This window comes from Prionailurus viverrinus, chromosome B4 (assembly GCF_022837055.1).
Source record: "Prionailurus viverrinus isolate Anna chromosome B4, UM_Priviv_1.0, whole genome shotgun sequence".
NCBI classification, from domain to species: Eukaryota; Metazoa; Chordata; class Mammalia; order Carnivora; family Felidae; genus Prionailurus; species Prionailurus viverrinus.
Genome location: NC_062567.1, coordinates 104,704,741 through 104,844,255, shown reverse-complemented (window position 1 = coordinate 104,844,255; position 139,515 = coordinate 104,704,741). Strand labels below are relative to the sequence as shown.

The window sequence follows — 139,515 nt, the reverse complement described above, 5'->3', positions numbered from 1 at the left end:
TTCCTGGCAAAAGCCTCCTTCTTTCCTTTGCTGAATACTATTCATAGCCTCCCCATTACTGACCGCATGGAGATGATCGGAACTCATTTTATTATGCCCTAAACACGGGATTACTTCTGTCACAAGGAGGTGAGGACACCCAGACCATCCCTCCTCTTCCCGGTTCAAGTCTCCTTGTGGTTCTATTGGCAGGGGGGCAACTATAAGACATCACACATAGTTAAATTTTGGGGTCCTACTAATAGAATACAAGCTCCATGATGGCAGGGATGTTTGTTTTTTGTTTGTTTGTTTGTTTTCAGTTTTTGTTCACTGCCATATCTTCAGTACCTAGAAAACCTGGAATATGCTTAACAAGTATTTTTTAAAGGAATAAATTTCCTTTGACAAAGAAGTTTCAGGTTCTGAAATGGGAAAAATTTTTAATCCTACATATAAACGAGAGAAGCAAACATACAAGTTACTAAAGGACATACTGAAGTCCTCACAAGTTACTCACGAGCAGTATTAAATTTCTGGCCAGTATTGAATCCCTGGTCAGTCTCCTGACTAATTGAATTTTAGTCTCAAAGTTGGAATACTCTTAGACTCCCACTTTCCCACCTCGTGTAGAGGTAAATTCTCCAATGTATTGCATTTGCCAGCTTTTAATTGACATTTCCAGGGATAAAGAGACCATTAACAGGTTGATAAAATAATATTCATCTTGTCTTGACTTCCGGGCCATTCTTTTCAGTGTCCTATCCTATTAACTTACTTAATCATCGCAATGAACTTAGCAAGTAGGCATTATTAATATCAGCCAGGTAAGCCTATTTTATAGAAGAGGAAACTGAAGCTAGCCAGGTTAAATAAGTTGGAATTTGAAGCTAAAGAATCGAGTTCCAGAATCTTTAACTATTTAACTATTTAACTATTACACTATTCTGCTTCTCAGATGCCAAAGTAAGGCAAATGTGCTGAAGAATTTCAAAGGGGCTGTAACCAAAAACCAAGGTTATATGAATTTTGAAGCCCCTAACCCTTTGGGCAAATAGACATAAAAGGACCGAGGAACTAGATCTTGACTAGAATCAGGAGTTAGTTTGGGGTCCCCTTTCTCTCAAGTCAAGACAGAGAGGCTTCAATGGATCTGAGAAATCTTACTTGTCCCCTAAAGTTAGGAAAGCCTTCCAGCCTCTCTGATGTAAACCTAAATGGCAGAAATGGGCTGGGCAGCTGCTCCAAAGGCAAGAGTAAAAGGATTTTGCCACCTAGTTAGAACGTACTTTCCCTCACACTACTTATAGGAACAAAAACGTGTATGTGTTTCTTGAGGGCCACATGGACCACGTGTAAAAGAGATTTAGTGTGGAAATAATCTCAGGGCTTGGTCAGTAAGACAGTTTTAGAGGAGCAAAAGAACCTTAGTAATGGCTAGCAAATATCACTATATTCTCAGGGGTTGCAAGAGTAAGCAAGAAATCATGAGAGAGAGAGAGAGACAGAGAGACAGAGAGAGACAGAGAGGGAGAGAGAGAAGCATTAAACAGATGGAAGGAACACATAAAAACAAGGGAGACTCTGAAGAATGTGCAACCACAGCTAAAAAGGATATTGTCAGCTTTAAATACCGGGTATACCCATAAAGAATGAAACCAGGGTAAAATAACACCTGGCTTTCTCCCCTCACTTTCCTGCTTCCTCCTGTTTCAATTCTGGGGAATCAGCTGTAATAAAAAGAGATTTAGAAGCCGAAGGCAAGAAGAAGTTTGGCTACATCCTTGAATGAAATCAACAGCTTTGACTTAGACATAGGACCAGATGTTCTAAATATTGAATTGATGTTCTTCTGTGATTTAAAGAAGCCAAGGAAATTGTAATTACCTAAGAGCAAGGTGTAAAATCATGAGACTGCCCACATTTTTACCTAGAAGCAAGAAAGAATGCTCCCACAGAAGCAAAAGCAAATCTGCTTTCTGATTACATTTCATAACACCCACTCGTTCAATGTACAGGTTATAAGGAAGGACGTCAAAAAATCCAGGGTTTCCTGAGGTCATGCTCCAGTCATTTTTCCTGCTCATGTGGTGCAGTTCTATCACAGCACCAAGATTTCAGAGCACATTGGTAGCTTTTTACTTTTCTACTGTAGACATACAAGCATGCTATTTTCTTCTCTTCCATGGTTCAAGGAGAGGATTACATTCAGGTGTATGTGGACCGACACCATATTTTTAAAGTAATTTTTGGATTATGTATTCTTGGTAGTTAAGATTTTTTTTTTTAAGTAAAGCAGCTGTCAGCCTATGCTTTGAGAATTTTTTCCTCTACAATATTTGTTATCTTTGGAAGATATCTTTGGAAGAAAACTTAATGCTAATGATTAGGTATTAGATAAAGAACATGATTTGCTTCGAAATGTGTTTTAAATCAGGCAATTTTGTAAACTAAACCTCACCAGATGATTGTTCTGATATATTAAACTTAATCTCCCTATTATGAAGCAAGAGTTGAGGAAATACAAAATACATCCAATATCTACAAATTAGTCTCAGACAGAAGCAAACCTATGAAATAGGTGGATGGATGGATGGATGGATGGATGGATGGATGGAGAGGGAAAGAAATGTAGTTTTTTGTGGTATAGCTCTGATGAAGGAGGACCATTTAAAGTAGGTTTGATCTAATTAAAAAGGACTGCTTGGAGATGGGGAAGAAATGTATAAGTTCCCACCACAAATTAGGAATGCTCTAATTATTCTTCCATCTATCTAGGATAGATGATGTCTTAATCTCTATTCTATTCCTCTAACTCTTTCTAGGATGAAAGAATTGGGTAAGCAATTTTTTTTTCATATCACATTTCTATAAAGTATATAAATTCAAAGAGGAAGAGTGCCTTTACCCACAAGAATCTTCCACTGTGGGATCAAACAAAATTAGCATGGGTTGGAGTTTTTTTATGTGTATGGTAATGGGATTCCTAGCTTTTCTTCTTTACATTCTCCATGCAACCAATAAAAGCTATTCTCCATTGTTGTTGTTGGGAAAATACACAGGTTAATACTGGATAGTGTAGTTCCACCACAGAAGTGGGCCAGAGAGAGTTGCAATAGCCTGTTTCAAAATCAAAAAACTAATTTTAGAGCACATTCAACAACTGTCTCCAGATCATCAATAATCTGAGTGTATTGATATATTTAGTTGGAAGAACACAGAGTGAGGTGGCTAGTTTCCAAAGATAGCATGAAACAATTCCAAAGTTGCCAACAATATATGAGAGGAGAGATGCTCTAGGACTTGTGAACCCTAGAATTTAAACAACTTGTCTTGCAACTTCCCCTTCCTTCTCTTAGAGCACTGATCCCCACAACAAAGTTTAGGTAGGTCTGTTGAGGGTGAGAGGACACATGGAGAACCAATGATAAGCCAGACATCTAGTCACAGCCACCATTTGACTATAGCTATGTGAAGACTCTAAGAAGAATCAGTAGGGAAAGTTCACATCAGGTCCCCAAGCAACCCACAGAATCTGAGCGAGAACAAAACGGTTATTATATTAAGTCATTATATTTTGGGATGGCTTTTTACACACCAGTAGATAACTGAAACAATAAGAATCCCCTAAATCTTGTCTCCTGTTGTATATGTTGAATTTCAGTTTCTTCTTTTAAACAAATAAACAGCTCTACCATTGTTAAAGAAATAAAATCACTTTTTAAATTGGTTCTTGACTTTTTACCTCACATGTGAGTGTAACCTATCTATAGCATATCACATGAAAAATCCCATCCCTGATACACCATGAAAAAATGGACTACAGTATTCCCTTTTCCTCAGAGGCAAATAACTAAATTAACCAACTATCCACTCCAGTTACAAATGTTGCTATTAGGGGCGCCTGGGTGGCTCAGCCGGTTAAGCATCCAATTTTGGCTCAGGTAATGATCTCATGTTCATGGGTTCAAGTTCTGCATAGGGCTCTTTGCTGACAGCCCGGAGCTGGAGCCTGCTTTGGATTCTGTCTCCCAATCTCTCTGCCCCTCCCCCACTTGTGCTCTGTGCTCTCTCAAAAAATAAATAAACATTAAAAAAAATGTTGCTATCAAAATAAGGCCTTGTAGAAAACCAGTAGAGTGACAAGAGACAGCCAAGAAAGACTTAGCCCATTTGCTTTGAAACTGTGCCAGAATTAAAATGATGATACTGCATGGTTACGTTTTGTGCAGCTTTGAATCCTGCAAATTTGAGCTAGTGTGATGTACAACACGAAGCCTCATTTCATAATACAAATCCCAGAAATAAAAAGGAATCTTAAGAATCACGCGATTTCAGAAGCTACTAGCTATGATTTACAAACTGAATTTATATTATTGTCACATGATAGAGTTACATTAGCTGGTAAACAGAAAGACCTACTATAATCTGGAATTGTCTGGGTTTTCGATTATGCAGGCTATGAGGAGAAAGATGTTTTATGTAAAATGTCACCGCCCTGGGTATTTCAGTCTATGTTACCAAAGGTGGGAGGTGGAAATGAGTTGAAGAAAAGAAGCAGGTTTCAACACATTTTTTTGAAGACTTAAGAACTCTTCATCCACAGAAGCAACGCACCAACATTTAAAGGCCTCACTTAGGATTCAGGATGTTTAGAGTGGACTCTAAACCTAAATCTGCCACTTGCCAAATGAGGGATATCAGATCCCTTACTTAGCTTCTCCTTAAGTACTTCAAGGATGGAATTCGTTCATTCTATTCCATTTATTTATTCACTAGTGGACTTTTTTGAGTGTCCACAATGAGCAGGCACTGTACAATGAGAATATAAACATGAATACATTGTGATTGTTGGTATGATAGGACTGATAACACTTTAAAGGAACAGAAATGTTTGCAATAATCTCCAGAGTATACTTTAGCTCTAAAACATTGTAATTTGGATTCCCCTTGATGTTCCAATACAAACTGAAATTCAAAATGAAAAGGACAAGCTACATATTAATTTTATTTCTTTTATAACCCAGACACTATTAAGAGAGTAACGCACTTTCAAAAAGAGTGCTTGCTTTGATAGCATAATAGCACTCCTGTATAGTTTTGTAATATTCAATGAAATCCTTCACAAACTACAGTATAATCACTGCGCAAAGATATATTTATCTTGCAATATTCTGTTGACTTGAAGAAAGTCCTTCAAAAAAGTGTTAAAAAGCTGAATGGATTAATTGGAACACTTTAATAATAGGTGAAAATTCTTTAGTCTACCTTTGCAAGCCAGAAAATCAGTTCTCATTCTTTTTTATGGAATCTCTATGAAACAACGTCTTGGGGATTTGTGAGAAGTGGGAGGAGCCTTGGAGAGAATTTGTCATATTTTCAGGATCTCACAGTGGGGTCTTCAGATTACAGTCTTCAAAAATCTCTAGGAGTTTATTAACAAAAGCAAATTCAGAGACTTACCCAGTCCTAGTGAAAGAGAATTTTTGAGGCAGGTCTTGGGAATCTTCATTTTAACAAGCTCCCCATGTTGGCTCACACACACTCCAGTTTGTGGGTCACATGTTCTAATCCTACCACTGTATTTTACAGGTAAGAAAACTGAGGTACTGAGAGATTTAGTGACTTAATAAGTGTCTTATTTTTATTCTAAAAATAGTGCTTCCTAAAAAACAGAGAAACAGAGCAAAAGTCGTATTTTTTAATAGGTTCTATAGGGGAAAGAAAGAAAAAAAGGTATGAGGAAGATAAAGAACATTTTTCACAGCCTGCCTTTTCCATGAGTATACTCATTTCCTTCCATCCTAATCAGAAAATTCCTTCAGCTGTTCATTATTCAATTGGAATTTTAAATGCTGTTGACCTGCTGTCTGCTTCAAATCATTTGACAAGTAAGACAGGTGAAGTCACAATAACTCTATTCTCTCAGTATCATATCAAGCTGAATACACATTCAAAACAGAGCAAGAGGGAGAAAAACTCTCTCATACAAACAACCGCATATATTTAACATCACCTGCGCCTCATGGATAGTCTGGGTGACACAGAATGCACTTATTAAAACTATAGTGACATGAGTAGTTTTAATTCATAATAATCCATCTTAAGGTAGATATTATATTGTTTAGAAGCAATTATATGATTGAGTAAAATACCTTAGTCTTTAAAACCTCAAACTATGAAATCACGCTCTATAACACATAAACTCAATAGGCTCTGCCCTAGTCTGTACTATCCTTATTTCTTTTTTCCAGTTCTATTGAGAAATAATTGACATGCAACACCATATAAATTTAAGATGTACAGCATGATGGTTTGGCTTATATATATTGTGAAATAATTTCAGTAATAAGTTTAGTTAGCATTCATCATCTCATATAGATAGAGAAAGCAAAAAAAGAAAAAAAAATTCTTATAATGAGAGAGGATTTACTCTCTTAAACTTTCATGTATATCACTTAGCAATGTTAGCTATAGTCACCATATTGTACATTATATTCCTAGTATTTGTTTGTCCTTTAACTGGGAGTTTGTGTCTTGACCCCTCTTTCTCCAACTGAGATCATACAGTAGTTTGCTATCTCTGCCTGACTTATTTCACTTAACATAATGCCTTCAAGTTTCATCCATGTTGTTACGAATGGCAGGATTTCCTTGTTTCTTACGGCTGAATAATATTTTTTTAATGTTTGTTTATTTATTTATTTGAAATATAATTTATTGTCAAGTTAGCTAACATACAGTGTATATAGTGTATTTGGCTTTGGGAGTAGGTTCCCATGATTCACTGCTTACATACAACACCCAGTGCTCATCCCAACAGGTGCCCTCTTCAAAGCCCATCACCTATTTTCCCCTGTCCTCCCACCCATCAACTTTCAGTTTGTTCTCTGTATTTAAGAGTCATTTACGCTTTGCCTCCATCTCTGAAACTATTTTTCCCCTTCCCTTCCCCCATGATCTTCTGTTAAGTTTCTCAAATTCCACATATGATTGAAAACATATGCTATCTTTCTATGACTTATTTCACTTAGCATAATACCCTCCAGTTCCATCCATTTTGTTGCAAATGGCAAGATTTCATTCTTTCTCATTGCCAAGTAGTATTCCATTGTATATGTAAACCACATATTCTTTATCCATTCATCAGATGATGGACATTTGGGATTTTTAACTAATAAGAAAGTAATATGCACTTTACATACTAGACCAATCAATACACAACTGACGTTTAATGATTGTTTAACCTATAAGCCATGTTTTGTTCGAGGAGATTTTGAATAAGGACTAAATTTGTCTAAATAAAAAAAATATTTTTAATATAGCTAATATATTTATTCTTACATTCCTTACTATTAATTTATGAAGAACTAAGAGTATTTTAGAACTACCTATGTGGATGTTTTACTATCCTGATTCTGTTCTAGGAAGATAGAATTTAAAAATCTTGCCCTTTGGAAAACAATCTCCTGAGAATGTGGTATCAATTATTTATGATACCTCCTTTAAAAAAGAATGAAGAAAACAGAGACTCATTTTTAAGTTAGCTTTGGGGCAACTGCAACTTGGACAAAGAATGTAGGTGTCAGTAAAATCGTCCTGTCTAGCTTAGGGTTTCACGCAACATTGCTGGTAGAAATTAATTTCTATTTGATGTTGAATTCTTGATGAAGTTTTAACTTGTCAAGAGTTGTAAGCTCATAAATGTGTGTCTATGGTGAAATTTTATTCAATTAAGCCTCATAATGCTCAGGTATTTTACTGTTCTGAACAGGAGATCTCTTGAACATGTTGTTTCCTGTACCCACAGGCTAATCCTCAAAGTGTACATTCATAACTGAACATTAGTCTACAATTTTAAAATAAATCCCGTGGCATTTACAAGTTAAACATGCTATTATTTCCTGTAGGAGACAGCTTTTTGGTTGACATTTTTTTTTAGTATAAAATGGAATTAAGGGGTTTTAATGTCCTTTTTCTTTAAGATGTGAAGAAATCTGACATTAAACAAGGTTACCAATGGAAATAAAACTAGAAGTGCACTGTTGATGCAAATGTACTTTTAAAGAATCAATGTAATGATCTCAGTATATGTGTTCATGTGATACTTAATACTATGTGTTCATGTAAATATCATATATTTAAAGACAAGCTTACTTAGAGGCCTTTTTATTCACCTGCCTTGAAATAAAAGCGTATCATTGCAACTTAATAATAAAGCATTATGTAACCTTTTTATGCTACCCATTTATTTAACCATGAGATTTTATAGAAGGCTACTCAGGATATTGAACCACAAACCTTAACTAAATATGGGAGAATATTTGGCACAAACATTGCAAAAATAATAATTATGTTATAATCCTTATGGGAATGGATATTATGTTCTGCTGAAAACCACTTTCCTACCTAGTACTGTAAAACCAAACTTGTTGATGAAGTCCTAAAGAACTGTTATTATGACTTATGTTTATTGAAAGGCGGCTACATTTCACACACTGCTAAAACTTAAGACATTTTTGTTTGTGTCTTACTTAACCTCATAGAAAGCCTACAAGTTAGCTATGTCACAGGTTAAAAAAAAATTGTGCTAAAAGGGGTAAAAATAAGTAACTACTGAAAAGGGCATAGCTGAAATGAGGCAAATCTAAAGCTTTAAATCTGAGCCTGATTCCAAATTTCGTAGAGAGAAAACATAACTTTTAAAATAGAGGCATTAACTTTTAAAGAAAACAAATTGAAATGTAAACATCAGTTCTTTATAGGCATCTCTCCAAGAAAAGTCCCTTATGACACCCGTGAGAATTATGTTGACTGAAGTAAATCATGGTTTTAGTCACAGCGTAGGAGTGAGGCAGCATAACATTACAGTGGCTAGACCTCTGTGTTAGAATACACTTTCTGGAGTCTGATAGGCGAGATTAACATCCTGGTCATGCTGTTTACTAGCTATGTGACCTTGAGCACATTACTAGTGTCTCCATACCTTAGATATATTACCTGTGAAATGGGCATATTAAGAACACCAATCTTCATCTGGAGGAGTGAGTTCATGTATATCAAGTTCAGTGCCTACAGAGAGTAAATGGGGTGTGTATGTGAACTACTGCTCCTGCTCTATCACACCAAATATTTGTGGTTCACCACCGTGACATTATAGACACAGATAGAAAGTGTCAGTCAGATTCGGAGAAAAGACAAAGGAAATTTGGAGCTAGAAAAAGGAAAATATGTACCTTTAGCTAATTAATGAGATAAAAAAGTGAACAATGACTCATAAAATTAATAGATCTGATTGCGGTATTCATATTTAATCTAGAATTAATTAACTTGTTCAACAAGTATTTACAGAATGAATTTTACATGGCAGGCACTATGTTAGACATAACAGTAATGGAAAGAGGCCCGATCCCTGATAAAGAAGAAAATTATTACATATGCGACAACTTGAAGGAACCTGTAGGATATCATGTTACGTGAAATAATCCAGTCACAGAAGGACGAATCTTGCGTGATTCCATTTGTGTGAGGTTTCTAGAATAGTCAAACTCATTAAAAAAAAACAAAAAAAAAAAAAAACAAGAATATAATAGTGGCCAAGGGCTGGAGTAGGACATTGTTGTTCAAAGGGTATAAACTTTTAGTTATGTAAGATATAAGTTCAAGAGATCTGCTGTACAACATTGTTGTGCAGAGTTAACAATACTCTGTACTCACATTTTCTAAGAGAGTAGATATCATGTTACGTGTTTTTACTATAATCTAAAAAGAATTTTTTAATGTAAAAAGAGGCACCCGTCCCTGCCCCTTTAAGTCTTACAATCCAGATTTGTATCAATGACAAATTAAGCTCAAATCAAATAACCTTTCCTACTGCAGTTAGAAACTGCGAGTCATTAGTGTCTAGAATCTGTTCCGCTTAAAGAGTTAATGTCTACTGAAATAACTTGTTACTACAGTATTATATACAGAAAAAAATTCTCTGAACAAACGAGTCTCAGCAAATGTATAATGTATAAATCATTCTTTAGATTTAGGAGGGTAAAGAAGATTGTACTGCATGTGTAAAATGTAGATTTAGTCAAATAACAATTGACAGTAACATAAAAAAGATTATAAGAGACATGATCGAATGCTCAAAATGTTATTTTACTTTCTTCCCTACTTTAAAATGATATCTAATTTCCTATAACTTTTCTTATAGAGTAGGAGCAGATATATAATTACAATCATTTCAATCATTTATATAGAAAAAAATCAAGCTGCATTAAGCAGATACTTTTTTTAAGTTTCAGCAATTAACAACTAAGAAGAGAAAGTCAGCAGAAACTGACCCTAACTAATAGAAATGACAAGGTGAAAGGTGGAAACATCAAATTAGACCAGCAAGACAGTAGAAGAGTTAGTTGCACTGTTGAGTGTTCAGTTTTTAGATTGTAAAAGTCTGGTAAAGATTGTCAGTGTTCATCAAGTATCCAAGTGTCCCCCTATATTTCAGAAAACTCACATGTAAAGGGTAAATGGGATAACTTGCCACCAATTTACTGTGAGAGAAAAAAAAAAAAAGATATGGGTCACTTTATGTTAAGGCAGCCAAGAGTGCATGGGTGTCTTCACTTCATCTTTTTTCTACTCTGTGTCACTGGAAACAATTTGAGAAGGTGGAGTTGCAAAACGGAAACAGTCTGGATTGTTCAGACTTTAGTTAGAGCAAAGTTCTTGTAGAAGAGCCACCTGAGCCACACTGGATATGATGTGAATGGGAAACAAACCTTGTGGTAAGTATCTAAACTTTGGGGGTGATCTGTTGCAGAAACTGGTATTAATTACTTTGGTTAATATATAGGATATTATCATTTATTTTAGTCCACGTCTCAGGATTTTCCTGGGGAAAGCTTTTATTCCTTTCTGATTATAACTTCCTTCCTTGCCTTTACATTACTACTGCCATATGATTTCTTTATGTCATTTTTGTTCATCAGTAGGTTCTGATTATTCGTTCTATTCGTTCTAGATGATTAGTGCCGAGTAGCTCTCTCCTCCCACAAATTTTCACACTCATCTTAATAAGTTCCAGGAAGAAATGCTCTGATGACATCATATGGGGTTCTATTTAATTTGTTAGCTCTAGACTTCAGCCTTCTCTCATTTAGAATTCTTGATTTATATATGTGTTCTGACAAATAGTATTCCCCACTTATCTCAATTCCTTCTTCTCCAAAAATATTTAAAAAAAAAGAAATTCATCATCTGTCAGTGCAATATAAAATTATATCTAGTCTGTCACATTTAATGCCATAATCACTGAAATATTCTTTATAATTGACCCCAGAAGCTACACAAAGATTTTCCGCCTTGATTTAATTATAACCACAGGAAAGGCTCTATCTAGAGTAAGGAGATAGCATCTATGTTTATATCAAATTCCCACTGGAGATAAAGTAGATCAAAGTCCTTCAAAATGGGTGGAACATTGTATTTCTGGAATGGTGCAGTAAAGACAATGGAAATCTATTTCTCCATAAGAGCAATGAGAAAACTATAGGTAATTATTAAAAATCACGTTTTCAATGATTCACTAAAGGCTTGCAGTAATCTGAGGAGTATTTACTCAAGAGAAATTACAGAATCTTGATGAAAAACAGCAAGCTTTGCAGCATTTTATCTTTCCCTTTCCCAACTCCATGGTAGCCTTGAAAAACCAACAGCTTCCCAACTATGATAGCTGTTAAAACCAACAGCTTGACAAACATTGGAAGTTGGGAGACCAGGTTTGGGGCACCTCAAAAATCCCTGAGAACAGTCACAAGTTGACCTGGAAAAACTCTAATCATAGGACATGGGGAAGAAATCTCTTCTTTCTCTTCTTCTTCTTTTTTTCCCCCCCTGAGAGAGAGGGGGGAGGTGAGAGAGAGAGAGAGAGAGAGAGAGAGAGAGAGAGAGAGAGAAAGAAACGTGGGAGGGGCAGAGAGAGAGAGAATCCCAAACAGGCTCCATACCATCAGCACAGAGCCCGATGCAGGGCTCGAACTCACGAACTGAAAACATGACCTGCACTGAAACTGAGAGTAAGATGTTTAACCCACTGAGCCATCCAGGCACCTGGGAAGAAATCTTAAAATGTATACTTTAAGATTAGGGCTCATCATAAATTAGGCCTCCTCTACTTAGTCTTCCATGTAACTAAGGTATTGTCTTAAAGTCCACCTTACTCTTCTAACTCTTCCTAGGATGGAAAAGGTCGTGTCCTGCGTAAGCATACCTTTCACATCACATCTCTGTCAGGTAAGTCAGCTCACCAAGGAAGAACGCCCATACTGAGGAGAGATATCAGCTGGGATATGTAATTAGTGATGTCTTCTAGTTTTCCTGGTCGTGTCTGGTCATGTTGTTGGCAATACTACAGTCCTTCCAGCTTGTGGGAAGTCCTGAGGGTGGGCCTACCAAGTTATATCCCTCTCCAGCTCACTCTGATGTTGTCATTTCCTTAACTTACAAAACTACCAAATTTGGCTCTAATAAACCATGACATTGGGATCTAAAATGTGAATATCAGATGTATTTTCTAAAAATGTACCTTCACCCATCTTTCTATGTCTTATGCAGTTTATCTGTAGTCACTAAGCCTCACCCACAGACAGTGCATTACAGCTTTCATCTGTAATGGCCATCTGGTCTCTGACTTGCCCAGAGAGACAAAGGGCCACGGTCTAACAAGAACCTACAAATCATATCCAGATCTGAACCAATCCCGATTCCCAAAACACTCACTGGGTAGATTAATAGTATTGTGATTAACTTAGACCAGTGATTCTCATTTACGGCTACACAATAGAGACCTGAGAAGCAAAAGCTACTAATCAGAGGCCATAGAAGTGAGCCTCTAGCATCAGTAGTTTTAAAAACCCTTCCTGTTCATTCTAATGTGCTGGCAGCATTGAGGACAAGTGCTTAGACTAATCAGATCACAGAACTGGAGCTGAGATGAGTCTTACAAACCACTGGGCTAACATTTTGGAAAGAAAGTTATGGATAATTAGAGGTTACCACAATGTCCAATACTGTAATATTGTTGTGAAAACATATCCTTGCTTTAATAGTATGTATTTACCCGGAGAAATGTTTGAAAAACCAAATAAAATGCTCCTTTCAATTTCTTTCTCATCAGTAATTCCTACTGCATTTTGTTCAACTACATTGTTCTTAAATTTTCATTTATAAAATGTTGTTTATTTATTTTGAGAGACAGAGAGAGTGTGTGTGCAAGCACGGGAGGGGTAGAGAGAGAGAGAGGGAGAGAGAATCCCCAGCAGGTTCCATGCTGTCAGCACAGAGCCCAACGCAGGGCTCAGTCTCAGGAACTGTGAGATCATGGCCTGAACCAAAATCAAGAGTCAGAGGCTTAACCAATGGAGCCACCCAGGTGCCCCATTACAGTTTCAATTTTTAATCTTATGTTCTCTGAGTAGCCTTACACACAGAGAGTAATACAGTATTCATGTGTTCTAGGACATCTGATTTGTGGATGAAATATTTGTGGAGTTGTTTAGGAAAGTCATCATTGTTTTTCTTTGCATAAGTAAAGTTTTGGAAAAATTATGTTTATAATTTATGAACTACCTATATATGTATAATTATGGGTACTTCATTAAATAATAGAATAATGCCTATTTCCACTATAGTCAAACATCATTTTTATCTTCAATATTTATTAAAAACACTTCAGTTCAAATCTGAAAAAATTGGTTATTGTGTGCTTAAACAGTATAAATGGTGAAGCAAACATCTGTTAAAATAATATTGTGTAAATTTCATATTAAATGAAATAGTTAATTGCAAAGTTTTCACTTTACTGTCCTTATTTTTAGGTAATATAAGTAAGTAGAGTAATTTAAGTGGAAATTTATTTTCTATTTTAAGAGGCAAATTTGTGAAATGCATATTTTAAGAATACAGTTTATGATAGAAAAAATACTTTTAGCTATAGACCAAAGCATATTGAATAGAAATAACTTTGAATATCTAAATCTTAATTCCATTCTCTGTTTTATCATAAAGAGTTAAGAAATTAACATTTTTGATTATCCGTCAGTATTTTCTGGCCATAAAATGCAAGCAATTTCATAGATGGGAATATAAAAAAAGAAGATTCCACTATTTTGAAGATCTATCTGTCATCTATCTATTTATCTGTTTTTATTGTTTATTTTTTTATTTATTTAAATTTTAGTGCAGGCATTAGCTTCAGGAGAAGTCAGTGACTCTTCACTTACATGCAACACCCAGTGCTCATCACAAGTACCCTTCTTAGTACCCATCTAGCCCATCTCCCACCCACCTCCTTCCATCAACCCTCATTTTTTTCTCTATTGTTAAGAGTCTCTTGTGGCTTGCTTCCCTCTCTCCTCTTTCCCCTTTTCATATGTTTACCATTTTTGTTTCTTAAATTTCATGTGTGAGTGAAATCATGTGGTATTTTCCTTTCTCTGACTGACTTATTTTGCTTAGCATAATACATTCTAGTTCCATCCACATCGTGGCGAATGGCAATGTTTCATTCTTTTTGATGGTTGAGTAATAATCCATTATATATATATATATATATATATATATATATATACATATACACACACACCACATCTTCTTTATTCATTAATCAGCCAATGGACATTTGGGCTCTCTCTCTAGTTTGGCTATTAATTTAATTTCTCAGAACTGTTAAAATTAATTGAAGTTAAATTTTTGTCACATTAAGGTGAGATTGTTCTTTTAACAGTGTGGAAACATTTCCACTGTGTGTGTATGTCTGTGTGTGTGTCTGTGTGTGTAATTTAAAATTTTTTTATTTATTATTTCTCTCTGTCTTTTTTTCATCAAATTATCCACTTTTTGGAAACAAATACCTTTCTATTTGACTTTCTACTCACAAGTTTCATCTGGTAATTAGTTAAGTCATATTCAAAATCATCAGCATCACAGTTTTTAAATAAGTTTCTGAAAATATTATTTTCAAGATGCATGTCATGTAGCATAGCTTAGAGTCAGAAGAACTTAGCATTTATTAATTATATTATACTTTCAAAGAAATCTAGACATTTTATGTAAAAAACAATTCATTTATCTTCTGCTTATCTAAATTATCTTATTCTAAATAGATAAGTTAATTTATAAATTGTGGTTTCTTGACATAGCTCAAGGACTTAAAACCACTTTCCACAAAATGTGTTCTTTTAAAAACTTATATATTTCTATTTCTAGAATTGTTCTATTACCTGAATTTTAGATGGGACAGAAAAAAAAGGGGGGGATTTGCGTAAATCATTTTCACTTCCATCAAAGAAATACAGAGGTATTGCATTTGGACCCTACAATCCTAGAGGTTAGGGACTCCAAGTTTATTCTCAATTTTTTTCTCCAATTTTGTTCTCAATATCCATTATGGTTTATGGTTATCCCCAAAATACTTAAGGGAGGAAGAAAGGGGGGGGGGGGAATGTATAGGGCAGTGGAGAAAGGGAAGGAAGAAAAAGACAGAGAAGGAAAGAAGGAAGGCAGGGAGGCAGACAGCAAAGAGAGAAGGAAACAAGGAAGGAACTTACTTACTTCTCCACACGTGCCCGTGCTTTCCTTCAGGCCTGAAATATTCCCACTCATCTATACGTATTAGTATCCTATTTATTGCTCAAGATCATGTTCCAATTTGACTAATTCTTTGATTCTTCTGATCATTCTCAAGTGGCTGCAGTTGCTTTTTGCACATCTTGTCTAAGCTTACCTCTGTGTAGACTTCATTCCCAGGCAACCTCTCTCAGCTATTAGCACCTTTGGGCTTACATCTATGAAGCTTACATTCCTAGAGAGAGAGCGAGAGAGAGCATCTCTCTCCCTGTCTCTCAGCACTTATATCAAACCCTAAAAAGAACACCAATTAGCTAGAGAAATGAAATCGGTTTTTTTGTTGTTGTTGTTATTGGCCTGGATCACATGCTCACCACTGTAATGGGAGAGGTAGGGCTCCTCAATGGGCCACTTTATCAGAATTTCGTGGTATAAGAAATGAGCATTTTTCTCAAAGGAATTGATGCTAACTACAAACAAAACATAAGACACACACTATGTACTTCATTCCTGTAAATTCAAAAAAAAATTCAATGTAGGGCATATAGAAGGGAATGAATAAATATGAGCTTAATAGGTGAATAAAGAAAGGTATTTCTATTACATAAGTGATTGCTGTGCAATATTAAGTATACACTAAGCTGGAAAAAGGAGGCATGTCTTAGAAGAAAGTACACCACACCATAAGAATATTTGACTATTCTATTCATTTAAAAATCTTAATTTTGTTTCACATAAGTGCCGTGTAATAGGAATATAGTTAAGTTCATTTTACCCAACTATGGTTTTCTTTATCTTTTCTAACATTTAACTGAAATTTTTGAGCTTGTACAAGTTTTCCTGGAAGCATGATTTGTATTTTAAAAGAAATGTGTACCATATTTGATGGCTTGGGTTATAACTTAACTAAAATAAAAAGAAAATACATTTATAAAATTTTTTAAAAGTACCAGGACAATATGGCAAACACATTAATTGCTCCATTTTAAACCTATATTAACTTTACTGCAATACTATTTTTTATTTCTTCATGTGGTCAATCACTTTTAATGTAATATATAATATAAATGGTATAAACATGAAAATCACTATAGAGATAAAATGATTTCATGTGGTTTTATACATGATAATTTGATCATTTGTGTTTTTTGATTATACAAAGTATTCTATTAGCACTAATCTCCTTAGCAATGGACTTTTAACTTAAGTTATTAAAGAATGGCCTAATTTCTAAAGTGAAAATTATAACCATATTTGACGATCTTATGAGGTTATATCAGGAAGGATATTATGCATTCACTGTTTCCAATGCCTCTGGTTACTGCCAGCATCTGTGTATAGACCCAACACATTTGGCTGCTGAGAAAATACAACACTGGATTAAAGAGCCAACAGTGGGCTATTTAACTATGCTTGGAAAGCTTGGCTACAAATAATTGTGGCAAAAACCACTAGGTAGTAGTGTTAACAAATCCATCCTTTTCAGAGGTATTGAACTTGGCAACAAATTTGTAGCAATTTTTATCCCTCCCTCTGCTCCTGGTTAATTATCAATTACCTAATTTGCTTCCATCAAACATCATTTACAGTCTTTAATTTCTAATAGACAACACATACCCCTACCAGAGTGACATCTATGTATGTGCAGAAATGTTTATGGAGAATTATGTTGGGTATATCGGAAGACCCGCACATTTTTCAATACTGACTTAAGGGCTGGTAACAAAGCTGGATTTATAATGCCCATCTTTTACTATTGTATTGCCAGATAAATAACATCTCTATGTCACTAGCCTCTTTTTTTAAAATTCTATCTATAATTATCTGTATATAAAATCATATTCAGTGTCCAGTTTTAGGCAATAATATTGTTGGGAAATGGGATTGTAAAATTAGTATAGCATCTGGGTTTAGAATACAAAGTGAGGAACACAGAATATGCAGAGATTGCTTTTGAAATTGGGTGGTGGATGATGACAATTACAGACGCAAATACAGATTTTGGAGATCATGATATTAACACAGGAAAGGAAACAAAATCACAGAATCCAGACGTTGTTTAGTACTAATATGTTGATCAGTGAAACTGGCTTTTTAACACAGTCTTCTGTTTTCTTTTCCTAGCCACACGTCCAAAATCACAAAACATTGCTTTCAATTCCAAACACCAATGTGACCATGTTTAAGGGTAAAAAGATGTGCTGATGTTTGCTATACCTTGATTGTAGATTCATACATGTCTTCAAAAGTAGGTTGAAGTCATAATTGCTACCGACTTTGTAGTTTCCAAACTGAACCAGTGTAAGATAAATTGTCTCTTAAAGTTTATACTAGACCTACACCCCTGTCAGACTCGTCTAGTGGATATTGTCATCCAGCTATAGATTTTGTATGTCACTTTCTTTGTATTATAAACTAACTTTATTATTTGTATTAAAATTAATCTGTAATTTAGGAATATTAAGATTTTGCCCCCGATTTTTTAAAATATGAGGGCAGTAAGGAATTCTTCCTTTCAACTTATCTCCCTACCCCCAGACAAATCACTACAATAACTAAAGAAACCTCTGACCTAGAAATCAACATTCTAATTTAATCAGACTATTTCGCTGGTATGATCTGATGACTACAAAACTAATTCTCAGTAGCAGATGAATTACTTTAATAGTAATGGTTCACATATTGTCAGGCAACAAATATGGGATCATTTCTCAAGAGGTAAATATCTGAAAACCCGGACCAATGGGCCAATGTGTTAAGTCAGTGAGATTAGAGAAATATGATGCACTGAAATAAATCTATACACAAAGAGCAGTAGAATCAACTTTTGTTGTAATATCACTGGGTTTTTTTATATTTCCCTTCCCACCTGAAATAATAACAATCTAGGCAATTCAGGTGTCAATCTTTCTTACGAATAGAAAGTTAATATGTACCTTTTATTTTATTTTTTAAATTTTTTAATGTTCATTTATTTTTGAAAGAGAGAGACAGGGCGTGAGTTGGGAAGGGGCAGAGAGAGAGGGAGACACAGAATCTGAAACAGGTTCCAGGCTCTGAGCTCTTAGCACAGAGCCCAAGGCAGGGCTCAAACTCAGGAATCCTGAGATCCTGACTTGAGCCAAAGTTGGGCGCTTAACTGACTGAGCCACCCAGGCGCCCCTAATATACGCCTTTTAGAGTAACAAGTTTTCTTTGCCAGCTTGGGTACTCCATCACTTGGAAACTGAATTTCGTGGGGTACCTAGCAATTACTTCACTTGGAAACAAAGATACATACTTTCCTGACTTGGGAGTTGTGAATGAAAGTTAGATAAATGTTGATAGTTTTGAAAAGTGATTCCAGATGAAGATATAATAGAAGAGAGTTAGCTGTATATAACATATTTCAAAATTGTAAGCTTGAAAAGTAGTTACACGGAGATCACATTCTCTAAGGTATAATTTCTGTTTTAAAGAGTAACCTTAGGGGTGCCTGGGTGGCTCAGTCAGTTAAGCAGGCAACTCTTGATTCCGACTCAAGTCATGATCTCACAGTTCTTTGAGCCAAAGCCTGCTTGGGGCTCTCTTTCTCCTCTCTCTCTGCCCCTACCCCACTTGTTCCCTGTCTGTCTCTCTCTCTCTCTCTCTTTTTCTCAGAAATAAAATATAAACTTGGGGCTCCCAGGTGGCTCAGTTGATTGGGCATACAACTTCAGCTTAGGCAATGATCTCACAATTCCTGGGTTCAAGCCCTACTTTGGGCTCTGTGCACAGCTCAGAGCCTGGAGCCAGCTTTGGATTCTGTGTCTCCCTCTCTCTCTCTGTCCCTCCCCCACTTGTGCTCTGACTCTCTCTCAAAAATAAATAAACATTAAAAAAATTTAAAAATAAAAATAAATTAAAAAAAATTAAAGAGTAACCTTAATGTACTAATGTGGTTTTTTTTCTATGAATCTAACATAAAATCATGAATTTGTTTAGGTCAGGAGATTCTGGTAAACTAGCTCTTATTGAGAGGTAAATGATAAACGTAGATGCTTTAAAAACATTTCTATTGGCACCAACAACAACTTAGAAATGGCCAAGTTATACTTATTTTAATTACTTAGTATTTATTGATCAGCTAGTGTATGCCAGTATTGTGAGAGATAATGGAAATATAAATGAATGTTATACCCTTTGTTCTCAAGGTGCTCCAGCCAGGTAGACACAGGGAAATCATCAAACATTTAAAATGCGTTGTGATGAGGGGTGCCTAGGTGGTTCAGTCGTTTAAGGGCCCAAATCTTGATTTTGGCTCAGGTCATAATTTCACTGTTGAGTGCTGGCTCTGAATCCAGCAAAGAGCCCCCTTCCCATCCTCTGTCTCCCTCTCACCTCCCCACTAGTGTGTTCATGCCTGAACTCTCTCTCTCTCTCTCTCTCTCTCAAAAAAAAAAAAAAAAAAAAAAAAAAAGCATTTAAAGTACATTATGATGAATGTAAAAGAAAAACTTAAATGCAATTCCAGGGGTGAAAGTAGAAATGCGTGACTGTGGCCTCAGAGAAGGCTTCGTAAAATACGGACATAAGTAAGTTTTAAAAGATAAACAGAGTTTACTAGGGAAAAAGTTGTGATTTTATGCTAGGCAAGAAAAACAGCATAAGCAAAGATTCGAAAAAATATGGTTTGTTTTGGAGGAAGCTATAAGGTTTTCCATACTGTTGAACCGAAAAGGAGCACAGTCCTTGGAAAAGTGAGCTGGTTGATCTTAGAAAAGCAAAGTGTGATAGAGGAATAAGAGACATAAAGGCTGAGGTTTGAGTTAGGACAGGCCTGTGGTCACTGGTAGGAGGAGGAGGAATTGGAGGGTTCTAAGCACACAGACATACTTAGGTGTGCATTCCAGAAATGCCATATTGATATCGGCATGGAAGGTTTGGTTTACAAGTGCATATTCTTATGTAAATTTAAGGAAAAGAAGTTATCACAAAATCAAAATAATAAAATGCTCAGAATATGGTACCCATGGGGCTAAATTTTAGTGAACATTGGCTCCTTGTTTCCAGTGGGGAGAAATTTTCATTCTATTTCTTGTATGGAATTTTTGCTTACATGTTGGAAATTAGTATGTTATAGTCTAATTTTGCTTTTTATGTCCCCCCCTCTCTTAATAGTTAATGATTTTTTTTTTCTCTTTTAAAACAAGGACCATGTTGAGGCACCTGGGTGGCTCAGTCGTTTGAGTGTCCTACTTTGGCTCGGGTCATGATCTGAAGGTTTGTGGGTTCGAGCCCCACATCAGACTGCCTGCTGTCAGCTCAGAGCCTTCTTTGGATCTTCTGTTCCCCTCTCTCTCTGTCCCTCCTGCCCCCCTACCCTTCGGCTTGTGTTCTCTAAAAAAAAAAAAAATTTAATAAAACAAGGACCATGTCTTGTCTTATATTTGCACTCTGTTAAATAATATATTGAGTCATGAAAATCAGTAACTACTGAATAAATGCATCAATCAATCAAACAATTAATCAAAGTTCTAGTCATCTGCCAGTGTGCAGCAGTTGAACACAACACCTACTTTTGTTCTTCTGAAAGACATGCTCAGAATTTGACCAAGTAGTGATTCTTTACTGCTGCTTTGGCATCTATTCTATATCCCTCCCTTGTATTCACAGGTAGGCAAAGAACCAATGTTTGTGAATTTATAAATATTTTTATGAAAATAAACGAGATTAGTTACAAAGTTATTTACTATACTAGTATTCCAATATGGGTTTGGGGGGGGGGTTGGTAGAAGAGAAAGGAGTAGAGTTTTAGTTAACATAAGGATGTGTTTCATATAATTCGGTTCATATCCTTAAGCATATACCCATGATGTACGTCCTGATGGGAAAAAAATGGGTTCCAGCACCAGTGAAAGGGGAATAGGAACAGAACAGGTATCAGAAGTCTATTTTCATCAAAAAGAAGAAGCTATTCAGTTTCTTCATTCCATAAACTTACATAAGGTGTCTCTTCTCTGAAAGTGGCCCAAAGCCCAAGCTTTGATCTACCTGTTAGAAAATCAAACTAATAATTTATCTAATATAGCATCACAAGAGATATTTCTTTTTGAATAGTAAATAGCAAAATAATTAGACTTTAACTTTGAACTTCTGAATTTGATCAATAATAGTGAAGAGAAGTTCATTGATACTTTTTCTATGATTTCTTGCCCTTTCTACATGCATTGGTGCAAGTGTTTTAGCCTTTCTAGCAAAAGTTTATAATTGGAAATGAAAGAATATTTTTAAAAAATAAACAAAATCCAAACGCAATATAAGTAACTTCCATTTTAGTAAAAATTGACCTTTTCGGGGGAAAAAAAAACTCTTGTATTTCCTATTTGTTTACATAGTCATTTGATTATTTACCCTACACATTTTTATGAAGTTCCCACTATGAATCCTGCATTGCTCTAGCTTGAGATACATCAGCTGGAAATACAAAGAATCTTAACCTTATGAGCGTAAAGAAAAAAAAAACAATAAATATAACAAATAATTATAGTTAACTAGAACACAATAAATGCTATGGAAAAAGAATAATTAGGGAGAATTGAGAGTGCTGAAGGGCAGGATGCAATTTAAAACAGAATGATCAAGGATACTTGAACAGTGTTGGAGATGAAGACATTGACTTGCAGATATTTGGTGTGAAGTGTTCCAAGCAGAGGGAACAGCCATTGCTAAGTCCCTCCTAAGGGTGGAACATGTTTAGTGTATTCGAGAGCAGGAAGGAAGCCAACATGGTAGGAGCTGAGTGAGCAAAGGGGATGAACACGAATTGCACATAAGCTCGTGCAATGTGTTCAGGGATGGAGAGCAGATCATGGAGAACCTTGTAGGACATTTTGTGGAATTTGACTGTACTCTGAATGAAATTGCAGATTTTTAAGAATGAGAGGGACAGGTTATGACTTATATTTCAAAGTACTATTTCAGCTACTATTAGAAATGAAGTGTAGAGGGATAGAGCAAGATTAAGTCAACCAGGAAGGAGGCTATTTGAGTAGCATAGACGAGAGATAGAAGGTGGTTCACACCAGGGAGATGGAAGGATAGAAGACAGAAGTAGCCAGTTTCTGGAAATATTTTGAAGGTTTATCCATATTTTAATTTGATTTCATTTGTTTGATTTGTTTAATTTGTTCTTATATAAACTCAGCTAGACGTGAAAGTCTTAAAAGGCTCATGTAATGCTAAAATACTCTCTCAAAATTTTGCACTTCCTGTTCCTTTCAAGTATATTTGTATTATCTCACATGTGGATGGTGAGTTGCTTGAGGATATGACACAAATTTTAAGTATAACTCTGCCTTAATTGTACTAAGTACTCAGTAAATATTCTTGGATTAGTTTTCTTAAATGAAGATTTGAGAAAGCTTAATAAAAATGTCCACTTTTGTGTAGTTCCCTGTCTTATCAAGTCTTCTGTCATTAAAAACAAAAACAAAAACAAAACTATTGGGGCGCCTGGGTGGCTCTGTCGGTTAAGCATCCGACTTCAGCTCAGGTCATGATCTCACAGTCTGTGAGTTCAAGCCCGGCGTTGGGCTCTGTGCTGACAGCTCAGAGCCTGGAGCCTGCTTCAGATTCTGTGTCTCCCTCTCTCTCTGCCCCTCCCTGCTCATGCTCTGTCTCTGTCTCAAAAATAAATAAAAACATCAAAAATTTTTTTTAAAAAAACCATGTGAGATCTTAGGATATGTTTTATGGCAATAGATACTCATTATTTTATAAAGTATTGTGATTACAAAGGTTAATTCACTTAATCTTTTCATCAATTGTAATATGCTTATGGTGACAGAATTTAATATTCTTTGTATTTTTCATGTAAATATGCAATCAATAAGGAGACCTACCAGTGAAAAAGAAACATGGAAAAAAAAAAGAGTAAAATATTAGTTTAAGTCCAAATTTGCCCCATGAGAGAGATGTATATTTATGTTCATGAGAAGTTCCTGGTAGCAGTTAACACAGCATGCTTGGATATAGTTCTTTTCATAAAGATATGAAAATTAGTGCAATAAATATAATTTATTGGTCTCTACTGATTTTAAAGTTTTTTTTTTTTTAATTCTTGGGGCACCTGGGTGGCTCAGTCGGTTAAGTGTCTGAGTCTTGATTTCCACTCAGGTCGAGATCTCATAGTTCATGAGATCAAGCCCCGCATCAGGCTCTACACTGACAGTGTGGAGCCTGCTTGGTATTCTCTCTCTCTCCCTCTCTCTCTGCCCTGTCCCGTTGGTACTCTCTCAAATTCAAAATAAATAAACATTTTAAAAAAATTAAATAAATAAGGTTACATTATTCTTTAGTACAAAACAGACAGAAATGTCCAAAAACTTATAATTTAAGCCATATAACAAGATGAATGATATAATATTGCTTTCAATTCTGACAACAAATGGAAAATGCATACCCTGTTTTTACCCTCTATGTAGGGCAATATGCATTTTAACCTGGATCTGGGAAAATACACATTGTTCTAAAGTAAAAAAATATTCAACACAAAGTATAATTTGAATTTATAAGATGAAAATTAAGTTAATCTATTTTTTCTTTTTTGTCATTTTGATCTAAAGCCCATCATATTAGTGAAGGTGACTAATCCAAGAATTTGAAGGATGTAGACAATTATGCAGAAAGTACATTTGATATAATGTCTAACCAATAGAGAAGCAAAACTCTTGCTTGGATTATTGGGATAACAACACTTTACCTATAGAAGCTCAGCTTACATATTCCTTTACATTCGTATTTAAATTTCAATGTGATTAAAACCAGAATTTTTCGTGTTAAAAAAAAATGACAACACTTGTAACTATACATTATAGATTGGAGATATTTAGGGCATGGGACAAAATGATTAATAACAAGTTTTTGTAGAACTTCATGTAACAAAAGTAATTCTGTTTAAAAATACTGTGAAGCATCTGCTCTTTCAAACTCTGAGTTCATTGGATAATTTCATCACTTTTTTCTTCTGAAAAGTCACCTTAGTAGCCTTCACAGAATGGATAATAACATTATGCAAATCATAAAGCTATTTTAGCAACATTCTTGTGTGGTTGGTATGTGTATGTGTGTGAATGTATGTATGTGTGTTACAATTTGAAAGCAAAATAATCTGAGAAGTTTTATAGATAAAGATATGTTGGGGCGCCTGGGTGGCGCAGTCGGTTGGGCGTCCGACTTCAGCCAGGTCACGATCTTGCGGTCCGTGAGTTCGAGCCCCGCGTCGGGCTCTGGGCTGATGGCTCAGAGCCTGGAGCCTGTTTCCGATTCTGTGTCTCCCTCTCTCTCTGCCCCTCCCCCGTTCATGCTCTGTCTCTCTCTGTCCCAAAAAATAAATAAACGTTGAAAAAAAAAAAAAGATATGTTAATCTTTGACTATTTTACTAGTGGAAAATAATTCAAGTGGAGCCACATGGCGATGTTTCCAAACCCTTAACTCTCTCAGGAATAAAGGATATACAGACTTTGAAATAAAATCCTAAACGCCCATTGATTCCAGCTTATTATGAAAAGTGTTTAATGCACATTTACATCTGGTGGCAAGCCAATTCATTAAGCTCATATGATTCTTATATTAAGTTTCTGTGATCCCTTATCTACAATACTTTAATCTGAGAATAAGTCAATTTAGTTGCCAGACGTACACATTTGTCAGGTAAGCTTTCCTTATAACTTCCCATCTTCGCTGGGAATGGAAATCACCCACAAAAGAAATGCTCCAAAATTTGGATCTGTACCTTCCACTCTAATTGCATAGAACATCTTTCATGCCTGCAGATATTTTTACATCTAAGACAGCCTGCAGCTCTGCTTGGCAACATGAAACTTGTTTCACAAATTTTTCAGCAGCTGGTATGATAATGAGCCAGTCTTTATGTAAATCAGTGATCTTTCTAATCAATTTTTAACTACAAAATGAATTTTTTTTTAATTTTTGAGTAAATTTTTTAATGGCAAAATGCTTCATAAAATCTATTTATTTAGCTTGCTTTTCATTCAGTCTCTAATTTGAATAAATGTTGCCATGAAACAGAAAAAAACTTTCTGCCAGAACTATTGTTGTTTTTTAATTTTTTTAAATGTTTATTTATTTCTGAGAGAGAGAGAGAGAGAGACAGAGCACAAGCGGGAGGGGCAGAGAGAGAGGGAGACACAGAATCCGAAGCAGGCTCCAGGCCCTGAGCTGTCAGCATAGAGCCCTACGTGGGGCTCAAACTCACAAACCGTGAGATCATGACCAGAGCCGAAGTCAGTAGCTCAACCGACTGAGCCACCCAGGTGCCCTTAGAACTATTGTTTTTAAAGGTGTGATAGGCTAAAGGTACACTTTACTTTTCCTTTTAACAAATAGTATTATAAAATAATACATTTTTACTAATTAAATGTAGTGAGTTTGGCATATTCTTGCAGTAACCACTTTAAAGGCAGTATATTCACATCAATCATTTTTTAGAAAGGCAAAGTACAAAATAAAAATGCTACTTTTGATGCTGCAGCAAATTATTCTTTTTAATTTTATGAGCCAATATTTTTCAAATCACAAACTAAGCAACTATTAAATGTACCCAGTTATTTACCAAGTGCAAGTTACTTTATTATTATGCCATGAAATGACCATTCTTTTGAGAATGAAGTGTAATACTACATATAGGCTCTTTGTTCTCTGACTGTATTTTTGTGTACATGGACCTACTTTCCTGACTTAATACCCTAGAGTACAGTAGTGTCCTCAGAGAGGATGGGAAAATGTACTCAACCTTTACCACAGAACAGGAAATAAAGTTTATTGTTACATTTATATTTTACCTAAACAGTATATATATCTTTCTGCAAAACACGATGGGTTGTACCTTTTATCCACTTATTTCTAAGGTGACTAGGGATAACTTTTGACTTTCAAAATTCAAAGGTAAAGATTTATCTTTGATTCAATACCATAGACATCTCAAATATCCACTGAGCATGTTATGAAACACCAATATTCTAAATTAAAGTATAGAGGAACATTTTATTCTCACCAATTTGAATAATTAAATACATTCCTAATATTCAAAGATGAGGTTTTAAAAAAGAGCATGGTTTGACTGATATTTTTGGTAGGCATTATTTTTTAAATCTGCATTTTGACTTTGTAGATTTGGATGTGGAATAATATAAAGCTTGCTGCAGAGCAAAGTGTGTTTGAGTTGAAAACCAAAACAAATAATTATTTTTGGAATGACACTACCATTTGCTTTTCTTTTTTTCCCAGATTCAAGATCCATTTCTTTTTCTTTATCATTTAGTTAATTAATTAATTAATTAAATTTTTGAGAGAGAGAGCATCGACAGGGGAGGGGCAGAGAGAGAGGGAGACAAAGAATGTTAAGCAGACTCCATGTTCAGTGGGAAACCCAACATGGGGCTCAGTATCACAACCATGAGATTATGATCTGAGTTGAAATCAAGAAGTAGACGCTTAACCAACTGAGCCACCCAGGTGCCCCCAAATCCACTTCTTGTCCGAATGCTTTTTTCTCCAGCTCTGAAACCTAGAATTTAGAAGACTGCCTATAAGAAGCTAGATTCTTAATATATATTTAGCAGTTAAATTAGTAAAAATGGTTTCTTTCCTTGTCATTGTAATAACAATGCAGTCTTTAGTTTTCAATGACTTTCAGTTTTGTATGTGCTATTTTGGTGTATAGAAATGCATATTTTTGTTTTTGTAAGCTTTATGCAGACAGATTTGCCTGATGAACATAGACGCAAAAACCCTCAACAAAATACTAGCAAATTGAATCCAGCAGCACATTAAAAGGATCATGTACCATAATCCATGGTGATTTGTAGTGCCTGGGTGGCTCAGTGGGTTAAGTGTATGACTTCAGCTCAGGTCATGATCTCACGGTTCATGGGTTCAATCCCCAGGATGGGCTCTGTGCTGACAGCTCAGAGCCTGGAGCCTGCTTCGGATTGTGTGTCTCCCTCTCTGCCCCTCCCCGACTGGCACTCTGTCTCTGTCTCTCTCTGTATCTGTCTCTGTCTCTCTCTCTCAAAAATAAACATTAAAAAATTTTTAAAAAAACAGTGATTTATCCTTGGGATGCAAGAATGTTTCAACAAATGCAAATCGATGAAGGTGATACACTATAGAACAAAGGATAAAAATCATATCACATCATCTTCTCAATAGATGCAGAAAAAGCCCTTGACAAAATTCAACATTCATTCATGACAAAAAACTCTCAACAAATTAAGTATAGAAAGAACATACCTCAACATAATAAAGAGCATGTATGACAAATCAACAGTTAACATCATATTCAATGGTAAAAATATGAGTTTTCCTCTAAGATGAGGAACCAGACAAGAATGCTCTCTCATACTACTTCCACTTGATATAGTACTGGAAGTTCAGGTCAAAGCAATTAGACAAGAAAAAGAAATAAAAGGCATCCAAATAGGAAAGGAAGAAGTTAAGGTGTCTCTCTCTTTTTTTTTTAATTATTTTTTATCTATCTATTTATTTATTTATTTTTATTTGAGAGAGAATACATGAGTGACCTGGGGAGAGGGGCACAGGGAGAGATAGAGAGAGGGAGAGGGAGAGAGGGAGAGGGAGAGAGAGGGAGGGAGAGAGAGAGAGAGAGAGAGAGAGAGAGAGAGAGAGAGAATCTTAAGTAGGCTCCAGGCTGAACACAGAGCCTGACACTGGTCTCTGTCCCATGACCTGAGCTCAAATCGAGAGTTGGATGCTCAACTGACTGAGCTACCCAGGTGTCCCAAGTTGTCACTATTTTTAAATGATCTTATATAAAGAAAACCCTAAAGATTCCACCAAAGAACTATTAGAATTAATAAATATATTCAGTAAAGTTATGGGATACAAAATCAACATACAAAAATCAGTTGCATTTATATAAACTAGTAACAAACTATACAAAAAAGTAATTAAGAAAACAATCCCATTTACAATAGCATTAAAATATTTAGGAATCAATTTAACCAAGGAAGAGAACAATCTGTTCAATGAAAACTGTGAAACATTGATGAAAGAAATTAAAGAAGCATACATAAATGAAAAGATATTCCATGATCATGGATTGGAATTGGAATTAATGGTGTTAAAATGTTGACACCATACAATGCATTCTTTAAGATGAATTACTGTTACCTCCGTCTTGGAAGTTAAGAAAACTGATGCAGAGTCAGAGTTTAAAAGCCACTCACTTCCCTGTGTTGACAAAAAGAAAGTCAACCTCAAAGTAAGCTAGTAAATGCTTCATTTGTTGTCTTACTAAGGAGTATAGCCCAGATACAGTCTTTCAGATCGCTTTGCAGAACTTCTCTGAAGCTCAGTAGCTGTAAGGAAAAGAAGTAAGTGTACGTGCTCACAAGCAGTTCTCTAAATATTTGGATGTCACAAGGTATAATTTGTTCAGTTTTAACAATTAAGGTTTACTGATTTCTACATAGACACGTGAAAGACCCTTAGGTCATCTTAATACGTTATGTTTCTATCGTATCTGATTGTCCAAAACATTGCTTGCATGCCTCCACTTAACTGATTTTCCAGTTCTTCCTGTTTTCAATATCTCCCTGAGGTCAGTTGAGATGGTCACAGAAGACTGACATCAGTCACCTACGCAGTTTTAGTGCACACCTGCAAGCATTTTTTTAGAGAAAGAGAGGTCAATGCTCAGAAAGCCTATAGGTCCCAACTCAGGCAAAATGATATATACTTTCTATAGCAAGACTTAATAGAAATGGAATGACTAATAAACTGCCTTCTTCATTATAATGACTCAAGGACTGGGCTGGGCGAGGCTCCACCTACAGATGGAAGGTCTTTAAGGCATACCATTGGGCAAGATTGGAATTGCCAAGGACAGAGAAGTGGAACTACCTGGGGGACAGCTAGATAGGGCAATATATGGGTGCAAAACCAGAGAGACGTTTAACTACAGAAAATACTTTAGATTACTTAAGTGCTTGGGTTTTATTAGATTAATTTCTCATAATCTTCACTCCTTTCCTTAACCTTATGGGAGAAATACACCTCTCTGTCCCATTATATGGGTTTGGCCAAGTGATTTGCTTTGGCTGATAGAATGTGGGAAGTTTTGAGAGTGTTCCATTTCTAATTCTGGCTTTAAGAGGAATCCAGTTTCTATTGGAACTTTTTTGCACTTCTGCATTTCTACCATGAGAAGACCATGCCTTGGAAGTTAATGGTCTAAGGTAGGTGTGAGACATGTGGAGCAGCCTTGAACAAAGCTTAGAACCAATGCTGCCAAATCAGTCTAGATAATGTAACCTCCCCAAAGATATGTGATGAGGATAGTGATTGTAGTTTTAAGCCACCGAGTTTGGGAACGATTTGCTTTTTGCAATATTAATGTGGCAATAACTGTCTTCCTCAGTGCTTCTCACTTATTCTTGAATTAGCACTATCTTTCAAATGAATTGGTCCAGCCTCTCTCATTTACTCCTGTCATGCTATTATTTTGAATTATGACCATTAGTCTTCTTTTCATAATCAGAAGTTGACAGAGCTGTACAAATAGGTAGGGAGAGATCATCAAATGGTGGTCCCCAGCATTATCAAATACAGAGAGAATCCGAAGTTGAGAAAAAAGCAGAATTTCATTTAACGCAAGAATCTACTTTGCTGGGTGTGAAATGCAATTTTCAAGTATTCCTCATAAGAGAAGTATGTGAAAATAACTAAGAGATTAAAATATGACAATTAGACTTAGAGTAAGGGTGTGTGAAAATAATAGAAGAGAAAAATTGCTGTTAAGAATTTTTATTAGACTATAGAGTCTCATCTGACTCACTCATGTTTTATACATTTTCCCTGATCCTTATAGGCATAACATTAAACTAACATATTATTAAATATGATTGCACACTGCTGTTCCTTGAAAGATATGCTATTATACCTCCCTCTACTTTTAAGTTCTGCAAATTAGTTTGGCTTAAGTCCAAAGCAGCACCAATACTTATGCATTATTTAATTTAAAAGCCCTGAAATCAATTTTTAATCCTCAAATATTGTTATTTTCAAAGGAAATATGATCTTCTTGGCTTTATTTCCTACAACAAACAAAACTATTCTAAGAAATTATTTGACAGAACTTGTAAATGTAATTGGACTGTGGTATACTAGCTTAGAATTAAAATTGCCCTCTGTTTATTGCAGAGTAGTTTACACAAGTTTTTTTTTTTTTTTCATGTAAAAACCTGGGCTAGGTAAACTCTGTTACATTTAGAACTTTTTATGATAAAGTACTCGGTATTGTAACAGAATTACTGTGTTCTCTGGAAGGCATGTCTTCAAAAACATATTCCACTTTCAGCTTCTTAGACCTAACGTGATTGTCTTTTAAATTCTTTATTGTGGTGAAGCACAATATCAACTTTCCAATTATTCAAGTTGTGGCTAATAGTAAGCCCTTACTCTCCTTTGGGAAACTAAGTCTATTAACCACAATATGCCTTGGAATTGTTCTTTTCAGTGTTTCTCAGCGATGTTTTTCCCTTTCCTGGCATTGTTCTAGAAGACCTTTAGCACTTCTTAAAACACTGCAAAGACCATTGTGATGCTTGCACAGACTTAGCACTTAGCAAATGTTTACTGGAGAGAGTGAATGAACGAATGAATTATTCTTTCTCCAAAAATCTGTTATGATTCGCTCCCCTTTTTTTATGTCCTTAGGCCATACATCTTTAGTACTACGATCAAATAGATCACCAGGACATGACTTAATTATCTTTGCAATCTCATCTCTTAACCATATCAGACACATATTTCATTTTCCTCTCAGGAATAAACTTCATTCTCACAACTATGTGCTTTTGTTCATATCATTCTCTTAATCTGAAATAGGTTTCCCTAAATTTCCTATCTGGAAAAATCCCATTTTTCTTGCACGTCTCATTTTCACTCTATTTCATAATAATTAAGAGACTAAACATATATCTGCTGGAAGGCATAGGAATTTCACTCCTAGGCATTTACCTAAGAGAAATGAAAATATATATCAATGAAAACAAGTGTGAAAGAATATTTATAGCAAACGTATTCCTAATAGCCAAGACTGGAAGTAGGCCAGGTATCCATCAATAGACGTATGGATAAACACTGTATATTTATATTCACACGAAAGAATGCTACTGAGTAATAAAAACGAATGAACTACTCCCACAACATGGGTGCATTTTAAAAGTATATTTCTGAATAAAGACATAATAAAATATTACTACTGTATGATTTCATTTATATGAAGCTTTAGGGAAGTAAAATCTGAGCTAACTGCAGTTGTCCAAAAGTAATATGAGTAAAAAAGAAATAACTTATTGTAAGCAACTGCAATTCTTGGGTGGTTAGTTATACAACAAGGTTACTAATACCAGCATAGCTAGGAAACATATTTTTCAAGTATAAAATAATGTTATGCCCAACTCTCGATTTGAAATTTGGTTGAAATAAAGAATAGGCTCTGAAAATTTTCTTTTCCAAAATGACAAAAAAGGAAGAAGGCAACCTAAATAGGCAGATTTTTTAGAAGCCCTTGGAAAAAACCATGAATTACCTCTGAAAGATTACGAGGCCCAGATGGTTTCACAAGCTAATTCATTTCAGTCTTTTAAAGAAGAGATACTTCCAAGAAGGTATATACACATGAGTAAAATGTAAAATCTACCCAATTCATTTTGTAAAGTCGGCACAGAAAAAAACACCAAAAATATCACACACACACACGCACACACACACCTCATTTATGGTTAGAAATGTTATATGGTAGATTGGCTGTTTTCAATTTGACCCCATCATCACTTCCCTAAGGTGGGCACTACATTTCTAAGAATTTCCTTCTTTCAAGACTCTGAGGGTTTTCAAGTAGGAGAAACACATGTGTAACTTGGAAAACAGAAGTGAAGTGGCAATCCCCACTCTCAGGTCGCCCAGCCAGATGCTGCGGCTTCTTGGAATTCCTTGTGAGTTTGGAAACTTCCAGCAGCTACATTGCTTCAGGCTGAATTGTTAGTGAGTGTTTCTCTAATTCTCTGGCTCTAGTGATCTAGACCTTTACTCCCCTGCCCCAATGCCTTGCACGTTTATAACGGCTCTGCTCTGCTGACCAAAATAAGACTAATAAAAATGTTCATACCAGAGTCGTTCTAAGGGAACGGAATCGTATGGAGGGTAGTCTGGAATTGATTCTAGAATTTGCTTCTGTTTAAGGGTTTTGCAAAACCCCCTGCAATGGGTAGAAGGGATTCTGATACTCTCTAATATTAGGAAAGAGACTAAACACAGTGACAAAACTGAGTCTGAGAAGTCTTAGTATGGACTCAAGCTATAGGGGTTACAAATTTACAATATTTGAACCTCAAATATTCGGTATTTGATTTAGATTTCAACTGTTTTTGCTCTGTACTTACTTGCCCATGAATGATGTGGCTCCTTTCTAAATACAAGCTTCTCCCTTTATCTCTCATTACCATATAGTGAGTAACTTTTCCTGTGTTTGTCTTGGGGTTCTTCACACAACAGAGACTGTCATAATCATGTCTTTATTTTACAAAGTTACCATTGGAAGGCCTGGAAAATTCTCTATAGAAGATTGTTATAATGCAACTTTACTTACCCTTCCTGCAGCTTGAGAAACAGGTATTGTGGGGAAAATGCTGGGTTAGCCATTGGCCTCTCTGTGAGGAGGGGTGGCCCATATGTCAGATCCTGGCTAGGTCACCAATTGTTGGTTTGAAACTTCAGGAGCTCCCCAGGTGAAATCTGAAACTAGGCTGCCATACACAGAGTACAAGGAGAGACCCAAGAAACAGGCAGACTATTCCAGATTGGTAGGGGGGCAGGTTTAATAAGCAAGGAAGCTTACACATGAAGCTTGCCTAAGACTGCTACAAGATAAGTAAATCTCTAACTTGCCCACCAGAATTTTTTAAAAATAATTTTCATATTTTTTTAAGTTTATTTACTTATTTTGAGAGAGAGAGCGAGAGAGCGAGCACAAGTGGGGAAGGGGCAGAGAAAGGAGGAGAGAGAGAGAATCCCAAGCAGGCTCCGCACCACCACTGCAGAGCCCAATGCGTGGCTCAAATTCGGGAACCGCAAGATCATAACCCGAGCCAAATCAGAAGCTTAACTGACTGAGCCACTCAGGCGCCCCTGCCCACCAGAATTTTAAAACTTTCTATAGAGGCTTTAGTGGGGTTCAGTATATGCTCCAGATGGTCTCAACAACACACTACTCTCTCAAGGTTGAATTCTTGAGATGTCTCCAGCTATGGGAACACATTCTAAGGACAGGGTTGTAGGTAAGGAGACTCTGATTGCCTGGGTCCAGTTCATGGGTCAACCAGCAGTCACATACTCTCAATGACCTCTTTTAACACCTACTTTCTAGAATCCAATAACCATGTTGCCTAGAGAAGTTATTTTCATTCTATGCTTTATAGGGCTTCTTCTATTAGCCCATATTTTTGGCTACTTAGAATGTTTTTATTCATTCATACCCCTTTTCTGTTAATAGTGTCTTCTTTCACTGGAAGAAGTCTTGTCTGCTCAATATGATCATTATGGAACTATGAATCTCATTCCCAGAGCTATGTTAGTTGGTTCAGATATAAGAACATGATCCAGAATAACTAAACAAAAATAAACAAAACACACAGTTTCTTAAAAATCTATTTGGAGTAGAATTATACAATCATATGGACATTAACGTTTATGCTACATATTTGAACACTTAAAATCCATAATTAATAAGCTTAATCTAATAAATAAAATATATACTCTTTTGAGTTCAATATAAAGTATTTTTTAAAAAATGAACAAATACTAGACTACAAAAGACATCTCAAAAATTCCAAAAGAATTGACAATACAAAGATCAAGGTATCTCACTACAGTCTCCACATAAATGATTAGTAGTAAAATTAATTTTAAAGATGTGCTTATAAATTATGCAGGTAAGAATTGAAATTACTTAAAAAGATCACTAATTAATTTGTAGTTTGTAACTAATGTTGTACATATGGAGTAAATTATAATGTTGAAGCAATGTAATAGTAGTTGTTCAAATCCAAAAACTAGAGAAGACAACTAGAAGAAATATATAAATACAATGAGAAAAGAATTCACAAGAAAGCAAAAAGTACATTCCTAACAATATCAAAAGTTGATTATTTGAAAAAACTAAGAGATAAAAGTTTAGCAAGATTGATAGAAAAGAAAGAGATAAAGTAAAAATAGTGCTGTGGAGAAGTGCATGTATTTACAATGCATGTATAATGTAGGATTTAAAATAAAATAGTACTGGGGCGCCTGGGTGGCGCAGTCGGTTAAGCGCCTGACTTCAGCCAGGTCACGATCTCTCGGTCCGTGAGTTCGAGCCCCGCGTCAGGCTCTGGGCTGATGGCTCAGAGCCTGGAGCCTGTTTCCGATTCTGTGTCTCCCTCTCTCTCTGCCCCTCCCCCGTTCATGCTCTGTCTCTCTCTGTCCCAAAAATAAATAAACGTTGAAAAAAAAATTTTTTTTAAATAATAAAATAAAATAAAATAGTACTAACAAATTTATTGAAACACACTAAAAAACTAGGTGAAATGAACAATTTAAAAGAAAGGAATTACCAAAATTTACTCAATTATGGAAGAGTTAACTGAAATGAACCAACAGAAAAATTCAGTTAACAATAAAGTGTCTCTATTTACCATCTTCTTCCTACTCTCCTCAATTTCCCAGATGAGTAATAAACAATTTCTATCTTATGTAAGAGTATTTGAGAGACTAAGAGTGTAAACTCTGTATCTTGTTTTACAATGCTAGAATAACCTTGATTTAAAAAAAATGTAAGGTGAAGAATAAACAAATCACAAATAACTTCATTTTTTATATAGATGAAAAACTCTAAATATGAAAAAGTTGGATTTATCGATTTAAATAAAAAAATAGTAGTAAGGCAATAATTTGCTATCTCTGGGTCTCCTCTCTGTTCCTCAAACATGCTAGGTAAACTCCTCTTAGGGCCTTTTCACTGACTGACTCTTCTGCCTGAACATAAGCAAGGCCAACTTATGCGAGTGCTTCAAACCACTGCTCTAATAAGATCTCAGTGAGACTTAACCCTGATCACTCAGTTTAAAATTGACGCTCACCCTCCTCCCCCTGAATCTCCTAACCCCCTTAGCCTATGTTACCTTTTTAAAAATTTTATAGCACTTAGCTCTTTTAAACATATAATTTATTTATTATGTTTACTGTAAATTGTTTGCCTTTCCTTGCCCCACCCCACTAGATTATAAATTTTATGAAGGTAGAGATATTTGTCTCTTTTGTTTATTGATATACTTCAAGCACCTAGGACTATCTATACCTGCTATATAATAAGTACCCAATAAATATTCGTTGGATGAAATAGTTCATGATTTGAAAACTCAGTATGTTATTATCAGAAATAGTATATGCCAAAACACACTTCAATATGAAGAATATTTCTCAGTTATCACACATTACTCAGCTGTACCAGTGGAAGAAATATTGAAATATTTTCATACTGCTGGAAATATAGCTATGCCTAAGTCCCCCAAGTGCTTCCTTTCTGCTACTTCAGTCACCCTCGCTCCCTTACTGGGATACTGGTCCTCTCTAGGCTTAATTTCCTTTGGTTAGTGACAATTACAGTTATTAGTTACAGAAAATTAAATACTTTTAATATCACCATTTTTTAAAATAAAACATGGAAAAAAAAAAGGTAATTGAATGAAATCACCTAAGGAGAGTACGGAGAGAAAAGAAAAAAAAAAAAAAAAAAAGAAAGACATAAGGACCAAGGACAGAGCCCCAAAGCCATTAACATTTAGAAAGAGAATATAAATAAGATGGATAGAGTTATGAAAGATGTAGGGAAAAAAAATTGCAAGCATTTTTCATAAAAGTCGAAAGAAAAAAACTTTTTATTTGTCCTATTTTCCTCAAATGATTGTTGAAACAATATTGTTGTGAGTTTGTAAACCATACCAACTGATTTGATTGCTTTGACATTTGTCAACTTAGTTACCCCATCCTCTACCTATAGAGAGATCAGTTAATCTAGTAACCTTGCTTGTGCCTCTTAGCTCTTCATCAGCCAAGAAAATGTAGGAGGACTAGAATATTCACCAGATATTTTGGGATTGTGCAGACTTTGGTGTCATAAATATTTGAAACTATGTATCAAATAACTTTTAGTATGGGAAATAATATAATAAATTTTTATCAGAATAAAAAATAATTTCCACAATATACTACATACATAATAAGAAAATGAATTAACATAAACTTATAGTGTAAATTGATTTAAATATTTTCTTTTAGTACTGTAATTTTTAAATCTTTTTTTTTTTTCGTAAATATTTGCATTGTATTTCTGAGCACTGGTGCTATATCTTCAAGAGTTTTTTTTTTTATGTTTATTTTTGGAGAGGGGAGGGGCTGAGAGAGAGAGAGAGGGTGCGTGCCCTTGAACAGGGGAGAGGGAGACAAAGAGGGAGAGAATTCCAAGCAGGCTCCATGCTGTCAGCTCAGAGCCAGATGTGGGGCTCTATCTTGTGAACTGTGAGATCATGACCTGAGCTGAAATCAAGAGTTGGATACTTACTCAACTGAGCCACCCAGGTGCCCATATCTTTGGGGAGTTTTATATAATATTGTCATTTTGAAGGATTTGGTGCTTATAAGTAGGTATCAAATTCAGAAAGTGATCTAGATAGGGGTGGGTATTTATTTACAGTATCTAACAGATGCCTTCTAACTGTAAACATGGACAACCAAAGTCTCGTCTTTTTTTCTTTTGCAATGTGTGGCTAATAACTATATCTACTGCTTAGGGTTGGTATAAGAATTAAGAAAAATATGGCATTTAAATTATTCTGTACATTGCAAATGTACATACTTAACCTCAGATCAATACTTGCTAATATTAAATACAGTGTGGCCAAAAAGACTAATCTCCCTTTACTTGTAGGTTCAAATCTTCTAATCTTTCCCTTCTGCCTCTTCTCTCACAAAACACCATGTGGTCATTTGTCTTCCTGTGTGACAAAGAAAGCATTAAATAATTGTTAGCTAAAAGATATTAGCAAGTGGGTATTAGATCACTGAAGTGTCTTTATTGTTAAAATTTAGAAATACTTTTTACCTCTTTGACTAGAGTTTCTAGGTTCTCCTTTGGAATCTTTCCACTTCTCACTCCACTTATTATTTTATTTTTTTAATCAATTAATTTCTTTTTGAGAGAGAGAGGGAGAGCATGAGCAGAGGAGGGACGGAGAGAGAAGGAGAGAGAATCCCAAGCAGGCTTCGCACTGTCAGCTCAGAGCCCGACTAGGGGTGAGAACTCACAAACTGTGAAATCACAACCTGAGCTGAAATACAAGAGTGAGATGCTTAACCAACTGAGCCACCCAGGCACCCCTCCACTTCTTATTTTCAAAGGTGCCTAGCTCTTGTGTTAATTCTAGATTTCCCTCCTGTTAAAATTTATACATTCACTAAAGGTTTACAAGGTAGCATTAAAAAACATTAACTCTGAAGCCAACCAGATCTTGGTTAAAATCTCCATTCTGTCATTGAAATAGCTGTGTGGCTTTTCGCAATTTTTTTTCTCTTGAGTATCACCTCTGTCTAATCTCTAAAATCACCTCATTAATTAATTGAGAAGATTAAATGAGCTACTTTAAACTCCAGGTACTTAGTGGGAAACTTAATACCTGCTTTCTCTTATTCTCATTGGCTTCAAGACATGAATTAGTATTAGTCATTTTTGAGGGTATCACTCCACAAATATTTTGTGACTTGTAGCTTTGCACATGTATCTGAGGTAGATGTCAATTGTCAGTGAAAAAAAATGTGAGGAGGGAATAGTTGTAGGCAAGTGGGCCTTCTTTGTACTTATATAAACCATTCTTGCAAGCATACAAAAACTTTCCCACAGATAAGCCTAATCCTGATTATGGGGGACATAGCCCTACTTATTTTCTTAAATTCTTCTCAGTTGTTATTGGTATTATTTCTACTGTGCATCAATTTCAGAATATAAAAAAATATATATATCAACAGAAATATTTGCCTGTCACCAGTATGTGAAGTAAAAAGCAAATTATACAAGATGTTCCATAAGAGGTTTATTGGAATTGGTTTTATTTTTTTCCAATGGGACATCTGTCAGAGTATTTATTTACCCATGGCAGAGGGGCATCCAGGGAATCAGATCTAATTTAATATTTAAAAATATTTTAAAGGTGGGATTGGAAGAGACTGAGAAAAAGCTCTCTTGGCTGCAATAAAAGCTAAGGATTAGTAGCAGTGTTCTGACCTGAAATTTAGGTCTTGTGATTTCTTTCCAGGAGATTTCTCACTGCATGAAAAACCTGTCTGAAATGGCCTTGTTATTTAATTCAATCTTAATTGGATACAAACCGTCAAAATCTGAGGGATTGTTGAAAGCCCCCAAAGTGCACAAAGGTATTTTTTTAATGGTAACATTAATCGTTTGGAAGTGAAAAAATGTCCTTCATCAAGTCACTGAACCTTTCCACTATAATTGGTTGTAGGCTTATTCTGCATTTCTTTCCATTTTGAAAGTTTCAAGGACATAAAATTTAATCTCTAGAGCATATGCCCTGTTTAGGGGAAGGTTCAGCCATTTTCAAAAGAAAGCTAAGCTTTGTGCTCATTGAGGTATATTTTAGAGATTCTCCACGTGGCTTAATTATGAGTACGTCTTGTTTGCTACAAGAAGTGAGTCAGCCTTCGTGTTGTAATGAGACCCCCTAGAGGAAGAGTCGGATGCTAAGGGACCAACACAGGGTGAGGACCAGCTCCCTAAAACAGCTTTCCTAACCTGGCCAGAATCCCTGAGCGCTATCAGGCCAACGTTGGGTGGAGAAGCAAATGCCCAGGTTGCTTTTCTTTTGCAAGAGATGTAAATGACCGGCTTGGGGGACACAGCTAGGGAAAAGGGTTCTTTGGGTCACCCACTTCTTCTAGTCCCGTCAGTGACTCTAAGAGAACATTGGAGGGTGTGAGGCAGGACCATTTCTATTGTTACCCTCTTTGAGACAAAGGCGCGGGGCGGGCAACTGGTGCCTGTCCTTTGCGTTGGATGGGTTAAGGGAGGCTGGGATGGCAGGGGGGCGGAGGAGTGGGGGGGGGGGGGGGATCCGTTCATTTTTGCTTCGGAGCGGACTTGCTCGGTCGGTGCCGCCCCGGCCGGCCCATCCCGGGGCGCAGGGTGGACGCGGCTGGGCAGCCGCAGCGGCCTCTGCGTCAAGGAGCGGCGGGGCGGGGAGGTGCGGCGCCCAGCCGGACGACCTGGCTCCCTTCCCCCGCGGCGCCCGCAGCCTCCCCCTCTCCCCCGCAGCGGGTCGGCGGCCGCAGCGCGGGCGGGCCGGGCACGTGGGCGCCTCCGTCACACCCTCACTCACACCCTCACACACACCCGCGCGCACGCACCCGCATCTCGTGCTCCTTCCCTGGCCGACACACCGGCGCTCGCGAGTCCCTCGCAGCCAGCCCGCAGGGCAGCGACACCCCCACCCCCCCGGCTCCAACCCAGCCCCAGGGCCCGCCCGAGGCCAGCGGCTGCTTCTCTCTGGACAGCTCCTTCGCGGCCTCTGTCGCAGCCACTTGGACCCGACCCTTTGCCACTGCCGCTGCTGTCGGGACGTGGGAGAAGCGAGAGGCGCCCGGTGGAGACACGGGAACGGTAATGACACGCTCCTACAGCTAAGAGCACGGTTTTAGGCAGGGCGGGGCTCCCCGTTAGCCACCCTGGAGCCCGGGGACAGGGGCGCGAGCGGACTTGATGGATGGATCCCGGGAAGGACTCGAGCTGGGTCCTGGGGTGAAGGGAGGGGGGGGGGCGGGCGGCTCTAAAGCTTTTGAGGGTGAAGTTGGGCTCGGCGCGCGACCCTCCAGGCTGTGTCTTGCACCTGTGCACAATGGGGGGAGGAGGCGAGAGCCGCTAGTAGGGGAAGCACATGGGTTGAAACGTTCCGCCATCCTTCCTTCTCGTGGTGGAAATCGCCTACAGCATCCCCGAGAAACTAGTGGCTTCCAAGTCCAGTGAGGGCTGGACGTGGGGGCGGGGGGTCCGACTGGGGCAAGCCCGAGAGGAAAGTTGGTAGGGTCTGGACGGAGCGAGGCGCTTCCGAGGTTCTAGGGGAGTTAGCAGCCGATCCCCGTGCGGGTGGGCGGCGGGGCGGGGAGAGGAGCCAGGCTCATTTCTCATTCGCTTCTCGTTGCTTTTGGCCACTGCCGAACGCGATCCCCCGAGGCTGTGTGTTTTCACGTGACCCCCGTTCCCCCTAGCCTGAGGCATCCTGGATTAAGGGTCCTAAAGCGGGCCTTTCGCCGCACAGGGCACGTGGCTCCAGAAGAAAGCACAGCCTGTGTGTTTTTCTGCGCATCCAGGAATTTGAGCGTGTGGCGGTGAGATGGTGGTGCGGGGATGTGAAGGAGAGGATGGGCGGAACGGGAAACCCAGACCATTTCTACACCATTCGCTCGGCTCGTGTGTGCGTGGCCTGGGCAGAGGACGGTTTGGAGTACAGGGAGGGGCTTCCGGATCAAAACATGCAGGCATACCAGCCTCGTAAAAACGAACGAATCGCAACGCCGAGCCGAGACATCCCGGGGACAGGCGTGGACCCACCCTGTCGCAGAGGCCGCAAGAACGGGAATTCTTTTCCGTTAAGCCGAGGAGCGGCGTTTGCCGCGCGTGGGAGAGGGAAGCCCCCAGGCTCGCGCTCCTTGGCGTCTCGCTCCCTTCCCTCCTTCCATCCTCTTCCTTCCCAGGGAAAGGTTGGAGTAAGACGGGGCGGGGTCCGCACTCCGGCGCGGTGACGTCAGCAGTGTTTGGGTGCTTATGCAAATGAGGCTGCGTTCGTTGCTCCCAGTCGGGTCGTTCCCTTCCAGGTCTTAAAGGTAGACCCAGCCTTTCTTAGCCTGCATCGTTTGTATGGTTCACTGCCCGAAAGCACCAAGAGGACTGGAGGGTTCGCTTTGTGTACTGCGTTTAAGAGCCTCATCACCCAGTTTTAAAAACTGTTTATGCCTGGTTGCTTTCCGGGGATACAGGAAACAAACTGTTTGCTTTAGGAAGTATCGTTCTCTGACGAAGCAACCTTGTAGAGGTTCTTACCCCCCCTTCCCCCGCCGCATTTCTTTTCCGCAACAACAGTGTTGACATGCAGACCTACTTTTGTCTTTGACGCCTCCTACTAGTTTTGACTTATGTAGTAAGTACTTAATAAGTACTTGATGCAATGAATTTTCCTTGAAGAGTGTCTCATTATATTCGGCATATTCGATCATCAGAATCATACTTTATTTTTGTGTGCGTACCCTTTGTATCCACATGATCAATGATCCGTGTTGATTTATTGGAGTGAAATATATTATTGAATTCATTGGACATTTTCATCCAAATGAAACATGTAATGTGTTCTTTTTTTCCAGGAAGGCAGCAATTAACACTATTCTGAAAGGAAGACAGTCTCTTATGTTGACAAGTTTTCTTTTCTCTGATTGTATGTTGTTTCTTGATTCCAGAATTACTGTGTACCTCCAATATATGTTAACTCAAGAGATAGTATTTTAATGGCATTAAGAAAGCTATTTATATGTGTTTCTAGAAAATAAGTGCTATGTCATCCAAATAATAACATAAGTAAGAAATACCGTCTTGGTCTGTTGAGGCTGCCAATAGCAAAATACCATACCCTGGGAGCTTTATAAACAATAGAAATTTATTTCTCATGGTTTTGGAGGCTTAGAATTCAAGGTACCAGCAGATTTGGTGTCTGGTGAGAGCCTGCTCTCTGGTTCATAGATGGCAACTTTCACTGTGTCCTCACATGTTGGAAGGAGCTAGTTAGCTCTCTGAAGTTACTTTTATTACCCCAAAAAGCCTCATCTCCTAATACAATCATCCTGGTGTTAGAATTTCAACATATGAATTTGGAATGGAGGACACAAACATTCAAATCATAGCAAATAGTAGAAGAATTTTTAAATTGGCTAATAGCTATTTGAGATACTAATAATCAAATGAAATGCCTTACTGGTCAATTGACAACTTAAGTTAGAATAATTACTAAAACCTAAACTCTATGTTTATAATCATTAATTTACCCAGTGATCAGTGTTCAAATTTTGCTGTGTGCATGTTAGAAAATACAGTTGTCCTGTCATAAAATAAAACTTGTGTATAAATAGGTAAGAAATTTGTATTGTGTTGAACTCTGGGTTTATTTCCCAGGTAATTAAAAAGACATTGACTTAGATGATAGACCTGAAAGAGACCTTGCTGATTATCAAAAGCTCTGAAAACTTTTGCTTCTCAATTTACTTCTCCACTTCTTTTGGGTAATGTGTTAACTCTTTATTACTACATACATATGCATGATTGAATATATTAATATATTCTATGCAGAGTAATATTAAAATGGTTTCTGAGCAGATGCCATTAACAGAATTCCATGGGCGTAGTCTGATACATGAAAACATTTAAAGTTACACGGCAGGACTCTTTATATTTATTTCCAGTTTCCCTTATAACTTAAAATAAACCCTAACTACTCTTCTGGATGCATATGGTAAACTTTTAATGAATTTATCGACTTAAATATTAACTTTGACCAATAGTGATTTACTTATATTTCTCTGTGAATAACAAGCCCCAGAGACTGGGCTACAGGGTGGTTTTGAACGCACAGTATCACTTGTTGGAGAACTGTTTTCAGTCTTGAAGGTCACATTATTTCCTTGTGATTAATGCACTAAGGTATCCTTTCACATAAGATTCATTGATTGTTATCTTTGAATGAAATGCTTACACTGGGAGTTGTTTCACTGGTCAGATTGACAAAGATAAAAAAAAATGACTCACTGTTCAAGAGGGCAGAGGGAAACAGGCAGTCTCATACATGCTAGTTGTAGTACAAGTTGAGACAACTTTTATAAAGAGCCACTTGTCAGTATTTACCTAAATTATAGAAGCACATAACCTCTTATCAAGTAGTTCCTCTTCTAACAACGTATTCTGTAGATATGCAAATGCCAGATATACAAAGTCAGTTGCTTGAACATTGATTCAGATTGTCAGAAATAACCTAATAGATCATGCCATGGTCTATCATATAATTATTAAGACAAAACAAAACAAACAAAAGGCAAAAACGAGCAATTGTAATGAGAGCAAAAGTTTTTGAAGAATTTTTAAGTGAAAAACGAAAAGGCAGAGTTATACATATAGTGACAGTTGTGTAAAAAAAAAACAGGTTGGGTGGGTGGAAGAACACACCTATTAGCTTGAATATATACCAATACCTGTGGAAGACTTTGGTGACTTACAGGGAGATGGGGGTGAAACTGATATGCTGAGGGAAAGAATGGGAATACTTTTCACTTTATGCCATTTGATACTATGTAACTGTATTACTTATTCCAAGTATAGATTAAAATATATTCTAAGGTGAAAACAATAGTTGGGGTGCCTGGCTGTCTCAGTTGGTAGAACATGTCGTGAGTTCAAGCCCCATGGCGCTGGGTGTGGAGCCTATCCAGGCATCAGATGCTGCCAAATGAGTAAGGTATAAAAGCCAATGAGTATTTTGGCTCCATGATTTTTTTAGTATCTGAATTTACAAGAAAGTATCTACTTTCAACATGATTAATAGTAAAATTATATTAGAGCAGCAGATGAGATTTAGTGGAATAATTAAATTTAGCCAGTTTTATTAGCATAAAAATACAAAGAAAATTGTTTTTAGTGAGTTGAGTAGGGTTTTAAAACAATTTTTATTTTAGATGGATATAGATTCACATGTAGTTGCTCAAAGATAATACAGAGAGCTCTATGTGCTCTTCACCCAATTTCCTGAAAATGTAACATCTTGAAAAACTGTTTTACAACATCATAATCAGAATATTGACATTGATAAAGTCAAGTTATGGAACAGTTCCATCACTGTAAGGATCCCTGTGTTACCCTTTATAACTACAACCACATCACTCTGTTCTTCATATTTATTATTTTGCATTTCAAGAATGTTATCAAAATGGAATCATATAATATGCAACATTTTGAAGTTGGCTTTTTCCACTCAGCATAATTGTCTATAGATTCATCCAAGTTGTGTATGTCACTAGTTTGTTTATTTTTATTTTTGAGTAGTACTCCATGGTATGGATTTACCAAAGTTTGTTTAACCATTCACCCATTAAATGACATCTGGGTTGTTTCCAGGTTAGGGTTATTATGAATAAAGCTGCTGTGGACACTCATTTACAAGTTTTATGGAAGATAAATTCTCATTTCTCCAGCATAAATGCCCAGGAGTGCAATTTCTGGGTTATATGATCGTTGCTTGTTTAGTTTAATCTCACCAGCAAAGTATGAATGATCCAATTTCTGTGTATCCTTGCCAGAATTTTGTCATCCCTATATTTTAGTTGTTTTGAGAGGTATGCAATGACATCTCATTGTAGTTTTAATTAGCATTTCCCTAATGGCTAATAATGTTGAACCTCATTTCATGTGCTCATTTGCCATCCACGCATTGTATTCAGTGAAATGCCCCTGTATGTATTTTACCCATATTTTTAATTGTTGAGTTTTATGAATTTCTTATAGGTCCTAAATACAGACCCTTTCCCAGATATGTGGTCTGCAAATATTTTTCTTCCAGTCTTTAGCTTATTTTTTTGTCCTCTTAATGGGTTCTTTCACAGAGTAAAAGTTTTACGTTTTGAAGTCCAGTTTACCAAATTTTGCTCTGATGGATTTTGCTATTGATGACATATCTAAGAGCTCTTTGCTTAGCTCTAGATTGCAAAGATTTTCTCCAATGATTTATTTAAGACATCTTTATAGTTTTATATTTTACATTTAAACATTTTTTTCTGGCATTATCTGCTTATAGTTTTAGTATCAGAGTAATACTAGCTTCACTGGCTTCATAAAATGAATTCTGAAGTGTTCCATTACTTCTATCGTCTAGAAGAGATTGTGCAGAGTTGGTGTTAATTCTTCTTTAAATGTCTGATAGGGTTCCCCACTGAATCCAGGTAGGTCTAGAGATTGCTTTTGTGAGAGTTTAAAAATAATGCATTTAAGTTCCTTAATAGATATAGAGCTATTACATGATCTGTTTGATATTGGGTAAGTTGTGGTGGTTCGTGTTTTTCAAGGAATTTGTCCACTTTATCTAAGTTGTTAACTTATGTGTATAGAGTGTTTTGCTACTCTTCCCTTATGATCAGTTTGATGTCTGCAGGTTTTGTTATTATAATTCCTGTTTCATTTCTGATATATAACTGCCTTAAACATAAGGCTGACCACATGGAACTTTACATGAGAATAACTAAATGTGTCTTTTAAGATTAATATTTATCTTACGGTTAAAAGAAAATCACTGCATGGGTTTAAACTCTAAGTTACATCCCTTTTGCATGGGTCTAGCCCCTTTGTGAACAGTTCCTTGGACAATATTTTAAATTTAAGTAGAGTTAAATATTTATACTTCCAGTTAAATTCAGTGAATATTCAGTTTATCTCCCCCATAGGCAAATGTTTAAATTATCTGTTGCTACATCGCAAACTGCACCCCCCCACACACACACCATTTTTTTTTTTTTTCAATAGATTTGAAACAATGATTTATTTAGCCTCCTTAGCGTCTGTTACCTTTCTGGTATTATCATAACTTAAAACAATAATGAATTATTATTTCTTATTATTTTGTGTGTTGTCTGGGCTCAGCTGAGTACTTCATCTGTTCCATTTGGTATGTGCTGGCAGCTGGACTGGGGCTAGAATGTCAGTGCCTTTGTTCTTGTGCCTAGGGCTTCAGCTTAAATGGCCTAACAATTGGTGGCTGACTGAGACTTTCTCTCTCTCTTTCCATGTGAGATTTCTAGCAGGGCATATGGACTTTTATATACAGTGTCTGAATTCCAGAAGAGTGAAAGCAGAAACTTTCAAGCTTCTTCAGGCCTAGCCTTGGAACTTGCAGTGTCACTTCTGCCTTCTACTGGTCCAAGCAGGTTCAGTTACTTCCAGAATTCAAACTCAAGTTTAGGTACAGCCCAGAATTAAGAGAAGAGGAAATAGGCTCTGTTTCCTAATGGGAGGAGTAGCAGGCAGACATGCACAGCATTGAGAGGAACTAAAAACACTCTTTTTGCAAACAATCTACTATGGGAAATAAGTAAGAAAGATCATACTTGATATTTTATGATGGTCATGAATAAAACATGGTGATGAATAAAACATTTGCCTCCAAATTCATTTTTCATGATAGGACAATACAACTATATAAATAAGTGTGATATAATATTCTATGCCTGTAGTCAGCTAAAAAATATGTCTACCTACTAATTCTTGGTACTTGTGAATGTCACCATATATGGAAAAAGAGTCTTGGCAGACATAATCCTCTAATGAAGAGATTATCCTGGTATGTACAGATGGGTGCTACATGTCACCACAATGTCCTCTTACATGAAAGAGTCAAAGGGGATTAGATACACACAGAAGAGGAGGAGACAGTGTGAGGATGGAGGTAGTAATAGGAGGGATGTGGCTATAAGTTAAGGCATGCTGGCAGTCTCCAGAAGCTAGAAAAGGCAAGGAACAGACTATTCCCTAGATTTCTTGAGGGAGGGACCTTCCCATGCCTTGATTTTGGTTTATTGAAATTACTTTGTATCTCTGATTTCCAGATCTTTGAAGAATTCATTTATGCTATTTGAAGCCACTAAATTTGAAGTAATTTGTTACAGCATTCTTAGGAAATGAATATAGTGTCTAAATCTGAGGTGTTTTCAATATGTAATTTAAGTGTTTAGAAGAACTTTTGTCTAGTTTTAAAATGTTTAAGAGATTTATTAAAATACTTAAGTGAGATTTAAACTCTGTCCTTGATTCATAGAAATCAACAAAAAATATATTTCAATTTATCGAAATTACCTTATAATTTTGCAATAATTGCCAGGTCACAGGAAGTTACAAAAGGGGTCCTTGTGTACCCTTCACCTGGGCTCTCTCATTTTACAATCTTGTATAAATGTACGGTACAATATCAAAGCCAGTGTATTGATATTAGGATAGCCGGAGAGTTTGTCAGGGTCCCTGCCTGTGTGTGTATATATGTGTATGGTTTTTTGCAGTTTTATCAAATGTGTAGCTTCCTGTGATCCTTAACCACAATGAAGACACTAAACTGTACCATCTCACAAGATTCCTTTGTCCTTTATAGCACACCCACCGGCCCTTCTCTCCCCTGACTGCTAGCAACCACTGTTCTGTGGTTCATCTACGTAATTATGTTATCTTACAAATGTTATATAAGTGAATAATTGTGCAATATGTATCCTTTTAATATTGGCTTTTCCCCCATGCAGCATCATCTCCTTGAGGTTCATCCAAGTTATCGCATGTATCAATAATTCTTTCCTTTTTATTGCTGATATTGGATGACACGGATGTACTACAACTTGTTTAACCACTCACTCATTGATGGACATTTAGGTAGTTTTCAGTTTGGAGCTATTATAAATAAAGTTGATACGAACATTTATGTGCAAGTTATTGCTTGAAAATAAGTTTTTATTTCTCTGGGATATATGTCTAAGAGTGCAAATTGCTGGTCAGTGTGATAACTCTATTATTAGTGCTAAAAGAAACTGCCAGCTATTTTTTAGAGTGGCTGTCCTATTTTATGCTTCTATCAGCTACATATGATTGGTCTAGCCTCTTTTCATGCCTACCAACTTTTGGTTTCTTTACTTTTTAAAATTTGTTTTCAATTTTAGCCATCCTGATTGGTGTGTTATAGTCCACCTTTTTGGGGGCAAAATATATAAAGTTTAAGTTCGATTTTGTATTGTCATTTGCAAAAAATTGTTTCTCTTCTTTTGATTGGCTCTGTGATTTTTGTCATCTTTTTGCTTAGTGCAAACATTTTATGTAAAGGGGATATAATTTGGAAAAGAAATGCTTAGGTTGATTTCTGTATTGTTGAAATTTTCTGTATTACTTATGAAGATCATTAATTCTGTGTGTTGTAGAATCTCTTATTTTTCTTCTCTCACAATTATTCCATAACTATAAACGTCTCAAGATGTGCCATTTTTTTCTTGGGTGTTGCAATTGGTTTCACATTTTGTTTTTATTTGAATAGTCTTTACTTTTTATCCTATATATCAAGAATTAGAAAAGTAAATTTCATTTGGATCCACAGTAAATGTCAGACTCGGTGTTCATAATTGGTTCGTATTTAAAGAAAATTGTATTCAGTAAAATTTGTAATTGCCCAAGTTGGGGAGATAATTCGCTGTTGTTCTAGTTCTTTATTTATTTTTCTTTATTTATTTTTTTTTAATTTTTTTTCAATGTTTATTTATTTTTGGGACAGAGAGAGACAGAGCATGAACGGGGGAGGGGCAGAGAGAGAGGGAGACACAGAATCGGAAACAGGCTCCAGGCTCTGAGCCATCAGCCCAGAGCCCGACGCAGGGCTCGAACTCACGGACCGCGAGATCGTGACCTGGCTGAAGTCGGACGCTTAACCGACTGCGCCACCCAGGCGCCCCTCTAGTTCTTTATTAATAGAATATTAAGCTTGTGGCAAGTACCAGTAATTAGCCAGTGCGCACATGTCTGTTTGAGTCCTCTCGTGTCTCTAAGATGCAAGTGCCTGCCTGTTATTTTAAGTCTGCATATTTTCACTGGAAACGTTAATTAGAGTTTAATTAAGTTACAAAAGAGGTTGTAACAATAGTTTAGGAGCTAAAAAGTCTTGAAAGATAGGGTAAGAATTGCACAATACTTTGAGTTAATTATATAGTGAAGTGAAAATATTAGTAAGACTAATTAAGACAAATTCTGAGAATATTGTCTATTCTATTAACAATATCAGGAATTAAAAATGTGGTATGACTACAAAGCCTACAGCTATTAAAAAACTGCAGAATATTATGAATCACTTTCTGCAAACAAATTTGACAATTTAAATGAGATGGACAAATTCTTTGAAAAATACAAGTCACCAAAAATAACACATGAAAAAGAAAGTCTCGGTAGCTGTATATCAATGAAGTAAATCGAATTTTTAATTAAAAATATTCTCTGAAAGAAAACTCCAGGCCCAGATGGCTTTATGGGTGAGTGCTGCCAAACATGTAAGGAAGAAATAAAACTAATTCTACGTATATTCTCTCAGAAAATAAATGAGAGGCCATTTTAAAACTCCATTTATAAGTCTATCAAAATCATAAAAGCAAAATCCAAGAGAAAAAATTATTGATCCATGTTCCCATAAAGTTGAAAAAATCTTTACCAAAATATTTGCAAACTGATTCCAGTAACATATTAAAAAGGTAATACATCTTGACCAGTGGGTTTGTTTCATAATGAAAGATTGGTCTAAATTACAAAAACAATTGATGTTATTATATTGATAGATTAAGAAGTTATATGATTATCCTAATAGAGGTAAAAAATTATGCACCAAAATTAAATAGTGACTCAGGATTAAAAAAAATAATAATGACCCTCACTGAACTAGGAATAAAAAGAAACTGTCCTAAACTGACAAAAGTCATCTATGAAAAAAAAAATCCATAACTAACATTGTACTTAGTAAAATATTGAGTACTTTCCAATTAGCATCAGGGCATAGATGAAGATGTCCGTTCTTAATACTTTTGTTCAAAATTTTAGTGGATGTCACAGCCAGTATGGTAAGTCAAGAAAAAGAAATTAAAGGTAAACAATGAGAGACCCAAACTGTCTTTATTTACCTTTAACATATTGTGTATATAAAAATTCTAAGGGATCTTAAAACAACATCAGCTCAATTTCAGCATTGTTGCAGGATAAGAAACTTGTATTTAAAATGAACTTTTTCCAGAGAGAAATTAAAGAAGATATAAATAAATGAAGACATATACCAAGTTCGTAGATTGGAAAATTCTATGTTTTAAGATGTCAGTGCTCCCCAAATGGGTTTATAGAATCAATGAAATCCCGGTCAGAATTATAGCAAGCTGGTTTTTTTGGTTGTTTTTTGGGGGTTCTTTTTTTTTTGTTTTGTTTTGTTTTTTTGGTGGAGGGGTGTAGAATTAACCAGCTGACTTCAAAATTTGTGTGGAAAGGCAAGGAAATAATCTCAAAAAAGAAAAAAGACATTAAAAATGCTTAGGGTTGAGAAGCACTGAGTTAGAAATTTATTATGTTGATATAAAAATGTTTTCAATCTTGTTTTAAGTGTTTTAGTCTTTTTTTTCTGCAAAATTACATACGAAGATAATTAAAGCAATACAAAGATAGGAGAATGAGAAAAATGTAAATGTAAGTCCAAATTTAAGTAATGTAACATCCCCAACATTTATTGTGATGAATAGAAAGACACCAGTTGTTTTAAATTTATAGTGTTGTATTATTCAGAGTTCTTTGTTTGAAAGTTGCAGAAACTGATGCTGGCTAAGAGGCAAAAATAAAATAAAATAAGGAAGAAATACTGGCAAGGCTCAGGAGCTCAGGGGCTCAAAGGAACAATGGGGTGCTTGGCAATGAGATGGAAAAGGGCAAGAATGAAAACAGTTCTTAAAAATAGGAACCAGAATCCATGACTACAGTAGTAGTTACAGCCTGGGCATAATGCCTTTGGAATTGAGTGAGATGCCAACCTTTTGATCTCTTTGTTCCTCTCCTCAAGAATCAAAATCCAAAGAGAGGAATTCTAACTGGACAAGTGTAGATTATTTTCAAAGATGGTGGCAATATTTTTCTCTTCTCTCTACTTGTGCTTTTGCAATCTGACTTTGTTGCTCATGCCATCAAAAAGTGGTGTTTACCCATTCTGTAATCAATCTGGACTTAGATGTGTGACTTGCTTTGGCCAGTGAAACATTAGCAAATGCTAAACAAACAGAGGCTTTACTAGCACCCACAGGTTGGGCTTACTTCTTTTGGCTAGAGTTGGAAGTCTGAGCTTATAATGTGAACAAGTTGGAGCTAGCATTTTGTAGAGACTACATATAGGAGAACCAAAGTGCTCTGACTTATAGACTGCCTCCTGTCAGAATGTGAGTGAGGCCATCTTAGACCATCCTTCCCCACTTCAGTTGATAGATGACTGTAGTGGAGAAATGACCTGAGTCAAGACGAATGAAAGAACTGTTCATCTAAGCCTAGTTCAAATTGCAAACACACAGAATCATAAGCAACTAAAACATTTGTTTACTAAGTTTTGAGGTAATTTGTTATGCAGCAACAGAAAACTGTTACTAGACAACAAAGTGATGTTACAACAATTTAAACATATAGCATTGGCTCTGGACTTAACCATTATTCTTAATAGAATAATTTGCAACAAGCCAGTTGTAACATAATACAACTGTAAGAGGAATGATAATCATAGTAATGAAAGAAGATGTATATTGAGTTCTCTCAACGTGCTGGCATGTACCCAAGCACTTTATTATTAGGTAACAGGGTAACTTAGCCAAGCTCATAGAACCATAAGTGATAGAAATAGGATTTGAACTCAATCTGATTCTAGAATCTAGATATAAGCGTTTGGCATCAATACATGTCTCTTCACAGCAAGAAATATTAATTTCTGCAAGATCCCATTAAAAGTAAATCAGGAGGATTATATGAAAATGTGAAGAGGTTGGGCATTATCATTTTTTTCAACTATGGGTTTCATATTTAGAAGGTACCCTGAGTTGCTTCCTGATATGAAAGATGAGAACATCCTCATACTTTTATTTCTTTCTGTCTTCTCCCATTTTATTCCCAATTTTTGTCAGTTATTTTTTAAATTTTAATTTATATTTTCCCCTAAACATAATTCATATAGATTTTAAAGTTTATTTCTTGTTTAAATTAACGTTCACTGCTATCCTTTAACATGCCTTCTCTATTACTGAGATACTTACTTTGTTTTCTCTCTTGGTTGGCCAAAGTTCACTATCATGTAACCTGTTTCTCTCCCTCCCCAATAGGGATCATCAGATCTCTTTTAGATAAGAATATTTGCCTGTGGCCTTTATAATTAGAATACAAAATAATTGATTACAAAAATTAGAAAATAAGTATTTTTTCCTCTTAGTTTTGTTTAGTTTTAGAGGTTATTAAGTATACTGGGAAGTCTTTTTATTTCCCCTTTCTACTCTGCTTGAAGTCCCTAGGAATCTTTATGCCAGTATTTTTCAGTGTTGACCCTTCTGTATTATTATTATTTGAAAATATGAGTATAAGCAAAACTTCTGTTAGTATTTTATGTTATATTAATTCTATTTTCTTTCCTGGGTACACCAATTTTATGTTTGTTGTATCACCTTTATCTGACTTCCATTTCCATTAGCTTTTTCTCTGAATTACTTTAAAATATTTGACTCTTTTCATTCTTTTTGAGAAGTTTCCTTAAGTCTATTCTGATGTCTGTGGATGTACTTGTAGCAGCCTTTATTTGTTCCGAATATGCCTTTTATTCCTATAATGAATATTCCAATTTCTATATTTAGTATTCATCCACCTAACTTTTTATTTCTATTCATTTTTAATATCTTTTCTTTGATTTTTTTAAAGGGGAACTTTTTAATCTTTAATTTATTGAATCTCTGAGTTTGTTTGTTTGTTTTTTTAATAAGTAATCTACTTGAAACTCTTGAGCATTCTGTTTCCTGACATATATTTTCCACCTTTGTCTTTGCTTATATTTCTTCCCCTCTCAAATACTACCACTCCATCTCCATGGTTCCATATAAAACCCTTTCATTCTTAGTAATTGCTTATCTTTGAATGTGTAGAGTTCTATCTTGTCACACTATTTTATAAAGAAATTCATGTCATTCAAATGGAGCCTGGATTGAGTGGTCTAGGAAACTCCACATCTTCAATTCAGATTTATTCTCTGGAACAGTGGTTGTCAATTTTTTTCAAGATAGTGAGAAATATTTTAGGCTTTGCAGTACATACAAAGTGACTCTGCTGTTGCAGCACAAAATTACCTATGGAAAAGATGTAAATGTGTATGCATGGCTATCTATGTTCCATTAGAATTTTATTTATAAAATCAGACAGTGTGTTGTATTTGACCCATGGGCAATATTTTATTGATGTTGGATCTTGAATATCTGTTGCTCAGGGGTAGAGAGGAGGCCTTTTGCCAGTAGTGATGTAGACTGACAATGCAACTCATAGGTGCAGTGAAGTGCAGTAAATGATAGCTTGATTCTGTCACAGGAATGGTTGGTGCTAGCTTGGCAGAAGCTGTGCAGTTCCTTGAAACTGATTATCCTACTTCCTGTGTGACCTGTAGAGTAGTGATACTTTATTAACTCTCTACCTCACTTCCTTCCTGGACATTCTGGCTTCATTTCTTCTTTTCCCAGATGTAGCAATGACCAATATACTTTTGGCAGTAGTCAACCTGGCTTTTTATTCTCTTTTTAATCTATATATATGGCCTACTTTTATTAACTAGGATCTTCAGGTAAGCTTTGAGCATCGTAAAAAATGATATAATTTAGAAAAGTTAGGTCTTGAAAATATGAAGCTAATTTACTTTCCTAATTGTTGTCTTACATACTGAGTTTTTACAAATCCATTCAGAAATTCAATTTATATCTTTACATTTGGTTTTATGCAGCCTCTGAAAGGAATGTCTCTGACTCAATGAGTATAGGTCCTTGGAGTAAAAAATCACCCCCCCCCCCACACAACCAATTGTGTAATAGTGCAGAATACTTGTAGTTATCATAACAATATTATTCTGTCCTACTTCTTAGAGTTCATTCACTTCACAGACAAGTTTAAACCTTAAGAATGTGAGATGAGTAAGATAAAGCCATTCTCCAGGCAGAGCTTATGGCCTAGTGAGGAGAGCTCTAAATAAGTGAAACAACCTATTTAACATCCTTTTTAGTATGTTTAATATTATAAAGGTTGCCTAGGACTAATGTACTATATAATCTGTATATATAGTTAGATAGGTTTCATATATTAGATATATTTTAGGCATTTATAATATACCATTGTATTTAAATTTTGTTTATATTTGCCGATTTTTTTTCATGGAAAATATGAACTCTGGGTACTCTGATAGAAACGTTAAAAACATTTTTTTTTAATGTTTATTTATTTTTGAGAGAGACACAGAGCACGAGTGAGGAAGAGGCAGGAAGAGATTGAGACACAGAATCCGAAGCAGGCTCCAGGCTCTGAGTTGTCAGCACAGAGCCTGATTCTGGGCTCGAACTCACAAGCTGTGAGATCATGATCTGAGCCTAAGCTGGATGCTCAACCAATTGAGCCACCCAGGCGCTCCTCTGATAGAAACTTTTAAATGTAAACTTTGCCAAAGGATATTGTTTGTACGTTGATATGATTATTCATTTAGTATTTTTTAAAAATTCAGCAGTGTTCAACATTGTTATTTTTCATTTCATTTTGTTTGTGTATTTTTTTTCCACAAAGACTTGGAAATACATAGAATAAATACCACAATTTCCGAGATAATTAATTTGGGAGAGGTTCATGAGTAACACTGTCTTAAATTTTTCTTTCTGATATGGTGGCTGTTTTTACTGTAGTAGTATTTCTAAACTTTGATACATTCCTTACCTTTTTATTTGTGTGGAAAAAGCGAAAAGAATAGCTGATAACCTTAGTTTATTGAGGAAACTAGGGCTGAGTGGGATAACTACGAGAAGTTATACAACTAAGAAATAAAAGAACTAGGACACAACTCCTAGTTTGTCAGATTAAAGCCAATACTCTTATCTATGTGTCAGTTAAATCACTGGGCCAACAATTTATCTTTAGGTAATTCAACAAATGTAGATCTTTACATAATTCTTGTCTCACAATTTCCTATACGTCAGATTGTTTCTTCAGCAAAAATTATTTGGATAATTAGCTTATTTCAATTTTTCACTGGCTGTATTTATTCATTTACTCAACTAATGTTTACTGAACTCTTGGGAAAAATAAAGCAAATTAAACAAACATAATCTCTAACCTCTTAAAACTATTTCCACATCAAAAATTTGTTGGTCTCTTTACGATAGTTACCATGAGAAGTTTTTCACTTATTCTAGAGATGTATCTATTATTTAAAGTATTTTGGGAATGCTGTTTTTCAGAGCTTTCTTCACAGTCTAACTCTTAATCTTCACCAAATCCTAAATGAGTGTTTGCTCTTAGGGTATATATTTTAATTGGGAAACAACTGAACACCTCCAATAAAAGTTGTTTACCTAAAGGCAACCAGTAAAAGTTACATGGTCAAGTTAATGAATTCCTTTTTTTTTTTTCTTTTTCATTGAGTTACCTAGCCCCCTGTCTTGTTCATGAAGATTATAAATTAAAGTATGATGGGCTATTTCTCTGACTTTGAATGTAAATCTAATACAGTTCCATCAAAGAATTGGTTTTTTGTAGCAACAAATGGCAGACTTCTTGGGATATTATTTCTAAGTCTTCTGACCTAATTTTGACAAGAAGCATTCATATGTTTAAGCACTTTTTGAAATAGACAATCTGATTGGTCTGCAGACATACCCTATAGACTTACTTGGTCTATATTTGAACAGAGAAAAGGAAATGAGATATAACCTAAAATGAAATAAAGGGAAAATGCCAAAGTGGTGGTAGTATGTTTTGGGGGTCATTGGAGAGAATGTTTACACAAATAATAATTTTTACCGCTTCCTGCATCTTTTTATCCTATTCCTTATGTTTGGTGTGTCCTCAACTCCATTTCTGCCCAACTATAATGCTGCTTTTATGCAATGTTTCTGATCTCTCCTATAGTAATGATGTTGGGTCATATAAATTATGCAATGTAGTGTAATTATTTGGAATGTACCTTTCGCTCTATCAAATATAAGCTCCTTTAAAGCAGATATTGTATAATTTGTGAATGTTTGTAGCCCTATTATAATTAATATCAAGTGGGTGAACAGATGAATACATGAACAGAAGAGATTCTATATAAGACAAATTTATAGGGATGACATGTAATTGTGATGTAATTCTATGAGGAATAAAGTAAAGGATGTACTTTAGTCAGGAGAAAAGGAAGAATTAAAAAAAAAGTCAAAAAATTTTAAGTACTAATGAATCCCATATACATTATGCATTGGAGTATATCTGAAATCAAAGTAGATTTATGTAAGAAGGAAGAAGTGAGTTAAAAGAAAATGTGTCCAGAGATACCTGGGTGGCTCAGTTGCTTAGGCATCCGACTTCAGCTCAGGGCATGATCTCATGGTTTGCGAGTTTGAGCTCCACATCAGGCTCTGTACTGAAAGCTCAGAACCTGGAACCTGCTTCAGGTTCTGTGTCTCCCTTTCTCTCTGTGCCTCCCCTGCTTGTGCTCGCTCTTTCTCTCTCTCTCTCTTTCTCTCTCTTTCTGTCTCAAAAAATAAATAAAATAAACATTAAAGGAAAATGTGCCTGAAGCACATGTGTACTTTACAATTTTTATACTTCTGGCAACATTAAACTATGAAGGGCCAAGGACAATCGTATGTCTTATACTTGGTAGAGAGAGTTTTCATCATAGAAACTAATAAGAGTTTTCAGTACTTTAAATATTTTTTCTCATTAAATATTATTGTTTTTCAACTTAAAATTTTACAGGTACCTATAGAATATTGGACATTCAGATCCAGGATCCATTAAGACTCTATCACCTTGAATCAAGGATTTAATTGATACCCTCCTCCATCTTTTATTCATATCAATTAACATTTTTCAAAAAAAATTGACAAATTCACCATAAGGGAATTTTTAAAAAATAATACTACCCACGTTTTCAAATGCCGAAGAATAGCAAGGTGGTAAAAAGAGAATTAGATGATGAAGTTATTGAGTCTGTCAAAGACCTTCTTTCCAATGAAGACTCAGCTGATGATGCTTTTAAGAAGAGTGAACTAATTGTTGATGTTCAGGAGGAAAAAGATATAGATGTTGAAGAGGAATCAGAAGTTGAAGATGAAAGACCAGCTTGGAACAGTAAACTACAATACATCCTGGCCCAAGTTGGATTTTCTGTGGGTTTAGGAAATGTGTGGCGATTCCCATACCTATGTCAGAAGAACGGAGGTGGTAAGTTTTGGGGGGGTTTTGTTTTGTTGTTCAGTGATACGTTGCTAAGTAAATTGTAATTGACTGTTTGAAATAGCTCCTGTTGTTACTGCAGTCTCATTATTTCAGAAAGTATGAATTCCATTGTAAAGCCAGGGAGACTCCTTTGTTGGAAGTGAGCTCACCTCTGTTTTCAGATTAGGTTTCCATAGAGGCAGATGGCTTGTTATGAATACTCAAAGAAAGATTTCTTAAGGGTAATACATTCTCAAATTCTTTCTGTGGATGTTATTAAACATCTCTAAATTACTGAACTTTCTAACAAATGTTACAGGCATTCCTTATGCCTGTCAGTTAATCTCTTTGGAGAAAAACCTAAAGTTTCTGATATAAGACGATACTGGTAAAACAAGTCACAAAGAATTTTTTCTACACAATTTATGAACTCTGAATTTGAAATAATTTCATTTTACCACACAAAAATTGTATTTAATTTAGAGTAATTATAGTGTTCAAATGCTGACCAAAACTTTGTAGATCCCAGTGGAAGGGATTTAACCAGATAATTAATGTATTGCTAGGCATTCTTCATCCTTAGATACCATATATATTTGATTCCTAATTCTATAGTATTTGGGGACAATGTTTAGTTTCAAAAAAAAACTTTAAAGAAATTAACATCCTTGCTGGGTTCTACTCCTGAAGCCAAGACTACACTGTATGTTAACTAACTTGAATTTAAATTAAAAAAGAAATCAGCATCCATAACTTTAAACAAAAATAAATCCATCAATGTAATGGTCTAGCTTTTTGTATTTGTGCATGTAATAATAAGGGTTACTTAGCAAAAATTGTCTTAAAAATCAGTAAAAAACATATTCAAGGGAATGGCTTGTTCACGTAGGACACAAGCTCTATAGGGTACCAAAGTCAAATAATATTAAGTTAACTAACATTTGAGTTGAAACTTTATTATCTATATACATACATGGAAGCTGTGAAAATAAATGTGGTTAAAAACTAAATATTAACTAAATTTCATCATACAAAATGTAGAAAGATTATTTTGGTATTTGATTCCAATTTGTGATAGTTTAGTTGACTGGACAAAAATATGGTTTTATACTTTCTGTACAAATCAAATGAGATAATATAACCATTCATTTGTGAAATTTCTTTTTGGATTAAAAGATAAAAAGCTAAGGTGTTCTGATGACAAAATATATGTAAGATCTTACTTAGTTAATTCAACCAGGCACAAAACAACAGGTTTGGAAATAGTAGCCTGTTAGACAAATCTGCCTGAGAGGTAAGAATCGATACCTCTTGATGTCAGTGATGTGATGCACTACACATCACTCCACTGAAACCATATGCTCCTTAGCCAGTCATGAACATCACATAGGAATTATTTATCAAATCAGCTATAAGCAGCTGTATACTACCCTGCTTTTTGTTTCTCCTGAGTCATCCCATTTGCCAAGACTAGAAGAAGATGAGTTCTGATCTTAAGCCTTTCACTTTATGAGCCTTACTGGCCATACTGTTGAGGAAGAAGGCTGTATTGCCTGAAGTCAGGTTGCCATCCATTTAACGCAAATTGTGTTTTGGTGGAGAACTCAAAAGATTTCATATTTAGAGATTAGTTATTAGAATGGCTCCTCCTCCTTATTGTCATATGTAATAGGAGTCAAAACGTTCTTCCTACCATTGTTTCCTCTCTTCAAATAAAAAAAAAATACTGGACAGCGATATAAAATGCCAGTGGACTTTTTCATTTCAAAAGGGCTGTCAATACAAAAGGCTGTACCCAACATGCAGTATAGTATTGAGCCTTACAGGTATTTGAGTTGTATTTTCTGGCTGTTTAGTCAGATAACCTGAGACTAGTTGAATCTCATTCATCTGTCACTTGAGGCACTTTATGAATAATAGAACTAAAAAGTGGTAAACCCAGCATAAGTTGATTTGTTTGAAGATATTAAATTTAAAGTACAATGGGTAAGCTTAGTAAATAGTGTAATATAGAAGCTACCAGCTCACATTTTGAAGTCAATTTGGCCTTGAAGCCTGGCTGTTTCCCACAGTAGCCATATGACTTTTTCCAAGTTAACTTACTTCTGGTTTAGTTCCCACACTTGTAAAATGAGGGTAATAAGGGTACTTACCACATTGGATTCTTGTAAGGAAAAAATGAGTAACTACATGTAGCATGCTTAGAAATGTGCCTGGCAAATAGTAAATGCTCATTTATATCTTAGCTATGACTATTTTTAACATGGAGGTTAGTGTTAGAGTAATTTCGGTTAGAAGATAAAACTAAGTATCTAATAGCATGTCGTGCACACATAATTGAGGCACTATCGCCAGTGAATCCAGTTTTAATTCATTCTCTCCCTCTCTAGTCATGCACACATACGTGAATGCATTCACATTCTAGGATTAGGCGCATGTATTAAAATGCTCTTTCAGGGGCGCCTGGGTGGCTCAGTCGGTTAAGCGTCCGGCTTTGGCTCAGGTCATGATCTCCCGGTTCGTGAGTTCGAGCCCCGCGTCAGGCTCTGTGCTGACAGCTCAGAGCCTGGAGCCTGTTTCAGATTCTGTGTCTCCCTCTCTCTGACCCTCCCCCGTTCATGCTCTGCCTCTCTCTGTCTCAAAAATAAATAAACGTTAAAAAAAAATTTAAAAAAATAAATAAATAAAATGCTCTTTCAGTCCTTTGGGAAACATTTTCACGTCATTAGCACCTCAATGTTACTAATCATTTTAAAAATTAGATTTTTTTTTATTGTTCATTTTTAAGGGCACTTGTCGGGATGAGCACTGGGTGTTATATGTAAGTGATGAATCACTGGCTTCTACTCCTGAAACCAGTACTCCACTGTATGTTAATTAACTTGAACTTAAATAAATAAATTTTTAAAGAATTAGATTTTTGATAATTCTGTTTTATAAACTCATGAATCCATGCTTTACATTACATACCCATTTGTAGAATCAACTTAAGTCAGAAAGACTGAAAATCCATCATAAGAAAGTAAAGATTTTCTGTGGACCACTATATTAGGGAAATTCTTGTATGTGGTCATTATTTCAGAGATATATACTAAGATAAATAATTTGAAAAAAAGTAATGTTTACTTCTTCAGCAGAATAACCACCAGAACAATTTGAACAACTTCCAAAATCTATTCAATTCCACTAAATAGTCTTTTTTTTAATGGGAAAATACAACAAATGGATTCTTATTTTATTATTAATGCATTTGATGCATTGACACCACCAATTGCATGATTTACTTGACAGTATCTGGTTGGACAAAACTTCAGATAAGAAATTTGAATGTAGGAAGTCCATCCTAGGGGTTATTTAATGAATGATTTGCATATGTATTCTTATGTAGGAATGAATATGTTTCACATTTAACTTTATCAATTAATAGGATCTAATATTAACATTGTCAAACTTATTCACATTTTAAAATAACTAGTCATATGTCTTAATTTGAGATGTTGCTATAAAATAATTTTTAAGTATGAAAACCTTACTACAAGGATAATATATAAATTTGCACATGTATTTTACAATATATATTAAATATCTTAGTTTTTCAGTCAATGTCACCATCCCTTCACAGAATTTTGGAAAACAAAAAAAATCCTGAAATGTACCTTGTAAATGAAGTATATATGGGAAAAAATAACATTTGTCTGAGGTAGAAGTTCTTATTATTTTTCTATTTTTTTTTTTTTTTTCAATCTTGGCAGCCGCTTCTCCCCTGTTGTTATTTAGGGAGAAAAGTCAGCTGTAATACTAGAATATCTCGTTCACTCTAATTTATACGATTTGGAATGCATGATTTAGATGAGTTTGAATAAGATTTAATAAATCACTTGATGAGCAATGTGTGAATAAGATTTCTTGGAGTTTGTGAAACCTACTTGAGAAAATAATTTTAAGAAATCAATTATTTTTATGGAAAATGAAGTCATACCCTTTCAATAAGATGAAACTAAAAACTGTATTCTTACTTTAATCACAATTATTTTTTATCAGACGCCCTTTGTAGCAGTCAAGTTTGGGTTTCAAATACTAGAAAGTTTAAAATGATGAAATTTCATTTTCTTCAAAGTCCTTTAGAATTATACTATATAGAAGTTCAAATATTGTCTTTCATGAGATTTTCAAAATTAGTGCATTGTCTACTGTGACTATTAAAAATGTAATCTATTTTATTTGTCCTTGTTTCTGTAGGTGCATATCTTTTGCCGTATTTAATACTGCTTCTGGTAATAGGTATTCCCCTTTTTTTCCTGGAACTTTCTGTGGGTCAGAGAATTCGGCGAGGAAGCATTGGTGTATGGAATTACATAAGCCCTAAACTGGGTGGCATTGGATTTGCAAGTTGTGTAGTAAGTTTCCTGGTATGGTGTATGCCATATAATTTTTACAGGGTTTGTAATGGTACAGTTTTCATTTATATGAAATATTTGTGTATTTCTATTCAACTCTTTAATCGTGTTTTTAAAAAAAACATCTTTGGAGTTTGCACTAATATGCAAACCAAGCTGTTAATATTAATACAGTTCAACCTTGATAATGCCTGTTAAGACCTATAGGAGTCATCTTTTTAGAAAAGATGATGTGTTTCAAGTAAAAATGAAATGAGGATTTTTAAAATGTTGAATGGGGTTTTATGCATTTCATCTTGTTCAAAGGAAGGGGCATGAGAGATGTAATGTAATTACACTGTTTTGTTTTGCAGGTGTGCTTTTTTGTGGCTCTCTACTACAATGTCATCATTGGCTGGAGTTTGTTTTATTTTTCTCAGTCTTTTCAGCAACCTCTACCTTGGGATCAATGTCCTTTGGTGAAAAATGCTTCACACACTTGTAAGACATGTACCATGTACTGTTTTTGTATATAAAGATCATAAAGTTGGGGCGCCTGGGTGGCGCAGTCGGTTAAACGTCCGACTTCAGCCAGGTCACGATCTCGCGGTCTGTGGGTTCGAGCCCCGCGTCGGGCTCTGGGCTGATGGCTCAGAGCCTGGAGCCTGTTTCCGATTCTGTGTCTCCCTCTCTCTCTGCCCCTCCCCCGTTCATGCTCTGTCTCTCTCTGTCCCAAAAATAAATAAACGTTGAAAAAAAAATTAAAAAAAAAAATAAAGATCATAAAGTTGCTAAAAGTGTGACACTTTGAGATTTTTTTCCTTTTAAAATAATGTGGAAGGGGCACCTAGGAGGCTCAGTTGGTTGAGCATCCAGCTTCGGCTCAGGTCATGGTCTCGCAGTTTGTGAGTTTGAGCCCCACATCAGGCTCTGTGCTGACACCTTGCTCAGAGCCTAGAGCCTGCTTTGGATTCTGTGTCTCCCCTCTCTCTCCCCCTCCCCCGCTCATGCTCTGTGTCTCTCTGTCTCTCAATGATAAATAAACGTTAAAAAAAATTAAAGAAACCTCAACAAGGATACATGTCTGTGAATTTTGCACCATTGTGTTTTCATTGTGAATGTAAATACTTCTCGAGAATAGTAGTACTTTTCTATGAAATGTTAAGAACTGATTTATAGGCTTATTGGAGGAAAAAAATGCCTCATTCCTCTTTCTAGTCTGAAATGACTGTATTACCTTTCTTTCTACAGTCGTGGAGCCGGAATGTGAAAAAAGTTCTGCCACCACCTATTACTGGTATAGAGAAGCCCTGAATATTTCCAGTTCCATTTCTGAAAGTGGGGGCTTAAACTGGAAGATGACCGTCTGCTTGCTGGCCGCCTGGGTTGTAGTTTGCTTGGCTATGATCAAAGGCATTCAATCTTCTGGAAAAGTTAGTATATTAGAGCCCCTCCTGATTATGCTAATCACCACTCCTGCATGCCCTCCACGCACCCCTCAAGCTCTGCTATAAATGTCTGGGCAAACTACAAGTACCATGTCATTCTAGGAAATACAGATTGGCAAAAAGTGGTACTTTTAAAAATGTGTTTAAAGAAAGACCATAAAAATGTGTTTGATAGTGAAATCTGAAGTTACATAATCTCTCCTTATTTCATCAAAGATCTTTCCTGAAATTTGTGTCAATACTAAACAATCTTTACTTTTGCTATTCATTCACTTGACCCTCATGTTTTAGTTCACCAAAGATGGAGGTGAGACATAGATAACAGGAGAGCGAGTCATGAGGCTCAGGAGATGAGTGCCACAGATTGTGGGTGCAGCCCTGCTTTGTCCTGAAGCTGCAGAGAGGGGTCTGAGGCAGCTAGCAAGGGCCTCGGTGTGGGGCTCACCTGGAGGAAGAATGATGGGGCAGGGAAGGGAGGTGCTGTAATGTGAGGCTTTGCAGGTCAGAGGGAGGAACTCACATTGTATTGCAGCTGTATTAGAAACCCTGGGAATGTGTTAAGCAGGAATAAGATACCCTGAGTGGTAGCCTGAAAACTAGGAGAATATTACCAGTGGTTCAGGACTACTTCTGAGTATTTGACTTTTGCACCTGGATGGATGGTTGGGCTATTTGTAGAGGTGGAGACGGGTGGGGACATCTGTGGGGGAAATTCAGAAGTTCTTTTCTGGACCTGAAAAGTTTTAGAGACCTGTTAGGCTTCTACATGGAGATGTCAAGGAAGCTGTAAATGTCTGGCTAGGACAATTGCTTTTCTATGGTTAAACATTTGCTTAACTTTAAACGTGAAAACTTGTGAAGTGGAAAGTACAACCTTGGCATTGCTAATTATTCAGTCTTGGGAGACTTAACAGGGGCCGCTCTTTACTCCAAAAGCTTTACAGACTTATAATGGGATTTTGATTAATGAAAAAATAAAGACTTTTTTGCTGTTTCTTTTACCTAAAACAATATAAGTAAGGATTTATTAGGGTGTCAGTGGCCATTAATTTCTCTTAAATCTTGCTTGTTTTGTGAACTGTAAGAAATCAACTATAAGAAATCAAGTTAACAATAACTATGGACTATTTTAAAGAAGTGTAAGTAAGAGAGAGTCCTTATTTCTCATTATATCTCAAATAGGATCTTAAGTCACATTGCATTAAGACTAATAAGCCATTCTAATATGATGGCTATACAAGGTATTAATAGTATTATTAATCATGCTATAAAAACAGACTGCCAAAGTATAGAAGAGGACATATTATCTTAGCTATAGAAAGGAATGTAGATGTTAGTGCGTCTCACCTATATTTTTTTTTTTCTTTGTAGATCATGTATTTTAGTTCTCTTTTCCCATATGTGGTACTTATATGCTTCCTAATCAGAGCACTCCTTTTAAATGGTTCAATTGATGGCATCCGCCACATGTTTACCCCTAAGGTATGTACTGCATTTCTATTCAAGGCTTATGATCATAAAAGCATTATGTCCATTGTTAAAATGTTCCCACAGTTAGACTTAAGGGACAATTGTTCTAACATATGTACATTAGCCTTTTAAATTATAGCTGTTATGTTAACCAGCCTAGAAAAAAACAGGGCTTTTATATATCTATAATTATATCCATCTATTTCCAATTTTATATGTCCCATTTTAGTTCTAGACTAAGACTCGCTATGTGAACTTCAAAAATTCCTCTTTTATAGTAAATTAACTTCCAGTTTTTTACACTGAGACATTTTAGGACTTTTCCATCTTTACTCTTCTTCCTTCTCTAAGTCTGTGGTTTTTAACCTTTTGTAATTGACTGCTTTGAAAAAACCGATAATAAGATCTTCTTACCAGAAAAACATAAGGAACATAATGATTTGCTTAATATCTAGAAGATTGACAGATTACCTAAAATCCATGAATGGGGGCTGAGGACGTTTCTGTGCTGTAAATCCTGTCTCGAGAAAATCAGTGTTCTTGTTTTGAGGTTTTGTACTTCCTAGAATAATACTTATAGTGGCAAGTTTGGGAAGTTTTCTGAATATACATTTCAGAAGAATTCTCATTAGGCTCCATAAATGGCTCAGAACTTATGTTCTTTTATTCATGTTAGAGCTGAACCCAATGCTGGGCCGTTTGAATCTGTTTAATGAATCCTTGTGGATTAAATATATTGATTTGGCAGGAAACAAAAACAAGTTTTGAGATGTACATAATTTTAGTAATGAAGTTATACCTCACTATTAGTTTGCTAACACTTTTATTGGCAGACACTGAGTTACAAAAATACCGTTTCAAAATTAGTTCAGAAATTGGAAGTTATCTGAAGGGTGAATGTGCAGCCAGCATCATGCTGTGGGATTTGGGCAGAAATTAACTTCCCTGGAATTCTTTGTCAGTCCTGGCAGCTGCCTTGATACTATGTAAAAAAGGCTGTGTTCTTTGGGTATCAGGTTCCCAAGCTGGAACCTGGAATTCATTCTCTAGTAGCAAAAATGCTGCCATTGATATCTGATTTTCTTGACTAATTCAAAAGTCCTGGTTAGCATTTAGAATTTTTGGAACTCCTCAGTGAGTAACTACTGAAGATTTATAGATTTCAGCTGTATTATAATTTAAATCGGCTTCAAATGGGCCATACTTAATATCTAAAAACATTTATAGTGTAATGTTTAAAAAAAGAAAGCTTTTTGAGTTTAAAACAACAAACTTTGGTGTAAACTTCTGGAATATCACTTTTTATAAGTTGGCTATTGCTTGTGACATAATTCTGAATATTTGATTTAAATAAATATCTTAGAGTGCAAATACTTTGATAGGACACTTTTACATGCCTCCATATTTAAAACTGTAGCATTATGGGGCGCCTGGGTGGCGCAGTCGGGTAAGCGTCCGACTTCAGCCAGGTCACGATCTCGCGGTCCTTGAGTTCGAGTCCCGCGTCAGGCTCTGGGCTGATGGCTCAGAGCCTGGAGGCTGTTTCCGATTCTGTGTCTCCCTCTCTCTCTGCCCCTCCCCCATTCATGCTCTGTCTCTCTCTGTCCCAAAAATAAATAAACATTGAAAAAAAAAATTAAAAAAAAAAAACAAAACTGTAGCATTATTAACATTTTAAACCAGGACTGGGGAATCACTATTAAAATATAGTTAATTCTTTCTTCAGTTCATTTTCCATTGACTGTGGATAGATGTGGGTGTGATAGTTACTCTGATAATGATAAGTTGTCAATTACTATTTAGTTTACATTGTTTGTCCAAGGGAGAAAGTAAAGGACACAAGTAATCTGAATAATATCTTTAGTAAATAGGTATTGCCTGCCATCTAGTGGGAAGAGTAGAGATAGATTGTTAAGTGTGTTTTAGATCAGTATTCATGATAGAATAGTAATGTAGCAACAATCAATAAGCAATATGAATATTTTAGTTAAGTCTTCATAAATTATACATATGATCATGATTATGTTTCATTAGAATATTATATTTACATTATATTTCAATAGTAATCACTAAAATTAATTGAACAATAAATCCTAATATTTGAGAAAATAGGCATTTTGGAATCTACTTGAGTTCGTATTTCAGCTCTGCTCCAGAACTGCTGTGTAACCTCAGGCAGATTCCTTAATCTTTCTATCATTCAGATAATAGTAGCAACAAATTTCATGAATTGTTCTGAATATTAAATGAGATAATCCATATAAAGTGCTTATCAGTGTGCCTACCAGTACAGTCCATAGTTGTCCAAAATGATTGAGCAGAGTGTGGTAGGTCAGGAATGTGACAGAGTGGTATATGCCTTGCTACCCCATCTGCAGTTGAGGAAGCTGAAACTCAGAGAGAGCAGCCACTTACGGTAGATTGCACTGTTTTTAGATAATGAAATGGCAGAATCAGGATCTGAAACTGGAACTCATGTTCTTAGCCATGTTTGACATTGCTCCCAATGAGAAAAATTTTACTGCAATGGTAAAAAGAGATACAATACCAATTTAAACACTATTGTTACTGAAATCAAACTTAACTTTATTAACATCTGTGTCAGATATGGGTAATATTAATTGTTCCATTTGAAAGGTTTGATTGTTATATACAGTTATAATTGCCTAAGAAGTGAAGCTGAGTTACTTGAAGCATATATTCAGCACAGGTTTAGAACTTTAAAACTTTGGATATGAAAGTGTCTTAGAGATGATATAGTTACACTTCTTCCATTTTCAGGCAACTGTTGAAATGAATCAACAATACATATATGAACATGCAAAGTACAAATAGCTCTAACCAAACTCATAATCTGCTTATTATCTGCTTTCACTATTAGACTTCCACCAGAAAACACAAAACGTAGGGTATTAGTTAAGTAATTAGATTTTATTGATAAGTTATTTTGCTTTGGAAAGAAAACAAAGGCATAAGTAAGAAATGATTGAAGATAGTTAATTTGAAATAGTCCTTTTGATTTATTTGTCTTAAAGATATTTAAAAATTCCCTTATAGGTAGAAAACCTCCACGTAAGTAAAATTTCCATCTACATGTTTGTGTGTAGTCTTTCTTCATATTTCTTGTTTCGTTACTAAGTGAAAAATTCATTATTTCTACTTACGAACAGATTATCACCCCAGTTTAAATAACCTTAAATATATCATAAGTATCATTATGATATATTTAAATAGTAGAACTGATTCCATGTAGAGCATTCTTAAATACTATTTTGCAGCTGACTTCTGTTATGTTTAATTTTAAACAGCTTGAAATGATGCTGGAGCCCAAGGTCTGGAGAGAAGCTGCCACCCAGGTGTTCTTTGCCTTAGGGCTGGGGTTTGGTGGCGTCATCGCCTTTTCAAGCTACAACAAAAGAGACAACAATTGCCACTTCGATGCTGTCCTGGTGTCCTTCATTAATTTTTTTACATCTGTCCTGGCAACATTGGTGGTGTTTGCAGTTCTGGGCTTCAAAGCAAATGTCATAAATGAGAAATGCATCGCAGAGTATGGCTATTCATTTCCTTTAGCTTTTGATGGCATAAGCATATGAAAAGCATAACCTCCCAAGCCCATAAATGTTCATTAATACGTTTTTTCTGTTTTCCAGAAATTTGAAAATGATCGTAAAATTTTTGAGAATGGGCAACATTAGTCAGGATATTATTCCTCATCATATCAACCTGTCAGCTGTTACTGCAGAAGATTATCATTTAGTTTATGACATCATTCAAAAAGTGAAAGAAGAAGAGTTTCCTGCTCTTCATCTCAATTCCTGTCAAATTGAGGATGAGCTAAATAAAGTTAGTAGGTTATATTTAAGCAATACGATAGTCATCAATCATTTAATTAATGCATTATCCACAAAACGTCTTTTAGGAAAATGACCTTTAAAATGCCTGTGGAAGATTATGCTGTTTCAAAACTGACATTTTTAATTTCAGAGAAGATATTTTCTTCTTTTTTTGTTTAAGTTTTTATTTTACTACCAGTTAACATGTGGAATTTAAGAAAGAAGACAAACAAAGTGGGAAAAAACAAGAGAGAAATCAAAAGAACATACTTTCTTAAATCATGAAGGATTGCTTTACTTTAAAAAGCAATCCCATTGGCTAAGCCATAATAATTTAAAATAAAATATAAACTTTCATCATAGAAAATGAAATTAGTCTGATACTTTTCCTGGTATAATATTTTAATACAAAATTTGAATTTTGACTATCATTTATATATTGCATAATTGCTTTGACACATGAATACTTGGCCATTTTAGTATTTGTGTTTAACAAGTCCTGATTAAGTCCTTTTCTTCAGCCACTGTCGTTTATTTTAATAAACACGAAATAGGTGAACATTAATAAATATCATTGTATTGGTTGTTGCCTTTTCCCTGTATTGCCAAAAAGGAAAATATAACAGAGAGCTTGGCTACTAATCCTTTGCCATAAGACAGTTAACCATACATGAGACTAAGCATAAAGAATCATGTGCAGGAAATTATGGATGGAGCCATCATTTATATAAAAATCTTAAGTTCTGTAAAGAAAGATTTAATTACCAACTTACTTTTAAACGTTCTTTTTTTTTTTAATTCTGGTATATTGTTTTTATGAGATAACACAATTGACTAAGTTTGGTTGGAGACACAGTTTCTTAGGAGACAATAACACGATATCAGCCTATTTATTTCCAGTATTTCCAAACATTATTCAGTGTTTCCCTCCTCTTTGTAACTGATATATATATATATATATATATATATATATATATATGGCTATCTCTTAATATTATTTGGTACTAATGTCACTATTTTATATATATTTTACAGGCTGTTCAGGGGACTGGTTTAGCTTTTATTGCCTTTACGGAAGCAATGACACATTTCCCTGCATCTCCCTTCTGGTCAGTGATGTTCTTCCTCATGCTCGTCAATCTGGGGCTTGGCAGCATGTTTGGAACCATTGAAGGGATCATCACACCTGTTGTGGACACTTTCAAAGTGAGGAAAGAAATTCTTACTGGTGAGTTTTTATGCATTTGACTTTTCATTGAACTGATACAGTCCATTTTAGGAAAGTTTTTTATTCATTCCTATCTATTAATATGTATATTATTATTTGTTATTTATGTATTTATATACTATGCAAATTATAGATTTAACATAGGTTGAATTGATTGTTAATGATTACTTATTATATCACTCTTTATTAATAGTAATGTCACTACCATGAATTACTGGCATTAGAATAAAGTCATAGAATGTTTATGCATAACTTTGTAAATAAGACAAATATTCTTTTTTTAATGTTTATTATTTTTGAGAGAGAGAGAGAGAGAAAGTGCAGCAGAGAGGGGCAGAGAGAGGGGGAGACACAGAATCTGAACCAGGCTCCAGGCGCTGAGCTGTCAGCAAAAAGCTCCATGTGGGACTTGAATTCACGAACTGTGAGATCATGACCTGAACCGAAGTCGGACGCTTAACTGACTGAGCCACCCAGGTGCCCCAACAAGACAAATATTTTTAAAGGTTCAGATCTGATATTCCTGTTTCAAAAAATGCATAGTTGAAATTGATAAATCTAAATTCAGTTCTCATATAAAATAGCCCTTATGGCCTACTAGTAGTTAATACTTCTAAGTAAGAAAGATAATAAAACAGTTTATCAATATTTATAGTTATTCTTAAGTCCAGTCTGCAAGCAGTTATTAAAATACCAGTTATGTACTGCATCATCCTTGCATTTGAAGAATGTAAAGGATATAAGAGAAATTAAAAAAGAGATACAGAGATATAGGAGAGCCTTGTCTCCAAAAATAATAGTACTGATAACTAAAACCAAGTTTGGGTAGATAAGACTTACACCAGGTAATATACTGATAGATAGCATAACAGTGATTTAACATGCTGTAAGAATAAGGAAGCAACAAAAGTCATATAAATATATGATGGGACTATCAGTAAGAGTGATGGAAGTTAAATTGGAAGTTAAATTGGAAATTCATACTTACTGGGATTGTTAGAGAACCCTCATCTGATTGAACCCAAGGATGTCTGTTTTCTCCCCTCCCAAACTGCCATTACCTGCTCAATTATTTTTTTTTTTAATTTTTTTTAACATTTATTTATTTTTGAGACAGAGAGAGACAGAGCATGAACAGGGGAGGGACAGAGAGAGAGGGAGACACAGAATCTGAAACAGGCTCCAGGCTCTGAGCTGTCAGCACAGAGCCCGACGTGGGGCTCGAACTCACAGCCCTCACGGACCGCGAGATCATGACCTGAGCTGAATTCGGCCGCTCAACCGACTGAGCCACCCAGGCGCCCCAACCTGCTCAATTATTTGCACTCACCTCTGCTAAAAGGTGGTTGAGAAGTAGAACATAGTCATCTTTTATTTTTGACAGGTCCTTTGCTGAGTGTGTGAGAGAATAGTCTAATGAAAATATGGGAATATTATATAGATTCCAGAAATCTAAGTTTTTTTAAAAAATTTATAAAGTTTTTTTTATTGTTTACTTAAGACAGAGAGAGAGAGAGAGAGAGAGAGAGAGAGAGAGAGAGAGAGAGAAAACTGGGGAGAGACAGAGAAAGGGAGAGAGAATCCCAAGCAGGCTCCACACTGCCAGCATGGAGTCCAGTTCGGGGCTCAAACTTGCAAACCGTGAGATCATGACCTGAGCCGAAATCCAGAGTCAGATGTTTAACCGACTGAGCCACCCAGGCACCCCTCTCTAAGTTTTTATATTAACTGTAGGTGCTCAGAAGTTTTTGCCTCTTTCTTAGATACTACTCCAGAAACTCCTTTTCGAAGGTTCTTCTCTGTTACTTGGATAATGAGATTGCCCAACCCTGTCATAATTGTATTCTCAACTTATCTATTCATGCAATATCAAGATAGAGATTTGGGTTGGTGCTCAGGCAAGATCTGATCGGATTTCTTCAGTTATGCTTTAAAAATACTGTATTTCAGTCAAATATAAAAATATATATGTTATCACAATCTTATTATGAGCTATATTAGTCTCATTATTAATTTAAGACTTCCACAGAGCTTCCAAAACTATAAAACATTATTAAAATCAGAAAAGACCTATGAACATTTGCTGCCTGAAAAGGTCACTATGTTATTTTTTTATATATAATTTTTTTTAACATTTATTTTTGAGAGACAGAGAGAGACAGAGCATGAGTGGGGGAGGAGCAGAGAGAGAAGGAGACACTGTATCTGAAGCAGGCTCCAAGCTCTGAGCTGTCAGCACAGAGCCTGACACGGGTCTCAAACTCATGAACCCTGAGATCATGACCTGAACTGAAGCAGGGCGCTTAACCGACTGAGCTACCCAGGAGCCCTGAAAAGGTCACTTTGTTATTAATAAAGAGAAGTATATTACAGAGATTTATGCTTTTAAAATCTTCTCAGTTTTTCTGTCTTTTTTATTTGTGCTTGTAAGTAAGTTTCTGCAGAGTCAGGGCAATGAATTGAGTCTTACCATGTATTCCTATTAAATCTGGGCGTAGCTCCAGCTAACTAACTCCCAATGTATTATATTCCATAGTATCAAGAAAGGTGTTGCCTGTTTATATGATTGACAAGTTATAAAAGTGAAAACAAAACTGTTTGAACATGGTAATTCATAATTAAATTTAAAAGATGCCCGTGAATAAAAGCTTAATTTTTTTCATCTATTTCTTTTGTACAGTTATCTGTTGTCTTCTGGCATTTTGTATTGGCCTGATATTTGTGCAACGTTCTGGAAATTACTTCGTTACAATGTTTGATGATTATTCTGCTACACTGCCTCTGCTAATTGTAGTCATTTTGGAGAATATTGCTGTATCCTTTGTTTATGGCATAGATAAGTAAGTATCTATGCATTCATTTTTCATCTCTATTTTGGAAAGACCAATTGTCAATACCCATTTCATTTAGAAGAGGAGGGGAATGATTAGAGGGGAAAATGCTTTGCAACAACATCAGATCTTTTGCAGGCTCTTTTTTCATTCAATCCCTTGAATACAGTATATTCCCCTATTAGGTGATTAGATAGAATTGTGTAGATAGTAATATAATCTAGGATTCCGGAGCTTTGATTTAATTCTAGTTATCAAATAGTAACCTCCAAGATGAATGAGTAATGGCTATGGTCCAAGAACCAACAACTTTAAGTTGTTTGAAGTTATTATTGTTGTCCACATTTCACATTTCTCAGGCTTATGAGACGCTAAGTGACTAACTCATCACACACCTGGACAGAAGCACATCTGGGATTCATAGCTATTTCTGCTTAACTTTAAATCCTATCTTCCTAATTACTTCCTAATTACCTCTAAATTATATACCTGCTTAATGCCAAAAGTATATATACTTGGCGTGAAATGAGGCATTAGAGTAATTGCAGAAGAAAAGGGTTACTAGAGGCTTTGTACAATATTTTTTAAAGTTGTTGCCTCTAGTTAACATATATGGACTAAGGCACTAAGATCATTAGGTTATTGAAAGTATATGTAAAGTAAGAATGAGTGTGTTGCATGAAGACCAGAGTCCTCTCAAACAACGTTGAGAATATTATCAGTATTGAAGGAGTTTTGTGACAAAGGTTGGAAAATATTTTTATTATTGTCAAAAGCTCCAGGCAAGCATGGGGAGGGACTTTTAGTAGTCATGTACTATATAGCGATAGTAGTAATAGCTGTCTAACATGCATTAAAATCTGAATCCTCATAAAAATACCCTGTAGTAACTAATATCCATATTACAAATGGAAAATTGGCCTTATTTATACAGGAGAACACAGTATGTTGGTTATAGAGCCAGGACTTTAATTTAGACCTTAATTTCAAAACTAGGTATCTCTACCAAGCTACCCTCAACTCCTAACTTGCATTGTGTTGGCATTTGATGTTATTTTTGCACTGATCTGTGGATCAATTAAGATCATAATGTAGATTTCCATTTACACAGTATGCCATTTACAATAGGCATAGTACAAAATATCTCGTTTTAGTAGTGTCCCTAAATAATAATGGTTAACAACAGAAGGAGAAATGATACTCCTACTAATAGTAGTTATTAAACTTGTATCTACGAAATTCCTACTGTATGTGAGGCAGTGTGCTCTTCACGCATTGCCTATGAGGCTAACAATAACTTCACGATAGAAATTCTGTTTTTTTAAAATGCCAAAAAAAAAAAATGCTCTGCCATCTTTTAGTGTATATCTTCGTGTATGAAAACGCAGGAAAATTCACTTCACTTGATTGTGGTGTAAAATCTTAGGAAAAAATACTTTTTTTTTTTAAAGAGGAAAGGAGGTGAATAAATCCCTGCAGACAACAAAAACACACAAGCAAAATAGATGGAAAACTAACCATATTTCAAAAAGTTGAAATAAATTGTTTTCAGTGATAGAAGCTACAAAATATTTTAAAAATAGAGAATATGACAATTAGAGAAAAGGGAGATTTGAAAACAAGGTGATAGAACTCAGGAAATAATTGTGAATAATAACAATTAAAAAACACTTCCAAAGTGATGATCAAATTAAAATGAACACAAAAACAATAAGCACAGTGACTAGTTCCACAAGAATTAGAAGCCAGAAAGGAGTCAATGTTTATTTTTTTAAACAAGAAGAAATAACAAAGGAGCAAAGCGAAGGAATAGAGACAGGAGTTATACAAAGATGACTCAACATGTGTACAATGAAGTCCTCTAAATGCAGTGGCTGGAACGTATCAAACTCTGTAATTCAAGAAACTTGCCTGAAATAAGCGACAACTTGAATGTTGAAAAGGCACATGATATATTTGGAAAAATGCCCATAATAGCCAACACTAGGACGTAGTCTAGGCTATTACTTCAAGACAAAAGAAAAAAAAAAAACCCACAAAGATAGAAAGAAGGGAAAAAATAAAGGGCTATCCAGGCAAAAACAATAAGGAAACAAAACGATCATACTTAACCTGGCTGGGGAGATACCATGATCATGAAGGTCGTTTTTCCAGGGAGAGGCTTAGTGCACTCCGGATGCGCTGACCGCTGTGATTTCCCCAAACGTGGGAAACTCAACTGCACAATTTGTAGTAATAGGGGACTGTGTTCACACTTTCTCCTTTAAAACAAACAAATAAACAAAACAATCAAAATTATGTATAAGAGAAAAATCAACAAACTTTTTTGTAACAATATTATATAGTTAAGAAATATTTACAGTTCTCAAGGAAAGAAAACATAAGCCAAAGATTTTAAATCCTGCAAAACTCACATTCAAGTGTAGTGACCACAGACAGTTGTGAACTTACAAGAAATTGGGGAATATAGCTACTATGATCTCTCTTTGAAGAATCTAATAGAGAACTATCTTTACAAAATCAAAAATTCTGCAGAAACATTGCTACAAGGACTGGTGGGTGGGCAGTAAATATCTCTAGATAAATACTAGGGGATATGGACTAGTATGTAATGATTATATGCTTTGACAATAGTAACATCATTTACCTAAAAGGGTGAACTTTATTTCATGTAAGTGATACCACAACAACCTTACTTAAAACAACATAAGCCTGATCATTACTAGGTCTAAGTGCTAATTTACAGGAAACAGGAGGATCATTTGTAGTTGTGAAGCAACACTTGGGGATGTGATCAGAAAAATCCAGACTGTAGGAGTACTATGAGATAAAGTGCCTAGTTGATTTAACAAATAGATTGGAAGAAACAAAAAAGAGCAGTAGGAGGAACCTAGAGATGAAAAATGGACTTGAGAAATACATCAGTCAGTCACAGTGTGTGGACCTTCTTTCAATTCAAACAAACAGACTATGAAAAGAAGTGAAAGTTTAGATTATATAAAGACTGACTGAATATTGAATGATATTAATGTATTATTGCTAAGTAAAAAAAGAGACTAGGAATTTTTAATGTATTTCAAATATTGTGTTTATAGAGTAGAAAGTCACCAGTAGGAGACTTTTCAGTAATTGGTTTAAGAAGGCTTTTGCTAAATGAAAATCACAGTACTTAACTGGTTCCATTTTACTTTATAAATGTTCTTAATTTGTAAGTAATCTTCCAATATGATTTTTTGATTCAGTATAAAATGTCGTAGGGTATCATCGATGAAACCTCTGTAAAACTATTGGCACATTTTTAAGGCATAGAAATAATTACCTGAGGCATAATTAAATACTTTCTTTTTATTTAGGTTTATGGAAGACCTGAAAGATATGCTGGGCTTTGCTCCCAACAGATATTACTACTATATGTGGAAATATATTTCTCCTCTAATGCTATTATCACTGCTAATAGCTAGTGTTGTGAATATGGGATTAAGTCCTCCTGGCTATAATGCATGGATTGAAGATAAGGTAAAATACAAAATAAGGAAGCTATGAAAAATATACATAAAATATTATTTTAGGGGTTTTTGTCTTTTGCTTTCTTCACAGTATATTTTGCTGTCTAATAAATGGTGTTGTTTTTATGCAGGGATCTTGAGATTTATATTTTGTTTGACCCCAAACATGTATGATTTTGCTGTACATTGTAGTTTGTTTTTTTAATACATGAGAAACACTGATTTGGTCCTCATTAAAGTAACTGTGTTTATGACACCACAGATGAACCAATAATTATGGGGCCTTTGACTCTAGAAAACATACTGCCTAAACCACGAGGAATATTTTTTCCTACATAAATTTATTAAATCATATCCCAGATACTATATAATAAGAGAATATTCAGTGGCCGTGTACACATAATTTAGGTAAATACTGAAGGAAAGTTTTGTTATAATTGCTTTATATTAGCAAAGACTATTTCAATTTCTGTTTTCAAGGTGCAAATTAGCTACATAATAATAAAGGTACATATTAGCTGTTATAAAACCAAAATCCTTATTTTTCAGAGATATTTCTGACCTTTAACTCTTCTATTGTCAGTAATTATATAACAACAATTAAATTCATGACTGGGGCATAAACAAGTCTGTTAACTCTTACAAAAATCTTGGGGCCAAAATTTAGATTTTTAGGGGTGCCTGGGTGGCTTGGTCGGTTAAGTGTCTGACTCTTGACTTCAGTTTATGTCATAGTCTCACGGTTGTGAGATCCAGCCCCGTGTTGGGTTCTACGGTGAGCGTGGAGCCTGATTGGGCTTCTCTCTCTCCTTCTCTCTCTGCCCCTCCTCTGCTCGTGCTTTCCCTCTCTCAAAATAAATAAATAAACTTTTAAAAAGAAAAAAAAAACCCACAAAATTTAGATTTTCAGTTTTTAGAAAGACAGGTGGCACATGTAACATGTAACTATCCCCAAACTTAATGACCAAGAGCAATGCTGATTTATTATTTCTCAGGGTTCTGCAGTTGAGCCGGGCAATTCTTCTTTAGGTTTTTCCTGAGCTAACTCATACAGTTGATTAAATTTGGAGGGTTGGTCTCTGTCCATGTAATCTTTCATTCTTGCCTTCTTCCTAGCATTATTGACTGAGGACAGCATTCTAAGAAACAGAGGCAGAAACTGTAAGGCTTGTAATGCCTAGCCTTGAAAGTTGATTGATGTCACTTTTGTTGGTCAAAGCACATCCGAAGACTCTTTGCTTACAAACCCAAGATAAATACAGGTTGTTTTTTTTTTTTTCCACATACTTTTAGAGCAAGATAACCAATAATGGGTTTTTTGACTTTCACAGGCATCTGAAGAATTTCTGAGCTATCCAACCTGGGGAATGGTTGTCTGTATCTTGCTGATGGTCCTGGCAATACTCCCTGTCCCAGCTGTCTTCATCATTCGTCGCTGCAACCTGATAGACAATAGCTCTGGCAATTTAGCATCTGTGACCTATAAGAGAGGAAGGGTCCTGAAAGAGCCTGTAAACTTAGAGGGAGATGATGCAAGCCTCATTCATGGAAAGATACCCAGCGAGATGTCATCTCCAAATTTTGGTAAAAATATTTATCGAAAACAGAGTGGATCACCAACTCTGGATACTGCTCCCAATGGACGATATGGAATAGGGTACTTAATGGCAGATATGCCGGATATGCCAGAATCCGATTTGTAGCCAGGGGGAAAATGTCAGCGGGTTCTATTTGGTTCATTTGTATGAATGAACATGGGCTCTACTAAGAGAAGCATTGGGCTTCACTTATCAGAGGGTGATCTCAGGTGTTCCTTGGCTGTGATCTTTAATCCTAAGTATATGTAAATTCAACTAGAGCATTCCTTCAGATTCTTTGGTTTACATTTGCGCAGAAAGAGTTACAGATAAAGCTTATAGTGACTGAGGTCCATGTGTGTCAGAATTTTTAAAAATACTTTTGGTGTTTTTTCAAGCATTTCTATCTCAAAAAAAAAAAAAAACAGGTGTTACCTCAGTTTGTAATGATTTCTGGTTTAATAGTATTGGCAATTCAAAAATGGTATAATTTAAAATGTATAAGTTTGCCTTCAGGGTAAATCCCAGTATTACAAAAACATTTCTGTAAGTTGGTGCCTCTAAGCACATTTCCATGAACATATTGTGTAGATAGGCTGTACTTATTTTGGTAGCATTGATACCTTCTTAGACAATTAACTGAAGAAGACTGCAAATATTTTCTTATGTAATAGCTGTATAGAGCAATAGTATCAAAGAATAAGAAGGCACTAATGCTGGATGACAGTTTAGATTCAGGGGTGACTGGGGATCATGTGCTCGATGGCTGTATATTTTGTGTAAAATATATGTGTGAAAGTGATCTAAGAAGGAGTCACTCAGCGCTCTCAAGAATTATGCAGATTCTGCATTTTCCTATGCCGTGTGCCTAAAAACCTACTTGATATTTATTGTGGTTTCAAGATTACTCATAGTATATTTATATATACTTGCAATGTATATATGTATATTAGTACTCTAAGTACTGATTTGAAAACTTGAAGCAAGATGGCATTTTATTTCATATCTTTCTGTTTTGCTTCTGTTTTATGCAAATATAAATCCTTTTTTAAGTGATTGTTAAGATTGTATGGCATTACATTTTAAGCTACAAATAAATGAAGTTAAAAATGATGTTTGTTTTCCACATTGATTTTTCTTGTATCACCTATACTGGATTATCTTGCATTTCAGTCAGGATTTAGGCATTTCATAATAAGTAATTATCACATTCCAAGAGGGATTAATAAATTGATTAATACAGCTACCACCACTTTAGAGACTAGGGAGAAATAGAATGCTATGGTTAAATGGTGTTCTGATGCAGTCTCACAATTCTTGAAAAAGTAGTCTCCTAGGAAACCATGTGTACACTTGACCGCTTGCAGGGCCAGTATTGTCTCTGAAGTGTAAGAAATTGTGACTTTAAAAAAAAATTTTTTTTTAACGTTTATTCATCTTTGAGAGACAGAGACAGAGCATGAGTGGGGCAGGGGCACAGAGAGGGAGACACAGAATCTGAAACAGGCTCCAGGCTCTGAGCTGTCAGCACAGAGCCCGACACAGGGCTCGAACTCATGGACCGTGAGATCATGACCTGATCCAAAGTCAGACACTCAACAGACTGAGCCACCCAGGCACCCCTAGTTGTGACTTTTTTTAATGAGACTGTTGCATATATGAATTTCGATGAAGCAGAGCTCCACTGAGTACCATCTCACTAAAAGGCTTTTATTTATAGCTGTCCTACCACTAGATTAGTCGCATTTATAAAATAACGATGAATACAACAGCAAAATAGGAGAGGTAGGGCACATACCATATCTATTATTTATGGCCAAATATTTTTGGTCTTCTATAGACTATGTTATCAGACCACGTCGTAGCATTTAAAATATAATTCCGCCGGTGACCAAAACTTTTGGTTTTGTTTTTACATTTTCGTAAATATTATATTTGTATCACTTTAAAATTTAGGAATATTTTATAGGTAGGCAATGTATGCACATTATAAAGAACTCAAAATTGATACCAGTTCAGTGTAAATTTCCCTTCCAACAGTTCTCCTAGTCACCTGATTCCATTCTTCAAGGCACCACCATCACCAGTTTCTTATGTATCCTTTTGGAGATGCTCTATGTAGAGCTTAAATAACAGCATTCTGTGTTCTGTTTTCTGGATCTTATTTCAGTGAATAATTTATTCTGGACAGTGTTTCATGTGAAAGCACATAGATCTGCCTGATTATTTCAGAAGCTGAAGTAATAAATTTTGTTTATTTTTATGTTGAAACAATAGTTTTTATAAGCTTCCCCAATATTAAAGAATTTGTACCAAATACTTACTTTACCTGCTGGCCTTTACTTTGTCGTGACTATAGATTGTCAAATAGCACCATCCCCCTTTGCTCCCCCCCTCTTGCCATAGGCCATTTATCTACAGTTTGGATTCCTGCCTTCCGCTGGCGCTGGCGAATAGATCTCTTCTCTTCTATTCACCCAGTAATGTGAAGAATGCAGGAATCCTGTAGAACGGAAGAGAATCTGAACTGTTTCTAATGCCCCCACTTAGCAAATGAGGCAACTAGACAGTGAAGAGAGCAAGGTCTTCTCTCATTTCTGCTGCTTTTATTCCGTCAGTTCTTCAGCTGTTCGTTCATTTACTCATTTGCCCACTTTTTCTTGAGCATCTCTTCAAGCATCTAATTTGTTCTTAGTACTAAGCCAAGGCACTACTCTAATTAACATGAACTGTTTATCTTGATCCTATTTTCTCCTGTTTGTCTGGGAGACCCCTTTCCCACGCTTTCCCGGACAGCACAGTATTTAATCAATAAGCGGTAGTATGTATGAGTTATCCTTCTCTGTGCTCTAAAATTTGAGGTTTACTTGTTTTCGTATTACTTTCACTATGTTTGTAAGCTCTGGCCTGAATTGTACTCGGATGTAACATAGTCAAGGTTGTCTATTTTTAAATGGAAAGGAGGCTGGGGAGTGGAACAGTAAGGCTAATAGAACGTTCAATGTGGGGCAAAAAGAAGGGGAGGAAATGTACTCACTGTTAGGTGTTGGAATCATAAGGAGGGAGTCTAATAGTTTGATGCGACAAAGTCTTGGGATGTAATTTTCTGAAAGTATATTTGCATTTCCATGTGGTTATGTCTATGTGCATTTTTTAAAGGGGGAAGATACATTATAGAATCTTCAAATGGGCAAGTGATCCCAGAAAGTTTAAGAGTAAGATGCAGTGCTTCTTAACTGTAATTATGCCTTACAGTTACTAAAGACACTATTTCCAACCTATTGAATGTGAGTTCTTTCGGGATTGGATGCAGGACAATGACTGTTTTTTTGGTTTTTGTTTTTAAACTTATTCCAGTGTGCATTCTTGGTTAGGAACCGTGGATATGAAGAAGATGAGAAGAAGGACAAGTAAATGTGAATTCTAATTGTCTTCACTCAAACAGAATAAAAATGAAGATGCTATAGCTGTGATAACTGGGGAGAAAAATAATTTAGGTGGATAGAAGTTGGAATTCATAATTTGAAAAATAATTTGAAAAGTAAAATATCTTTCTCCTTTTGAGTTTATTCCAGTCACTGTTGCCTGAACACTCCCCAGAAATGGTCCATATCTATGTCGATTGAATATGAATAAAATCAATACTGATTATATCAATTATATGGATTTTCCCCCAAAATTTTACTTATAAATTTTTGGGGCCATAAAGTTTTGATAAAAAGAAAAAAAATGTAAAACTCTAGAAAACTATTGGAAATATTAAAGATAAAACTTTCCATAAGCTAGTCATTACTGAGTATAGCATACTTTACCTTTATAACTACCACTGAAGTAAAAGGTTTCATATGTTGTTTTGCCTCAAATGACTGACTCCCAAATTGGCTCATTGTGTCTAGTTACTGGACATATGTCCCCATCTGAAACATTGCCTAAAGGATGCCTATCATGTGGAGGTTTTCTTTAAAGGAGAAAAAAGGCTGGGACATTATCTTGTCCTAAATTCAGTGCCCTTTGGGCTCTGCTATTGCTTTAACACACCAGTCACTCCTAGCACTCCCATTAGAATACACACACACAGGGGCGCCTGGGTGGCTTTGTTGGTTAAGCGTCCGACTTCGGCTCAGGTCATGATCTCATGGTCCGTGAGTTCGAGCCCCTCGTCGGGCTCTGTGCTGACAGCTCAGAGCCTGGAGCCTGCTTCGGATTCTGTGTCTCCCTCTCTCTCTGCCCCTCCCCTGTTCATGCTCTGCCTCTCTCTGTCTCAAAAATAAATAAACGTTTAAAAAGAATACACACATACCACCACTGCAACCACCAATAATAAATAACACAATCAAAACACCTGATTTATATGACTGGGCAAAAACATGCCCTGTGGTACCCAGGCAGTGCCATGTGAGGTACCATGTACGTATAAAGAACCATGCCGCATAGATGAATTAATGGTGGTATCCCTGCTGCTTTTCTTTCCCCCTATTTGCCTTTTCAGGCTATATTCAGTTGCACAGTAAGGAAGATAAAGGTTTTTAGAGAAGAGTGGCATTAATGTTTCTGAAAATACAATTTTCTTAAGAAAAATCCATTAAAAGAGTGGCAAAAACATCATTTTACTGTTCTTTCTTTTTTTTTAATGTTTATTATTTTGAGAGAGAGTGAGAGAGCAAGTAGGGGACAGGCAGAGAGAGAGGGAGACAGAGGTCTGAAGCAGTATCTGTGTGCTGTCAGTGCAGAGCCCAAAGTGGGACTCAAACTCATGAACCAAACCAAGATATCATGACCTGAGCCCAAGTCATGTGCTTTACCAACCGAGCTACATAGGCGCCCCAATTTTACTGTTATTTAAAGGGATGCTTATAAAAAGCAAAAAAGCAGGACCAATCTGAAAAGATTGAGTAAAGCTTAAAATTTTCAAGTGTGGTAGCAAGGTGGCATTCATTTGATCTGCTCATCACTGGCACTCACCCACATTGTTGACAAGGTCAACAGAATTCATAGATGCAGGTGCCTGCTTATATTCATTTTCCCTAGCGTAGTATCTCTCTTATCAAGATTATGTTTCCCCTCCCCCCTTCATGTTAAAGCTTTGCTGTAATTTGAATAATTATTAAAAGGATCAATCCGAGAACATTCAGGGTCAGTTAAGTCAATATCTGGCAGAATTAAACAAGGAAGATACCCCCTCCGAGCAAGAGGGAACCGGATGGCCCAATCTCCCTGCTTAGCTAATTAAATAAAAGTTTCTTCATTATGTACTTTTTAAATACAATTTTGGGTAAAATCATTCAATTCAGCCTTTTATAAACAATCATATGAGATTTAATCATCTCAATCCTTTTCTTCTTCATGTGTTACCGTATGAAGTAATGCAGTATCAGTGTAGACAACCAGACAACTATCCAACCAGCCGTTCTAAATAAGTATGTCTTCTCCCCATTTCTTTGTCCAAGTGAGGTCACTGATAAACTCATTCTGAGACTTAGATTCAATAGAATAAATCTAATTATTGATATAATGCACCCTTTATCATGATATGGAATTTCTTATCTATTTTATTTTCTTTTTAACTTGTAGTTATGACTCATATCCATTAAAAATAGCATTTTCCCATCCAAAACTCTTTCATTTTTAGTTTTTTCCCACCTCTTCATAAAATATTTATATTCAAACAAATCCCAACCCAAACAATAGATTAAGCTGCCTTCCTCTTGAATTTTACAGATGAATTACAATAGCAAAACAGCACACACATTTTTACCTTCTTTTTATTTTAGGTCCGTATCCTAAACTTGAATTTTTCAAAGTTTAAGCTTTTGCATTTCAGAGTTTTTCAAATAAGGCTTTTAAAACTGGTTCTCTATTTTAGGCAGAGTAAGCAAAATACCTCTAGAATAGGAGTGACAGATAGAGGCATCATTTTTTTTTTTTTTTGGTATTCTTATTACAAAAGTAAACTTCATAATGCATACAGTGCTGACAAGCACTAGTCCAGAGAATTTGTCTTGATTTTGCGATGATTAAATGAAAAAGTACCCAGAATTTCATAAGTAGCTTGTCTCATAGGAATTTAATAGCTGTTTATGATTAAGACACAAGTATTTCTTTACTATAATCAAATAATTTCAGGTAATGTCAAGGGCATAAAGGAAGCTCTTATAATAAGGAGAAAATATTTTTGGCATTAAACAGTCCCATTTCCGAATAAAAATAATGCTGATTATTATTTGACAATAGTCTGAAATGAATTCTGAATCTCTGTCTTTACATCATTGTTCCAGTCATCAGAGGGGAAAGCAATTTATCTGTGAATGAGTCTTTGTCTTTTAATAGGGGGAAAAAAAATGATTGCCAATGTGATATCATTAAAGAAAGACATTGGCTCTGGTCCGTTCAGAGAAAATAGGGAGATGTTTCCGGCTGAAGAGCTTCCTGGTGCGCACTAGATGGATGAACAGACTGTGGGACTTGGCTTTCCTTTCCCATGCCGTGATACCTTTCACTGATCAGCCAGGCATGGCAGCTTTGTCTGCTTTTATTGATTAACTCTCAGGGATAACTCAGAGGCTTCTGCTGTCCAGGTTTCAGATTTGTCCAGCTGGTTTCACACAAAGGGAATACTAGGAATGTAGCCCTAACAGCAGCCGCATCTTAAAAAGCACATAGGAACAAATTGAGATCAGGGTCATTGCTTAGCATAACCTATGGAAATTCTGGAAAAGTAGCTCCCACAAGTTACTCACATTTTAAGAAGCACAATATGTTTTAGGTAATAGGGATTTGAAAGGCTGGAGACTCAGCTACTGAAAATTACCGTCCAAATATTTGAAACAGTGAAGTGTAAACATTCCACGTAAGAGCTCTAATATTGAGACCTGGGCAGCTAAGTATAGAGAACTTACCTATCGCATCCCTAGACTTTCTGAACACCACTTCAAATGGGTATTTACAGATATTCATTGACTTATGAAGGGGTTACATCCTGATAAACCCACTGTAAGTTGAAAATATGTCGAAAGTACATTCAATACACCTAACCTACTGAAACATCATAGCTCAGTCTAGCCCATCTTAAGCTGTTCAGAACACTTCCATTAGCCTACAGTTGGGCAAAATCACCTAACAAAGTCCATTTTATAATAAACTGTGGAATATCTCATGTGGTTTATTGAATACTGTACTGAACAGGAAAAAGAGCATGGTTGTAGGGGCACAGAGTGGTCATGTGTTGATTAGTTTACCCTCATGATCACATGGCTGATGGGGAGCTGTGGCACACGGCCACTGCCCAGCATCTCAAGAGAGAGTATCATACTACATATTGCCAGCTTGGAAAAAACTCAAAAGGAGAAGTATGGTTTCTACTGAATGCATATGGTTTTGCACCATCATAAAGTTGAACCCTCGTAAGTCAAACCATCGTTGGGTAAGGGACAATCTGTATAGTTTAGCTGGGTAGTCCTAAGCTCAAAGCTAACCAAATTTCCCTCAGCTTTTTCCTCCTACTTTGCCCACTTCCAGGGTAGTGTTCTCTGCTCTTTCCTCTCCTCTTTTCCTTAACTCTTATCCATCAGTCAGGGAATAAATAACTAGAAAAATTTTAGGTTTTAGCTCCACTCTGATAGGCACCTACTGTTTGCTAGCAAGTACAGTCTTAAATCAGTTCCACCTTTATTTTTGTTTTATTTTTTTTTAACATTTTATTTATCTTTTTTTTTTTTTTTTTTTTTTTTTTTTTTTTTATTTATTTATTTATTTATTATTTTTTTTTTTATGAAATTTATTGACAAATTGGTTTCCATACAACACCCAGTGCTCATCCCAAAAGGTGCCCTCCTCAATACCCATCACCCACCCTCTCCTCCCTCCCACCCCCCATCAACCCTCAGTTTGTTCTCAGTTTTTAAGTCTCTTATGCTTTGGCTCTCTCCCATTCTAACCTCTTTTTTTTTTTTTTTCCTTCCCCTCCCCCATGGGTTCCTGTGAAGTTTCTCAGGATCCACATAAGAGTGAAACCATATGGTATCTGTCTTTCTCTGTATGGCTTATTTCACTTAGCATCACACTCTCCAGTTCCATCCACGTTGCTACGAAAGGCCATATTTCATTTTTTCTCATTGCCACGTAATATTCCATTGTGTATATAAACCACAATTTCTTTATCCATTCATCAGTTGATGGACATTTAGGCTCTTTCCATACTTTGGCTATTGTTGAGAGTGCTGCTATGAACATTGGGGTACACGTGGCCCTATGCATCAGCGCTCCTGTATCCCTTGGATAAATTCCTAGCAGTGCTATTGCTGGGTCATAGGGTAGGTCTATTTTTAATTTTCTGAGGAACCTCCACACTGCTTTCCAGAGCGGCTGCACCAATTTGCATTCCCACCAACAGTGCAAGAGGGTTCCCGTTTCTCCACATCCTCTCCAGCATCTATAGTCTCCGGATTTGTTCATTTTGGCCACTCTGACTGGCGTGAGGTGATACCTGAGTGTGGTTTTGATTTGTATTTCCCTGATAAGGAGCGACGCTGAACATCTTTTCATGTGCCTGTTGGCCATCCGGATGTCTTCTTTAGAGAAGTGTCTATTCATGTTTTCTGCCCATTTCTTCACTGGGTTATTTGTTTTTCGGGTGTGGAGTTTGGTGAGCTCTTTATAGATTTTGGATACTAGCCCTTTGTCCGATATGTCATTTGCGAATATCTTTTCCCATTCCGTTGGTTGCCTTTTAGTTTTGTTGGTTGTTTCCTTGGCTGTGCAGAAGCTTTTTATCTTCATAAGGTCCCAGTAATTCACTTTTGCTTTTAATTCCCTTGCCTTTGGGGATGTGTCCAGTAAGAGATTGCTACGGCTGAGGTCAGAGAGGTCTTTTCCTGCTTTCTCCTCTAAGGTTTTGATGGTTTCCTGTCTCACATTTAGGTCCTTTATCCATTTTGAGTTTATTTTTGTGAATGGTGTGAGAAAGTGGTCTAGTTTCAACCTTCTGCATGTTGCTGTCCAGTTCTCCCAGCACCATTTGTTAAAGAGGCTGTCTTTTTTCCATTGGATGTTCTTTCCTGCTTTGTCAAAGATGAGTTGGCCATACGTTTGTGGGTCTAGTTCTGGGGTTTCTATTCTATTCCATTGGTCTATGTGTCTGTTTTGGTGCCAATACCATGCTGTCTTGATGATGACAGCTTTGTAGTAGAGGCTAAAGTCTGGGATTGTGATGCCTCCTGCTTTGGTCTTCTTCTTCAAAATTCCTTTGGCTATTCGGGGCCTTTTGTGGTTCCATATGAATTTTAGGATCGCTTGTTCTAGTTTCGAGAAGAATGCTGGTGCAATTTTGATTGGGATTGCACTGAATGTGTAGATAGCTTTGGGTAGTATTGACATTTTGACAATATTTATTTTTCCAATCCATGAGCAGGGAATGTCTTTCCATTTCTTTAAATCTTCTTCAATTACCTTCATAAGCTTTCTATAATTTTCAGCATACAGATCCTTTACATCTTTGGTTAGATTTATTCCTAGGTATTTTATGCTTCTTGGTGCAATTGTGAATGGGATCAGTTTCTTTATTTGTCTTTCTGTTGCTTCATTGTTAGTGTATAAGAATGCAACTGATTTCTGTACATTGATTTTGTATCCTGCAACTTTGCTGAATTCCTGTATCAGTTCTAGCAGACTTTTGGTGGAGTCTATCGGATTTTCCATGTATAATATCATGTCATCTGCAAAAAGCGAAAGCTTGACTTCATCTTTGCCAATTTGGATGCCTTTGATTTCCTTTTGTTGTCTGATTGCTGATGCTAGAACTTCCAGCACTATGTTAAACAGCAGCGGTGAGAGTGGGCATCCTTGTCGTGTTCCTGATCTCAGGGAAAAAGCTCTCAGTTTTTCCCCGTTGAGGATGATGTTAGCTGTGGGCTTTTCATAAATGGCTTTTATGATCTTTAAGTATGTTCCTTCTATCCCGACTTTCTCAAGGGTTTTTATTAAGAAAGGGTGCTGGATTTTGTCGAAGGCCTTTTCTGCATCGATTGACAGGATCATATGGTTCTTCTCTTTTTTTTTGTTAATGTGATGTATCACGTTGATTGATTTGCGAATGTTGAACCAGCCCTGCATCCCAGGAATGAATCCCACTTGATCATGGTGAATAATTCTTTTTATATGCCGTTGAATTCGATTTGCTAGTACCTTATTGAGAATTTTTGCATCCATATTCATCAGGGATATTGGCCTGTAGTTCTCTTTTTTTACTGGGTCTCTGTCTGGTTTAGGAATCAAAGTAATACTGGCTTCATAGAATGAGTCTGGAAGTTTTCCTTCCCTTTCTATTTCTTGGAATAGCTTGAGAAGGATAGGTATTATCTCTGCTTTAAACGTCTGGTAGAACTCCCCTGGGAAGCCATCTGGTCCTGGACTCTTATTTGTTGGGAGATTTTTGATAACCGATTCAATTTCTTCGCTGGTTATGGGTCTGTTCAAGCTTTCTATTTCCTCCTGATTGAGTTTTGGAAGAGTGTGGGTGTTCAGGAATTTGTCCATTTCTTCCAGGTTGTCCAGTTTGTTGGCATATAATTTTTCATAGTATTCCCTGATAATTGTTTGTATCTCTGAGGGATTGGTTGTAATAATTCCATTTTCATTCATGATTTTATCTATTTGGGTCATCTCCCTTTTCTTTTTGAGAAGCCTGGCTAGAGGTTTGTCAATTTTGTTTATTTTTTCAAAAAACCAACTCTTGGTTTCGTTGATCTGCTCTACAGTTTTTTTAGTTTCTATATTGTTTATTTCTGCCCTGATCTTTATTATTTCTCTTCTTCTGCTGGGCTTAGGCTGCCTTTGCTGTTCTGCTTCTAGTTCCTTTAGTGTGCTGTTAGATTTTGTATTTGGGATTTTTCTTGTTTCTTGAGATAGGCCTGGATTGCAATGTATTTTCCTCTCAGGACTGCCTTTGCTGCGTCCCAAAGCGTTTGGATTGTTGTATTTTCATTTTCATTTGTTTCCATATATTTTTTAATTTCTTCTCTAATTGCCTGGTTGACCCACTCATTCGTTAGTAGGGTGTTCTTTAACCTCCATGCTTTTGGAGGTTTTCCAGACTTTTTTCTGTGGTTGATTTCAAGCTTCATAGCATTGTGGTCAGAAAGTAAGCATGGTATAATTTCAATTCTTGTAAACTTATGAAGGGCTGTTTTGTGACCCAGTATATGATCTATCTTGGAGAATGTTCCATGTGCACTCGAGAAGAAAGTATATTCTGTTGCTTTGGGATGCAGAGTTCTGAATATATCTGTCAAGTCCATCTGATCCAATGTCTCATTCAGGGCCCTTGTTTCTTTATTGACCGTGTGTCTAGATGATCTATCCATTTCTGTAAGTGGTGTATTAAAGTCCCCTGCAATTACCACATTCTTATCAATAAGGTTGCTTATGTTTATGAGTAATTGTTTTATATATTTGGGGGCTCCGGTATTCGGTGCATAGACATTTATAATTGTTAGCTCTTCCTGATGGATAGACCCTGTAACTATTATATAATGTCCTTCTTCATCTCTTGTTACAGCCTTTAATTTAAAGTCTAGTTTGTCTGATATAAGTATGGCTACTCCAGCTTTCTTTTGGCTTCCAGTCGCATGATAAATAGTTCTCCATCCCCTCACTCTCAATCTAAAGGTGTCCTCAGGTCTAAAATGAGTCTCTTGTAGACAGCAAATAGATGGGTCTTGTTTTTTTATCCATTCTGATACCCTATGTCTTTTGGTTGGCGCATTTAATCCATTTACATTCAGTGTTATTATAGAAAGATACGGGTTTAGAGTCATTGTGATGTCTGTATGTTTTATGCTTGTAGTGATGTCTCTGGGACTTTGTCTCACAGGGTCCCCCTTAGGATCTCTTGTAGGGCTGGTTTAGTGGTGACAAATTCCTTCAGTTTTTGTTTGTTTGGGAAGACCTTTATCTCTCCTTCTATTCTAAATGACAGACTTGCTGGATAAAGGATTCTCGGCTGCATATTTTTTCTGTCTAGCACCCTGAAAATCTCGTGCCAATTCTTTCTGGCCTGCCAAGTTTCAAAAGAGAGATCAGTCACGAGTCTTATAGGTCTCCCTTTATATGTGAGGGCACGTTTACCCCTTGCTGCTTTCAGAATTTTCTCTTTATCCTTGTATTTTGCCAGTTTCACTATGATATGTCGTGCAGAAGATCGATTCAAGTTACGTCTGAAGGGAGTTCTCTGTGCCTCTTGGATTTCAATGCCTTTTTCCTTCCCCAGTTCAGGGAAGTTCTCAGCTATTATTTCTTCAAGTACCCCTTCAGCACCTTTCCCTCTCTCTTCCTCCTCTGGGATACCAATTATGCGTATATTATTTCTTTTTAGTGTATCACTTAATTCTCTAATTTTCCCCTCATACTCCTGGATTTTTTTATCTCTCTTTTTCTCAGCTTCCTCTTTTTCCATAACTTTATCTTCTAGTTCACCTATTCTCTCCTCTGCCTCTTCAAGCCGAGCTGTGGTGGTTTCCATTTTGTTATGCATTTCGTTTAAAGCGTTTTTCAGCTCCTCGTGACTGTTCCTTAGTCCCTTGATCTCTGTAGCAAGAGATTCTCTGCTGTCCTGTATACTGTTTTCAAGCCCAGCGATTAATTTTATGACTATTATTCTAAATTCACTTTCTGTTATATTATTTAAATCCTTTTTGATCAGCTCATTAGCTGTTGTTATTTCCTGGAGATTCTTCTGAGGGGAGTTCTTCCGCTTGGTCATTTTGGATAGTCCCTGGAGTGGTGCGGACCTGCAGGGCACTTCCCCTGTGCTGTAGTGTATAACTGGAGTTGGTGGGCGGGGCCGCAGTCAGACCTGATGTCTGTCCCCAGCCCACCGCTGGGGCCACGGTCAGACTGGTGTGTGCCTTCTCTTCCCCTCTCCTAGGGGCGGGATTCACTGTGGGGTGGTGTGGCTCGTCTGGGCTACTTGCACCGTGCCAGGCTTGTGATGCTGGGGATCTGGCGTATTAGCTGGGGTGGGTAGGCAAGGTGCACAGGGGCAGGAGGGGCAGGCTTAGATCGCTTCTCCTTAGGTGATCCACTTCAGGAGGGGCCCTGTGGCAGCGGGAGGGAGTCAGATCCGCTGCCGGAGGTTTGGCTCCGCCGAAGGGCAGAGTTGGGTGTTTGCGCGGAGCGAGCAAGTTCCCTGGCAGGAACAGGTTCTCTTTGGGATTTCGGCTGGGGGATGGGCGGGGGAGATGGCGCTGGTGAGCGCCTTTGTTCCCCACCAAACTGAGCTCTGTTGTCAGGGGGCTCAGCAGCTCTCCCTCCCTTTGTCCTCCAGCCTTCCCGCTTTCCGAGCAGAGCTGTTAACTTATGACCTCCCAGACGCTAAGTCGCGCTTGTTGTGGGAACACAGTCCGTCAGGCCCCTCCGCTTTTGCAAGCCAGACTCGGTGGCTGTGCTTGGCCGGCGAGCCGCCCCTCCGCCCCGGCTCCCTCCCGCCAGTCCGTGGAGCGCGCACCGCCTCGCCGCCCTTCCTACCCTCTTCCGTGGGCCTCTCGTCTGCGTTTGGCTCCGGCGACTCCGTTCTGCTAATCCTCTGGCGGTTTTCTGGGTTATTTAGGCAGATGTAGATGGAATCTAAGTGATCAGCAGGACGTGCGGTGAGCCCAGCGTCCTCCTAAGCCGCCATCTTGCCGCCGACCCATTTTATTTATCTTTGAGAGACAGAGAGACAGAACGCGAGTGGGGGAGGGGAAGAGAGAGAGGGAGGCACAGAGTCTGAAGCAGGTTCCAGGCTCTGAACTGTCAGCACAGAGCCCGACGCAGGGCTGGAACCCACAAATTGCAAGACCATGACCTGAGCCGAAGTTGGACACTTAACCAACTGAGCCACCCAGGTGCCCCAAATCAGTTCCACCTTTAATCCATAGAGCCCTTAGTGCCTAGGGAGGCAATGGATAGGGCTTCTACTCAACTCTACCTCCCCTCTTTTATTCAACTAAAGCAGCTTCACTTTTTTTTTTTGTTTTGTTTTGTTTTTAAGTCGGACAACATTTCATTAAAGAAATGAATTCCAAGTTTACAAGAGGCTATATGCAAACTACACACATATACAATAACACTATGGTTCTGGAGTCGGATTTTTTTTTTTCTTATTACAAGCTCTACCGCTTACTATGATGTAACTCTGGGCAACTTACCAAGCCAATCTACACCTCACTTTCCTTATCTGTAAAGTGGGATTGATAATACTGTTTACCACAGATAGCTATTTTGAAAATTAAAGAAGATAATGAGATACAATATTCAGCACAGTTGCTGGCCCATATGAAATGATCATTATATTTAGGCATTCATCAAAGGCTGAAGATTATCCTTTGCAAGCTTGAAGCTTTTCAGAATCCCTAAAAATCAAACCATATATTAAATTTTCCTATTTTTCCTATGTGTAATACTAGTCTTGAGATGCCAAGACACATTAGGGTTCTTTATTTGGAAATGGCCAAGGCATTACATACTTCTATTCTGTTACATTACAAATACATTTCCCAAGCCCATGCCACATGTAAATTATAGTCAAATTAGAGATACAGAATAAGTTATAATATCCAACCAATGAATGCAGGGCTGAAGATTAAAGATGTGGCCTAAATGTCAAGAGTCAGAGCCCCAGGGAAGAAATGGGAGCTAAGAGTCAGAAGAAAGAATAAGGTCTGAGGGATCAGAGCTTTGTGAATGGAGATACCAAGATCCCCTTCCTATGGGAATAGCAATGCTTGTTGTATTGGCTTAAAAACCAGATCAGTGCCAACCCTTCTTGCCTTCTATTGGCATAATATAGCTGGATGACAGGTACATCTAAGGAAAGCAAGGTGGATGCTGGATAGTGATAAACTCAGACACTTCAAGTTAAACATATTTGATAATCTACAGAGCAGGAGGGAATGTTAGGGACTGGATTACATGTCTAAATCATTCAAAATGATTTTTAAAGAGGAAAGCAACTAAGATTCACATGTGCTAAAGGAATAACACATATCTGAAGGCCAGACTGTGCTAACAGGCTGCCGGCTTACAACCACATCCATGCACAATATCTCATCTGTGTCCGTATAAAGTCTTGGGAATCACATGGCCAAGGAATATTTCTTCATACGCTAATGTCTTGGCAGGCAAATGAGAAGACACTAGACTTAACTTATAAAAACTTTTGAGTGATTAGATAATTGCATTCACCTAAATAGATAGCCACATTGAAAATTCAGAGAGGGGAAAATACTACATAAAAATGCCTTGCAAAATATAATGATGGCCTTTTCACATAAGTCAACTGAATATCCCTTGGCAAATTCTGTATATGAAGTCAGTATAAAGGCAGAACTAGGAGAGAGATGCATTCATTTTCTATGGCTGCCAAAACAAAGTACCACATTGGGTGGCTTAAAAAACAGAAACGTATTCTCTCGAAGTTGTGGAAACTTCAACTCTGAAAGTTCTAGAGGAAAATCTACTCCATGCCTTTTTCTTAGTTGTGGTGGTTTTGAGCAATGCTTGGTGCTCCCTAACTTGAAAATGTATCAGTGCAATCTCTACTTTCTTTATCACATGATGTTCTCCCTTCATGTGTCTGTATATCTTCTATTCTTATAAGGACACCAGTGCTTTTAGATGAGGGCCCATCCTGATTCAGTAAGACTTCATCTTGATTTGATCTTCAACAATCCTATTTCCAAATAAGGTCACATTCATCAGGAGCAGGGGTTAGTACTTCAACATATCTTTTTGTGAGACACGTTCAACTGACAGCAGAGAAGGTTGAGGCTGTGTGCATTTATGTCCAGTTTCCCTGATGAAATATAAATCTGATACTGCTATGAGTAACAATAAAAGAATAGACTTCACTATTTTCCTTCATATTTCTGGAAAAAATGCAGATAACAAGAGCATGTAAAAGTGTAATCCTGATCTGATCCTTCTCTTAAAAATCCTTCTAAGGCTCTGCATTTCCTTTGGATAAATTACAAACTACTTAAGATGGTAGACCTGGTTCTTCATAAGTTTCTGCCTTACCTCTGGCTCATATTTTTCCTAGCACATTTTACACCCCAGCCATATATTATTGCTATATTTATGCTTCTTTGAATGTTCTAAATTCCTTCTAACCCATTTCTTTGTACATATTGTTTTACGGATTCAGACTGTTCTCCATTCTTCCCCATTCCTCCTTTTGTCTTTGGCTAGAATCAACACATCTTTCAGTTCTCAGTTTAGAAGGTATTTTCCTTTGTGGATTTGTTTGCCCTATTTATATGTTCTACTTATTTTTGGAACAACACTCATCACATTATATTCAAGTCCTCTGTTTCCCACATTAGTTTATAAATTCCCAAAGGTTAGATGTTTTATATTATTCAGAATTATACTTCCTGAAGTTATGTATTCTTGGCACAGAATAGACATGCAACTTTTTTTTTTAATGAAACAGGAATAGGAGAGGAGGAGGTATTGAAGGAGGAAGAAGCATCAGAAGAGAATAAACATATATCTGAATGCCCACACTCTTATTAAATAGAATCAACTAGTCTACCTATTCAATTTTTTTAAACTTATGAAAATTATCTATATAGAGATGAACTGACAATTTCTAGGTTCTTTTCAGGATCATTGATAAATATATCAGATCTTTATATAAATTACCTTGATAGTATCAAAAGGCAAGGGAATTAAAAGCAAAAATGAACTATTGGGACCTCATCTAGATAAAAAGCTTCTGCACTGCAATGGAAACAATCAACAAAACTAAAAGGCAACCTACAGAATGGGAAAAGATATTTGCAAATGACATATCAGACAAAGGGCTAGTATCCAAAAATCTATAAAGAACTCATCAAACTCCACACCTGAAAGACAAATAATGCAGTGAAAAAATGGGCAGAAGACATGAATAAACACTTTTTCCAAAGAAGACATCCAGGTGGCCAACAGACACGTGAAGCAATGCTCAATGTCACTCATCCTCATGGAAATACAAGTCAAAGCCACTCTTATGGGTCAAAGACCCATCTAACATGGGTCAGAGGGGCTAAAGTGAACAAATCAGGGCACTATAGATGCTGGAGAGGATGTAGAGAAATAGGAACCCTCTTGAACTGTTGGTAGGAATGCAAACTGGTGCAGCCACTCTGGGAAACAGTGTGGAGGTTCCTCAATAAATTGAAAATAGAACTACCCGGGGCGCCTGGGTGGCTCAGTCAGTTGAGTGTCCGACTTAGGCTCAGTCATGATCTCGTGGTCCATGAGTTCGAGCCCCGCGTCGGGCTCTGTGCTGACAGCTCAGAGCCTGGAGCCTGTTTCAGATTCTGTGTCTCTCTTTCTCTCTGACCCTCCCCCATTCATACTCTGTCTCTCTCTCTGTCTCAAAATAAATAAACGTTAAAAAAAAATAGCACTGCTAGGAATTTACCCAAGGGGTACAGGAGTGCTGATGCATAGGGGCATTTGTACCCTTATGTTTATAGCAGCGCTTTTAACAATAACCAAATTATGGAAAGAGCCTAAATGTCCATCAACTGATGAATGGATAAAGAAATTGTGGTTCGAGGAGTTGCGGCAAGATGGCGGCTTAGGAGGACGCTGGGCTCACCGCACGTCCTGCTGATCACTTAGATTCCATCTACACCTGCCTAAATAACCCAGAAAACCGCCAGAGGATTAGCAGAACAGAGTCGCCGGAGCCAAACGCAGACGAGAGGCCCACGGAAGAGGGTAGGAAGGGCGGCGAGGCGGTGCGCGCTCCACGGACTGGCGGGAGGGAGCCGGGGCGGAGGGGCGGCTCGCCGGCCAAGCAGAGCCCCCGAGTCGGGCTTGCAAAAGCGGAGGGGCCGGGCGGACTGTGTTCCGACAGCAAGCGCGACTTAGCGTCTGGGAGGTCAGAAATTAACAGCTCTGCTCGGAAAGCGGGAAGGCTGGAGGACAAAGGGAGGGAGAGCTGCTGAGCCCCCTGACAACAGAGCTCAGTTTGGTGGGGAACAAAGGCGCTCGCCAGCGCCATTTCCCCCGCCCATCCCCCAGCCGAAATCCCAAAGGGAACCGGTTCCTCCCAGGGAACTTGCTCGCTCCGCGCAAACACCCAACTCTGCGCTTCTGCGGAGCCAAACCTCCGGCAGCAGATCTGACTCCCTCCCGCTGCCACAGGGCCCCTTCTGAAGTGGATCACCTAAGGAGAAGCGATCTAAGCCTGCCCCTCCTGCCCCCGAGCACCTTGCCTACCCACCCCAGCTAATACGCCAGATCCCCAGCATCACAAGCCTGGCAGGGTGCAAGTAGCCCAGACGAGCCACACCACCCCACAGTGAATCCCGCCCCTAGGAGAGGGGAAGAGAAGGCACACACCAGTCTGACTGTGGCCCCAGCGGTGGGCTGGGGGCAGACATCAGGTCTGACTGCGGCCCCGCCCACCAACTCCAGGTATACACCACAGCACAGGGGAAGTGCCCTGCAGGTCCTCACCATGCCAGGGACTATCCAAAATGACCAAGCAGAAGAACTCCCCTCAGAAGAATCTCCAGGAAATAACAACAGCTAATGAGCTGATCAAAAAGGATTTAAATAATATAACAGAAAGTGAATTTAGAATAATAGTCATAAAATTAATCGCTGGGCTTGAAAACAGTATACAGGACAGCAGAGAATCTCTTGCTACAGAGATCAAGGGACTAAGGAACAGTCACGAGGAGCTGAAAAACGCTTTAAACGAAATGCATAACAAAATGGAAACCACCACAGCTCGGCTTGAAGAGGCAGAGGAGAGAATAGGTGAACTAGAAGATAAAGTTATGGAAAAAGAGGAAGCTGAGAAAAAGAGAGATAAAAAAATCCAGGAGTATGAGGGGAAAATTAGAGAATTAAGTGATACACTAAAAAGAAGTAATATACGCATAATTGGTATCCCAGAGGAGGAAGAGAGAGGGAAAGGTGCTGAAGGGGTACTTGAAGAAATCATAGCTGAGAACTTCCCTGAACTGGGGAAGGAAAAAGGCATTGAAATCCAAGAGGCACAGAGAACTCCCTTCAGACGTAACTTGAATCGATCTTCTGCACGACATATCATAGTGAAACTGGCAAAATACAAGGATAAAGAGAAAATTCTGAAAGCAGCAAGGGGTAAACGTGCCCTCACATATAAAGGGAGACCTATAAGACTCGTGACTGATCTCTCTTTTGAAACTTGGCAGGCCAGAAAGAATTGGCAAGAGATTTTCAGGGTGCTAGACAGAAAAAATATGCAGCCAAGAATCCTTTATCCAGCAAGTCTGTCATTTAGAATAGAAGGAGAGATAAAGGTCTTCCCAAACAAACAAAAACTGAAGGAATTTGTCACCACTAAACCAGCCCTACAAGAGATCCTAAGGGGGACCCTGTGAGACAAAGTCTCAGAGACATCACTATAAGCATAAAACATACAGACATCACAATGACTCTAAACCCGTATCTTTCTATAATAACACTGAATGTAAATGGATTAAATGCGCCAACCAAAAGACATAGGGTATCAGAATGGATAAAAAAACAAGACCCATCGATTTGCTGTCTACAAGAGACTCATTTTAGACCTGAGGACACCTTTAGATTGAGAGTGAGGGGATGGAGAACTATTTATCATGCGACTGGAAGCCAAAAGAAAGCTGGAGTAGCCATACTTATATCAGACAAACTAGACTTTAAATTAAAGGCTGTAACAAGAGATGAAGAAGGACATTATATAATAGTTACAGGGTCTATCCATCAGGAAGAGCTAACAATTATCAATGTCTATGCACCGAATACCGGAGCCCCCAAATATATAAAACAATTACTCATAAACAGAAGCAACCTTATTGATAAGAATGTGGTAATTGCAGGGGACTTTAATACACCACTTACAGAAATGGATAGATCAACTAGACACACGGTCAATAAAGAAACAAGGGCCCTGAATGAGACATTGGATGAGATGGACTTGACAGATATATTTAGAACTCTGCATCCCAAAGCAACAGAATATACTTTCTTCTCGAGTGCACATGGAACATTCTCCAAGATAGATCATATACTGGGTCACAAAACAGCCCTTCATAAGTTTACAAGAATTGAAATTATACCATGCTTACTTTCAGACCACAATGCCATGAAGCTTGAAATCAACCACAGGAAAAAGTCTGGAAAACCTCCAAAAGCATGGAGGTTAAAGAACACCCTACTAACGAATGAGTGGGTCAACCAGGCAATTAGAGAAGAAATTAAAAAATATATGGAAACAAACGAAAATGAAAATACAACAATCCAAACGCTTTGGGACGCAGCAAAGGCAGTCCTGAGAGGAAAATACATTGCCATCCAGGCCTATCTCAAGAAACAAGAAAAATCCCAAATACAAAATCTAACAGCACACCTAAAGGAACTAGAAGCAGAACAGCAAAGGCAGCCTAAGCCCAGCAGAAGAAGAGAAATAATAAAGATCAGAGCAGAAATAAACAATATAGAAACTAAAAAAACTGTAGAGCAGATCAACGAAACCAAGAGTTGGTTTTTTGAAAAAATAAACACAATTGACAAACCTCTAGCCAGGCTTCTCAAAAAGAAAAGGGAGATGACCCAAATAGATAAAATCATGAATGAAAATGGAACTATTACAACCAATCCCTCAGAGATACAAACAATTATCAGGGAATACTATGAAAACTTATATGCCAACAAATTGGACAACCTGGAAGAAATGGACGAATTCCTGAACACCCACACGCTTCCAAAACTCAATCAGGAGGAAATAGAAAGCTTGAACAGACCCATAACCAGCGAAGAAATTGAATCGGTTATCAAAAATCTCCCAACAAATAAGAGTCCAGGACCAGATGGCTTCCCAGGGGAGTTCTACCAGACGTTTAAAGCAGAGATAATACCTATCCTTCTCAAGCTATTCCAAGAAATAGAAAGGGAAGGAAAACTTCCAGACTCATTCTATGAAGCCAGTATTACTTTGATTCCTAAACCAGACAGAGACCCAGTAAAAAAAGAGAACTACAGGCCAATATCCCTGATGAATATGGATGCAAAAATTCTCAATAAGATACTAGCAAATCGAATTCAATGGCATATAAAAAGAATTATTCACCATGATCAAGTGGGATTCATTCCTGGGATGCAGGGCTGGTTCAACATTCGCAAATCAATCAACGTGATACATCACATTAACAAAAAAAAAGAGAAGAACCATATGATCCTGTCAATCGATGCAGAAAAGGCCTTCGACAAAATCCAGCACCCTTTCTTAATAAAAACCCTTGAGAAAGTCGGGATAGAAGGAACATACTTAAAGATCATAAAAGCCATTTATGAAAAGCCCACAGCTAACATCATCCTCAACGGGGAAAAACTGACAGCTTTTTCCCTGAGATCAGGAACACGACAAGGATGCCCACTCTCACCGCTGCTGTTTAACATAGTGCTGGAAGTTCTAGCATCAGCAATCAGACAACAAAAGGAAATCAAAGGCATCAAAATTGGCAAAGATGAAGTCAAGCTTTCGCTTTTTGCAGATGACATGATATTATACATGGAAAATCCGATAGACTCCACCAAAAGTCTGCTAGAACTGATACAGGAATTTAGCAAAGTTGCAGGATACAAAATCAATGTACAGAAATCAGTTGCATTCTTATACACTAACAATGAAGCAACAGAAAGACAAATAAAGAAACTGATCCCATTCACAATTGCACCAAGAAGCATAAAATACCTAGGAATAAATCTAACCAAAGATGTAAAGGATCTGTATGCTGAAAATTATAGAAAGCTTCTGAAGGAAATTGAAGAAGATTTAAAGAAATGGAAAGACATTCCCTGCTCATGGATTGGAAAAATAAATATTGTCAAAATGTCAATACTACCCAAAGCTATCTACACATTCAATGCAATCCCAATCAAAATTGCACCAGCATTCTTCTCGAAACTAGAACAAGCAATCCTAAAATTCATATGGAACCACAAAAGGCCCCGAATAGCCAAAGGAATTTTGAAGAAGACCAAAGCAGGAGGCATCACAATCCCAGACTTTAGCCTCTACTACAAAGCTGTCATCATCAAGACAGCATGGTATTGGCACCAAAACAGACACATAGACCAATGGAATAGAATAGAAACCCCAGAACTAGACCCACAAACGTATGGCCAACTCATCTTTGACAAAGCAGGAAAGAACATCCAATGGAAAAAAGACAGCCTCTTTAACAAATGGTGCTGGGAGAACTGGACAGCAACATGCAGAAGGTTGAAACTAGACCACTTTCTCACACCATTCACAAAAATAAACTCAAAATGGATAAAGGACCTAAATGTGAGACAGGAAACCATCAAAACCTTAGAGGAGAAAGCAGGAAAAGACCTCTCTGACCTCAGCCGTAGCAATCTCTTACTCGACACATCCCCAAAGGCAAGGGAATTAAAAGCAAAAGTGAATTACTGGGACCTTATGAAGATAAAAAGCTTCTGCACAGCAAAGGAAACAACCAACAAAACTAAAAGGCAACCAACGGAATGGGAAAAGATATTTGCAAATGACATATCGGACAAAGGGCTAGTATCCAAAATCTATAAAGAGCTCACCAAACTCCACACCCGAAAAACAAATAACCCAGTGAAGAAATGGGCAGAAAACATGAATAGACACTTCTCTAAAGAAGACATCCGGATGGCCAACAGACACATGAAAAGATGTTCAGCGTCCCTCCTTATCAGGGAAATACAAATCAAAACCACACTCAGGTATCACCTCACGCCAGTCAGAGTGGCCAAAATGAACAAATCAGGAGACTATAGATGCTGGAGAGGATGTGGAGAAACGGGAACCCTCTTGCACTGTTGGTGGGAATGCAAATTGGTGCAGCCGCTCTGGAAAGCAGTGTGGAGGTTCCTCAGAAAATTAAAAATAGACCTACCCTATGACCCAGCAATAGCACTTCTAGGAATTTATCCAAGGGATACAGGAGCACTGATGCATAGGGCCACTTGTACCCCAATGTTCATAGCAGCACTCTCAACAATAGCCAAATTATGGAAAGAGCCTAAATGTCCATCAACTGATGAATGGATAAAGAAATTGTGGTTTATATACACAATGGAATATTACATGGCAATGAGAAAAAATGAAATATGGCCTTTTGTAGCAACGTGGATGGAACTGGAGAGTGTGATGCTAAGTGAAATAAGCCATACAGAGAAAGACAGATACCATATGGTCTCACTCTTATGTGGATCCTGAGAAACTTAACAGGAACCCATGGGGGAGGGGAAGGAAAAAAAAAAAAAAAGAGGTTAGAAAGGGAGAGAGCCAAAGCATAAGAGACTGTTAAAAACTGAGAACAAACTGAGGGTTGATGGGGGGTGGGAGGGAGGAGAGGGTGGGTGATGGGTATTGAGGAGGGCACCTTTTGGGATGAGCACTGGGTGTTGTATGGAAACCAATTTGTCAATAAATTTCAGAAAAAAAAAAAATAAAAATAAAAAAAAAAAAAAGAAATTGTGGTTCATATACACAATGGAATACTACGTGCCAATGAGAAAGAATAAAATCATGCCATTTGCAGCAATGTGGATGGAACTGGAGGGTAATATGCTAAATGAAATAAGTCAGTCAAAGACAGATGTCATATGTTTTCACTCATATGTGGAATTTGGGAAACTTAATGGAAGAACATGGGGGAAAGGAATGGGAAAAAAATAGTTACAAACAGAGAGGGAGAGAGGCAAACCATAAGAGACTCTTAAATACAGACAATAAACTGAGGGTTGATGGGGGATGGGGGAGAGAGGAAAGTGGGTGATGGGCATTGAGGAAGGCACTTGGGATGAACACTGGGTGTTGCATGTAAGCCAATTTGACAATAAATTATATACAATAAAATAAAATAAAATAAAATAAAAAATAAATTACCTTGATCATAGAGAACCAGAAGAGTTTTGGAATTCAACACAGGGAATCAAGTTGCCTGGGTTTAAATGCCAGATCTGCTACTTAGTATCCAAGTGACCTTGAATAATTCACATCTCCTTGCCTCCTTTTCTTCACCTGTAAGTTATGGATGATAACAGCACCTAACTCATAAGGTTGATGTGAGAATACAGTGAGTTAATATATGTAGAATGCTATGCACCTAGATCAATGCATATCAAACAGTACATTATATAATGATAATTAATATTTTCATAATTTTCTTATTTTATCTAGCTTTTCTATCTGGATTAACTAGACATGTTAACCAGCCAGTATTTAAACATTAAAATGAGTATTTTCAGCCACCCTCAAAACTTAATGGTCAAATATTATATTTCAGTTTTCCATTAAATATACTATTATAATTTTGATACAAATTCAAGGATACCATGTGAGAAGGAAATCTGTAGAAATTTTTTACTGATTAGCTCAAGGGAAAAAGGTATATACAAATAAGTTTTTTTAAAGTGTTGTGTTGTGGTCAGGAAATAAATAAAAGAAAATACTAAATGAACAGAATTGAGTATAATGAATTGAATCATATTTTAAAAATATTTTTTTATTCCTCTCTACTTCAAGAGAGGTGTAAAATCACTGACTGTCATTCAAGTATGTTCCATAAGAGGGCAGTAGCACATTTCCATATCAATAGAAGGTTTTCAAATATTTTCATTCCCATTATGTCCAAGTAAATTGACAGGGCTTTAGAAAGTGTATGTTTATGTAAAAAATCTTGTTTTCTAAGGCTTGAAGTTTTATGTTTTACATCTCTATTATCTTATAAATTTAAAGAAAAATGCTTTTATTTCTATGCTGAAATAAACCTTTATAAAATTACAAGACCAACATAATTGATTCTTAAAAACAAAATACAAATAATCATTAAAAATCTTGTCTTTTTAAATGAAGGCAACCATCAAGAAAATTGACATAATATATTGATATTCCAATAACATTTCTGGACATTAATAAAGTATTTTAAAAACACTTTAAATTAAAATATAAGTAGTTAAATAATATTACATACGTTTCCATCGTTTAGATATTTATTGTGTGTATGTGTGTATTAATGTGCAGAATGCCAGAATCATCTTTGAAAATAAATAGTACCTCTTTGTAATAGATAGTTTACCAAAATAAATTTATTCACATTATTTTGTATAATATGCTGACAAGTATATAATATTTTCCATTGATGTAGATTTGTAATGTTTCTTTAAAAATGTACAGACAGTTTAATGGTAGTTGTTTAAGGTATGATTTGGGGGATACACACATTCTTGAAGAACATAAATCTGAGGAGTGTTAATGTTAATATTAACATGAATTGAACTTGATATCAATAATACTACCCAAAATATATTTCAACGGCAACAGGTAACATTTTTTAGCTAAGTGCTTGTTACATGCCAGGTAAAGCTCATGGCAGAATTTTATGGTTCTGATCTCATTTATTCTTCACAACTTCTCTTTCAGTTAGCCATCTTAATACTATGATCATCTTTTTATAAGGATTAAAACCTGTTGCCCAAATCACAATGCTAGTAATTTGCAGAATCAGGTCTCAAGGAGCCCGAGACTTCACCAGTTTGCAAGAATAAGGCAGTAAACATTTGACACTTTTTTTTAAAAATAGGAAATTATAAAAACTAGATAGGCAATCTTCTTTATATTTTTACTTATGACCTGTGTGTCCCTGTGTGAAAACAATCCAGTGTAAAGGGTGGTTGCATTTGAGCTAAGACCTAAGAATAAGACTGAAATGGTTAAATGACATAGTGAGGTTTCCTCCTCCTTTCTTCCTTTCCCATTCCCCCTCCCTTTTTCCCCTCCATCGGTAGTGAGCTTTTGCCAAGAGTGCTGAAAGATTTGTAGATACAATACAGGGGGGGTGGAGAAAATAAGCAAATAAATTGAGGATAATGGGAATAAAATTCCAAGATGTTAAAAATGGAGTTACCAACATAGAAAGGGGAGAGTAGAATTGTAGGTAACAGTGTGAAATGACTTTTAACAAAAAATGGTAGATAAGGAGGTGTAGAAATAGCTTTAGAGGTGTGTGTGTGTGTGTGTGTGTGTGTGCATATGTATTTCCCAATTCTATCCACTGGCCAGCCAATGGGTAATGATGTCCCAATTGAAATGAGCACAACTAGCACCCAGACCTTGGTTTATAAATACTATTCTCCACTAAAAGGAACCAGAGGTTCTTGAAGAAGTGGCTGATTCCAGGGGTTGGACAGGGAAAAAGCAAGATGAGCTCAGGAAAACTCATTGGGCTAGGAGAAAGGAAGTGCTCTGAGAATGATATCAATGGGTCAAAAGGATAGAGCAACAACTTTGAAGAGGCTTCCAGTGACCAACTAGGGGAGAATTCGAGCATCTAAATAACAACAGTAACAATTGTCAACATTTTGGGTAAAACAGAAATTCAAAATGCATATATACAGAAGTATATAATTATATGTTAAACTGAAGAGACAGCAAGTTCTTTCAGTAGAATTCCAACCAATATGTGCAAAAGGAATGCTGGAATTGAAACATCAGCATTTGGCAACCATCATGCAAGTAATTCATATAAAATCATAAATAGATGCAAACATTAATGAAGAACAGAATATTTTCAGAATCTCAAAGTATTTTTCAACAAAATACTTTGAAGTTATTTTTAATAGATATATTAAGTAATGAACTCTATAGTGAAGAAATCTGGGACTATCTTAAACAGTAAAAGTCAGCATCACCAGGAATACAATTAGCCTTGGTGTACTTTCTAATACAATGTATTAAGGAGAACACAAATCAATATGAAACATTCTACAAAGTAACTGGCCTGTATTCATTAGACCTGTCAAAGACATGAAATATGAGGGAGCCCCAGGAACTGTTCCAGATTTTAAAAGGTTAATGAGACATGTCCATTAAGCATATCATAAAATTCTAGATTGGATCTTAGGCCTTTATAGCATATTATTAGGACAATCAGTAAAATTCAAATGCGGTTTGTGAATTAGATGGGAATATCTAATCAGTTTTAATCAATGGTAATTTCCTCATTGTAATGATTTTACCGTGCTTATGAAAGCAAGTGTCCTAATCTGAAAAAAAAAAAAAAAAAAGGTATATGGGAGCTCTTAATACTATCCGGATACTTTTATATAAATTTGAAATTTCTTCAAAATAAAAAGTAAAAAAAAAAAAAGCACTAGGGAAGAGTTTACCAGGGTGAGAGAACATCAAATGCAAGATGCTAGAGCAGAGAAGGAAGGTAAAGACGGAAGGGCAGGGTAGCTGAGAATGGCGAGGAAAGGTGTGTGGTGAGTACCAGATGAAGCTTGGGAATTATGCAGAAGCTTTATTGTGCAAGACTAGGCTGGACAGAGGCATTTGGGTTTCATCATAAAAGAAAGAAGAAGCCCTGAAAGTTGTATAACAGGCAATTGACATGATCTGATCTCCATTTTAAAACCATACTGTGTGTGCTGAGTGTGAACTGGGTTGTTGATGCTGGAGTGAGGAATATAGAAGCTGTGGTAAGGAGGCAAATCTGTGAGAGATGATGCTAGCTTACCCAGTGTAACTGTAAGGTAGATGAAAAGGAGTCGATTTTAGGTGTATTTTGGAGTTAGAACCTGCAGCTACAGGCTGATCTATTGAATGAAGGGATTAATAATGACTCTGAGGTTTTCTGTGAAATAGGGAGCATGTAAATTATGCTCTTTGGTATGTCCCAAGCTACATGCATAGTGTAGGACCTTGCATATAGGAAATATTCCTGTGTGTTTTATATCTATTTACTGATAATTTTTTTTAGGAGACAGAGAGCTTGTGTGCATGTGAGCAGGAGTGGGGCAGAGGGAGAGGAAGAGAAAAAGTCTCAAGCAGGCCGCAGGCCCAGCACAGAGCCTGATGTGGGACTCAATTTTTACCACCCTGAGGTTAGGACCTAAGCTGAAATCAAGAGTCGGAGGCTCAACTGACTGAGTCACCCAGGTGCCCCTGCTAACTGATAATTTTATCTCATTTGAAAATAATTGGAAGGGCAGACAAAATTATAGAATAATGCCTCTATGGTGAATGTTTTATGAAGAGATTATGTGGACTTTTTACCTAGAAAAAATTTTAAGTACTAATGCAAGATATCGGTATGATTGCCACCATCATTCTATGACATTTATATAATTTAATAATAATTCCAGGATGGTTAAGAACACCCACTCCTTAGTTGCTAGCTGATGATTCATTGAATTACAATATGGTAGCATTAAAAGTGATTTTACAAGTGACCACTGAAACAATACTTTATTTCAGTGTTTTCTGACAAATGTTCATCTGATCCTTCTCTAAGGATCCCGGTACCAGGAAATACGCATGAATTTCAAAGACTAATCAACAAATATTGATCTCTGCTGCCTTCTTTTTTGCCTCTTTGTGCTTCATCCATCTTGATCACATGGTTTATAAGGAAAAAGTGTGGGATAGAACAGTGTATCATTCAGCGGTCATTCTAGATTAATGTGATACAGAAAATACATTTAAATGGATAACTAGAGGCTTTCCGAGCCCCCGAGGATGTGAGCGTCAGGAAAAGAACTTTCAGGAAATGGAAAAATAATGGTAGAACAGGGAAATCATCACCAGTGACCTCAGTTGCCTGCAGTACGAGTGTGGGTTATTTTCAGGAGGACTCCAGGAAGCCTCTGGGGGCTTCCATTAATGATCCTAAAGGTATAGAACACTGAATTTGGTAATAGGAAAAAATCGAATGACTGCTGAAAGTAGTCTTCATCTGCTACTTGCCTACTGATGCCCATACACCCGTCTGCAGTGGTAAATACTCCTTCTTTTTCTCGCCTTCTCCACCTCCCGGTAGATGAAGAGGTCTGGGAAATGTGGCTCTTGGCTTTCTTTGGGAGATCTTTGAAGGGTGAGGACGGTGCTGAGGATCAGCAAATGATATCTATCACAGGTAGACTGATGCTATTCTTTCTTTGCGCTCAATACTCAAATTAATGGCTTGTTATTTCTCTGCACCTGCTATTAAAGTCAGTTGAAAGTGAATGTTTTGTCTGTAGTTCTCCAGAATCCCTTATATCATTATAATGAAAAAGCAAAGTGAGGAACTGGGGAATATATAATAAGGATTACTCAGATTTTTATCATAATGGCAAAGTTAATCTAGTCACTTTTCTGTTACACCTTGGCACACATTTATGGGGAACAAACAATGGAATTTCAAACCCCAAGTCATTAATGTAACTGATAATTTAGTTTTGAAAAGAGAACTTGGTCTAATGACAATTTAGATAATTGACTTGGTAGGTGAATTTTATTTAGTTGCCAAATATTTATTAAGTACTTAAATGTATCGGAAACTCCATTAGGTTTTGGGGACACAAAATTTAATAGGCAATGATCTTTATCTATTACACATTCCCCATACCCTTTATGTAATGCCAGGATCTCAGCTGGTTGAAACTCTCTACCTGATAGTGATTTACATGTTTGTTTCTGAAGCGTCTGAGTCATGAGTGGACCTGCCTCATTAGTTTGTTTTGTGGTTTGTTTGCTTGGTTGATTGTTTCTTCATTTTGTTCTAATTTTCAATTACCTTTACTGATTGGAATGGAAGCAATGAGAAGTAACCCTGGAGAAGCCCAGAGATTCCACAGAAAGTTTTCTTTCCCCTATTGTATAGCAGCAACCACAACTTCTCCTTGTTCATTAGGGTCTCCTACCTGGCCAGTATACTACCTTCTTTGCCTCTTGCTTGAATGACATGAGGAGTGCAAAATGGCCAGGTTTCAACTTCCAGGACTATGAAAGCAGTGGTGCTGTGGAGCAGGTGCATATGGACTCCCAAAAGCTGACTATGTGCGTCATTCCTCACTCCATATTTAGTGACACAGCCTTGTGAGCTTCAAATAAGCCTTTGGAAGTATTTACACCACAGAAATCAGCAAATGCTGCAAGGTAGAGCCTGTACGACTTATTATTTTATGACTTATTATAAGGCAAGTATCATAGCAGCTATGCCTGTCTTCTTCAGTATGCTGTGTCTGTGTGTGCTAATTACTTTGTGTCCCATTTCTATTCCTATCTTTATGAATGTATAAAGGATTGTTGTGTGTGGTTAACTTTATAATATAGTCTTTAGGTAACGGAATATACAAGTAGGAACATGATTGGAAATAGAAAGTAATTACAAAATCTAGCGGAAGATTCTATGGCCAATTGGATTTTGTGTCACACTTTTTGAGGAGTAGATGAGAACATCTTCAGTGTATAAAGGACAACTGAGTACTTCTAGGTGACAGCATAACATTGTTAAAGTTGTAATATGATATTCTAGTGTATTGTAAGAGTATACAGAGGTGATGAGTAGCAGAGGGAATTCACCACTCTGGTGATTAATCTGTTTTCTCTCATCTCCAAACCGATCCTTGCATTCTGTGTTCTGTGATGCCAGCTTCTCAGTTTGGGAACAGCACTTAATTCAAGTTTCTAGCTTTTTTTTTATATATACATTTCCCAAAATAGCCTCATTATATCCCCTCAGAAATACCAGTTACAGCCTAGTAGAGTTCTTTCCTCAGAAGTCTGGGCTTCACCTTTGCAAAGCAATGGCTCTGAGGTCATGAGGTACCAGCATCAGCCAGGCAGCATTTTCTATTCCAAGGTGTGGGTTCTGGGTCTGCTGAGATCCTCCTACAGGCCAGATGGACAACTCCCTTTTTAAGAGGACTGAGACATCTGCATAAATTCTTCTCAAAGCTAACTGGGTTCTAATCTTTTCAGCCTCTTCCCCTTCCCCCAAGTTAATAATGATAACTGCTGTCTCCATGTACTATCTTTGTGATATTTTTTAGAAAATATCTTTTGAACCTCTCAAGTCTCTTCAACCAATTCTCTATATTAAATTCCCTCTAATAAAATAATGAGTGTGGTTTCTGTTTTCTTAAACATACTTTTATTAATAATACTATCAACCAGTGCATCTGGGAAAATGTTAGAAGTACAGAGTTGAACATGTTTGCTTATTGTCCACCATTCTTCACTGTTGCAAAATGTGGAAGATAAAGTTATTCTATGTAGTATACATCTTTCTGTTGCACATATTTATTGTGTGCCCCCAGGAGTCTTTGACAAGCACTGCAGACACTAGTCATCAAAAAGAGTGAGAGGTATCTGTGATATGATAAATAGGTCAACATAATTAAGCTTTATGGACTAGAGAAAGAAAATGATCACAGAAGTGAAGACATTGGAAAAACAGATGACTAAAGAAAGGAGATGAAGAGATGGAAATAGATTAAATGGAGATTGGAAAAAAAAGACAATGATTCCTAGGTTTTGATTTTGGGGGGGCAATCTGAAACTATTAGAGAGGCTAATACAAAATAAACCTTAAAAATATTTGCCATGTTACCATATGTTAGCATCATCACTTCATAAAGAAAATCATTTTAATATAAATGGTGGAATAAAATACTGTCAAAATCGAAGTCATTCCTTCTATAGAAGTGGCAGTAACTTACTACTCAACATCGACACAGGCAGACATACCACAGACATTCCTCAAAGATCATTCTCCTCCATTATTTGGGAACAAAAGTAGTTATATGTTTGGCTATAGATTAGTTGAGAGCAGATTTCTTTAGTGTTCCTTCTCAATTCTCCCACTTCTAAAGTGACTACCTTTCATTGCAACTTTTTTGCTGATTATGGTCAGAAATTTCTGGATCGTTGGCCTCCCCAGAATGCTGCTACAATTGCCTATAAGACATATTGATATGCAAAAGGTCAAACTTTATTGTGCTTTATCTTTGTGTTCCCTATTAAAGGCTATAGGTTCATAAGACTTTACTGAGAAATTGGGAGTAACTAGGAAATTTAAGCATAAAAGAAAAAATATGGAACTTACAGTGAATATGATTTCTTCTATAGTTCAATGTGGAAAAAAGAACTTTAATAGGATCATTGTTTTAAAGCTGACTAAAACCAGAGATGGTACCATTTTATGGTAGAAAACACATTGAATTTTTGTATTTAATAATATGAAGTATATGCAAGGAAGATGTAGGATACAATAAATGCTCATGGATTTCATTCACCCTAATTGAATAATTTCAAAGGATTGGCTTATCTTGTTTATTCTCTTCTACAACTTTTTTTCTGGAGTATTTTAAAGTAAACCTCACAAGTCATACAATTGTAATTTTATTTCTAAAAGAAAATTTCTAAAGAAGAAAATGTACACAGAGGCAAAAACCAATCCACTGTGTTTCTTTATTATTTACCCTTCTACCACCCCACACACAGTTTATAAACACATTCAGGTTCTATTACCATGTTTCAGCCCTGAGCCTTAATAAAAACAACTCCTTCTCTTGCTTCTCATTTTCTAAAACTCTAAGCAGTTCTAGGTTTCCCGTAGTGTTATTGCTTACAACCAGGAGACAGTCGGTTACAAAGTAGGGAGGCATTTTGGCCACTTTTATTACTTCTCTTGGGTAAAAACAATGGGTCATGATAAAAGGCAACCATAATTCTATCACCTCATTTGAGACAGGGTTAGTGAACAGGTGGTCCTTTTTTTTTTTTCTCCAAAGACATTAACATAGCAAGGAATCAATACATGTTGCTTGCATTATGGTTAATTTACCTTCATCTGCAAAAGTTTATGCAGATATTAAGGTCAATTGTCAATAATCAAAAGTCAAATCCCAGCCTGAACCTGTGAGAATAGGAAAAAATGTAGTTTTTTGTATGATGAATGTTAGGAAAACCTCTATGCTATTATAGACTATTTAACCAAGGGCCTTTCAGAATAATCTAGTCCACTGTGGACTGACTCTCAGAACCTAGCCATGCTCTGCTATTTCAAAGACTGTTCCTTTCTCCATATCCTGAAAGACACTTCCTTTTAAGCTACCATAGTCTCATTTCCTTCCCCTTAGAAAACTCCATCCATAATTGTAGAGTCAAACCTCATTCTAAAATCAGTTCTTCCCCTCCATTAGCACAATCTGATGTGTAGTTGTTAGTGGATAATTCATGTAAAATGTTTATATGATCATAAACCCACACCTGACAAGAAATAATTTGCGATCAGGATGGTCCAGATTCATATTGAATATACTATATTCTTTATAGGGTACCTCACCTATCATGCCGATGCTAACATGTTATCATGCATGCCTATTCCCTTTCTCCCAATTAGAGAGGACCATGGGTCAATGACACATAGTCAATAGTCAATGACTATGGACAATTGCTATGCACTTTGCAAGCCTCTGTCACCTGTGGATACGTTCTTCTACAAAACTCCTTTAGAAAGAAAAGAGATACCTTAGATTAGAGGGAAGCAAATTGATGTAAGTGAACGGGATAGTATAAGGATTTACTATCCTTCTGTCCACAACAATCATTCCCCAATGGGTCAAGAATAAGGGAAAGGAGAAGGTGATCACTCAGTTACATACATACTCACTGCATTATCCTCATTTTCCCATCTTACTGTGGACCAGAGAAGACTTCCTCCTAGACTGACAGAAGTAGGAAAGATTTGCTCCTAGTATTAAAAATTACATGTGTGATGATATGATGTTAATTAATGAAAACAAAAGTCTTTAATAAATATTAGTTTATGCCTTTATAATAATAATTTTCACACTTTAATGTGAGTAAAATTACTTAGGAGGCTTATTTTTAAATTATAGCTTTCTGGTCCTCAGAAGTTCTGATTGAAGAAGTCTGAGAGGAACTCAGTGATCAGCATGATTTTTTTTCTTAAATTAAATCCAAGTTAGTTAACATATAGAGAAATAATGATTTCAGGAATAGAATTTAGTGATTCATCACTTACATATAACACTCAGTGCTCATCCCAAGATCAGCATGATTTTTAACCAATATCTCTGGGGATCTGGATGCAAATGATCTTCATTGACTTCATTTACTTTCATTTTGTCAGAGAGTGTAAACATAAAATAAACTTCAGTAACTGAGTGAAGCAAACAGTGTAGTGAGTATATATCATGTTCCACTAACTCAGATACGCAAATTACTTCACTTTACCTAATGCTCTTAGTTCTAGCATACTGCAAGAAACCCCTGATGGGTCCAAAGAATCTTGCTTCCTCAGATCCACCGTTCAGCCTTTGGTTAATTCTCTCCCTTGCTTCCTTTCTACCCTCAAACATTAAATCTTTACACTTCCAATAAACTAAACTTTCTGCATGAGAGAAAAGTGGGGTAGGCAGACTACGAGCAACTTTTGCATTGCTTCTGAGGCACAGGAGCCCACAGTTATGACTTGATAAAAGAGAACTAGCAAGAATAAAAACGCACAAACTATGGACTCAATAAAGTATCATGTCACCTGAGTAAATCTACTGGTATTGATATTTTTGATGATTATAACAGTGGTCATACTATTCACAATTCCCATTTGATATATTTAATTTTTGTTCTAATCATTGAAGTAATTCATGTACATTACAGAAATTTGGAAAATACCAAAAAATCATAAAAGTAAATCATCCATACTCCCAATAACCAGAAAATAACCTGGAAAAAATTTTAATATGCTTTTTGTAAACAGTCCTAAAATGTCTACTCCAAACACTTTCTTTGTTTTCTAAGCAGAATCCTGAAATAACCATAGATGAAGCAATTTCATAGGAAAAACTAGTAAAAATAAATATGACATAATGGAGTGTGGAAAATAATAATTTAAAAGATATTTACTTGAGGTTTTCTTCTTGCCTGAAATCATTCCTTTTACCACAGGACACTGGCATGAGCCCCCATTTGCACTTAGTGGTCAATACAGTTGATCTCTGAGATAATAAATGGTCTAAAGCAAGTTAAATAGTTTACAGGGGGAAAAACAGTATAATCTGTCTGAATTTTCAAGTATCAACGGCACTCAGATACAATATGGTAGATTTTTAGGCAACCGTTATGCATTACCTATTTTGTTGTTGTTTTGGTTTTTTTTTAATTTTTTTTTCAACGTTTATTTATTTTTGGGACAGAGAGAGACAGAGCATGAACGGGGAGGGGCAGAGAGAGGGAGACACAGAATCGGAAACAGGCTCCAGGCTCTGAGCCATCAGCCCAGAGCCTGACGCAGGGCTCGAACTCATGGACCACGAGATCGTGACCTGGCTGAAGTCGGACGCTTAACCGACTGCGCCACCCAGGCGCCCCTATTTTGTTGTTTTTGTTGGTGGTGGTTTGTTTTCTCTATAACATGATCCTATTCATTTGTATCTTTTGACATAGATCCTATATCCTTACATCTAGACTAACCCCATCCAAATCTGTTCAAAAGTTTTAAAATTTTTTCATTTCTAGAATTCCACTGAATCAGAATCTCCAGAGATTAACTTTTGAATTCTGCATTTTTATTAAATAACATGAGTAACTCCTGTGTGTGGTCAAGTTTGAGAACCACTAAGGTAGGGCAAAAGATGTCGGTGTTACTAAGAAGTTGTTTTCCTTTAAGAATAGTCTTCAACATATCTGAACTTCCTTCCCGAATCTTTTTCCCCAGATGACACCCTCCTGATTGTAAGGGACTCAATCAAATGTATGGTTTTGCAAAGGTTTCATTTTGGAGAAAGATTTGATAATATTGTTTAGAATTGCTAAAAATAGGTAGTCAATTAGTTTCTTATCTTTTCAATTTCCATGCAACAACAAAAAAAAAAACTGTAGTTTTCTCTCTCTTTTTTTTAAGTTGTATTTATTCATTTTGAGAGAGAGAGTATGTGTGCCTGCGTGTGAGCAGGGCAGGGGCAGAGAGGAGAGAGAGAACCCCAAGCAAGCTCAGCACTGTCAGTAGAGAGCCTGATGCAGGGCTCGTGAGATCATGACCTAAGCTGAAATCAGGAGTGAGGGCTTAACCGACTGAGCCACCCCAGTCCATGCTTTTCTTTTACCAAGATAATTCAGTAAAAAGTTTCTTGCCTGAATTATTAAAACTACTTTAATACCATATTGGAAACTGCTCATTTTGTTCTAATTTCTGGTATTATGATTGTACATTAGGCTTTCTGGTGGTTTTAGTTAAATCAAGGACACTTAAATTTAACTATAGTAAACAATTTCTGTAGTTTTAAAAATGGAAGGATTCCTTTTGAATCTATGCCAGTAGATCAAGTTACAGATAATATTCATTCTTTTTATCTTTCCATGCCCCTTATAGCACTGAGTCTTTGGAAGATGTGGAAGGGGCTAGACAAGGAAGTTATTTCAGGAATGTGTACATTCAGATGGAGGATGGGTTAACAAATGGCTCAAGAGTATGCGTTTTCTAAGGAAATCCTAAAGTTTAGTCCTCCTAAATTCATAGAGTTATAGTGTGGCTGAAATTAAATATTGTACATAAAATCTCCCTTAAAAAGACAGAAAAATTATTAATTGTTTTTAAGTAATACTTTTTTATATGCAATATATTTTACCAAAGTTTTAAGTCAAGTTTACACTTAGGTACAGGCCAGTTTTAAACATTTGTGACTGAATTCTTATGTCTCTTGCAAAATAATTTATGTACTTTGCTCTCCTGAATCAGTTACTTACTTTGCTGATTTGTGGCTCAATTAACTATCTTTATCATTAGAGATTACCCTACCAACAAGTGATAGTCCTTAGTACACCCTACAGAGTTGGGCTAGGTATCATTTAACAAATCAGCCTTGTCCGTTTTTCAACTGAAATTTCTCCCATATCATAGAGCATAGACTCTATGCTCTATTTGAAGAAACACCTTCAGCTTCAAAATTAGATATGAAGTAGACCCACCAGTTTTTCAACTGGCTGTCAGTGAAGAAACTAATGTGAGTCACCAAGAATGGCTCCAACTTATTTTCAACCTTGGCCAATATTGCAGGTTGCTATTTCTGCAATATTTTTACTTTCAGATGTGGTATTTAAATAATAATTATAAGTCCTCTTTGCCATGAAGCTAAAATGAAAGATATTCTCTGATATATTTTTTTGTCCCTTGGTGGTGGTTTTGGGATTTGTTAGATATCACTCTGACAGCTGTGGAAATTAGTGGGTATAATTATATATGTTTTGAAGTTTATTTTTGCTGAATATGTCATTTCATTTAACGCAGTATGTATATGAAATACATACATAAGAATATATACATATATAATGAAGAAACCCTACTTTTCTTCTATGTATTTGTTTGATTTAAAATATTTTATTTCAATTATAGGCTGCTATTTATTCCTAAAAACCTAGGTGGAGAAAAATTCTGAACCCATAATTACAATAATCATGTCTACTGATTACATACAAAGAGAGAAAAAGAACAAAATGCAAAGAAGTTACATTGTTTGCCAAACCCTGAGAAATACACTCCTTAATTTTTTCCTATATTAATTTGATCATTTTCTAATTTCCAACATGCAAAAGAGCCTACTCATATTTCCAAGCTAGAAGAGAAAAATTCAATTTCAAGAATGCTTCAGAGAAACTTACAAAAAATGTTTCACCCATGAATTAACAAATAATTATATAATTATGATATCATATTACACAAAATTAGTATGATAGATTTCTGGCCACAGAAACTATTTTTTTTTCACCTAAACTATTTAGCAAATTGTTTCCAGATTATAAAAATACTGTGAGAAAGCAGGACAGGTTTACATAAGAAGTCCTATGAAGAGTTTCTATGGGAAGATTGTTTTTTTGGTTTTTTTTTATTCTACTGGTTTATCTTTACTTCCAAGAAATGGATTTACAGTACTTGGGCAAACATACACAGACTAAGTGTGAAAAAATCAAGAATTGAGGCAATTACTTAGAGAAGTGTATCTTGAGCTGGAATGTGCATACAAATCACCTGAAGATTTTGTTTAAAATGGAGCTTTCATGGTTTATCTGATGAGGTCTGAGATTCTGCATTTCTAACACACTTGCAGAGCATGCTCATATCAGAGTACCTACGATTCAGAACTGTGGATCCTGTACCTGACTGCCTGGAGAAGTTGCCTTAGGGAGGTTTTCCTTCAGGCAAGGTCAGGGCCATAACCTAGATCTGAATCTGGGTCACCCAGTTGAGCCATTGACATGTGTGCGGTTAATAAGACCAGCGATTCTGAGTCTCAGCCAGGGTGGCTACCACTGACTTAGATGAATGAGTTTCTCTGCCAAGAGTGAGCATAGGCCCAGATGTGTGTTGGGGAGGTGCATGGATGAGGATTTGGGGTGAAAATTTTGGGGAGGTCACGAGAGGGAAGGGGAATTTTATTCTGAGCAGGGGCACCTCCCACTTTCAGAGCTTCTTTCCTCCCAGAGAGGCACTTGCAGGCAAAATCAATTTGACACATGGTCACAGCCTCATTATTAAGAAGACAATGCAAAGACCTCTGAAATCATCTCCCAATTCTCTGCCCTTCTCCAAATCTGGTCCTACTGGCTTCTGTAGTATTTTTTCCCTAATCAAAACCACCCCAAAATTTTGCACTAGCTGTTTCCTCAGCCTGGACACAGCAGATCTCTTACCTCTTTCAAGTACTTTAGCACATATTGTCTCAAGAAGCCTCCCCGACCACCCTATTCAAAAGACAACTTTCTACTAGCTCTTCTGAATCCCCTTACTTACGTGACGTTTCTATAGCACCTATCACATTCTATCATATTACTTATTGATTATGTTTACTGGTCATTTCCTGGTTCTCACCCCTCTTCTCCACCATCACCAGAAGATAGTGATGGCAGGGATCACAGATATTGTCCAGCTGCTGGAAAACTGCCTATCCCACACTACCTGTTTCATAAATGAATGAATGCATATAAATTTAGCTGTCACTTCAAACCGTCCTTCTCTATCTGTTCCAGTAAAAGAAGCACTCCCCTTCAAACTTCTATCTTCATCACTCTTTACCGTAGTAACCTATTACATTTCTTTATTTTATATTTCTTATCCCTTCTCTCTCCCTCTCCTCCCCCACATACACATATTTAATTTTTCTTGTTTTTAAGTTTATTATTAGAACATAAATTCTTTAAGGATAGTGGCAATTTTTCAGAGTTATGTACTAAACAAGCATAACACCTCCTAGCACAGAATAGATGGGTAATAAATATTTGTTGACTCTAAAAAACATAGGAAGAGGGAGTTTAAAGATATTATTTTGACTTGTCTGCATTACTTTAATGTAATGAATGATTTCTGTTTTACATTTCTCTGGATAGAAAAACATTGTCCAGCGTTGATGGCTGATATAGGGCTCTTTTATTCAAGTGAGCAGGGGTGAACAAATCCGTTAGACATTCATTCCCAACATTTATGCTCTCATCTTTTTCCCAAGCAAAGTTTAGAGTCTGATTGTGTCCAATTGGTTTGCTTGTCCAAAAACACCCAGGTATTCAGAGTCCTCCACTTCTGCCATCCTATTTCTTGACCCCAAGATGTATGCCCACAGTTCTGCTTGTGAGGAATATGCATTGCAAAGAGTCTGGCTTTGCTCAAGGCAAATTCACACAGCTGGCTAAAGTAATCACATGTTTTTGTATTTAAATACACTTGTGGTATATCAAGAAGTCACTATTTCATAGTTGTTTACTTTTGATCCAACGAGATATATGTTTCCCTTTATAAAGCATTTTACCAGCCCAGTAACTGAAAAAATTGCCCACACTAACACGGCATACATGAGACATTGATGCACAGATTTGCTAACCAGATTTAAAACTGGTGTCTGTGTGTTGTTTCCTGACCTAGATCATCCAGTTGTGTTGTTTTATTTACACAATTTGTGGCACAGGAGACCATGTTCAAAAGATCCAAAGATAGATGTGCATTTATTGTTTCTGTTGATTCAACTACAAAAACAAGTGTGTATAAGAAAAAAAGAGGCTTAAATTTCAACTTCAAAACCCCATTGTATTATGTTCTAAAATTACAGTAATAGTTAAAATCAAAGTGATCATTTCAGAATTGACAAGACAAGAGCTAAATGCAAGTTTCTTTGCTAAGCTTCTTGTCTAAATGTGGTAGTCATTTATTCAGCCATTCATTTATTAATTCACTCAAGAATTTTTACTGAATCCTGCAATGTACACAATGTTGTACAAGGCATTTAGGGACAAATTTTCAACAATCCTAGGTATACAAAATATGAAAAAAAACTTAGAATAAAAAAAACCATGGATTTTTTTATCAAATTTTTTAATCAATTCATGATTATAATGAATTTAAATCCAGTTCAACAAATATTTATTAAGGTACCTATTTTGTGCTCAAAATGTAGCACATGCACACACACACACACACACACACACACACAAATTGGTGTCGGCTGGTTTGACTAATTATGAGCTACATATTGCAGGCACATGAATTTAAAATCTATCAATAGTTTGGATGGAGAAAGATCCTAGAATGTTATGAAGAGACAATGATGTAAAATCACAGTCTATAGCACCCTTTCTTGGCAAAGGGAGAATAAACGATTCAAAAAGAGACAGGAAAGAAGCAATTTAAAAAATAAATGTAAAAAAATTAAAATGATAAAATAAAAAACAAATATATTTGGAATCTACTCTTTGCCAGAGTGTGTTAGGATTTTGTGGTGGTTGTGGTGGTATGGGATTATGAAGATAAATTATCATCTGGTTTTCAAAGAGTTTACAATCCTTATGAAAAGAGGACTTAGGTTACATCCCACCTCCAGGGTCTCAATGTACTCAATTTTGCAGTGTCTTCTTAGAGGCAGATACGGGGTGAGGGGTTGCCTGGGTGGCTCAGTCAGTCATTTAAGCAGCTTTGGCTCAGGTCATGATCTGACCGATACTGAGGTCAAGCCCCTCATGGGTCTCTGTGCTAACAGTGCAGAGCCTGCTTTGGATTCTCTCTCTCCCCCTCTCTCTCTGCCCCTCCCACACAAGCTCCCTCTCTCATAATAAATGAAAATAAACTTTAAAAAAAGGCAGATATGGGAATTGCCCCCCAGTAGAATTGCACTGTTAGATATCCAGGAGCCCTTTTTAGGTGGACATGCATTCTGATACATTATGGAAATAATGTACTCAAGGGTAGCCAGCCAGAGATCAGAGTAAAATCTCCTGGCTTGCCTGCCTCACTTGTGCAGCTAACAAGTGAGAGAGTGGTTTAGGAGACTAGTTAGCTTCCGTGGTCAGCCTGGGTGAGGCAGATCGAATGTCTTTTACCTTGGATCACTTGGATAGCAGGTCAGAGTAAACCTGGCCTCTTAATTATTAATGAGTGAATGAATGAATGAATGAATGCTCCATTCAGTCAGCACTGCCCCAGCAGTGAGACTCCATGTCTTTTCCTTCTTTACTGAAACACAATTTGGAAAGCTGTGCTGGGGTTCTGTCTCACACTCTTTTTATCCCTCCACAAGCATACTCCCTTTCTCTTTCAAACTAGACTTGCTGGTCCATGAAACAACCGTCTAAGTATTTAGTTCCTAGAGAACAGGAAGGGATCAGTCTTCAAAGACCTTCCCATTACTAAGGAATATTTTTACCAAATTCTGGATGGTGATGGTGCTGTTGGGGCACCTCTCCCAAAGTAAAGTTAATTTAAACATAAGGTCTTCAAAAAGTCATATTCACTCCTGAGAGCTAAACAGGAGTTGAAGTTTTGTGGAGTAGGTTTCTTGTTGTCACTGCTATTTGGCACTGCTGGCCTTCCAGGCCTTCCGCCAGAGTGCTAGACATCTGGGAAGGGCGTGGGGAGTGTCACACAAAACCGATTTTTACTGTGTCGTAATGCCTTTTAAACATGTACGTAGTCAAATTTTCAGATGAAAAACTTACTTATTATTACTTGAGACTAGAACTTCCTTGTGTGTTACATAGAAACACAAAGCATTTTTTTTGCATAATTTTAATTTACACTGAATTTTATGGAAATGGAACTATTGTAAAAATCAAGGGAAAATTATACACTATTCCGTTTTGGAATTTCCCAAGAGTATTTCATACTGTGGGAGATAAACTAAATAATAATAACTCCAATGGTAATATTTAAGACAATAAGCACAGTAGAGGTCAACATCTGTAGTTATGAGTCTGCTTAAGGCTCAACTCTTTGACCACTTCATATCACTTCCGGTAGACCTGCCATCCTAAAAATCACTGACAGAGGGAAAGAAAGCAGTGCTTTATTATACATTTTTATTTTTATTATAAAATTCTTTTGTTTTTATTTCGCAAATGCCAAAACTCATGCATTAAATTGTTTACAGGTAAATCATTATTTTTTCTATGAACTTAATTTCAGGGATGTAATGGGGTATTAGAAAATCATAAAGAGAAATTTTTACATATCTGAAAAACAAAAACCACAGTACAGAGTCAACAAAAATATTTTTTAAAGGTACATTAATTTTTAATTAAAATTATTTGGAAGTCCATATCCTGCTACATATAAAATATGGTAAGGAATACATAAAAATGGATACACATAGCAACAATAAAATATGACAAAATACAGTATGTGGCATCATAAAGGAAAACAAAGGGCTGGTAAGAGCTGGTCAGAGGAGAAGCAGGCCCAAAAGATGGGTAGAACCAGGAGAACTGGGGAGAGGATGAGGGAACTATGAGTAAAGGTCACACATAAGACAAAGTATAGGATGTATTTAGGAAAACGTAAATGGTCTCAGTTTAGGAGGGAAATGATGTTTGTAGATAAAGACTCTTAATTTTTCTACTGTTAAATTTCTTGAAGAACATAGATCATGGACAGGAATAACATTAGGAGCTTCTCATGTAGAAAAGAAATGAATGAATGCAGAGAAAAAGACTGAGAAAAGGCTACAAGAAACGACTTACACCAATGCCAATAAGACTAAAAGAAGTGGAAAATGAGCATACTACCAGATTTTTTTTTAATTAAGAATATTTTCATATTTTTGAAATACAGAAAGAATAAAATTATGTTTTAAATAATTGCATACGGTTCAAATTCCAGACCCATTGTGAGTAGCAACCCACCCCTATATTTCAGCTCAGTACCTATTGAATTTATGACTAGACTCAAAGCATTTCAGATACCCAGATTTGTCTGGCTTCAATCATCCTAGTATCCTGGACTATGTACAGGCTATGAGACAGTCTGACTGACCCAAACAGAAACCATTTATCTTCTGTCCATGTTTGTAAGTGTTGAGTCATTAGTGGTGAGAATACAGATTTGGCGCCTGTGGTAGGCAGAATAATGCCCCCTACAAAACTTTGATGTCCTAACACCAAGAACTTATGAAGAAGTGATGCTACATGGCAAAGGGGAAATAAGGTTGCAGGTGGAATTAAGGTTTCCAGTCAGGGAGATTCCAATTTCCCTGACTGGAAACCTTTCAAATAGGGAGATTATCCTGGATTTTCTAGGTGGGCCCAGTATAATCACAAAGGCCCTTCAAATTGGAAAAAGAAGGCAGAGAAGACAGAATCAAAAGATGTGTTTAGGGCACAGAACAGTTGAGATATTATATGAGAAAGACTGGAGACGAGTATGGACCCAGGATGTTTGGATTCACATCCCAGAAATGTTCCCACAGTAACTGTGGGACTTTGGACAAACTGCTAAACTTCTCTTTTCTTCCATTTCTCATCTATAAAATAGAGGGGATGATAACACACATACCTTAGGAGATTGTCGTGAAATTGTAGTGAGTCACCAGAGTGTATTTCTATAAATCACTAAGAACAGTACCTAGCATTTAGTAAATGCTACATAAATAATTAGGATTATTTTCTAGTGTTGCCCACCTATGTAATCTCTGGACTCACTAGAAAAGCTCTGGAGTCAAGATCTTGACTGTTTCTTCTCCTCTTCTGAGAAGGTGCTTCTCTAAGAATCCTTGTCACCTCTCCCCTCCCCTCTTTCAACCCCCTGTTTAAATGCCACATTGCCAATAGAGCATGCTTAACTACCCACTCCCAGAATTTTCTGGCCCCCACTCCTCATGTTTTTCCCCATTCCACTTATCATTTATCTGCCATACCAACGATTTATTTGTTTCTATTGATCTTCTCTAATAGAAAGAAGGCAAGGACTATTTTTGTTCACCATTGAATCCCTAATATCTAAATAGTACCTAGAAGAGAGTGGGAACTCAACCAGTATTTGTAAACTGATTAATTAATACATTAATCTATTACAGTTAAGGCTGGAGCTTTTATATTGTCTTGTTTTCAAATTTCAACACAATTTCTTTAGCATCTAATTGCCATAGTCCAAGGGCTTGCTAAATTAATCCATAAAATCCCTCCCTTTCCATCACAGATTCTTGTGTTACTGCTGCTGCTGCTATATGCTCGCTTGGCCTCTTTACTTTGAACATGGCATTGCTTTTGCTTTATTTTAATTGCCTCACACTGCACTCTACTTCTGCTATTTAATAAGCTATACTTTACTTTTTGGTCACCTGGTATCCTAAAATCTGTCAGGCTTCATGCTTTCCCTTTTATTTTTGCCAGCAGGTATACGAGATTCAGCAGCTAAACATTAACCACCGGGCAGTACCTTGGGATTGGGCAGTACTTACCCTTACACACACCAGGACATCCACTTGTTTTTCCAGATTTCCATAGTGTATGCTACCTGCATTATTGATACCACCCCAAAGGGACTTTTTACCTCACATTAATAGCTTTGAGTGGGGAAAAAATAAGACTCCATATAGAATTCTGCAAGGAATGGCTTCTCCCCAGATATTAGTTTTCTATAGTCTCTTCCAGCATTTCACTTTTCAAGGTGAAGGGGAATGGCTGTAAACTTCGGGTCCAACATGGTAGATTAGAACTCAGGCTCTGGCAGGTGTTAGATCAGGCCATTGGAGCTTATCTTCATTGGAGCTAAAAGTGTTTTCTTGGGCTGAGCCTGCTTCTCCCACTCTCAGTTTCCATCTTTCCTTACTAGTTAATTCTTGATGATGGTTTGCTTTTCAGCTTGGTCATCATTTATTCGGGAATATCTTCCCTAAATCCCCAACCTCAGTCAATTAACCCCTAATGTACTCTCACATGACCCACCATACTTTCCTTTTGTGGCTTGTGCCGGTGTGTGTATTTGTGTGTTTACTTGATTGGTATCTTTTCCTCAGCTTTGAAGGAATGTTCCACAAACATTACAGGCACTCAAAACCATTTGTTAAATTCCTGGCTAAATGAAATGTATGGATTTTCCTCAGTAAATGTACTTTATTAACACTAAAATTTGTTCCATGTACCTCCTCAATCTATTCAAAACAAACATTTACTTCTGTCCCTCTTTATTCTGTTGAGATTCCTATGCTCTTGCTTCTAAAGACCCCTAGAAACCAGGGGAGAAAATTCCCTCACAATGTTGGACTTAGAGAGCTTCTCCTCATATTAGATCTTAACATGAAATTCCCGGTTCCTACTAAACCATACCCTCAAGTAAGTCTACTTTGAGAATTGCCTTCTAGCATTTTTTTAAAAGTTTAGACTTTCTTCCCAGTGATTTTAAGGGTTTCCCCTCAGTGATTCAGAGTACAGGAAACTGTACTTTGTTCTTCCTTGTTTTGCCAGGTACATAATAGGCTTACAAATTATTTTCTTGAATACATGGGTGAAGGATCCATACATAACTATATAAACAGAACCCAGTCACCAAATAAACAGAGAACCAAATGGAACTAACATATCAGTGATCCTTATACGCATTAGAGGAGTCCAACACTACTTTATTTATGGTCAGTTTGAGGCAATAATACATTTGCTACAGGTTAGGAAAATCATAAATTGCATCTGAATATGGGGGTTTTGTTTAGTCATGTCTATCAGTACATGGAGTAGATATTAAATTTAATTTCTGAATTCCTGGTTAAGGTTAAAGATTCCATTTAACAAGGCTTCTAAATGCATAGAAAAGACAACCTGCTATAAAATTCAATATAGAGTTACAGTTAGTTACACAAGTTGCTTACAAGCAGGATAACTCAAACTTATTGTGAATTATTTTTAAAACAGAAAATCATGTTTGAATATTATTTATAACATTTTTGAGAAGACAGCCTATGTGCCCACTCTTAATCATATCTTTAGTCATAGATTTTCAAGTTTTCCACTTTTTTGCTGTTAAAATGTTTTGCTTTCCCTTTCTCAGAGCAAGCACAAAAGATCATACCAATAGTCATTACCGATTGACTGATCTTTTAAAATTGTTTTTTAAAATCTAAAGCTAGCAACCCAAATGCCTACTTCTGTGATTCATTTGATCTAGGAAATGTAACGTAAAGGAAATGTGCTTAGTGTTATTATCAAAGATGAAGAGTCACAGGGTTTTGAAATATTATAATTCAGGTGAGACTTTGATGAAGCAAAAGACACAGAGAGGAATAAGCTATTAAATTCCTCTTCTCTTTGCCTTTATAGAGGAGAGAATAACAGAAAATATGCCACACCTTGTTCTTCTGGATTACCTGTGGAGAAACAGTAAAGTAAGGTTGCAATGACTAAAGTCAGGCAGTGTCTGAGTGAGTCATTTTGGAATCTATAGAGTTGAAAAATGGCGCTCAAAGTTTGGGGAGGAAAGGGGGACACACCCAACTTACCTCTCCTCTCTTCTTCATCTCCACTCTGAATTTTAATACAGTAGGCTTTATATGACTTCCAGGAAAATGTATTTCAAAAAAAACCAAAAAACCCTCCATGGATTCTGATATTCCTCCACATGTCTTATCCTTCTCACTCTTGGTTTCAAAGATCACATGCTGATAGGAAAATCAGAAAAAGTTGATAAGTAAATACTCAATAATTTATAATGTTCATAATTCTTAATTTCAATTCCATTTTCTTGTGTATTATATACAAATACTTATAATAATTATTATAATAGTAATAATACAGGAAGCATTGCTGTAATCCCTTTATACATACTAACTTTACAATAAGCCTATGAGATAACATTATTATCCTTACAATATAAGTAAAAAGCTGTGACATAAGAAAGTTAAATAATTTGCAGAAGCATTTGGAGACAGGATTTGAACTCAAAATGTCTGACCTCAGAACTCACCCTCTTTAGCAGCATAAGATGCTATATGTATGTGTGTATATAGATACAGATATAGCTATAGCTATAAATATAGATATAGATAGGTATATTTACTGCATATGCAATAATATAAATTAGTCTAGTTACTAATTTAAATGCAAACACTTTTTCTAATTTTCAATAATAGTGATAATATTTCAGTTACCATGAAGGAAAGAAAATAAATATTTAGAGAAAATACAATTACTTTCATTTTTTTTTAACATTTTTACTGCATTGTTTTTCTTTGCTATATTGTTCTTATCTAAAAATCATACTGAAGAATGAAACTAAATCATTTATTACATAGTTTATCTACTTTAGGTAATGAAATCTAAGGCAGGTCCATAAATCAAATGTAGACAGTAGTTAGATGGAAATTTTAGGAGCATATAAATGCCAAGATTTGTGTGTGTGTGTGTGTGTGTGTGTGTATGTGAGAAAGAGAGAGAGAGAGAGAGACCAAATCTCTCTATAGGTCTTTCAAAATGGAACACTTTTTGTTTTATTGTTTTCATTATTTGATTAGAGTTATTCATTTTTACAAGTTCAAGAAAGAAAATTTCATTCAATTCTCTTAGGATTGGGAATGAAGTCTTCTTTAACATCATCAGCTTAAGAAAAATTACAGTATAATATAACTTCATGCCAAATATATGTGAAAAACAAGTTCTTATAGAAAAAAAGAACAAACAAGTGTCTGTTTTTTATTTAAGTTATATACACGAGACAGAAAAATAAATATGTTATAAAAAGGATGCAGTTTGGAAAGAAATGAATGTCAAATTGTATTCTTTCCTCTCTCTAGTGAGAGTGTATCTTTACACTGTCAACTTCCAGCTTGTATTTTTTGGAAGTGGTATATTTCAAGCACCATTTATTTCAACTTGTGATAGACCATTTACTCTTGATTTCATTTGGTGGATATCTTTTAAACCTATATTCTAACCAATTTAGTCTTAATTATTTTTTCCAATTTTCACTATAGTTATCTGTTTATTAAGTATTTGAATCAACTGGACTTCACATTCACATGGCCTGCAATGGACCGTTGGTTTGTTATAAGCAAATTCCCCCTTGTAATTGGTATTTGATTTCATTCTGGCAAAGCTGGTTCTTATTTGGATTTCATTTATTTGTATTTCATTATTTTTACATTTTAAACTTTTAAGCTGATAACTTCCTTTCCTGTTTTCTAATTCTTTCCAAATGCCAGTCTTAATCTTAAAAAAAAAAAAAAAAAGAAAGCCATTTGTGATTTTCTTTCTTACGGTTGTCCTCTCTTGCTGTTTTTTTTTTTAATTTATCATATTTTAGCTTTTAAAAACTTTTAGTAACCCTTTCTTTGTATATATTCTTGCCTGCACAGCTGAGTACTCAAAAAATACTGGCTGCTTGATGGGATTACTGCAAAAACTAATCCAAGACAACTATTACATAATATGTTAAAACATTCAGATGCCTATTTAGCTACATTTGGCCAATTTTTGGTAAAATTTATACAGATGTGATTGATAGGTTCACACTTATTCCAATGTTTTGGCACTGGCTCCATGAAATCGATAATGGTGAGGTAATTGGCAGATGTTAAAGAGCACTCACTTGCAAGTAGAAGATGAGTAAGTTCTGAGATCCAATAAACGGGAGAATGATTATAGTCACAATAGTATATTATAAACTTCAAAATTGCTAAGAGAAAAGATCAATAATTTCATAATGTATATAAATATCAAGTCACTGTGTTGTACACCTGAAACTAATATAATATTGTGTGTCGGTAATTCGATAAAAAGTAACTAATAATGGCAGATTAGCTGGCTTTTGTATTACTTATTGATTTTATTGTTATAATACTCTATTATTTCCCTGTTAAATTTACAAAAAGTTATTCATTTGTATCCAAAGGCTTAAAGATATCCTTCAGTATTCAAAAGTATTAGAGTAACAGGGGCGCCTGGGTAGTTCAGTCAGTTAAGTAGCCAGCTCTTGATTTTGGCTCAGGTCATGATCTCTTGGTTCGTGAAGTCGAGCCCTGCATTGGGCTATGCACTGACAGTGTGGAACCTGCTTGGGATTCTCTTTCTCCCTCTCTCTCTTCCCCTCTTTGCCTCTCTCTCTCTCTCTCTCTCTCTCTCTCAAAATAAACAAATAAACTTTAAAAAATTAGGAAGTATTAGAGAAACAAGAAGACATTTCAAAAATTTTGATAAATTTGGTATCTTGTCTTAAGGCATTGGCTTTAAACAATCTCTCATACAACTGAGAAATTTTTAAAGTAACATAAAGTTATCTATTAGGCATATGAAATATCTCCAGTCCCAAGAGAAGAAAAAACAAAGAATATTCTTGTTTTGGGAGTTTTCACACAATTGGCAAAACTTATCAAAGAAAATAAAACAAAAAAGTATTTATTATCTCTTTTTTTTTTCTAAATAACTCTTATCTTTCCACTACTCATTCATATTCTGTTAATTTAGTGTTTCCTATTAGGTTTATGGAAACAGAATAAAATTATTACCAATCTTATTTTAAAAAATCACACTGTATCACAATGTGTTTTATTGGTGGAAAAAACTAATTACATATAAATGTATGTAAAAACTGAATTCATGAGTTCCATGTCAGCTATGATGATGTAGCTCCTGTTGGACCAAACAGATAATAACCACAAATCCAGTATAAAACAACTACCTGTGGTTGGAGAGTGGACAAAAGTAAGTAGATTCTGAAAAAGAAGTGACACTTGGAAAAAAAAGAATGGAATTGGGTAAATTTTTTATTTTTATAGCTTTCACCTGAAGACATGTCCCAGACGATACCTGTGGTCACTTAGAACTTTAATGGAAAATCCTTTGTCTTGCTATCCTGAAGAAGAGGACAGGGATCAGGCCAAACTTGCTGGAAAGCTAGAGGTGAAATCCTAGGAAGAGCAAAGTCAGAAGGAGGAACTGAAGTTCTGTGTGCAAACTGTGCCAATATCTCAATTGACCCTTTAGTACGTCTGTATGGGAAAGACTCCAAGCAGCCCAGAAAGGGCCAAACGAACTGATCTGAGATTTAGTCTATCTTCCACTAAAAGGGAAACAAGAATTTGCAATTTTAATGGTCAAATCAAGTCCCTGGTTAAAAAACAAGACAAAATTTTGGAAGAATATAAAGCAAAACTTCTACAATGTATCATTCATTCATAATGTTCAAGACACAATCTCAAAATATTTACCAGACGATAAATCTCAAAAAAAAAAAAAAAAAAAAAAAAAGAGAGAGAGAGAGAGAAGGGATACATTCTTCACAACTGTGGGTAAGTAGGCTAAGCTTTATTAGCATATTAAAAACATGCTATAAAAGAATAAGATGACAAATTAGACCCCATCAAATAAAACTTTTGTTTATTAGAAGATGTCACTAAAGAAATGCATATAAAAGACACAGATATGGAAAAAAATATTTAAAGTATTTGCAAGATGTGTGTCTTACAAAGGATGGGTATCCAGAAAATATGAAGATCTTCAACAACTCAAAAATAAAAAGTAAATATTATATAAACACAATATAAATTATCAAAAAAATAATAGATGTTTCACAAATAAAACATATAAGAATAAGCAATAAACACATTAAAAAGTGTGCAATATCACTAGTAATCATAAAAAATCAGGCTACAACCACAAAGAGAAATCACTACATATGACCCGGATGGTTAAAATGAAAAAGACTGACCACTCTGGCTATTGGCAAGATTGTGGAGAACGTGGAACCCTTAAAATGTTATAGTTACTTTAAAATGAAACAATTGCTTTGGAAAATATGTGTTTATTGGAAAACCAAACACATTATTTACCCATGACCCAGAAATTCCAGTCCCAGGTATTTATCTAATAGAATTAAAAGCATGTTGAAAACAACAACAACAAAACACCTACAATAATATGTAAACCAGTTAAATTTATAATAGCCTAAACTTTCTGAAAATACTTCAGGTATCCATCAATAAGAGAATAAATAAACAAACTGTGATATATTTATAAATTGAACGTTACTCGGCAATAAAAAGGATGAACTATTGATACATGTAACGACATGGATGAATTTCAAAAACATTGAGCAAAAGAGAAATTGTACAGAACAAATACTGCATGATCACATTTGTAAGAGATTCTAGAATAGCAAAAACATGCAAAGTAGTCTTTGTCTCTGAGGAGTTGTCACCCTACTGCTTTCCTGTGAAGAGACATGAGGGAGCTTTCTGGGGTGATAGTAATATTTCATTGGTTGAAATGAATAGGTAGTAATATTTCATTGGTTGAATTGCATAGGTAAGTGAACTAAATATTTATTCATTTTGTTGCTTATAAATTTTATCTCAAAAGAAACAGCTTAAATTCTAGATAATTACATCAATTTTGAAGTCTTAAAAGGAAGTCTACTGATGTTTGCTACTCACTTTTAGTGCATCAAAAATAACATAGGTTGGTGGATAGAGAGATGAACTGATGAACAGATATGTGATGAAGCAAGTATAATAAAATATTAATTATATCACCTGGTACTAGGTATATGGGTACCTAGTGTAAAAATCTTTCAACTTTCCTGTATGTTAAAAAGTTTTTTACTATGTCAGAAGAAAGAAATGGATGTAGAATATAAATTTTATTTTAGTCATTTATTCATTTTGAACATACTTTAGCCTAATGAATGCACTATCTTGGTTATTCTTCTTGATAATACAATAGGACAATTGTAAACTCTTGTTATTTTCATCAGTAAACATTTAAGTACTATTTGAAGGTGGCATGAGAATCCTTGATCTATTAAGATCAGTACAAAAACATGCAGAATGCATGTCAGTAGCTTGAAAGAAGATTTTGAATAATTGTTGAGAACCCTTTTTAAAAATGTTTCATCATCAGTGTTGGTAGTGGCATAGAGGCTGATATTGCACGGAAAAAAATAGACATCTATCTGAGTTGAAAAAATTCTGAAAAGCCAAACTTGATCTGAAGATATTTCAGGAATATATAATAAATACCATAAGAAAGTAAAATAAAAATTCTAATTGCTAAAGTTATTATTTCCCTTTTTGATGGTATATAATGTAATGATTCATCTTATGCCAATGACACTTTAGATTTTATGAAATATGGTATTTATTATTTCCTACTATGCTCTCAACACCCTGCTATGAATTAAACACAATCCCTGCCATTGGAAAGTGCAAATTTGGGGAAGGAAATATGCCAGGTACATAGGTATAATCAGTAATATAATCATGCCTCGTGAGGCCCCTCTGTAGGAATCTAAACTTACCTGGTCTGGTCTGGGAAAGTTTCCAGGAAGAAGTGGCCTATACTTAGTGATGAAGAGTGATTATCAATTCACTTGGTTGAGAAGACAGGGAGACAGAAAAGAACTGTCTAACCAAATAAGCAGAAAGTAGAAAAACATAAAGGCATGAAGGAACAGAGTTTTTTAAAAGTGATGAAGTGTTTGAGAGTCTGAGTGCTTTTGGGAAGTAGTGTACCAAAAAGGGAGGTTAGATTAACTCTTGTAACATGTCCTATGTCATGGTAACTACGTTACTAGTACAGGCCGAATGTTCCCAACTGTGGAGCTGGAGTGTCTAGATCATGGTGAAGAACTGATAAAAATAAGACTCTTCTCTTATTTAGTGCTTAGAGTCAAATGAGAAATTATCCCATTGCCCTTTATTTTTAGGTACAAGCAATAATCTTTTAGAAGTAATCAGTCTAGTGCTTGAGAGTTACTCTCATCATTTTCATACATAGAAATTACAATGCTGCTAGAGATTCTGAGAACAAAAATCCAATATTCTTCTATATATAAGGCTACCATTTGATTGTTGTCAACACTTTGCATTTTCCAGGACACCAGGATACATACAAGTAGAGAGTTGTCATTCCTACAGATTAAAGCAAGATCACATCCATCTGTCTATTGGACATCTCCTTTTTATTGACTAATGTTTGCACTCTAGGTATTAGATCTTAAGTTTTCTCTAGGAAATAAAACACGTCCAAGTTCAGTTTGTGAGGATTTAGCTTCTTTGGCTTAAATTCTAGGTCCAGAAGGCATGCAAATCAGACCAGGTCAAGCAGAACATCACATTGTGCTAGTCACATTGATGGGTTCAGGATGGTTTTATAACAATTTGACAGAAACACAGACTAGGACTTCTGTGGAAATATCACTCTTTTGTCTCCCCCTTCTCTCTTCTCCTTCCTTTCTTCTTTGGAATGAAACCTGTAGATGTGGACTTCTAACTGCTTAGAACCATCTAGATACCAAATGAAACCTATATACAAAAGCCATGATAGAGGAAAACTAACTGGGATTGAGGGAGATACAGTATTTTCTGTGCCCTTGAATCAAGCTATTCTTGAAGTTTCTTATATACTCTTGGGCCTGTCAGATCTGTTAACCACTAAATTTTCATTTTGCTAAATCCAATTTGAATTCTATTTTCTGGTATTCACTACAAAAAGAGTTATAATATAGATGTCTAGGTTTCAGTGTATTTGCAGTTTTGTTTTGTTTTGTTTCTTTGAGAAATCTTAGTATCCAATTTCTTCTGTATTAGCCTTGGTGTCAAACTGCCTGGTGTGAAGACTTGATTCTGACACTCCGTTGTGTAATCACCAGCTACTAAAACCTTTCTGTGTCTCATTTGCCTTAGTAGCAAATTGGCAATAAAAATATACCCTACTGATAGTGGATTTGTGAGGAATAAATGACATGATAAATCTAAAGTGCTTACTAAGGTGTCTTTCCCATGTTAAACAAATGTGAACTATTTTTACTGCTTTAACAATGAAATACTGTTTGTTACCTTCCTTTCTGAATGCTAAGAAATACCTGGTTTATTCTGCAATGTGTTTTATTTTTGTTAGTATCTGTGTATTTGGGGGCAGCCATGAATTAATCTTTCACTTTTGTTGTAACAGATCCCAAAAGGTGAATACGAATAAGTTCTGTTTTTGTTATTATGACTATGTAAGTTTTAGCCACTGCAGATAAGGTCTGGTAAGTTCAAGATGGCCCTTTGAAAGAGAATGTTCTTAGAGTCAAGGTTGAATCCATTATTTTTTCTTACATCACATTGTCATTCCAGTCATGCCACATTTTAGTTGTTTCATATTTGGACCATTATTTTTTTTTCTTTGTGAAGTTTCTATTTGCCTGCCCGTTTTTCTTTCCCTCTCCTCCCCTCCTGTCCTCTGTCCTACTTTTTTGCCCTCTTCCATCCTTCCTTTACTTTTTTCTTTATCTGGAACATGTAACATGCTATTTCCACCAAACAATAAGCTCCTGCTTCTTGTCCATTCCATTGTCAGGAAAAATTGTGAGAGACTGCAATGGTAAAAAAAAAAAAAAAAAAAAAAAAAGATTCCTGAAAATCTTGTCTAACTCACCTTGCTAGGTTAACTGTGATTGTCTTTGGGGTCTTTTACTGCTCCAAGTTGTATAAAATTGATTTAAAAAGTATATCATCCATGTCCATAAAAATATAAATGAGTTTTACCAAGTGGAATGAAATCAATTATTGACCTGTGGATATTGAACGGTTTTGCATTTTGAAAAATTCATTTTAGCATTTTTGATTGTCCATATATTTATATGTTCTTTGAATTGCTGGTAACATCTTATTTACTTCATAAATTAATGAGAAAATGAAATCTTGGGCATATTTTATTTTATATGACAGTGAAATTTACATTTCAAAAAATATCTTTTGACACTATCAATTGCTTACATCTATTCCAGTATTTTTGTGAAGACACTATTCTTTGATCCCACCAAATATCTGCTCTAATTTGTACAGCAAAGCTGTTATCTTGGAATTTTAGGGGTTTTTTTCCCCTGAATTGAGTTTTTGTTCTTTTTTGGATAGAGTAGGTAACCACTGAGTTTAGTTTCTTGTTTTCATGCATTACCTTATCTGAAAATGAGATTAAGTGTATTATTTGTTAGCAAAAAAATATTTATTTTCATCTCCTAAATTGGTAGTTTTACTGAATAGACTATTCTGGTTCAAAACTCATTTTCTCTGCTCCAATGTCCTCAACCATATGGTATTCTACTGAGAAGGATAATATCAATTTGATTCTCATTCCTTTATAGTCGGCATTTACTTTTTTCTTCTTTTGATAGCCTATAGGATTCTCTGTGTTTTCTTTATATACTGAAATTTCATTATGATGTATCTTTTATTCACCCTTCTTGGCACTGTAAGGACCTTTAAAATCTTCAGACTTTAATTTTCTTAAGCCTGGGATATTTTCTTCAGTTATTTTTGATAGTTTTTCCTATTGTATCTAGCCTTTCTTTTTAGAATTTATTATTCCCAAATTGTTGCTTTAAAGTAATATCCTGTTGCTGTTTTATGAGGACACAATATTCTAGCCTGAGCATCCCCAAGGATGCTTGATTTTTTTTAAAGTTGTTTTTGTTCCCTGAATTGTCTATACTGTATGGCTCGAATTGCTATATTATTTTGGTCTTCTTGTAGTTCTGATTTTCTTCATATGTCTGGTGATTTTTAATACTTTCATCATGTTTTAGAAGAACCTGAGCTGATTATTCTTGGTGAGTGGCGTGGGTTTCCTTTGCGGGTATGTATAGGCCATTCTATTTTCTCTGGGGTTCTTTCCTCTGGAAGATTGGGGCTGCCTGGGAAAATAGTGCACATTGTGTGCTGATCTACCTGCAGGCTTCACTTGAGGTTATGCAATGCAGGTTGGCCTTTAGTATGGCGTAGACCTAACCCAGATTGGGAAGGCTTTGCCCTGAGACAGGAATACCCTGTTCTGACTTTTCCCCAGGGGTTTGTCCCATTTCTTCAGGGAAAACTTTGTTCGCTTTGACTAAGAGTAAATACTTAGCTCCTTGTACCTATATTTTATTTTATATGAGGTGGTAGAATAGATGGATTAGGGAAGAGGAAGAAGTAGAAACATGACTTGCCTTTTAAACATGCATTTAATTCACCCTCTTGGGTTTATTTCTTCTTCTAATTCTCCAATGATTTCAAGCCCAAGGTTCTTTCAGGGGGACAGATTCACTCTTGTTTTTTCTAAAGGCACATTCTGTATTTTCTTTGTGCTTTCACTCATTTTATTAAATCATTAATAGTGTTCTTTTTGCTTTTATTTCCCAGAGTTAAAAAAAGATATCTCTTAGCTCTACTGATGATCTCGATCTCTCCTTTTCTCTTTACTATGATAGAGGTTATGGAGTTATTCTCTTTATATATACACAGAAGAGGGAGTCACTCTCATGGTGCAGTGACTTGCTCAAGATTGTCATACAATGTTATCTATGCCTTTTTATTTGCCTGCAATCTTTTCCTTTTGGGAACTGCTCTGTTAATTAGTCAAGTTGTCAATCTAGTATTTGGGTCTGTGCTACCCCCCATTCTTTTCATCTAACTATTCTGATTCACTTCAAAAAAGAACGTTCCAAGCCAATCAGTCATTCACAAGAAATATTTTTCCCTGAGTTGCAGGTATAGTGTAAGCCTAGAGAAACCAGTGGCCATCTTTGATAGCATGAGGAGTGAAACAAAATAAAAATAGTACAGAAGGAAGAAAAGCTGGAGGAAGGGGCAAGACAGAGTTCTGGTGACTTTGTGTGCTTGGATATATTGTGTCTTTTTTTGTTATAGGATTCAATAAATTCTCTTTCTCTGTAAGAAGTTAAGTTTTTTCATTTGCATCATGCCAGTTCTGATTAACACAGTATGCAGTAGGAAATAAGCATTATGACTCAGGTAGCCTAAAGAGCTTATATTCTCATTCACCATTGGATATAGCTTTCCCTGCACAGGTAAAGACTAAGAAATAGAGAAGAATTAAGAAAGCTGAATTTGTTGATTTAGCTTAAAAATTTCAGTTAATCAAACACAAAATTTTTTGCATATAATATGCTCAAATGAGACAAAAACCAAACTACTTGGTTTATCCATACTTTTTAAAAATGCAACCAAGATATTCATTTCTACATCTCAACCTAATAAAAAAAAATCAACCAGGATTCAAAGTAGTTATGCATAGTATAACTGAGTACAGATGATCTGGTGGAAAGCAGCTAAACACTTCTTTGGTAGCAGACTGTCCCCATAGGGAAGTTATAGTGGAAAATCATTCCATGACATATTCTTTGAGATATATATATATATATATATATATGCATGCACATTTGCCCTCCATTGATTCAATTTAAAACTAAAATGAAAAGATTTCTGGCTAGCTATAATAACTTGGGAGAAACAAGGAAAATTGAGTATCTTGCCATGAAGTAAATACATAAATGTTTGGCAGTTAGTCTATCTCAGTATATTGAAGGGTAATGAAAACTATATGTAAAATATCTAACTTTTAGTTTCTTTAGACTTTTTATTTATTGCCTCAGAACATTATAAATAATAAAAAGAAAAAAAAATTAAATAAATGCCTTAGGTACAAGTAGGAAAAAAGAAAATGACATAACCTAATGATTGATAAAATAAACTTCCTGTAGGAAGCAACTGATTTTTAAACTATAAACATACAGCTAATCGAATGAAGACACTTTCTTAGACTTTTGAAGGTATTAACCTTTGGCATGGTAGATACCTCCTGGAGAAAGATATCAAAGATATTAAATTAACCAAGTTACCAAGAGAAATAACATTAATTTTCAAAAATTCTTGTGATATAAAGGAGCAAACTAACCATCAAGTCTGCACAAATCTCGGAAACTGAACTACTATATTGTAAAATTGCTTCTGCTGTACTGACTTAGAATAAGTGTTTGTATAATTATATGTAGCTCAAGTTATTGTAAATTAATGCTCCAGGTCCATGCTCAATTTATATGACTGAGTCTTATTTCATATTGTGCAATAAAATTCTCATTTGATTCCTCATCAAGTTTAAAGATGTTGTAGCTTAGAGCAAATGTAAAAATCACATTGTCAAAAACTGAGCCCATCTGTCACCACTGGGGGTCATCTGGTTTCATTATTTATTCTGCTGGAATGTGTAGGCAAAAAAGTGTGTTTCTAGTACTTAAAATGTTACATATATATTTACGGTTAGAACCATATTTATAGTTTTTCATTGTTTTTACATTAAAGCACAACCTTAATGCTAGTAACAAAAGGATCTCTTCTCTCTGAAGTACAGATGTGTACTTTTAATATTTCCAAAAAAAAGAAGTGAAATCAGAGAGGTATCAAGAGAACATATGATATATGATGCAAGATTTTGTTTTCCTTTTTGAATCTTTTTTCCTTTAAAGAGGCTTTGTCTTTAAGTAAAACACCACCCTCCAACCACTCTATTTGTTTTTCTCTAACTTTTGTGATGACTCTGTAGAGTCAAAAGTCTAGCTTGTAAGCAAGGTTTCAGTAAACGGCTGCATTATTGGATGGCTGTAGTTTTGTGTATTCATTAATTTATGCATATGTCACAATGAAAAATACCCTGGGTCATACATAGTCATCAAATGTCAGCCTTTCTGTGGTGATTTTCCATGAATCCAGTGACAACATTTAAACTTACAAGTTCAGAAATTTTTCTGGGATAGCATTTACCATGCAAGTCTAAGATAGTTATGAAAGGGTATTAATCTTACTCCATAAGTGAAGTGTAAAAGAAATATTACTTTGTATATACCATTAAATCAATTTAGATTTATCTCAGAGCTGTACTTCTCCCAGGCTGGATGGGACTTTCATCTCCGACATTTTAAGGGTATCCGCTTCAACTTTCACTCGGAAGTCAGGAGATCTAGACACTACTTCCAAAATGAGATAATGGCTTGTAAGCTCCTGCCTACTATTTACTACTAATACCGTTTTTGTCTAAATCTGCACTGTTCTTTTGATGTCAGGCAGTGCTGTTTTATGCTGGGTGTGAGATATAGAAATCTTCGGACACAGGATCTATTTATTCTTTTAGGAAACCATTTTTTGTCCCTAAAAACTGTCACTGGGGTGCCTGTGTGGCTCAGTTGGTTAAGCATCTGACTTCTACTCAGGTCATGATCTCACAGCTCCTGAGTTCAAGCCCCTCATAGGGCTCTCTCTTGTCAGCACAGCGCTTGCTTCAGATCCTCTCTTTCTCCCTTTCTCTCTGCCCCTACCCACTTGATTGCTCTCTCTCTCTCTCTCTCTCAAAAATAAATAAATATTAAAAAACAAAAACTGTCACTTATCTTAGTCTTATTCAATGAGGTTTGGATAAAGCTGACTTTATCCTCGAGACCCATAAATATACATATTAGCTCAGTCTGGCCAGTCAACACAGCACATTCCTCTGGTTTACAGTGATTGGTTCATAGATGAATATGTGACATATTCAGAGGTACCGAATTGAATGAAAAGTCTTATTGGGAGCCAAACGTACTGCCTGAGAAAATTTCACTCTTTCCTTTAAAATATGAAGTTCAAGGGTTCCTGGGTGTCTCAGTCGGCTAAACATCCAACTCTTGAATTTGGTTCAGGTCATGATATCATGGTTCATGAGTTTGAAACACACATTGAACTCTGCATTGACAGTGTGGAGCCTGCTTGAGATTCTCTCTCTCCTTCCCTCTCTCTGCCCCTCCTGTTCATGATCTCTCTCTCTCTCTATCTTTCTCTCTCAAAATAATAAATAAATTAAAAAAAAACAAAATATGAAACTCAGAGCATGTACAGTTTGGAGCTGTGTACTCTGTTTTAAAACAAAGAGGGGAGAGCTTGCTGGAAAACAACACTGATTTTATGGTGAATAGAATTGAAATAGAATGGGGAACTGAATCCTGGGACATTATTTCAACTACTGATAAAATCATACCTAAACTTTTCAGTCATGTAAATGAATAGATTGTCTTTCTGTTCAAGATTTGGATCTGTTTTTCTGTCTTTCTGTAGCAGATATAGCACTTCCCTAGATATGTCATACAACCATCTCTATAAAGATTGAGTCAGCTCCCCTGGTCTAGCATGGAACAGTCCTTAGATCACCATTACCTGTGGAACTTAGAATCTTCTCTTTCATTCCATAATCCATTTCCTCTGCCCCTTGACTCTTAAAGACGCTCTTTCTTCAAACTCTGCCCATATTATGTAACATAATCTTTCTTATTGGCTTAGGGCCCAGAGATTTTGACCTGACTTATCTCTTGGAATCAGACTGAATATATTAGAGAATGGTGAAGCTTGTTGTGAACCTCATATTTTTAACTATGTCAACACTCCTGTTGGCCTGTTTAAGCTCCAGTTAAAAGTTTCTCTCTCAAAAGACAAAAAGTTATCTATGATATCACTTTACTTCTGAAGTTTTCCACTCTACCAAAATCCCTAGACATTTTTTTAAAGTTTATTTATTTATTTTGAGAGAAAGAGAGCACAAGTGGGGAGGGGCAGGAGACGGGGGGGAGGGTGAGAGAAAGAGAGGGAGAGAGAGTGGGAGACAGAAGGAGAGGGAGAGAGAGAGAAAGAGAGAGAGAGAGAGAGATAGAGAGAGAGAGAGAGAATCCCAAGCAGGCCCTGCACTGTCAGCATGGAGCCTGATGTCGGGCTTGAACTCATGAACCCTGAGATCATGCCCTGAGCTGAAGTTGGACACTCAACTGACTGAGCCACCAAGTGCCCCTTTGGCCTTTTAAAGTCTGGTTATCTACTTTGGTAGAAGACAGTAAAGGTGGCAGAGAAACAAAAACAAAAACAAAAACAAAAAAAAGGAAAGGAAGACTAGCAGACATTACTATTTCAATAAGTTATCTTCATTCATTGTTCTTGAATGCCAGAAAACTAATTTACAATTGAAAAATTTTACTAACATATATAATTGAATAATTTAGTGTTTATAAGTAATTTTATTACATCTGAGAAGGCCAACCTACATATTGATCTAAAAAGGTCAGTCTGTAGGTCGACCTCCATGATTTCTTGTGCCAACATTCAACTAGTCAAAGGCTTCTACTTTTGTATGAGGATAATTACAGGAAAATTTTCAATAGACAGGAATTGTTTATGATCAGTTCCAAAATAACATAGACAGAGTTTTAAATAAAGATGCTCAAAAGATCAGGAAACAGGTTTATGCCACAAATAACCTCGTGAAGACCTAAGGTTCTTGGAGACCAGATAAGGGTCACCTTGGCAAGAAGGAAGTGACAATGGCACAGGATGACCTTGGAGGATGTGAGAGGCATCAGCTTCTCCCCTCTCCAGCCCCTTCTTTTTCTCTCCATTTTAGTTTGATAAAGCTGTCATAGCAAAACAAACAGACTAGGTGACTTAAATCTTTGTTTTCCTATAGTTCTGGAGGCTAGCAGTCTGAGATCAAGATGTCTGTGTTTGCAGGGTTGATTTCTTCTGAAGCCTTTCTCC

General features: G+C 36.3%; 1 protein-coding gene and 1 non-coding gene across 5 annotated transcripts; both read left to right on the top strand.

The window, feature by feature from the left end:
- Positions 1 to 39,942: 39,942 nt before the first annotated feature.
- Positions 39,943 to 79,157, top strand: SLC6A15 (solute carrier family 6 member 15). 4 transcript variants are annotated; one of them, XM_047867997.1, is made up of 12 exons: positions 39,943 to 40,370; positions 57,330 to 57,797; positions 62,031 to 62,188; positions 62,542 to 62,668; positions 63,419 to 63,600; positions 64,987 to 65,097; positions 68,394 to 68,635; positions 68,739 to 68,931; positions 69,957 to 70,149; positions 72,830 to 72,989; positions 76,334 to 76,496; positions 77,818 to 79,155. In XM_047867997.1, the coding sequence occupies exons 2-12, from the start codon at positions 57,509 to 57,511 to the stop codon at positions 78,187 to 78,189; spliced, it is 2,190 nt and encodes a 729-aa protein (XP_047723953.1). In that variant the 5' UTR covers positions 39,943 to 40,370; positions 57,330 to 57,508; the 3' UTR covers positions 78,190 to 79,155. The 4 variants fall into 4 exon arrangements, with proteins under 4 accessions (XP_047723953.1, XP_047723954.1, XP_047723955.1 ...); XM_047867998.1 differs by lacking the exon at positions 39,943 to 40,370 and adding an exon at positions 40,995 to 41,095; XM_047867999.1 differs by lacking the exon at positions 39,943 to 40,370 and adding an exon at positions 48,128 to 48,200.
- On the top strand, positions 75,084 to 75,244 carry LOC125171466 (U1 spliceosomal RNA). The gene has a single exon (XR_007154368.1). It is a non-coding gene; the product is annotated as a U1 spliceosomal RNA (small nuclear RNA).
- Positions 79,158 to 139,515: the final 60,358 nt, after the last annotated feature.

Bases quoted from the DNA above. Each gene is read 5' to 3' on its own strand.
- SLC6A15 (XM_047867996.1), top strand. From the start codon at position 57,509: ATGCCGAAGAATAGCAAGGTGGTAAAAAGAGAATTAGATGATGAAGTT. The intron at 68,636-68,738 runs GTATGGCTATTC...TCTGTTTTCCAG, and splicing joins AATGAGAAATGCATCGCAGA to AAATTTGAAAATGATCGTAA. The intron at 68,932-69,956 runs GTTAGTAGGTTA...TATATTTTACAG, and splicing joins TTGAGGATGAGCTAAATAAA to GCTGTTCAGGGGACTGGTTT.